This window comes from Pseudorasbora parva, chromosome 6 (genome assembly GCF_024679245.1).
Source record: "Pseudorasbora parva isolate DD20220531a chromosome 6, ASM2467924v1, whole genome shotgun sequence".
NCBI lineage: Eukaryota > Metazoa > Chordata > Actinopteri > Cypriniformes > Gobionidae > Pseudorasbora > Pseudorasbora parva.
The window spans coordinates 36,446,617-36,590,795 of record NC_090177.1 but is presented as its reverse complement, the minus strand read 5'-3'; the positions used below and the strand labels follow the sequence as shown (position 1 = coordinate 36,590,795).

General features: G+C 39.3%; 3 protein-coding genes and 1 pseudogene across 4 annotated transcripts; 2 read left to right on the top strand and 2 right to left on the bottom strand.

The window, feature by feature from the left end:
* The first annotated feature begins 37,269 nt into the window (after positions 1–37,269).
* On the top strand, positions 37,270–57,303 carry si:zfos-905g2.1 (uncharacterized). Its single transcript, XM_067446813.1, has 10 exons — positions 37,270–37,681; positions 39,386–39,519; positions 40,614–40,769; positions 40,925–40,987; positions 41,122–41,181; positions 43,264–43,308; positions 48,883–49,354; positions 56,340–56,543; positions 56,756–56,925; positions 57,021–57,303. The coding sequence occupies exons 1-10, from the start codon at positions 37,450–37,452 to the stop codon at positions 57,054–57,056; spliced, it is 1,572 nt and encodes a 523-aa protein (XP_067302914.1). The 5' UTR covers positions 37,270–37,449; the 3' UTR covers positions 57,057–57,303.
* On the bottom strand, positions 56,987–73,325 carry zgc:113423 (uncharacterized protein LOC569178 homolog). Of its 2 annotated transcripts, XM_067446811.1 has the most exons (11): positions 73,072–73,325; positions 71,837–71,964; positions 70,409–70,477; positions 70,203–70,280; positions 69,517–69,609; positions 67,430–67,778; positions 66,269–66,472; positions 62,156–62,277; positions 61,536–61,740; positions 57,814–58,017; positions 56,987–57,643 (listed from the first exon to the last, which is right to left on the bottom strand). In XM_067446811.1, the coding sequence occupies exons 1-11, from the start codon at positions 73,082–73,084 to the stop codon at positions 57,504–57,506; spliced, it is 1,605 nt and encodes a 534-aa protein (XP_067302912.1). In that variant the 5' UTR covers positions 73,085–73,325; the 3' UTR covers positions 56,987–57,503. The 2 variants fall into 2 exon arrangements, with proteins under 2 accessions (XP_067302912.1, XP_067302913.1); XM_067446812.1 differs by lacking the exon at positions 73,072–73,325 and having other exon boundaries at positions 71,772–71,881.
* Positions 73,326–82,175: 8,850 nt separating this feature from the next.
* LOC137079393 (protein phosphatase 1 regulatory subunit 14A pseudogene) lies at positions 82,176–82,757 on the bottom strand (annotated as a pseudogene).
* A 7,911-nt stretch (positions 82,758–90,668) lies between these two features.
* On the top strand, positions 90,669–123,423 carry LOC137079521 (cadherin-like protein 26). The gene is made up of 12 exons (XM_067447473.1): positions 90,669–90,720; positions 94,694–94,810; positions 94,943–95,098; positions 95,205–95,349; positions 100,811–100,983; positions 101,131–101,262; positions 101,380–101,562; positions 101,973–102,292; positions 102,401–102,543; positions 106,578–106,802; positions 107,355–107,576; positions 123,278–123,423. Exons 1-12 carry the CDS (start codon positions 90,685–90,687, stop codon positions 123,421–123,423), a joined length of 1,998 nt encoding a protein of 665 aa, XP_067303574.1. The 5' UTR covers positions 90,669–90,684.
* The last annotated feature ends 20,756 nt before the right edge of the window (positions 123,424–144,179 follow it).

The window sequence follows — 144,179 nt, the reverse complement described above, 5'->3', positions numbered from 1 at the left end:
TTCTTTCTCAAACTCGTTTATAACATCCATTTTAATCACTATTCCCTGATTTTTACTTAGGAACCTTCTTGTTAAACCCATTCTCACTCATCATACCCTCCACAGATTTACACATATACTCAAACCTTATTGTCAAACTTACTGTTTTGAGTCTGGATTTGAATGTGGCTACTGTTGGAGCACATCTGATCGGTTCAGGAAGCTGGTTCCAACTGCGGCTGGCATAATAGCTAAAGGCAGACTCTCTGCTTTGAGTGAACTCTTGGTATTTCTAACTGACTTGATCCTGCTGATCTGAGTGATCTGTTGGGTTTGTATTTAATCAGCATATCTGCAATTTATTGAGGTCCTAGCTCATTGAGAGATTTATAAACAAGTAATAGTACTTTAAAATCGATCCTAAATGTAACTGGAAGCCAGTGTAAAGACCTGAGGACTGGTGTGATATGGTCATATTTTCTGGTTCTGCTCACAATCCTGGCAGCAGCGTTCTGTATGAGCTGCAGCTGTCTAATGGTCTTTTTGGGAAGGCCAGTGAGAAGGCCGTTACAATAGTCCACCCTACTGGTGATGAAAGCATGAACCAGTTTCTCTAAGTCTTGCCTGGAGACAAAACATCTAATTCAATATTTTTCAGATGATAGTATGCTGATTTAGTTATTGCTTTGACATGACTACTGAAACTCAGGTCTGACTCCAAAATCACTCCAAGATTCCTGACTTGATTTTTTGTTATCAGACCTTTAGCCTCAAGATATGCGTTCCCCTTGAGAATTTCATCTTTGTTTCCAAATGTAGTGATTTCGGTTTTGTCTTTGTTTAACTGAAGATAGTTTTGCACTTCTGCATTTCGCCTCAGTAGCCACCAAAACTTCTGGTGCAATGCAGTGTATGGAAGTTGTGGGGGGAAAAAAGTACTTAGCAAAATGAAATATGGAGGGTGAATCACAACAGGACAAAGCACTATTGATGTGATCCACCTTTATGTTAAGATAGAGGTAATTTATTTTTAATATAATATATCAAATACTATGTTACTAATACTATAGTTAATGATATACTAAACAGTATGTTATATAGTATAATATAATACAATTAGTTGTGATTGACAGGTATTATAAATATGACAGAAAGCGATGAAAATACTATACCTGTTGAGATAATAGCGGAAATATTTCAAGTCTATTGAACTGCAAAACTTTCTATTGTGTTGTACTAGTTTATTTTAGATGCTTCTCTGATTGGGGCCTTTCACAAAAGAGTCTTAACTGACTGATGTGGGCCTATAGTAGCATGAATTACCTAAAGAGAATGCTGATATTAATCAACAAATTGCATTATGGTTCTTAAGCTTGCACGAAATGAGATGTCAATTTGTTTAATGCTAAGAAAAATATAACAACTTTGGTTTTGCATTGACTTTATCAAATGATCAATATACTTTCTCAAGAAACACTCCAGTAAGGAATCCAACAGAATCCATTATTCCTACGCATGCTCCTGACAGTTATTGAGGTGTGGTTACTATAGTCTTCACAGTTGACTTAAAAGGAAAACAGGTTTAAATGCCGTTCATATGACTTAGCAATGTTCATAATATATGAAGTCATGTATATCATTGTGGGTGTAGCCAACACCACCACCCTGTTCTCACTTCTCACAGACATGCCATTTATAACATTTTCTAAAGATTAAATTAATGATACTGTAGTTAACACTTGACTTAAACCAGACCATTAGGCCAGAGACACACTGCAAGCGAGGTGTGAGCGTGGCGTTTCTGTTGTGTGTCATCCGCGGGGCGTCTGCCTGGCGTTTTCTCTGTTTTGCACACCAGAAGCGTGTCTGACGTGGCACTGCTGCTGCTATTAATGTACAGGGAAGCCCTATACTTCAAGTTAAATATAAATATATTGCCTATTGATACAGCAAAGACAACGTCGGCAGTAGCCTATTGACCATACATATCTATGGTATTGACGGCAAAATAGGCTACAGAATATGTTGTTCTGTATTGACAGGTTTAATATTTCAAAATCAATAATTATGTTGTTTTTATTATTACAATTAGGCCTATATCTGCATTTATGTTAACCTACAGACTTTCAAACATGAAAATGTCATTTATTAATATGTATTCGTGTCAAAATGGCATATAAACATATTTTCCGATTATATATTGCCTGGAAACGCTTCCAACATGCTCCCGTGTCACGTGAAATTTAGGCGTCTCTTCTATTTGAAGCATGCACGCGTTTTCCGCGCGTGTGACGCAGGCAGTATGCAAGCTCTAACCGGTTAACATGGGAGCCGAAATAAAAACGGACACGCCACGCAGCCGAGACGCTCGAGAATTTCTCTGGATTCACCCAGAATGTTAAGGTGCAAATGTATGCTTTTGTGGCTATCTAAAAATATAAAAACATAACATAAGTAAACTTTGACCATTTAAATGTGCACTATCTAACTTTCCGTCCGCTAGAGGGCGCCTATTTAAAACAAAGGTGTAGTTTGATGACGCAAAGTTTGAGCAGAGCATCTTGGGACATGTGGTCTTCACCTCACAGTCGGTGGCAAGACTCGGGCAGAAATCATGTTCACGGACGCGGTTATTAACGTTACTGTAGTGTGAAGCAGAGCAGGACCGAGTGTTGTGGAGCTGAGCACGGCTGCTGGAGCGACTGTTACACAAATACCTGCCTCGCGGTATTTGTGTAACAAATACTTGTTTTAGCCTGACAAGCCAGACCCACATCAAGATGTTTGGTCTGGAAACTCACCATAGACAGGGCTCAATCTGAGGGGCGGGATAAACGGTTGTCTTTCAAACTCCCTCTGCACGCGATAGGATAGCGCTACACCAACCAGAGCAACGACGGTGAAGGGGAGCTCGCTGACTGATTAAACATTCGCCGTCTCCGGTCGGCTAAACTCCGAACACATCTTCCCTTTTTAAGAATGACTTCAGTGCCGTTCTTTGTTCTTTTCTCAGAGAAAAGCTTAACTCCAAGTCTTCCAGAATCGCAGTCAAAGCTGATTCGAAAGACCGCCGTTCGCCAGTTTCTGTGTTTATTAGAAGCACGCAAACGCAACTCGGCCGTCGTCATTATGGCCCCCGCCCGCCGACTCTATACACGATGTGATTGGCCCGTCCAGATTGTGAGGAATACAGCTATACAGAAGGGTATTGAGAGTTCCTAGACGACACTTGCGGGCAGATTGAATTTGCTGCGGCTAGGGTGCGTCTAGATTTCTAGGCTAGCTCTGTTTATCATATTAGATACATTTAAGTGTGTTTAAAATGATGTTATAACTTTACTCTGTGTGTTCGCTCGGCGCTGCTGTGACATGTTCACACTGCTGAGAGTAAAGCAATACTGCCAAATAAAACAGAGGGTAGCGCAGATATTGACACAATTGACAGGCGATTCCCTCAGACGCTATGCTGAAATGTCCCGGGACCTTTTGTAAAGTTATGTTTGTTCATTATCTTTTAAATGCATCATCAAGGTCATTTTGAACCAAAATTAATTTTAATAATTTTTTTTAAATCAAGTGTTCATCTAAGTGGTCCAAGACCTTGGGACTTTTGCCGCACTTGAACAACACACACACACACAAACACCCACCCACCGACCCACAAACACACACACACACACACACACACACACACACACACACACACACACACACACACACACACACACACACACAAAAGGAGTTCATGTGGTTGAAATTAAAGAAAGTAACAAATCCTCCCCTTGAACAAACACACACACACACACACCTAGGAATTGTCATTCCCACCCTATTGACAGAAATGAGAGAGTGAGGGGGAGATGTGAGGAAGGATTTTTCAGGCGTGATTTTTTTACAGCGCCGAGTTGAAGTACTCTCAAAAGTCAGGTTATGATTGCCCTTATTTAATTAAAAACTGGCTCAATGACCCAACCAAATGGCCGGAGGTGTAGTTTCCAGACATATTTTGTAATCTGGTTGAATCTCCTGGTAAGACATCATCAAATCATCAAGCCTGCAGTTTAAATGAGCAAAGATGCAATCAGAGATTCGCCCGTGAGATATTTTCTATGCTAAATATCTGGACCTGTTGATGATTCAAATCCTGCTATGTGAAACCAGTTCTGACAGAAAATAACATCTGTGATGAGCGACAGCCAATAAGAGAGAGCAAGATACAGGGCAGCGGGAGGTTCAGGGAGGAGAAGTTATAGACAGAATATAAGTATTGCTTGAGCAGCCGCAACTACAGCACATTGCAAAATTATTTATTTTCCTCAAACTCTCTTTGCAGAACAAAACCCTCTGCATCTCCCTTCTCCATTATCCATTTGACTTTTTATCCTTTTCGCTGCAAATCAGCACACAGACAATTTAGATCGCAAGCTTTCTGCAGTATATATTATCAATTCCAGTCTTGTGCGAGAACTCTGGTATCACGCACGTGTAATCTTACTTTGTTTACTCATCAGTTTTCATGTGTGTTTAGTTTTGAAACGTAGTTTACGGACGGGACAGAGTTGTCGGTGATTCTTCCTATTGTAAAGTCATTCAGTGTGAAACCCTCTTTCGCTAATCCATCGGTCAGTGTGAACACAGCAGCGACTGAACACTACCACAGATAGTCACGCAGTGTGAAAAGAACAGTGATCTGACCAGTTTGAAAATTGTGCAGTCTGAAATTTGCATAAGCATTAAAAAAAAAACAGGTCCGGATAGAAAACAGGTATCCCCAGAGGTCCTCCCATGTCCCAACAGCACAATGTAACCTAAATGCCAATTATGATGATTTATTTCTGACAATTATCATTTGCAGGTTTGTTGTTTGATTTGTGACTCTAGCAAAACTGTGGAGAGTAGGTTTTACATTATTGTGTTAATGTAGCAGAAAACAAATGGCAATTAGTCATGAAAGTATGATTCATTTAATTCCATCAGCACAGTCATCTAGATTCCTTCATGTCATGTCATTCTTTCATTTGTATTAATGATCCAGAAGCATACAAAGATTATGCTTTCAATATGTGTGATGTAGTTAAAAGACTGTTAAAAAAAGTTGAGTAGAAAAGAACAGAATAGAATATAAAAGAATAGAGTACAGTAGAGTAGAGTAGAATATATAAAATAGAATAGAGTAGAATGGGATAGCATAGAATAGAGTTGAGTAGAATAGAACAGAGCAGAATAGAGTAGCATAGAATAGAAAAGATTGGAATGTAATAGAATAGAATTGATACATATAATTGGCGTAGCATAGAATAGAGTTAAGTAGAATAGAACTGAACAGAGAAGAATAATGGAGCGTACAATGGCATAGAATAGAATAGAATAGAATAGAATAGAATAGAATAGAATAGAATAGAATAGAATAGAATAGAATAGAATAGAATAGAATAGAATAGAATAGAATAGAATAAGGGGTCACTGGTGAAAATGTGAGCCAGGTGAAACCATAGTTTGTGATAAAGTTATCAGAATAGAGATTTGTTTTCAAATAATTTATTCTTACCAAATTTTATGCCTTGTGTTTATTTTATGTACATTTTTCATGTATTGTTATATTTATTATATTTCATTTTTTTTGTTGGGAATTTACAACACTATATATGGTTAGTTGCAAAATATTTATTAAATGATAATATAATTAATAATTATGTTTCTCAGTAATTGTCATGTCAGTGCATACGATTAGAATGAGATTTTGTTTAGCTATTATTCTGGTATAGCTTTTCATGTGTCATGTCATGTGTTAAAGTGTCATGTCATGTGTTAAAGCTGTCATGTTTATGCATCATGAATTATTGCATGCATGTGGTGCCAGAGACATCGTTAAATGAACCTGTTCTGAACCAGTTATTTCATATTTCAGTTATGCACTGAAAAAGAATGAACCCTAAAAAGTCGAAAGACATCAAAACTTTAAAATAGCACAAATGGAAAAGATGCAGTAACCAAAAATGATCATCTTATGTTTGAGATTTTGAGTTCTGCACATTTATGAAAAAATTAAGTCAATAGTCCAAACTTGACTGTTTTTATCCCAAGGGTTAAAGTGGGCCAGGACAGTCAGGAACCGGCACCTCAGATAAATCAATAAATCAATAGATAGATCCAGCAGTCACGCACAGCGCTGATAAATTCAATTGCCACTTTCACAGCTCTATTGAAGTGAAACCGAGCGCCAGGCAGTCGCTTTATCCAGTTTGATTTGCGCAGCATCATGTGTACATTAAAGGCTCTGTGGTGAAACTAGCTGAACCAGTCTTCTATCTCCGACCATGTGAACGGAAGTGTTGATGTAATCTATAGGCTGCCTACACGACTCTCATCATGGCCGTAGCCAGCTTTGAGGTCGCCGTGGTCCAGACCACGGTATTTTTCAAAGATGTATACATGTTTTTTAAATAATCTAATCAGATAAGGCATAAGATAATGAATGTGTGAGTACATATTTCAAATTAATTTATTAAAGGTATTTAACTAGTGTTCGTAGCCTTCAGTGTGATGAATGGTGGTCACACAACTTGCTAATACTTTACTGGAGAGCTTTATATTTTTATCACAGGTAGTTGTAGACAATGTATATCTACTACCATATACATTCGGGGCTACAACTGATGTCATAACTATAGATACCCATGAGGTACAATTATGATTAAGGTATACCTAAGAACATATGATTAATGTTCTACATCCCCTTTTTTAGTAACCTCTCATCAGCTTGCAATAACAACAATGCAGAAAATTGCTTTTCTTACTTAGTATTTTTTGTCTTGTTTCTAGTCAAAATATCTAAACATTCTTACATTAGAAAACATTTACTAGACAAGTACAAATTATTGTCTTGTTTTGGGAAAAAATAACTCAAAATTAGGAGAGTTTTTGCTTAAAATAAGCAAAATAATCTGCCAATGGGGTAAGCAAAATACTCTTGTTTTCTGTTTGAATTAAGAGTATTTTGCTTACCCCATTGGCAGATTATTTTGCTTATTTTAAGCAAAAACTCTTAATTTTTAGCTATTTTTTCCCAAAAACAAGACAATTACTTTTGCTTGTTTTGTCTAGTAAGTACTATTTTTTAGATGTGTGGACTAGAACCAAGAGAAAAAATACTAAGTCAGTAAGGCATTTTTTGCAGTGAACTATTCACATCAATTCAAAATCAAAGCATGTGTAACTAAATATGCTATTTGCACTTAAAGTGTCACATTTTATGAACAGAATAAATTCAGAATATTTCACTTCAAAGGATTTAACAGTCTCTCACAAATCCTTAATCATCTTCAAGCAGCTCACTGGATATACTTTGGGTTTGGTCTTGAGATTTGAGTGTTCTGAGAGAAACCTTTTATCTTCTCCTGGTGTACAAAGTTTTAGGTGATCTGCAGGGTTGTATCCATCATTTTGTAGTGGCAAAGTTTCAGGGACAGGCAAGATGTGTCTACGGTTCCTTCTGATTCCACCACATACGATCTTGGTTCCCTGCAGATGTGTTTGATGATCCCACTTTACTGTATCCTTGAGGTGTTTGTAACCTGACTACACCTTTGAAAAGAGGATGGAGAGGCTTGCTGCTTTTGTCATAATACAACTTCTGTTGATGCCGCATGTGTGCTAGTCGTTTTCTGACCGAGACATGGCTTTTGGTAGCCTGACAAGCCAGACCACATCAAGATGTTTCTCCAGCCTCTGTGTTTACTAGAAGCACACAAGAGCAACTCAGCCGTCATTATGTTAAGCCCCGTCCACCGACTCTATACACGATGTGATTGGCCTGACCTGAGTTTGGTTTTTACAGCCAAGACATGTATTGAGAGTTGCTAGACGATACTCGCGGCAGATTCGATTTGCTGCCGCTAGGGTGCCCTAGGGTGTAGATTTCTAGGCTAGGCTTTTGGTAGAAAGGACTAGCAACTTTTTGTCAATTGGGAGGTTTGTCCATGTTTGTAATGACAGGAGTCTTTCTGCTGGTGATCCGAGAATTCCACCATGAGGCATGTTTCGCAAATTGAGTAGATCGAGAAAGATGTCTGTTCCATCTCGCTTTGATTTTTCCATCAACTCCTTTGTGCTGCGCACTGCTCGTTCCGCCAATCCATTTAGATTGAGGATATTCCGGACTGCTTGTTACATGAACGAAATCCCAGGAATTTGAGAAGTTCTTGATTATTGTTGACTGGGAAATTGTTACGTTATCTGTGATCACTTTTTGGGGACTGCCATGTACTGAAAATTTTCTCTTTATGGATTCCTGGATGGTTTCCAACAACGCAGTAGCCGAGTCTTTTGTTACCGCTGCACCTGAAAAAGCCGGCCTGTGTCCCAACAACGTGTCCAGGCGTTCATACCACTTGTTGGTACACCGACTGGAATCGCTCCGGTTGTTATGATCCTTTAATTTCTTGTAATCCTGTCTTAATTTTTTTAACTTTTCTCTGCACTATTTTCCAGTGTGAACAATGCCCAGATCGCATAACCGACTCAATATCTTCAGAAACACCTTTTCATTCCGTGTCGCCGTTTCCAGTTCCCGCTGGATGTCCTCCTCCACATACACGCTCAATAAAGCCTGAACCTCATTGTCGGTCCAGCGGATGTATTTTTTATTAAACTCCATTGTTGAAAACAAAAAATTCCCTGAACGCAGAAGACACCGTGTTCGCAAAAGACCTTTAAAAATGGCGGTTGACAAAATCCTGCGTGAGCAAAACCAATCAGCATGTTCAGCGCCCGAGTCCCACCCCCGAAAGTTCCCGAACTTTGAAAAAGTACCACCTCGCAAGCAGGGCCGTTTTGAGGGGTAAATATTTACCTGGAACTTCATTTAGACACTAGTTCCTGTGGTCGAAATACACCGACTACAACCCCAAAGTTCCTGGTTCCTGGGTAAAGTTCCTGTGGTCAAAACGCGGCAAAAGACTACATTACCCATAATCTTTTGCGCAGACTCATCAGCACTCATTGTTTACATCTGATAAACCATGTTCACTCTGTCATTCATCGCGAAGTCTTATTTTGTCTAATACTGCATTTCTGAGGATTCTCTCTGGTTTCTTGGTCTTGGATAACTTGCCTGTTTCGTGGATTACCTTTTGCGTGTTTCTCTTGCCTTGTTTGCTTGTTTGGACTGGTGGCCTGTGTATGACATTTTGCCTGTTTTTGACTACGATTGGGGATTACCCTCTGAATAAATACTCCGCTTGGATCCTCAACCTTTGAGTCTCAGAGCAAGATGTTACAATGTTGCACTTAGTAAAATCAGATTGTTCTCCCTCTTTATTACACGGCTCTGTGAATACTTGATTCTGATTGGTCAATCGCGCATTCCAGCGGTATGTTATTTCCAGATAACACCCGCTCATACGGGTACTACGAGTTATCTTGATGGGCACTACTTCTATGCTTAACGCTGGCGCCATCTTGTGGCTTAAACAGCCGTGGGTTACAATGGAAGACTTATAAAGTTTTTAATATAGATATTTTTCTTACACAAACGCATCGATTTGAATCAGAAGGCTCTATTAACCCATCGGAGTCGTGTGGAGCACGTTATTTGACGGACAGCTGCATTTTTTATGGGCACCAAAAACAGCTACAAATACTGCTTGGATTAACGTTAGCCTGGACTTTTTAAATATAACTCCGATTGTATTTGTCTGAAAGAAGAACGTCATATACACCTATAATGACTTGAGGGTGAGTAAATCATAGGCTTGGTTTCATTTTTGGGCGAACTAACCCTTTCAGCATTCATTTTCAACATTTAGCAGCAATAGATAAAGGCTTAAAGCAGTTTGGAACTGTTGTGTAAGAGCTAATAAAATATTTAATCTCAAGACGATATTTTGTGTCTAATAATTATTTATTTGAGACTAGTAGCCATGTAATAAGCGGGATAATGTACACCCAGCCGGTTGTTATCGCAGAATAAACCCCTTCAGAGTGACGCTCCGCTTTGCAGGGTATATTCTCCGATAACAACCGCCTGGGTGTACTTTATCCCTTACGTATACTTTAATAGTATTAGTCACACATGTGTGGTTTAAGCAAAGGCATTTTCAGCAAAAAATAGATAAATAAATACATACATTTACATACACAATACATATTTGCAGCGTGCCAGTGGTCCAAATAATAAGAGGAAAAAACTATATATACGTGTGTGTGTGTGTGTGTGTGTGTGTGTGTATACATATATATATATATATATATATATATATATATATATATATATATATATATATATATATATATATATATATATATATATTAGGGGTGTAACGATACGCGTATTCGTATTGAACCGTTCGGTACGAGGCTTTCGGTTCGGTACGCGGTACGCATTATGTACCGAACGGTTCTTGGACTAATTAATTAGATTTGGAAAATAAAAAAGTGTGTGAAATATAATAATATGCGTTCAACAAGGTAGCCCAATAACCAAAACGACATTACAGGCAATGCCCCTGACACCGCCGAAGTGAAAGGAAAAAAAAAAAAACACCAAATATGTTTTAGGCTGCTCAGTCAGGTGCTCGCTTACTCAGTAGGCTACGCGCTGAATGCTCGTGGCAAAATGGCTATTGCGTTTAACAAACCAGAAATAGAAGATCCTCCAATAACCAACAGGTCTGGTGTTTGGGTGAACTTTGGATTCTTGGTAAGCTATGATGGTGTTGGCAAGATTGATGGATTAAAAAACAACGGTATGTCGCATTTGCTGATGGTAGCCTACAGCAGCGGGAATAATTCATGTCATGTCAATCAAAGCCGACAACAAGACGATCTTGTTGTCTTTACGCCGACAACAAGACGATAAAAAGGAGAAACAGCCACAAACTATCCCACAAACTATCCCCGCAGCATTTAGACAGACATTTCCAACTTATTCAAATGGCAAAAGACATCACCGCGGCGAGTGGTCCATTTATAGCCGCGGATATGAGACCTTACGCCCGTTTCACACATACTCCGTCTGCAGTGCGTGTGCGTTGCGTATTTTTTTCCGTACCCATGTTAACGGATGACATCTTTCACACTGCACGCGGATGCGGTCCGTCAGTCTGTTCCAGAAGCGTTGCGTCTGCAGCAGTGCACGGATCGTTTTCGTACCGAGTCTATTTTTTGCTGCGCTGCGCTGCGTTGCTGCATTAAAGTGATAGAACATTGTTCGCATTAAAATAAACATGTACTAACGCGAAAGTCTAGTAATTTCAACACGGATGCATATCATTTAAAATATACTCTTGTTTCAAAGTCAACACATGGCTTTTTTTCTCAAGTAAAGCAACAAAACGACACCTTACCTGGCATTGAGGTAAAAAAAATGTGCCATAATGGAGAGCACTCGTACTTTCTTGGAGGTGAAATGCAAAGTTATTTTTGACCTGCAGGATTTCTTTTCAAAGGGTTTAAAAACGAAAGAAAAGACGAGAGTCGGCTGTTTTTGAATAGACTATTCTAAGTTTCTAATTTAAAATGTTTATGATTTTAGGCTATAACCTATGTTTAAATGTTTTGCCTTTTTTGTGAGCTAAATCTAAAGTATATTTATATATAAATAAAGAAAAAATGTTGTTTAAATGTAGGCTTGTAGCCTACGTTAACCTGTCTACTCAGAAAGATTAAACAAAGAGAATTGCAATTCTGATGAGCCAAGATCAGTAACAACTTCTGGATTTTAAATAAAAAATCATTAATAAATGCTGTGTTTGTGGTATGTAAAAGCGGATCAGTTGCGGACTGCAAACGCAGCATATGTGAAAGGACTACAGGGTGTGGGGCTCCTGCAACGCATACGCAATACTCCGTCTGCAGTGCGTGTGCGGTGCGTATTTTTTTCCGTACCCATGTTAACGGATTACAGCTTTCACACTGCACGCGGATGCTGTCCGTCAGTCAGTTCCAGGAGCGTTGCGTCTGCAGCAGTGCACGGATCGTTTGCGTACCGAGTCTATTTTTTGCTGCGTTGCGTTGCTGCATTAAAGTGGTAGAACATTGTTCGCATTAAAATAAACATGTACTGACGCGAAAATCTAGTAATTTCATCACAGATGCATATCATTTAAAATATACTCTTGTTTCAAAGTCAACACATGGCTTTTTTTCTCTCAAGTAAAGCAACAAAACGACACCTTACCTGGCATTTAGGTTCAAAAAAAAGTGCCATAATGGAGAGCACTCGTACTTTCTTGGAGGTGAAAAGCAAAGTTCTTTTTGACCTGCAGGATTTCTTTTAAAAGGGTGTAAAAACGAAAGAAAAGACGAGAGTCGGCTGTTTTTGAATAGACTATTGTAAGTTTCTAATTTAAAATGTTTGTGATTTAAGGCTATAAACTATGTTTAAATGTTTTGCCACTTGTGTGAGCTAAATCTAAAGTATATAAATATGAATAAATGAATTTAATAAAATGTTGTTTAAATGTAGTAGGCTAGGCTACGTAACCTGACTTCTATTAAAGAGTAAACAAAGAGAATTGGAATTCTGACGAGGTATGTTCAGTAAAAACTTTTGGATTTTAAATAAAAAATAATGAATAAATGCTGTGTTTGTGATATGCAACAGCGGATCAGTTGCGGACTGCAAACACAGCATATGTGAAAGCACTACAGGGTGTGGGGCTCCTGCAACGCACACGCAACGCAACACGCACCGCACAAGCTAATGTAAAGAGCTAATGTCTTATTCCTGTAACTACACAGAAGATGGGTAAAATCATACAAAAAAAATCATACTTTGTTAGTTTTAATAAAAAAATAATAAAAAAAGGTCATTTCTGCCATTTTTTTCTTTTTGCTGTATCTAAAACATACCGAACCGTACCGAACCGAACCGTGACACCAGTGTATCGTATCGAACCGAACCGTGAATTTTGTGAACCGTTACACCCCTAATATATATATATATATATATATATATCCTATCTCAAGGAACTCCTCACCACACAAACAGCCACTCGTAACCTCCGCTCTGTTTCGCTGTATCGCCTCAAAACTCCCACAGCCAATCTCCGTACTATGGGGGATCGGGCCTTCTGCTCTGCAGCCCCCAGTCTGTGGAACGCTCTCCCTGACCACCTGCGGACTCCACAGACTATAGATACTTTTAAGCGTGGTCTTAAAACCCACCTTTTTAGCAGAGCTTTTAATTGACTTGCTACTTGTTTAATTTATTTTATTTTATTTTTCAGTTTTATTTATTTATTGTTGTTGATTGTTTTGTTCTTTTAATTCTGTAGCACTTTGAGATTTTGTTTAATATAAAGTGCATTATAAATAAAATTTATTATTATTATTATTATATATAATATAAGGGATGCTTAAATACTCAATATAATATTAAACCGTTCGGTACGGCATTCACGGTTCAATATGCACTTTTTTTCCGGTTTTGCATTTAATTCATTATTTATATTTCTCTTCGTTTGAAATATAGATCTCAGTTTATTTTAGCTCTGATTGAGTGTGCCTGTGTTTCTACGCGCTAAGATGAGCAAATATACAATCATGTTATATAAAGTTAGGGGGTGTTTAGCAGAGTTTTAAAGCCTTGCCAGTTAAACATTTAATTTTCGCGTTTTAGAAATGTGTAAAATGTGCTTCAGGACTTCCGGCTGAGTGGACGCGATTCGAGCTCCGCTACAAATCCTGACTTCAATTTTATTCTAACCCAATAAATGCTGACAAACTGATTCAATTTTAAAATTCTGATACATCTTAACGTTGAAAGATGACACCAAAACCAATTAAAACGGCGTAGAAGCAAGTTAAATCGACTGTACCTGAAGAGGTCGAGGCAGATGCTAAATCCAACGAAGCTAACAGTGAAGAGGGCGCGTCAGGAGTTAGCCAAGAATCTGCAATTCTCGAGGCTATCCACTCACTGAAATCGGAGTTTGGGGTGCGATTTGATGGATTGCTCCAGGCGATTAAGTGCAGTGCAAACTTAAAGCTCTCACAACACGGGTAACAGAAGCTGAGGATCGAATAAGCACCCAAGAAGATAACGTCACAGAGTTGCAAAAGCAAAACACAAAATTGAAAACTGTCATAGAACCTCTCTCATCAAAAGTCGATGATCTGGAAAACCGCAGTCGTCGGCCCAATCTACGATTAGTGGGACTCCCAGAAAAAAAGAAGGAAATAATATGTGTGCGTTTCTAGAGAAATTACTCCCTGAGATCCTCGGTCCGGAAAACTTTCCTGGCCCTCTTGTAATAGAGAGAGCTCACCGAATCGGCAGATTCTCCGAAGATCGTTCTGACTCTCCGCCGAGAGCTGTGATAATGAAATTCCTAAACTACGCTGACAAAGTCCGCACCCTGAAAGCAGCTCGAGCAGCAGGCGCCATAATGTTGGACCAAATAAAGCTTAAGTTCTTTGACGCGTAAAGATTTGACGCGGTGAAGAAGGATCTTCGCGATCTTAACTTCCCCGAATTGCGTTATGGCATCCTGCATCCAGCTACTTTGTGCGTGACATACAAGGGAAAGCGCAACTTGTTCAAAAACCCTTCAGATGCCCAGAGGTTTCTGCGAGATCTGAAAGACAAAGTTTAGCGGGAATTAAAAGGAATACGTTTCTCCTGGGGATCAGTTGCATGAACGTAAGCAAACATATGGTTTATCACTGATGCTTATATATATTCTTCGTGACGTTGGGTTGATATCTCTGACTGTTGCGGGCTCATTTGACCAGCAGTTAAGCTGTTCCTCACCGTGAAAGGATCGCGGGTGGACCGGCGTACCTCCATAATCAGGCTCTTTCGAGAAGACCTTGGGAAGTGTTTTGGGGAGGGGAGAAGAGGTGATGGTATTTAATTTGGGGAAATACCTGATTGTTGGCCAGTTGTTCTGTATGGCTGTATTTTGCTGTTACGTTGTTGCTGCCTTTTTTTCTTTTTTTTTTTTTTTTTTTTTTTTCTCTCTCCTTCTTCTCTTACTTCAATAATGGTCTATATACTTACTTTAGTACTATTTGCAAGAATGGAAATATGCTGTATATACAATGATGGCTCCCTTATCTGATATTCATTTTGCATCCTGGAATGTAAGAGGTCTAAACAAAATTGTAAAGTTAAAAGTGATGAATAGAATTCGACAAATGAAAGCTAAAATAGTGTTCCTCCAGGAAACTCATTTAGTTCCAGGGGATGTGGCTATGGTGAAGAAGAGATGGCCAGGGCAAGTGTTTTCTGCCTCCTTTAATTCACAATCTAGGGGAGTTATTACACTTATACATAAATACAAAGTGAAAGAGCCATAAATTCCATTCAAATAAGGAAGAGTGAGGTAACATTTGATCAAACCGAGATAAATGAGGCCTTTAGAAACTACTACCAGACTCTTTATAGCTCTGAATTTTCTGAGAGTGCCGCAGAGAGACAAAAAGATTTCCTGGATGCTTTGGACAGATTTAGATTTCATGGTATCTCTTGAAGATGACCTAAAGTCTGAGGAGCTGTATGAGGCCATTATCAGTATGAAAGGAGGGAAGACCACAGGGCCGGATTGTATACCGATAGAGCTATATAAAATTTTCCATCATAAATTAATTCGCCCCCTTTTGGACATGTACTCTTTTGTGGAACTGATGGACATTGAGAGTATATAGACAAGTATATTATTGCTGCAATTTTTTTTTTTTTTTTGGTGGTTATCTTTATGTAAATCTTTTAAGTTATTTATTTAATTTTATTTATTTATTTATTTATTTATTTATTTATTTATTTATTTATTTATACACATTTTATTATATATATATATATATATATATATTATTATTATTATTATTATGATTTTTTATTTTATTTTTATCCAGTTATAATGAAAAATGGAATGGTTGTCCTAAAATGTATGACAATTTTTGAAAATAAAAATTGTTGTTCAAAAAAAAAATGTGCTTCAGAAGCAAGAATTGTCAACAATATTTTAAATTGTTCTCTGATATCTAAATAGAGGGCATGTGGTCAAAAAATTTCCAGATACAGTTTTACAGGTCCATTTACAACCCTATAAATTGTCCCTAAGATGGACAATGCTCTGTTTTTGCCTTTTGTCTTATTTGGAAGAGTTGTGAATATTAATGCAGAGTTTTGCTCTGATTGGCTGTTTCACTGTGCAGCTACTCAATGACTGCTAACACATCTATACCATCCGTCATGGCAATGATTTTACAATCAGAGTACTGATTTAAAAGTCGATTTATTTAGCCAAACAAAGTGATGTAGAAGCCACTCAAAATAGCCAGTGTCACGTTTACTACTCACACGCTGCAAAATAATCATACTTCAGTTCTCAAAAATGTACATTTATTTAACAAATTGACTAAGCCTCATTTCAACTTAGATGGTGGAGAAGGTGACGTTAGCTACAAGGATCGACTGAGCGATCTGTAAGCAACTAAACAGTAGTAGTAAACATAGTTAGCTTCTGAGTTACGTGTTAATGGTGAAATAGGCTAATTTAGATTTCAATCCGTCAAAAGGGATCGACATGCTTATCTACTGTTGTATTTTATGACAACACTGGCAGGAAATAATATTAACCTTTGTCATTTGACACACTGTTATGTGTGCTACTTGGAGTTTCCAATACTAGTATCTTGCGTTAGATCTAGACAACACAGGAGATATTATCGTAATGTTGTCTCTACTAAGAAACTTTCAATTTAATCAGAAATGGGTTCGACAGTCAAGAAGTGGATAAATCACTACTTACTGCTTGCAGGAATATGGTTAGAATCGGCCCTTTCTTCAGTTTTAGACGCTGAGCGAATCCTGCTTGATTTTGTCAAGGTTAGAAAAACTGTCTGTGGTGAAATGGGCTGAGCAAACAAACGATGGGGACTGCCCATCTCACATCTTAAGCGTAGGGGAAAATAAAACAAAAGAGAGAACTATAGTAGGCAAAAACATGCATTCATGAAACATGATGCACATCCGATACTGAGAGAGATCTGGGTGAGGCAGATTCATGATTTTTTTTTTTTTCTTAAATATGAAAAAGACATGTTTGCCATGCAGCATTTGACTTCACACAGCGCTCATATGAGATTATCATAAGAGCATATCACTTACAGACAATTTGTGAAATGCATTTGTCATATACTGAAGTATGAACTTGTGAAATAGCTCTCGGCAATGACAATGGGAAAGGTGTACGCTTTCACACTTACAATAGAATAAACAAAAAGTTTTTAAAAAAAATAACATGCTGTTAAAGTCTCTTATTAAAACAAAAATGTAAAAAGATTAAAGTGAAAACGTATTTTTGGAGACTTATTTTAATTGAAAATCTCATTCATATTCTGCTGCATGAAGCTGTCATAAACTGGTAGAAAATGAATGGGCTTAATTCTTTTATGGGCAGTCTAATCTAATAAAATGGCTGCATATATGAAAAAAAAACAAACAAACAAAAAATCTAACCTTAAAATTCTAACAAAAGGTTTCTCACATGTTTTTTAAATTTATTTTTTATTTTAGTATTAGGTGTCTTTAATAACATACTAAAAGCTTTTGAACACTAGAAAGGTGTAATTGTCAAGATGGTGTCCAAGATGGGCAGGAAGCACTTAAAATATCCTAACTCCTTCATTATTTGACCTATAAGTAATCTTGGTGTCTAACATCATGTTTTCTGGGTCTATGAATCCAATACTTGTCTAAATCGCACTGACATGATTACATATGGAATGCATGATTTTGTGAGATTACTGTACTTGCACTCAAAAGTAACTTAAATTGGAGTTGTATAACTTTGATCATAAACAACTCTGAATTATCCCAAACAGAGGCCTGTGTGTGAATCCTCTAAAATGGTCACTAATTTCAATTTGAATAAGGTGGTAGAAATGTAATGCATCTTCTACAGATGTTTTTGAGTATACAGGTGACATTATACTAAACCCAACAAAACTAAATTCACAATTTTCAGCAATTCAGAAGATGGTGGAATGAATACTGACATTTGATATTGCATGCCTCATTGAAATGTTGTTGACAGCACAGTGTATCATTTTGCTAAAAAAATAATCCTTGACTACTTATACTTGACTACTCTTCCGCTGGACACTACAACTACCTGAAATCGCATATTTTTACCTCCAAGAAATGTGCAAATTCGAGACCAGACACCCTGATGTACATGACAAGTTTTCCATGGGGTATTCAAGTGATCGGCCGCAGCAACCAGTACTGTGAGGGCCTTAGCTCTGACCTTGTCATCGAGCACACATTGATGTGATCCTTGAAAAGCAATGGAGGCTTGACTCATGGGTCCCATCTGAATACAACAACACCGTGAAGGAATTGCAATGACCTCACCTATATGACCAGCGAGCAGAATCATCAGAAGCTAGGATGAAAAAAGATTTATAAAAGATAAAGGAAAATCTTAGCATTTGCACACCATCTCTGAGTAACTGGTGTAACTGGTGTAAACATTGTAACTGGTGTTGTTGCCAACGAGCAGGTGAATGTGTATGAGTTTGAGACTGTTTGCAATGAGATCATTGAAAAGATGATAGGAAAACCCTATTTTTGAATATCCTTCAAACAGAAAGACCAAGCAAAAGCCCTTGCAGATTTTTCCACCAAAGTTGCCCAAGATTGAATCATTGATCCTGCTTTGCTGTTCCAACAGTTCCTGACCATGTCGAAAACTGAACAGTTTTCCATGAGCTATGCTCATTTCCTGCAGCCTAGTTCAATGGCAATGTCATTTTCCGTAAAGCCAACAAGCCCCAACTAGCCTAGGCTGTCACTGAGTTCTCAAGAAAGAAATCTAACAAAACTGTCCTGGATTCCATCCCACCAAATGTGTATTTTTTCCTTGACAGTTGCTCTCTTGTTCACTGCTTGGCGGGGAAATAGAAGCAAATATTTTTGTTCAGACAAGTCCAAAGCTACTAAAGTGTGCAACATCAGTGAGAAGAAACAAATCCTGGGAAGTGACTTGTGTTCCCGGTTGCTTCACAGGCATTTTTAGTTTTTGCAAAAAGACAGCATTCCAGAAACTTGTGAATCAACCATCACGTCCTGTGCAAATGTGTTTCTGCTCCCACGTCAAGCAAGAAATGTCATAGCGCAGTGGGTCCCAACCACGTTCCTTGAGACCCACCAACAGCGCACATTTTAGATGTCTCCTTTCTCTGACACACCCACATCAGTTTTTGGAGTCACTACTAATGACGTGTTTGATTGAGGAGACAAAATATGCACTGCTGGTGGGCTTCCACTGTCATAGTGGATCTTGGGACCAAGCCACAGCAGTGTTGTTTGGGGGAAAGAGAACAGATTCGCTTGCCTCTTTGTGCTACAACCTTTTTAGCAAGAAAATTGTTACCGCCAAATAATTTGCTTTCCCAGAACGTCTGTCTTCAACTGATTACTCAACCAAATACCACTGCCAAAGACTTTAATTCAAGATCATGGTGTGGACTGGAAAGGAAAGTGACATGAACACAGTGGATTGGGGATGGAAACCGGTGGACAACCGGTTCCTGCTAGTTATGACCATTAACACTGCTGCCCCAGAAAACCTCCTGCAGATAATCCACTGCACAACTGCCTGACGAATACAAGAGTGCAGTTGCAGGGCATATGGACTACCATGCATGCCTGCTTGCATGCCATGCAAAATGATATGAGAAAGGAGAAATATGGAATTACTTATTTTTCCACATAATTATACCTGTAAATACTTATCTATCATGCAAATATGCTAATTAGAATATTATGCCAAACATGTATCAGGCACCAGTATTCCTGGTCTAGGAGGAACACAAAGGAATAAGTCATTTAATATGGACCTGACAGCCACCATTTTGAAAATAAAGCATTTCTTATTTCAGTGTATTTTTATTTGGATTTATCATGGTTTCCACTAATATCTTAACTATTTTTAAAACTGAAAATAATAATGTTCTACACACGTATCTACATATGATACTCAAAACCCCTGTTTTATACCTGACTAAAGCATGACATCCATTAAAAATTAACATATTTTGTCATACAAGCTCTTCAAAAGAATGTGTTGTGAAACAGTAACTGTGAAGGAACCCTGTGAACTGTAGGAAGCATTTCACTGTAATTAAAGAGAGGGTTAGCATAGACAGACAGACAAATTTAACACATTTATGGCATAATAAACCCAGACCAACGTCCACAGACGCTGAAAGGGGAAACACATTTATACGACAAAACGTGTTTGTTTGTGTTTGTTCTGCGAGTTGGTCTTAACTGTAACAAATCTGAGAAACAGAGTGGTGCCATATCATTTAAAGATTTAAAACCAACAACAAAATCTTAAAATCAGTCCTATAATGGATTGGAACCAATGTAGAGAAAACAGTATCTGAGAAATGTGGTCCCACTTTAGAGAACCTGTCAATGATCTTGCTGCGGCATTCTGAACAAGTTGCAATCATGTCAGCGCTGACTGTCTGACAAACAGGGAACTACAGTAGTCCGAAACACAATGCATGCATCGCTCTCTCTAAATCATGAAATACCAAAAATGATTGAACTTTTGCCAACGTTTTTTTTTTTAATTCCCAAAAATTGTTGTCAAATTTGGTGTCATCAAAAAATTACCCCAATTTTTTTTTTTTTTTCTTTTTTTTTTTTTTTTTTTTTTTTACCATAAATAGATAAAGGGGCTAAATTAATACATGGGGACCCAGAAACATTAAGGGGTGCAAACACAATAATTTTGGTTTTGCTTTCATTTAGATTAAATCAAGTGATTCAGATATGCTAGAGCAGTGGTTTTCAAACCTGTTTTAGAGGACCCCCAGCCCTGCAGATTTTGTATGTCTCCTTCATCTATGGTCTCCTTCATCTAACACACCTGATTCAACTCATGAGCTCATTAGTAGAGACTGCAAGACCTGAAGTGGGTGTGCCAAATATGGGAGACATATAAAATGTGCAGGGCTGGGGGTCCTCCAGGACAGGTTTGAAAACCACTGTGCTAGTGGATTATCTGTGCTTACTGGCCCTAATGGATTATCTGTTTTTTTTTTTTGTTTTTTTGTTTTTGCGCAAATTGGAAGCATACAGAATGAAAACAAACAGGATGGGTCCCAAAACAGATCCTTGAGGAATCCCACAAGTATGGCCAAAGATGATGTAAATTCACCCATGGTAACTGAATACTGTCTGGTAGTTAGGTAGGACCATTTTAAAATCGCTCCTCATACCAACTTCTCAAGCCGTGCAATAAGAATTTAGTTATCTATGGTGTCAAATGCTAAGCTGGGAAAACCTAGACAACTTCCGGCAAATTTAGATTTGCTCTGCAAGTAGTCTGGCAAAAAAAACATTCAAACCCATTTCTAATCCGTCGAAATCGCGGCACCAATCAGAAACGTTGGGGATCATCAAACTTTATGTGATGGCGACAGCGCAGCGACGGTGAAGCAGATTTTGTTCATTACAAAGATGGATGCTGCTGTGGAACATCACTCCTTCGAATCAGCTATCGCGTCTGTTTAAGCGATTTAAACTTTTTTTTATTTTCGTTAAAACCCGAGCAAAGAACAACACTCGGCTGCCAGATGTGGATTACACCGGCTACTGTGATGAGGAGGATGGGGAGTGTGATCATGTGCTAACACACAGCAGCTCTAGATCTGCCCTTTCTGTGATTATTTCCTCACACTAGATCTGGTAATCATGTAAAAAATGTAACTAAATAACTAGCGTAAAATGATTGAATTTGAATAAAGTTTGTAAGACACAATTTTACAAAGTATAAATGCAATACAAATGCTTTACAAAGGGGGCAAATGAGCTTCATGTTTTCTGTTCACCGTCAATCCGAGATGTTTCAGTCGTTCTGAGATGCTGTTAGGGTTTCCAAATTTGGCAAAAATGTTGATGGAGTGGCGGTGGACACCAGCTATTATCATTTATTTTACAACAATGGCAAAAGTTATCAGAAGCCATTGCAACATCTTCCTCATAATCACAAACAGAGAATTGCTGTCAGAGTCTTAGATGCTTCTCCATTGCTCTGCAATCGTCATCTCCTTCATCGCTCTGATTGGTTTTAGGTCTATCCAATTGCGCCTAGAGGCATTTGAGCGACGTCCCTTGTCGACACCCTTTTGGAAATGATTTGTCTATGAAGCTCTGCCAGACCATAACTCTGTTACTACTTAGAATGGTCTGGTTTTAACCAGGCTAGTCAAATGCAGCACCAAGATGAAGTAACACCAAAACTGCTGCATTTCCAGAATACACAGTTAATAGAACATCATGAATCTTTAAAAGTGCAAATTCTGTACTGTGATGTTACAAAAAGACTGCATTGAAATGAGAACTGCTTTCTTCAGTATCTTTGAGAGAAAGGGCCATTTTAAAATAGGTCTGTTATTAGGTATTTATACTTAGTGATGTTTGTCCTACTTTCCCCCCTTTTTTCTTTATTAAAGTAATGTTACAAATGACTAACAGGATACAAAGTGATATTGAGGACATGGCAAAAATCTTAACATTATCCACAAGAAAGCAGATTAGAGAAAGATAGAAAAGTCAGAAATCACATCTATTTGAAGGAACAGCTATTTTTAGTGATGTCCGAAACTGTTGTGGACATTATCATTCAATCCCACAATGCACCGCAATAAAGTGTATGCATCCAATGTGTACTGAGTGTCACTCCTTAAAGTGGACTATCAGTGGACTAATGTAAGGAATAGTGAATAAGAGTATGGGAGGAAATTTCAAACACAGCCCTAGACTATGTCTGAATTGTCTGCACTGCTGGTTTGTTTAGTTTTCAATGCCATCTTGTGGAATAATGTTTGAAGTTATCCAATCTTTCTCTGTTTTTTTTTCTTCTTCTTCCAAGCTTTTCTATACAATGCAGTATACTGCCATCTGCTAGTCATAAAAATGAAGTACAAGACGCAGTGTGAGTGTCCCATTACAGTGGCTCATTTTAATTTACATGTGCTTTTCATGTTATTTAAAGTGCTCCTATTATGTTTTATATTTTATTATGTTTTTCTATTATATTTTAAAGGCTCCTAATTGTGGTGGGAATTCACAAATAAAATTAGTGTCAGGCCACTCAAAGGTAAAAACGGAATAAAATATATTTGTCAGAAATCGCTCCAGGATACTCTTACAACCGAAACATATCTCAAAGAGCTACAAAATGAGCTCCAGGCAAAACACTATTTATTCTTTTAAAAAGTATTTATTCAGTGAAATATTATTATACATCTTAATATTATTTTGTTTTTTGAACTAAAGACTTTTAAATGTATTGGATAAATAAATAAGCAGATTATTACAAGGCCTCCTACTTCATTTATCATATAAGTGTCATGATCCTGGGCTTCTCGCTCCCCATCTCTGTCTCCCTCTTGTGGCTGCACTCACACTACGCATCCTCATGGGCGCTCTCGCTCATTATCCCCGTCAGCTGTTTCCCCTTTTCCGCTCTCTTCTCCCCACCTATTCCCTCTTTGCCCTTAAAGGGATCCCCTGGAGCCTACATAGTATAAAGATATTTAATCTCAGGAGTATATTTTATGTGATTTTTTTAAATTCAAAATGCATCAGAGGTTAATTACAAAGTGTGTTATACCTGCTTTGAGTCACAATTTTAAATTTAAACACATTAATTTACACAAAATAAAATTTTAAAATGTATATCAATCTTTAAAAAAAAGTTGAGTACCTTAAAAATCTTAGTTTCTTGAATTATACTGTATATTGATTAACCTCCTTAACTTTAACTAATTAGTTCATTATCAGGTAAAATAAAGATGGAATCAGTATGCAGTCACTAAATTACAGTCAGATATTTTAAAGTTTGTAGAGAGGCAAGACAAGACTCAAGAATGATTGAAGAATATATATTTATGTCATTTTTGCAATAACAACAGCACCAAAAAGACCCCTTTTTTCATCAGTTGCCTCACAGACGGAATGGCTGTATATATATATATATGATTTAACACTTGTGCACTGTTGGAGTTGTAGAGAGAGAAAGCCAAACAGAATATTAATGTTACTCATGTCTAATTCCAAACTCCAAATTTGTAAGTATATAAGAGCAATACCCACCAATTGAGACCATGGTACTATACAGTTGAAGCTGCATACAGTGTGAGGCAACTATTGTAAACATTTCCCATACACCTTACTTAGCTAAATGGATGACGACTGACAGTCATTATACTAATCTGATGAACATGGTAGTTTTGATAAATAAGCCATGACACAAAATGAACTGTAGATGATAACATACATTCAATAAAATACTGCACAATTTATAAAAACCAGCAAGTGTTGAAAATACAAATATATATTGTTATAATACCCTTCTATTTGGAAGCGCTCCATCAAAAGAAGACACCACCACTTTCTAATGAAAGCCATGTCCATCTGAAAGATGTGTGACATTGACAGATACTATATAAGCATATACTTATATAAAATAAAAAAATAAAAATAAAAAACAACAACAAAAAAACACTGAGACTCTAAAATTAACATGACAATCCTGCAGTCATTTCCACAGTGATGGCGTGGCAATCCCTAAAAGCAAAAAAAAAAAAAGGTAACATAGGCTACATGTCAAAAGCCATTGCTATCTCAGTTACATTATGAAATCTACATGATATGCAGAATGGAATATAATAGTATTTGTTTGAAGTAGCTAAATATGCATTTATTAATCACTGCAATATTATGCCCAGTCTTTTCAGTCCAGCTCCAAGGATAATAAAATAAAAAATTGTGCAAGATTTATACAGAATTATTATTATTTTTTAATTAAAGGATTCATTTTAATCTTTTTAATCCTTCGCAGCAAAAGTACAGACTATAAGAACGTAGCCAAAGTATAAAAGGTTGAACTTGTCAAACATTATGCATCATTTAGACAGGCTGATATTGTAGTGCAACCAGGCAGTCAGAGCAGTTATGTAAGAATATATTATTCTTAACTATGGTAAAACAATGATTATTCAGGAAGTTTCCCCACTAAAACAGTAAGCTACAGGTAAATCACACACCCTTACACCAATATGCATTTGTCATATTTTTAAGTTTAATAATGTGCTGGCTAGATGTATTATAGTCATTAAAAATCAAAAAAGATTTAATAAATCATGGCCACGCCACGATCAAGAACATCATAGTAACTAATAAAACTAGCACACAAATTCTTAATTCGTGTGAATTTATTCTTTATTCATAGTTAGCAGCTCACTTTAGTACATTTTGTTTTTCGTTTAAACGTTATAAAATAAAACTTGATTGAATATCGGTACTTACAGTCTGATCAGTGTCCATCGTCCATCTTAAATTAGTGTTTTGGTGATTCAATTCGGTAGGTGGTGCTGTCACAAAAAACTAGGGTCCTAGAACTGCGGTCTTAGAACTGGGGTCCTGAAACTGCAGCCTCCGGTTCTCCTTGAACTGCTCAAATCAAACGAGCGCGCGCATGTGGGCTGATCCTGTAGCGAAAGCGGTGGTCGCCATGGTAGCGAGAGAGAGTGACAGTCGCCCAAGCGAATCGTTTGTTTCATCCCGAACAAAAATAATGAGCGGTGTTTATTGCAGATTAAAAAGTCACTTGATTTTTATACTCTCCTTTTCAGAGTACTTACATTTTAATTATGTATTGACACATAGGCGCCGATACTGTGGGTACTCCGGGGCTCGAGCACCCACGTGTGCCAGACTGCCAGTCAGGGACGGATTGGCAATCTGTGCGTTCTGGAAAAGTCCAGAACGGCCGTCCAACCGAGGGTCATCGGCCAAAAAAACCCAAAAAGTATAATAACTGTCGCGATACTCAATGATAATAAAATAATGAGCTCGATCATTTTTCCGGCCGCGATAATTTCCATTTGCATGCTTGTTTGTTTTCGATGTTTCTCTCGCTGACGGAGCGCGCGCCTCGTCCGTTTGGGGAGATGTTTAAACTCGACGCGCCGTGATGAGACGTCAGGCTCGGCCAGATTCGTCTGGATCTCGTGCTTCTTCGGTTGCGGAGCCGCAGGCAAAGTTAAAAGATTTGACGGGCACACCGCCAAGCGAAACGGGGTCTCGCGCACTCCAGGTTCCCTTTCGAGAGAGGTTCCTCGTATTACGTATGGGAAAAACTCCTTTTCTCGAGAATGTGAAGCAAAACTTTTAATAAAGGTATCTATGTAAAGCGCAGTGAGCTGCACGGCCATAACCCAGCGCGAGGAGCGCTCTGATTGGCCGGGCTGCGGCAACTGCAGGAACCTATGGTGAGGCGGCTGAGAGGAACGAACCAATGGGGGGCGTTCCAGAAGCCCGCCGAAAAAGGTGCTTATATTTGCCTCACGAGAATTGGAAGCGTGAGGTAAAACTCTGTCCGCGGCGCTTCTAGCACGGCGAGAGCTTCGGCTCGAGTTTGTTTATTCACTCTAGTATTCTCTGTCCGCGGCGATAGAGCGACAGGACGAGAGAATTGGAAGCGTGAGGTAAAACTCTGTCCGCGGCGCTTCTAGCACGGCGAGAGCTTCGGCTCGAGTTTGTTTATTCACTCTAGTATTCTCTGTCCGCGGCGATAGAGCGACAGGACGAGAGAATTGGAAGCGTGAGGTAAAACTCTGTCCGAGGAAAAACTCCGTCTGTCCGCGGCGCCTCCTCAGCGCGACGGTATAGTGACGAGAGCTTCGGCTCGAGTTCGCCTATTCACTCTAGTATTCTCTGTCCGCGGCTGTAGCGCGACGGAATGAGAGAAGAGTGGGAACAACTCTGTGGCAGCGGCGGAAGAAGAGCCGCGGCGGTGGCAGAGTGAAGAGAGCTTCGGCTTGAGTGTCCTCATGTCCTCTAACATTCTCTCTTTCCGCGGCGCTATTCAGCGCGACGGGACGAGAGCAGAGGGAGAGTGAGAAGAGCTCCGTCTTTCCGCGGCGCTTAACGACGCGGCGGAACGAGAGAGTCCTCGAGTAGAACAAGCCTGTAAGCTCTAGAAGTGGCGTTGCAGCGGCAACACAAACACATATAACACTCAACATAGACACAGTTTAAAGGATATATAACGCCGGATGGCGTAGCTGGAACGGCAGAGAAGGCGGAGAGGGAGTCCGTCGTCCTCAGCTGCAGGTTCCGCTGGTGCCTTTTCAACGGCGGTGCTTCTTCCGGAGACCAGCGAAGGTATCGCTGAAGGAGATAAAATCTGACACCTATGGCGAATTAGGGTCTTATATAGCCTCCTGTATGCAAATATAAGCACCTTTTTCGGCGGGCTTCTGGAACGCCCCCCATTGGTTCGTTCCTCTCAGCCGCCTCACCATAGGTTCCTGCAGTTGCCGCAGCCCGGCCAATCAGAGCGCTCCTCGCGCTGGGCTATGGCCGTGCAGCTCACTGCGCTTTACATAGATACCTTTATTAAAAGTTTTGCTTCACATTCTCGAGAAAAGGAGTTTTTCCCATACGTAATACTCGTTCCTCTCTCTCAGGGAACCGAGGTTACGAAAGTAACCGAGTACGTTTTTGCAGCGCGCACCCTCGCGCTCGTGCGGACGCGTATAACAGGACGCGAGTATAACAGGACGCGAGTATAACAAGGCAAACCTACACTGATGTTGGCAGTTTGATAAATGCAAGTTAATTCTTCAGTTCAATGTTTGTGTGCTAAAAAGGGCAATAAGTTCCTGTAGAGATACATATTCTCTTTTTTTGACAAATAAAGGCATCAATGTCTTCTCTCTAGCTGTATCAAAATCTCACCTAGCTTTCCTCAGAGATGGTCAAGTTTTGTGCATGATTACATGATGTATTTGTCTGTATTTGTGAGAATTGGCACTGTCCTGATTTGAAAGAGATGCTACTTTACGGCTTTATTATCAATTAAATAGGTGTGTGTGTTCGTGTTGGACGCTGTCCATTTCCTAAGGTTCTGAAATGCAAAAAATGTTTGACCAATTTTTTTAGGTCTTTCTTTAAAGGCCGTGTGCGCCAATGAGCACCCACGGAGGAAAACATAAATCGGCGCCTATGTATTGACATACAAATTTGGACTTCTTATGCCCCGTCCACACGGAGACATGTTTAGCTGTATACGTATACATTTTGTACCGTATATTTTCTGAAACTGGGTCCAAGAGTGGTGGATAAATCTGAAAATGTGTGTACATGCAATCCGTCTGTTTTCTGAAACGGTGATGTCATCACACTACGTCCAGCACGGTGAAAGAAAGGGATACAACTACGGGCACTGGGCATGCGCACCTCAATATTGCGTCATTTAATTACCGTAGCCTGTCTGCATTAAAGGGTATGTTTTGGGTTGGGGTAGGTGTTAATAAAACATCTGTTAAGTAGCAAATGTATTTATTTTACCGTGAGATTTTGCCACAGCTATTCTCTGTTTTTAGTGTATTTTTGTGGCAGAACTACAGTGCCACACACTGGCCTGGCATCTAAACTACATAATTTTGAGTCCGTTTCGGTGATCTCGTGTGGACGCAGATATTTCTTGAAACGAGGGGGGGGAGTTTGGATTGTGAAAGCTCTGGCTTCGTGTGAACGGGGCCTTATTCCAGGAGTCTCACGTCACATCCACGTCGTCAAGCTCAGTCTGAGCCTGTCCAGTTCACTCAGCCATCAGGAAGTGAGTGCCTCTAATTGACTTCACTTTTCGCCGTTGAAGTCTATGGGAACGCTCTGTCCATTTCTTTTACTGTCTATGGGGATTACCGGTATAATATATAATGTTTTGACAGATGGTTTTATCCTTTTAAGTGGTTATAATATATGATGTTTTACCATCAGTTTTTTGCCAGATGGTTTTATCCTTTGAAGTGGGTATGATATATGATGTTTTTAAGTCATTAATAATAATAATATTTCATGTTTATGACAGAAGTTTTGTCTTTTGAAGTTGGGGGTATCAGGACCCTCCTCCTCATTCCATATTATCAGGCTGTCCTGTGAAAAACTGTGAAGTGTATCTCACACAAACATTCTGTTCTTTTTTAAATAATATAAACGAAAATCTGCCTCACAAAAATTGAATGTTTTATAAAATAGTTTAATAAAATAGTTTAATAAAAACCCACTGAACCAACCATTCCAGTTTTAAATAAAACGGTTCACAAAAATCATCTTACATTCCACATCTTTTAAGAATAAATCAAGTCCCCATACCCTGCCTGCATGGTATTTCCTGAATGTCTCCCAAAGCAGTCTCTCACCCATGGGGTGTGTATGTGCGTGTAATCCCGACAATATCAAATGATGGCAACCCTCATTATCAGATCTGTTGTTTTAATACATCATGAGAGATGTACAGTACATGCGACTAATAGAAATGTTAGTGTAAAGGTTGCACACAATGAACATTTTAGATGTCACGGGGTACATGTTTAGGTACAGGTTTTTCTCAAGGATACCGTTGCAAAAAAAAAAAAAAAGTAAGTCAACAAGGCATATAAATGCCTATGAACATTCACAGTACAAAAAAAAAATCTCTTGTTTTTCAAAGAGCTTGCTTGAGCAGCTTGTTCTTCAACTTTAGGAGAGAGCTTAAGTGTATCAAGGTCCAGAAACAGTTTATTAAAAAATAAAAAGGTTCAATCATTTATGATTATTTTATGAACATGTCTGAGCTTGTTACAAACAGTATTAGACAGCTTGCAACTCTGATTCTTTAGGAGGTAAATAATTAACCTGGCTAGTAAATAATAATCATCTTAAATGATTTCAAACATAGACGTTGTTAATACAATTAAGAAAATATTTCAGAGATCTACTATGCTTATCAGTTGTTTCAGTCTTTCTTTTATACAGTATGCCAATACGTTCAAGATGCAGCTGTTGTTGCAGAAGTAAGCCCCTTTCACACTGCACGTCGGACCCGCAATATTCCCGGAACATTGCCGGGTCGCCTTCTGTGTGAAAGCAACCACTTCCCGGCATTGATTACCGAATTAAACCCGGGTCGGGGACCTATAGTAACATTGCAGGATTCGACCCTGGACGAGCGCTGTGTGAACAAAAGCCGAAACTAATGCCGCAACGTGTACGTAGTTATCGTGCGACTCCTAGAGCTTGTTTTTTCAATAATACAACCCTGCAGTGCCAGAAGAGCTAGTCGGTGTTTTAAACACAGAGAGTGTTTGTATACAAAAGAAACTAAAATTAAACAAGCAGAAATGTGTGCAAACTGGACACAAGTCCAGACCACGAAGCTCTTTACTATCCGCGCTGAAGCTGAGATCGCTTGCCATTATACGTCACATCAGGATGTCACGTGTCAACTCGACCCGGGACCGTTACGGGTTGTGTGTGAAAGCGCACATATTACGGTATTTTGCTGGCAGTGTGAATGGGCCAAATCTAGCGGCCCGGGAACAAATGCCGGGTCGCATTATCCGTGTATTTGCCGGAATCGCAGTGTGAAAGGGGCTTCTCTCTCTCTCTCTCTCTCTCTCTCTCTCTCTCTCTCTCTCTCTCTCTCTCTCTGGTAACATTCTATTCATGCTGGGTACGCTTAATGGTATACGTTTTTATAATCTCATGTCTATTTTGTAACTATGTTAAGTGTAACCATAACCAGAGTGTCATTAATTTCTTTCAAATGATTTGCTAGTTTTGATTTGGTATTGACTTTGAAGTGTTACCTATTGCAATACAGTATAGTCACATCAAAGCAACGCTCTCCCACATATTTTGCTAACTGTGCTTATTTCCGTCGTTGGGATAAGTAGCAGTGGGTGGTAACGACGAGTAATGTACAGATTTCTACAATCTTGCTGTTAACGTTTCTTTATTTGTTCGGCATCCCTGCAGTCTGAACCACTGCGGAAAAAAGTTAATGTGACTTCAGCATCATGGATTTAGCATCATGGAATGAATACATTTTAATTGACTCAATTAAGTAGTTTCAAAGTGAATTTTATATGACTCCATGTCATGATTCAGACATTTAATTTCATATATTCATTCATCCACACATTAGCATCTTAAATGCTAAGCATTAAAACTCCTACCGCAAAGCCATTATGTAATTAGTTGTATTAGTTGACAACCTACAAAACCTCCACTCTTCTCCACAATGGTAACCCACTGCAAATTAAATTGTTCTAATAATTCAGATTCCAACAATTGAATATTTTCATTAAAACACAATCAAGTCTCCCCCTTTGTCATTTTGCTCAAAAATACATAAAAAATAACTTTTACATATAAAATAACAACATTTACTCGCTCTTGATTTAGCCATATGCAAAGCATGCTGGGAACTAACAAGCCCCACCCAGTTTCAGTAAGTTAATGCAACACAAATCATTCATGTTACACAACACAAACAGATCAAGTTTGACTTCTATTTGACTTCTATTTAAATGGATTGAACACAATCAAATTAAGTTTGGACAAAATGTATAGCACCTGTGTTGCTTTAGCTCATTTTAATTAAGCAATTTGAACAAGCAGTAAAAAAAATCATTTTTTTTTTCAGTGTAGGCAACCCACTTACAGTTCACTTGAACTAAAAGTTATTTTTAAAAGTCTAATGAATTTTGAAATTGATAGCTTTCAGTTATACTGTACTGTTGAATGTCTCATTAATGTAAAAAAAAAAAATATCGGGGTTTATAGAGACATTAGAAAATGAAGAAATGAAACCATATTATATTCAACAAAAATAATTCATATCAAACTTTTGGTCAAGATTAAGCCTACAGTAGACTGCTTTTTTTAATATATTTTTTTAAAATTAAAAACAGTATTTTTATAAATACTGCCATGTCTGTGTAAATCAGCAGAGGCAGCAGAAACTACTCGGTTACTTTTTACATTATTTCAACATAGCCATTAGTCTGCTATTTTATTTGTTTATATATATATATATATATATATATATATATATATATATATATATATATATATATATATATATATATATATATATATACACATATATATATACACACAGGAATTATTAGGCAAATGAGTATTTTGACCACATCATCCTCGTTATGCATGTTGTCTTACTCCAAGCTGTATAGGCTGGAAAGCCTACTACCAGTTAAGCATATTAGGTGATGTGCATCTCTGTAATGAGAAGGGGTGTGGTCTAATGACACCAACACCCTATATCAGGTGTGCATAATTATTAGGCAACTTCCTTTCCTTTGGCAAAATGGGTCAAAAGAAGGACTTGACAGGCTCAGAAAAGTCAAAAATAGTGAGATATATTGCAGAGGGATGCAGCAGTCTTAAAATAGCCAAGCTTCTGAAGCGTGATCATCGAACAATCAAGCGTTTCATTCAAAATAGTCAACAGGTTTGCAAGAAGCGTGTGGAAAAACCAAGGCGCAAAATAACTGCCCGTGAACTGAGAAAAGTCAAGCGTGCAGCTGCCAAGATGCCACTTGCCTCCAGTTTGGCCATATTTCAGAGCTGCAACATCACTGGAGTGCCCAAAAGCACAAGGTGTGCAATACTCAGAGACATGGCCAAGGTAAGAAAGGCAGAAAGTCGACCACCACTGAACAAGACACACAAGCTGAAACGTCAAGACTGGGCAAAAAAAAATCTCAAGACTGATTTTTCTAAGGTTTTATGGACTGATGAAATGAGAGTGAGTCTTGATGGGCCAGATGGATGGGCCCGTGGCTGGATTGGTAAAGGGCAGAGAGCTCCAGTCCGACTCAGACGCCAGCAAGGTGGAGGTGGAGTACTGGTTTGGGCTGGTATCATCAAAGATGAGCTTGTGGGGCCTTTTCGGGTTGAGGATGGAGTCAAGCTCAACTCCCAGTCCTATGCCAGTTTCTGGAAGACACCTTCTTCAAGCAGTGGTACAGGAAGAAGTCTGCATCCTTCAAGAAAAACATGATTTTCATGCAGGACAATGCTCCATCACACGCGTCCAAGTACTTCACAGCGTGGCTGGCAAGAAAGGGTATAAAAGAAGAAAATCTAATGATATGGCCTCCTTGTTCACCTGATCTGAACCCCTTTGAGAACCTGTGGTCCATCATCAAATGTGCGATTTACAAGGATGGAAAACAGTACACCTCTCTGAACAGTGTCTGGGAGGCTGTGGTTGCTGCTGCACGCAATGTTGATGGTGAACAGATCAAAACACTGACAGAATTCATGGATGGCAGGCTTTTGAGTGTCCTTGCAAAGAAAGGTGGCTATATTGGTCACTGATTTGTTTTTGTTTGGTTTTTGAATGTCAGAAATGTATATTTGTGAATGTTGAGATGTTATATTGGTTTCACTGGTAAAAATAAATAATTGAAATGGGTATAAATTTCTTTTTTGTTAAGTTGCCTAATAATTATGCACAGTATAGTCACCTGCACACACAGATATCCCCCTAAAATAGCTCAAACTAAAACCTAAAACTTCCAAAAATATTCAGCTTTGATATTAATGAGTTTTTTGTGTTCATTGAGAACATGGTTGTTGTTCAATAATAAAATGAATCCTCAAAAATACAACTTGCCTAATAATTCTGCACTCCCTGTATATTATATATATATATATATATATATATATATATATATATATATATATATATATATAAACATTTTTATAATAATGTTCCCTAAGTTTGTATTGCAGTTAAACTTGTATGTCATTCATGGACATACAAGCAAAATCACACAAGGAAAATAAAAACTGCTCTTAACATAATTAACGCCTCCCACCCTCACCCCGCATCATTCATGCTTTAAATTTATTTTGGTGGGTCTTGAGATAGGTCTAGGTGGGTCCTGGGATGGAAAAGTTTGGGAACCCTTGGTCTAGCCATCACAGGTTGGTCCTTTACTTCCCAGATGCACTGTATTGTGTTCTAAGTTTTTCGGGGAGACAGTTTGAAACATTAACATCCCAACAGAGATATATAAAGCTTAGATTTTCTCACTTTTCTGAATTTCCAAAACAAGTTTTGTAGATAAAACGTTATTGATTTGTTCATCAATTGTACACTTTAATGCCAAAAGGTTGTTGGGACTTTAATGACATCCCATTCTTAACCTGTAGGGTTTAATATGGACTTGGCCCACCCTTTGCAGCTATAACAGCTTGAACTTTTGGGAAGACTTTCTACAAGGTTTAGGTGTTTAAGGGAATTTTTGACCATTCTTCTAGAAGCGCATTTGTGAGGTCAGACACTGATGTTGGATGAGAAGGCCTGGCTCACAGTCTCCTTTTTACTGGAAACATGTTATCGGACTCCCTGACCTTGAATACAGAATGAAGAATTATTCACTATATCTTATGGGATAAAAATAATAATTCATTATGCATAGAAGTCATCATTTAGGAGTAAAAATAGTCAAAATTCTCATAATATTCCATATTAAAAAGAACAATCACACACGATTAATTATTTAATAATTAGAATTGAAATGATTTGTTAATTATTGAGAATGAGATGTCGTCACGACATCGCGCCCCGCTACCTTCCGCCATTTTGGGAGGATGGTCCGCCAGGTTTTGGATTCGGACAGAGAAGCGATATTCTGATGATTACCATGTACATAATTTTCCAAACTCAATGGAACAGCTGCTGGTAAACATCCGGCATTATTTCACCACAGTGTGTCAGTCCTCGTCTTAGTGCCGCGATGCTGGAGTGTGTTGACATCTGATGAACACGATCCTTTATTTAATTGTATTAAACATTTTGAAAACTATTCTGTCATTTTTCATTGTCAATAATTTTATTCTATGTAATTTACATGTTAATGCCAAAATGATTAATATTCAAAGTAACTTAGGCCTAGCTAGTTGACTGTCATTTTTCTCTAACGCATGTACATACTGAGCATTTAGTCTACTTAAGACTGGACTAAAAGCACCAGCACACACAAGCGTTCCTTTTTATTAGTTAAATTCATTTAGAAATGTAAATTTGTCAACAGGTATAAAATTTGAGAAAAACACTGATAATGAGAGGACAAGCACTAGAATGTTGCAGGATAGTGGGGAGATATATTTATTTATTATTCAGAATGCACAAAAATATATAGAAACAGTTCAGGAACGTGCAAGTAAGTTAAAGTGTCTAACGTTAGGTCTCTGTTCCATTTTGCTGCAGGCAGCTCGTATGGATTGACGTTTTTGACATCATCCAGCTCCTCTCTGCCTGGCACTGGTAGCAATTTCTCCCTGTAGTTAACCTTCATTTCTTTTTATTTTCCATTTTAAAATTTCTCAGTTTAAACGACGTGATAATTCCTCGAGCCGTCTTTCCTGCTCCGATCTCTGTACCGCTCTTCCAGTGTTGCCCCTGGCAACCGATAGCGTCGGATCCCAAAATGGTGGACGGGGGCTTTTTTTTTCTTGGGCCCAAACACTGCCCAATTTGTCACTTGACAGCACGCTACCATGACTTATGTCTTGTTTTCACCATGGAATAAATAAATAGCCTAATTAAAGCTACACTGTGTGATATTTTCCCCCATCTAGTGGTGAAAAGGTATATGACCATCCAGTGAATAATAGTTTCTGCTCCTCTCAATTTCGATTTCGTTTCAACTCCTACGGTGGCCGATTTAGTCATGGCTTCCAGTTCGACCTCTTCGGTGAGTGTTGCTTCAACTCAAGTGATGAGGTAATTTTTGAAAACTATTATAATTTGCAGTTATTTAATTTACCAAATGATCTATGATCAAATGAATCTATGTAAAATGAATAATAGTTTTACGTTTTCGTTATTTTTAACCAGTTCATTGCTAACATCAGCTATCAGGTTCCCAGACGAACGCAAGCTCTTTGTAAAGTAACTTTTATCAGTGCTATCGTTATTCTGTATATTGTACAACACCACTAGCGTAAGGCAAACAAATTATAATGCAATTAAAATATTAATCTCATGTTATCCGTCATAGAACACGGATTTATGTTATAAGGTAAACAATACTTTTTCATCATTCATTTTTCTAAACTATCCTAGACGTCGTTCTAGTGTTAACTTTATGCACAGCACACCATGATATAATGAGCCAAGCAACAATAAAACTTCCAATATACAGAAATAGGCTGAACTAATATTACCTGTCGAGAAGAAAGCAGGCAACGTCGACGTTCTTTTTAAAATCGTTGCTCCTCATGAGCTCTTTCCATCTTGGAAAGGCCACTCCAATATTTACTTTTGTCTTGTTGATTTGCCTGTCGCGTTGCCGTCTTAATTCTCTTTTCCGCTTCCTTGGCGACTCTGATACGGATACTGATATCCCGCAATGTTACTAGGTCCCTGACCTGGGTCGAATTCGGTAATCAATTCCGGGACGTGGTTGCTTTCACACAGAAGGCGACCCGGCAATGTTCCGGGAATATTGCGGGTCCAACGTGCAGTGAAAGGGGCTTAAGAGTGATCCTCCATCATCATAAAGCAGCCTCAAGCAATCCTCCTCTTCACATTCGACACGGTGCCATCGAGTGTAAAAACGCGAAAAGCGAAGCTTGAATTTACGGGTATGTCCCTCTTTGGCAAATGTACTTTCAAGATGGAGGAGCAACATGGCGACCGCCATCCGAACCCTCAACACTTATGTATTTTCAATGGTATATTATAAAATTACGAGAATGCATTATTACTTGAAAGAAGTAAATATACATTAATGAGCACATATATTTTTGAAAGAACTAAGTGATTTTAGCTAAGAATAAACTAAAAAAGTTACACAGTGTAGCTTTAATAATAATAATAACAATAAAGGAATTTGTGGCTTCTATCTTTTCGTTTATAAAATGGCGACTTTATCTCACATTTCAGACTTTCTCAGAATTTCGAGACAAATTAGAGTGAAAAACTGTCAGAACTGTGAGAATATAGTCACCTTTAATTCTCCCCCTTTATTTCTTGCAGGCTTCCATAGAAAACTTTTTAAAGTAAAAGACAAATTAAATGAATTGTTTTAAATAATTTTTAACACTATAGCCTATTTATTTTAGTGACGATAAATGCTTTTATCTCTGGCAAACACTGACTGCTTGTGCTCTGTTTGAATGCTGAGCGGAAGAAAAATAGTCCCTATCCTGCACATAGACCGTAAAAAACAACTAGGCTACTCACCGACATAGTTATTTTTTTATTTCGCCACTTGTGATATGCACACATTTAATGCTAAACAATTATTACAATCACTACTTGAAAGAAACTTCTAGTATCGTTATCTATAAATTAGGATCCTCTCGAGTATTTCCGTCAGTATCAGTGAGTGTGCTATTTGAAGATCCCTCCGCCCATCCCCACACACACACCATATAGATAGACCGTAAAAAAATACACACACACACACACACACACACACACATTGACTCCAAACGCGCCGATGCACTTCTCATGAATGTGCATGTTTTAAACTTAAAAACAATACGCACTTTCTTCAGTGAGGATCAAACGAGACCCTTATCTGGAAAATCCTCGATAGTTGTTGGCGTGGTGACTCGAAATGAAGCTTCATTCTGACTCGCGCCCTCGAAGTTGCTCAAACTGTGAGGAGGACGGAACAAACAAGCTCTGCGACGATCATTATATCGTTGTTAAGCTCGAAGATGAAGATCCACAAACTGAGGTGGATCTGAGTATATTCGCTCCTGTCGAGTCCTCCTCAGAGTGTGAAGAAGATGAAGAGGAAGAACTCTCAGACTCATCCTGGAGCAGAAGAAACATCCGAAAGCGAGGTTTGGGTTGTGTTTGACCTAATGTTATATCATTCTCTGCCTGCATAACGCTACCTAACAAATTTAAAGACATTATGATACAAGTAACGTTAAATAATTGTTTTATACTAATATATTAACTTTTTGGAGTAATTTCACAATATTGTTCTGGTGTTTTTAGTAAGTTATTTTTTAAGAAGTCAGTTTTCCTCACATTCAGTGTAACGTTAGTTCATTACATTAAAAACCAAAGTGTCATATTACTATTAAACACTATATTGTTTTACCATTTAAAACCCAACACATTTCTTGTTAAATGTAAAATAAATGCACAAATGTTTTGCTCAAACTTTTTTTTTCTATAGCCTAAATGGCATGTTTAATTTCGTATCTAATGCAGTAACATGAAAGGGACAGGACAGTTTACCCAACAATTAAAATTAGCCCATGCTTTACTCACCCTCAGGTCATTGTAGGTGTGCATTCTTCTTTCAGTCGAATACAATTAGAGTTATAAAAAAATGTCCTGGCTCTTCCAAGCTTTATAATGGCAGTGAATAGGAGCCCCCAAAAAGTGCTTCCGACGGCTCCGGGGGATTGATGGCCTTTTGAAGCGAATCAATGGATATATGTAAGAAAAATACCATATTTATCACATTATAAAGTAAAATATCTAGCTACCGCCAGACCACCTTCCGTATTCAACTTAACTTACACGAAAAGCTTAACTGGATGACGTTGGGTGAGAGGCGTTACACTTAAGTTGAATAATGAAGGCGGTGTGCCAGAAGCTAAATATTTTTCTTTTATAAAGTTTTAAATATGGATTTTTTTTTTTTACACAAACGCATCGATTAGCTTCAGAAGGCCTTAATTAAAGGGTTAGTTCACCCAAAAATAAAAATTCTGTGATTATTTTCTTACCCTCATGTCATTCGACATCAGTAAGACCTTTGTTCATCTTTGTAACACCAAATTTAAGATATTTATGTTGAAATCCGATGGCTCAGAAAGGCCTCAATTGGCAGCGAAGCTCGCATGTGCGAGAATATGACAGAGCCGGCGGAAGCCAGGAACTTTATTTACAAGCAGAGGAAGACGCACCATATCTAAACCATTGAATTCTACATTGATTGCTTGGATTGCAACAAATGCTTGTTGTAGTGCTTCGTGAGTTCACGTCAGAGGGCCACACGGAAGTCAAGAACTTGTTGAATAAAGTCGCTATTTTGATTTTTTTTTGCACACACAAACTATTCTCGTCTTTTCATAAAATTATTGTAGAACCACTGTAGTGATTTTAGTAAGACCTTTTATGGGTCTTGAGAGGAAATGACATTGCTGCCTTTGAAATGAAGGCCTTTCTGAGCGATCGGATTTCAACAAAAATATCTTCATTTGTGTTCCGAAGATGAATGGAGGTCTTACAGGTGTCGAACGACATGAGGGTAAGTAATTAATGACAGAATTTTCATTTTTGGGTGAACTAACCCTTCAACCCCTGGAGCCGTGTGGAGCACTTTTATAATGCCATTATAAAGCTTGGAGGAGCCAGGACATATATTAATATAACTCATCTGAAAGAAGAATGTCATATACAGCTGGTATGACTTGAGGGTGAGTAAATCATGGGGTAATATTTATTTTAGGGTGAACTATCACTTTAAGTGCATCATGCATATGGACAAATTTGTGTCAGTATATATTCCTCAATTTCTTTATTAGAAAACCAGGAGGATTCTGCGCCCCCGGCGAAACGGGCTTCCAGGAGTGTTTCGGAAGGACACCATAAGAGCCGACAACCTTTTCTGGCTGAGCCAAGACGAAAGCAGAGTTCTGACTGTAGTGCCACAGACAGGGTATTGTGCCACAGCCCTCCTCCTCTCTGTAATAAAAGTTTAGCAGTTAAGAAATAAAAATAACCGAAGCCAGATGCTCATATCATTACATTCTTAGGAATAATGATGAAATTGTCATCATTCATGGGTAGTTTGGTTTCTACAGAGCACCTGAAGTGACGTGGTAAAAAGTATTGAGTTTCCCCAAGTAACGTTGCGTTCACTTGCTAAAGCACTGAAATATAGTTTTTTGTGTGAAAGGGATGGTTCACCCAAAAATGAAACTGTTTATCTGCTTACCCCAGGGGCAAGATGTGTGTTTGTTTCTTCAGTAGAACACAAATGAAGATTTTTTTTTTTTAACTCCAACTGTTGCTCGTATAATGCATGTCAATGGGGTGTATTTCTATGGGAGTAAAAAAAAACACTTGGACATACGCATCCATATTAAACCCTGTGGCTCGTAGCGACACATTGATGTCTTAAGACTCAGAACAATCGGTTTCTGTGAAAACCTTACTTAACGGAAGTAATGGAGATGGGAATACTGGATGAGATTCGTCTTATATGAGGTAAAAAATAACAGAAATACTTTTGGGTTTCCCGCAGAAACCCATCGTTTCGTGTCTTAAGATATCAATGAGTCGCCAACAGCCGCTGTGTTTAATATGGATTCGTATGTCTATGTGTTTTACTCTCATAGAAATACACCCCATTGACATGCATTATACGAGCAATGGTTGTAGTTAAAAATCTTCGTGTTCTACTGGAGAAACAAACACACCTCCATCTTGGATGCCCTGAGGGTCAGCAGATAAACATTTATTTACATTTTTGGGTGAAATATCTCTTTAAACCCATATCTGCTGTAGCTTAAATCAAATGGTGTCTCAGTACACCTCAGAAGTGATATCAAAATGATTGGTTTTTTTTTGTGTGCAAAATGATTCACTATGGATTAAAGGGGGTCCTATTATGCTTTTCCACTTTTTCAACTTTAGTTGGTGTGTAATGTTGCTGTTTGAGCATAAAAAAGTGGTTGCGTTAATGTCCCTAACTTGGAATATCAAATAAACAATGTTGCTCATGGCAGTAATGATCCTTCTCTTCCAAAGGACATGAATGTAGGACTCCCTCCTGAGGAGCACCCATTTCAAGCTGTGCCTCCATCTGATTCAGCCAGAGGTCCTGTAAAGATGTCCGGCCTGAACATGGCAATCAGCCCTTTAGCTGCCATGGAGCCTCCAGTATTTCCAAATGCACCCATACAGGTTTAATGAGTCTAATAATAAGTGTTGATTTTGACATTACTCAAATTCATTCTAGTACCCATTCTATGCATAAATGACCCAATTCACTAAAGGTTGTTACACAGATGAAGGTCAGATTCTGTTTTCAATAATGTCCTTAATGTTTTCTTAACCAGAGCAAATCTGTCGTGGGGGAGGATCAGCAGAATATACTGCTTGAGGTCCTGAACTATTGTAGGGTAAGGACTTTATAACACATGAAACTGGTTTCAACTCTATAACACATTAGATGTCTGATCAGAATCAAGGTCTTATTAATACACCGGGTAAATGCATCTCATCGTTTTTTTTTTCACTGTTTGTTGTCTTTCAGTTCCTGCATGCAGCAGTGCAGAGGCTCGAACAGAAGATCGACATGCAGATGTCAAATGAGGTGTTGTAGACCTTTTAACTTCCGTGATCCAGGGCTTGACAATAATGATGACCCAGGGCCAGCTGACAGAACTGTCACTTGGCCAACTTAAGTGTGTGCATGTTATACCAGAGGTGTTCAACCCTGCTCCTAGGGACCCTCTGTCCTGAAGAGTTCAGCTCCAACCCTAATCAAAGGGCCGTTTACACCTGTTCACTTTGTGCGGTTTAAACGGTTCCATTACACTAGGCCGCCTGCATAAATGGCTGCTTTTCCACTGTCTGGCCAGTGTGAGCTAGGGCTTTCAATGGGCCGGCCTGGACTAATGGCCTTGGACCTGTAGCGCTGAGTCCAAAGCCACGCTGCAATTCCAACATGGCAGAGCTTCACTAAAACCCTCCCATAACACGCCTCTCTGGAACCATGTCATACAAACCCATCTTTGCAGCAAATGGATGTTTTATCAGAAAACTATTTAGAAAGAAATTACTGGGAACTAGCGAGATCGCAAAATGGACTTTGGCGCCATTTTTGTTGTCTATTTAAAGATTTAAAACCCAAGCATCGATGTTTTATCATAATAAGTGATGCATTGATCATAATGAAAAATAAGTGTTTTTAGTTTGTGCCCCATTAGTCCCACAGAAGTGGTGTTTACAATTACTTAACAAAAGAAAGAGGACACGTTTAGCCTTCTTATTGAGTCACATCTGTTTCTGATTATTTCTATTCCTAGTATGTTTACATCACAATTAGATTCTACAAAATTTCCACCAAAATGATGACCTGAGGTAGCCTGACAAGCCAGACCCACATCAAGATGTTTGGTCTGGAAACTCACCATAGACAGCTCAATCCGAGGGGCGGGATAAACGGTTGTCTTTCAAACTCCCTCTGCACGGCGTGCACGCAATTGGATAGCGCTACAACCAACCAGAGCTAGTTGAAAGATTAAACTTTCAGCGAATCCGGTCGGCAAAACTCTGAACACGTCTTCGCTTTTTAAGAATGACTTCAGTGCCGTTCTTTGTTCTTTTCTCAGAGAAAAGCTTAACTCCAAGTCTTCCAGAGTCGCGGTCAAAGCTGATTCGAAAAACCGCTGTTCGCCAGTTTCTGTGTTTACTAGTAGCACGGAAGCGCAACTCAGCCATCATGTTAAGCCCTGCCCACCAACTCTATACACGATGTGATTGGCCTGACCAGAGCTTGGCGTTTACAGCTCAGAAGTGTATTGAGATTTGCTAGACGATACTCGTGGGCAGATTAGATTTGCTGCCGCTAGGGTGCGTCTAGATTTCTAGGCTAGACCTGAGGAGCTTTAGCACTCTCTCCAGGGACAGTCCTAATACAGTTATATTATCAGTCAGAGAAACGGATTTGCTTTTATTTTATTACTAAAGCAGAGCTAAATATGGATATCAGACAAGACAAAGACACACTGAGAGATGAAATAAATACACAATTGTGATAGCCGATATGTCTAATTTCTTCAAGCGTTCATATATTTACCATGTTTACATAGTAATGGTTAGCACAGGTAGTCTTTTGCAAGGCATATACATATTTCTGCCTCATACGATGATCCGAATTCACATCGGCTCACAAACACAAGTTATTTCAAACACTCTCTGCTGTCTAAAAGTGAGTTGAGCTAAAATTATTTTACGTCTTTAATGCTGATGTTAGCTGGTAAATTAAATCATCCGTGGCGCTGCCATCTCCAGACTCAGATAAACTTTGCTCATAATCACTCCTCAAGCCCCAGTTGGCCCGCGTTGGACCAAGGTATTTAGCGGGCCAAGAAACCCTGGCTGGTGACCCAGAGGAAGCCCAGACGAGGCCCAATCAAGCTGCAGAAGTGACAGTGGAAACGCAACTGGCCCTGGCACGCGCAAGCATGCCTGCTTTGGCATGATAATGGAAACATGGCTGTCTCTCCAAAACGAATATAAATCTGATCTTCTATTCCTGCGCTATATGTAAAAAATTCAGATTGTCAAGCCTGAGACTAACTGAACTTTATATCTGTATTCTACAGATGCCACTTGGATATATTGTGTATTTTTTTTGAAAACTAGATAATCTGTTCTCTTTTCTTTAAAGCCATCCTCTGAAAGGAGCTCAGCAAGGCTGAAGAATGCTTTAAAGGTTTGTCTGTAAACCATTTTATCACGATGCATTTTTGTTGATGTGTCAATGAACTGTTTGTTGAGTGATTTTTCATTTTGGTCTCACCAAAATCAACTCTGCAGACACAAATCTGTCCTGCACGTGTTTCTAGTGGTCCTGAAGACCTTGACTAGCTGTCTTGGGTGTTTAATTAGGTTTGGACAGTGGCCCTCCAGGAGCAGGATAATTAGACAGCAGAGTTGCTCACTAAAACTAGGAGACCATAGACTTCCTTCTAGTAGAAATGATCAAAGTACAGGTACACATCATAAAATATAATTTGTGATTAGTTACGTTATTGTTTCCTTTGCTTGTGATGCAATCGTTTTGTATAAGTAGTATATAATATGTCCAAAGGGTTTTTTTGTTAGTTTTTTTAGTCACGCCATTTACTTTCCTTCAATAGGAAAAACAAAACACAAGTATGCGTTGATTCAGAGTTTCCAGGGTACTTCTTGAAAGTTCTTGAATAGAGACATGAGCTGCATCCGAAATCGAATGCTTCCCTAATATATAGTAGGTGACAAGCAATAAAAGTAAAGGCTAAAAAGTAGTATGTCCAAAATTAGGTCTGCACGATTAATCAAAATCGAACCGTGATAGCAATTTGGCTTATGTGTGATTTATGAAAGTTCAAAGGCTGCGAAAAATATATGCCCAGTGTGTCAGTGAAGAGCAGCTCTGTGTTTAAAAGTAAACGCTGCTCCGTCTGAAAGACTGCAAGTTTGAGTTGCTTCTAATGTGAGTTTGAAAAAGCAACAGAGTCAAACATCTTCACAAACCAGTAATGCGACGCGTTCATAATCCTGTTGTCCAACAAAAGACTATGTCTAATAACTTGTTTTAAACATGTTTTAACTCCCTTCATATCGTCAGTCAAGTGTTTGTGAGCTGATGTGGCTTCCCATCACAGAATGAGACAGACGATGCATTATTTTATAGTATTCTATACAGTGATGAAGTCTATCTCAATCAGCACTGCATTATAATATACTTTATTATGATGAAAATACCCGAGGAAGCTTGAAGAACTCAAAATACACCATATCTCGATGCAGTCGTGTTTATTGCCTTCATGTTTAATCAAAGTGTTTCTATCTTCTTTTTATGCAGCCTATAGCGCTAGCTTCACATCAGGGATTTCCTGAAAACAATTACTTTTCTGAGGCAAATGTGGCGTTTTTGCTTAAGGTCGCCCTCTGGCTTCCAGTATGAATGAAACTTCTGAGGAAAAAATAAGAAAAATAATACCTCCCTCTAAATAAATTTATATGACAATCCATATGTTTTTCTTCAATGTACAGGCGTCCCCCCCCCCCCCCACAGTGGATGCATAAGAGGCTCATATTTCATATTAGACATAAGACTTTAAGAAATTGATGTCACAGATCAAAAAAAGTTTATTTTATTTTTTAGACTTTTTCTAGTGTTTTTTTGTGTGTCATAGACTGTATGCATTTTAACAGGTAACCCAGCAGGTTATTTTTTTGTGTGGTAAAATAGGTTTTCTGTAAAATATAATGATTCCTTAAGGCTTGTGTGACTTTTATTATGAAGGGACACATTCAACTGCCCCATTTCCGCTTTTCCGGTCATGAGTATGAGGTAACACAGCTCTGTTTATCACATCAGATACATTTAAGTGTGTTTAAAATGATATGACGTTACTCTGTGCGTTCACTCAGCGGCTGCTGTGACACTTCAAACCGGAAACCGAGAGTAAAGCATATATGACGCAATTGACAGCGACTCCCTAAGACGTCCCGGCTCCTTGGTTAAAATGGCACAATTGTCTATTTGGAAACATTTGGGATATTGTAAGAACACAACTGAACAAAATATATAACACTGGCCTAATGGTTTGGATATTTTACTCAAAAATCCTATGTAGTGCACCTTTAACAATTATCTCTTAACATTGTAACATCTACATCACTGATACAGAGTAACGCCGTTTTAAAGAATAGCACAACGGTGAGCGTGTTGAGTATAAACACTTGCCCAAATGGATGAGGCGCTCGCGCTGCATAGCCAGACGAAAGTATAAGCAAGGTTTAAGGTGGTAAAACAAGTTTGTGGCATTACCAGTCTTGGTGGGGACGACAGTCTTGCATAATTTGGAAACGACATTGGTCTGACTACGGTCAGACTTATAAAACCCCAAAAAAGCTGACTTGTTTTCCTAGCACTCATTTTCGGGTTGATCTCCAAACTGATACTTGTACATGATTGGCTATTAGCATGTCACTCCCTACGTTGCTAGGTTACCAGAGTGAGTGCCTTTGTTCATGCAACCTCTGCTTTCTTCAGACGAAGAAAAAAAAAACGTTTTATTGAACGCATTTTTGTATTGATATAAATTAGGTGTCTATCGCGATACATATCATTGTTTTATTGCCCAGGCCTAACTCAGATAGAATGTGATTTCGGATGCAGCTATGGATTCAAGGACTGGAAAGTATGTGAAGAAAAGCAAGTGAAGTGCTTGAATTAAGCATGAACTACATTTGTTAGAGTAGCGTGGTGCTATTACAAAAATTGGCTTTCATGTGCTGCCAAAGCCAGAATGTAGAGGTACTAATTGGGGAGGAAGTGGGAAAAACATGGAGAGAAAAAAACAACGCGTGAGCGGATTGATTATCATCGCAATATCTAGAATATTGTGTATAATCATAATTTAATAATATACATTTTTATATGTATGATCACTTATTATTTGGATTCATCCATTTTCTTAAAAATTCTCGAAATTAAGTTTTTTTTTTCATTTTTATAATATATTTTTATTAAACTTGTTTTTGTCGTCGTTTTTATTCATTTTATGGTTTAGGACGTATGGGGGTAATATTGTAGCTTTATTCCAAACAAATATATTGTTATCCACAAATAAATGTAAAGCGATTCACAAAAATTAAATAATTTCACAAATCAATAGAATGAGATCCACAAATATATGCGGGAGTGTCACAAAAGTAAATTAGATTCACAAATAAATACAATGATATTTGTGAGTAACAAAAAAGTCCACACATGTCAAAAACACACAACTCTGCCTTGCATAAGTTGGATTCATTTGTGAATCGCTTCCTGTGCATTTGTTGATGGCTTCCTCTGCATTTGTGGATCTCGTCTTGTGCATTTGTGGATCTCGTCTTGCGCATTTGTGGATCGCAGCACAGCACGTGGATTTTGAAACATTTCTAGCGTCTAGACTCAAAACAATCCACAAATACGTAGACTCCACCCACCGTCTACTTAAGCCAATCAGATCACGGCCATATCGTGCTGACCAATCGTAGCACTTTTTCGCTCCAACCAATCACGTTTTGGCCAGTGCTGCTGAAAATTGAGTTATGACCACTGATCTATATATCTATATAACTCTATATATCTATAACTCTCTCTATATATCCAACTCTATATATTTATTTAATCAGATAACGGCCATATCGTGCTGACCAGAGCCAAGCTGTCAATTGTTCCAAACAACTCCATCCTGTCAATATTTTTAAATAGGATATAGCAGGATAGACAGCCTTTTCACTATAGGCTATTTGCAGCAATGTCTGGCAAATATTAACACAATATGTGCATTGACGTCGCCAAGGCTTTACAGTAGCATTTTATTCTGAGGAGAGATAAAGAAGAGAATCTTCATTTGGGTCACGAGAGTACAACATATGATTTTACAGTGTTGAGTGTTGTAGCCAATCACGTGCATTTCTATTGAAAATAATAACCAATTAATTTACCGTGAATGAGAATCCTCTCAGTATCGACCAAAACAAGTTTCATACAGTCTCAAAACGCTGAATTAATTTTAGTGCAAGTTTTTACAGGATTCGTCCCACTATCTACAAATCCTCTCATCATAACAGACAGCACAGACATGATTTAAATAAAGATTTATCGTGAAATAGTCAGATATTTTGGTTTTTCATTTTTGTATTTCATTTTCTTTTTTAATGTTCCCTAATTAGCCTATGTATTTAACATTCCAGTACAAAAAAGTAACAAAAAATATTACTTTAGTGGTATAAATCGGACTAACTATAAAAATTCATTCATTCAAAAAAAAAGGCTAATGAGCCAATAAGTGTTCCTCTTCCGCCATCTACTGGCTGTTTTATTTTTAATTTTAATGTTAACGTCCTAAATTATGTTGTTTTAACACTTGAAGCCTACACCACAGGTGAATATAAAGGAAAGATGCTAGAATAGAGGATAGTGGTTAAAAAAAAAACAGGGAAACCAATTTATTGAACTCTTTACATTCAGGCACTATACGTTATTCCTTGAATGGATATAAACGCATTTGACAGAAAGATCTCAGAGAATCTAAAAACTGTTGAAATGACAGATAGCACCTGGATATAATAGCTTTAGCAGTGATCTCACGTTAGAAACTGCACTTAGAGTCTGACGATCTATTATATAACACATCAACATGCTTCATAAAAAACATCTTCTGTTAATATTCCCGAGAGGCCAATAATGCCATAAAATCTCAAAATATGCGTTAATTTTTATTTCATCAATTTTCCAGCGAGTGCACTTGAGATAGCCTTACACTGATATGATTGGTGTTTAATGCTGGAATTATTGGTCGCTCCGTGACACGCGCTCTTCATTCCTCAGTTCCTATGGAAGTGTCCTAATCACTGATCTATATAGAGTTATATAGAGTTGGATATATAGACAGAGTTATAGATATATAGTTATATAGATATAGATTTATATAGATCAGTGGTCGTAACTCTGTTTTTCAGCGGCACTGGCCAAAACGTGATTGGTTGGAGCGAAAACGTGCTACGATTGGTCAGCACGATATGGCCGTGATCTGATTGGCTTAAGTAGACGGTGGGTGGAGTCTACGTTTTTGTGGATTGTTTTGAGTCTAGACGCTAGAAATGTTTCAAAATCCACGTGCTGTGCTGTGATCCACAAATGCGCAAGACGAGATTCACAAATGCACAGGAAGCGATTCACAAATGAATGCAACTTATGCAAGGCAGAGTTGTGTTTTTTTTGACATGTGTGGATTTTTTTGTTACTCACAAATATCATTGTATTTATTTGTGAATCTAATTTACTTTTGTGAAACTCCCGCATTGTGGATCTCTTCTATTGATTTGTGAAATTATTTAATTTTTGTGAATCGCTTTACATTTATTTGTGGATAGCAATATATTTGTTTGGAATAAAGCTACAATATTACCCCCATAAGGACGTTTCTGTAAGACACTGGTCTCACCCTGTGCAGGTCTTGAAAAGGCATTTCGATTCATTTGCTCATCTCAACATTAGAGCACAAAAATATGGATCTCCTTTGACAAAACAAAAAAGCACAAAAAAGCAAATTCCTGTATTTTATAGCAGGACCACAGAGCATGAATCAGGTCTCTGTCCTCTAACGTTGGGAAAATTCAGACCAAGTCTTAATAACCTGCTGGGTTATTTAAAAGGGCTTTTCTAACCTGTTGTTGGTATACTTGCCAAGAGCGTTGTTGTCGTCTTCTTTTTTACGCTGATAATGTGTCCCACATCTCTCAGAGACAGGCGTCTCTACCTGTTGAAGAAACGCAGCTGCCCAGCTCTTTGGCCCAGCGTCTTGGTCCACCACTCCAGAGAAACCCACGCTGGACCCCTCCATGGAAGCGAGGACCCGACAGGGCAGATTTTCAGCAAGCTGACAACAACAGCCTTCAGTTGGGCAAACCTCCTGGTGCAGGACGAGGCAGAGGTAGAGGCAGGGGCAGGGGCAGAGGACGTGGACGTTCAGGGCGCAATAATGCATCCCAGCGTCAGCCTCAAACTCCTGATCCTGCTTTACTCGTGTTAAAGCCATTTGGAGATGAGACGACAGATGATCAACAGCCATCCCAGAGAATGAAGAAAGGCTCTTTGAGCAACATGGGCTCAAAGGATCAGCAGAAAGGCTTGGCTCAGGTGGATGGAGAGAACGTCGAATCGGAGAAGATGCCCAACAAAGAGGTCACACTTCAAGTTCGGGAGGACAACAAAGGTAGGATATAGACTTTACAGCATGACATAATTGGTTAGCGGCCATGCTAGGTTATTAAAGGAACTCTATGTAAGAAATGTATTTCAATTAATCATAAAATGGCCCTGATATGTCACTAGACATTAAGAAGTCATGTTCATTTCAAATATTATATTACTGACAACAGTAGTCCAACAGGATGTTGTCATTTAAAAGTTGTTGTTGCAGCCCTCAACTGATTTTGATGTTTTGGCCTGAAGAACCGATCTACCAATCACAAAGTCAGTAGTAATTTGGCATTTGGGGGGAGGGGAACACACTGCTCTACAGTCATTTGAAAGTGATTGCAGTACCAGTTTTGGCCACAATCTTACATACACTTCCTTTAAGGGTAAATGACATAAGACTGTTTGAGATGATGAAATGGAACAATTTAAAAAATGTTAATTTATGGCCAAGTTCTTGGAAAGTCATCTTAGAAGTTGTCATGTAAAGAGATTCAATTTTCAACAAAAGTATTGATTTACCTTTAATGATGGCTGTCCTTCACTGATAATTTGCAATTAGAACGGAAGTACTTGACAGCTTTTCTTTTGTATTGTGACATGCATCCGAGTGTAATGAATTATCAGGAAAAATAAGTAGGGTGGGGACTTGGTTCAATTCATCGGATGTTAATTGGAAGTTCAGATGTGGGCATGGCTCTCAAAAGTGGAGGCTCGAAGAACATGAACCTGCAGGAAGAAGTTTTAACTGGAAAATTGAGTTGTGATATTTTGAATCAACATCTGAATTCATAATGCGCTATTCTATCAATTGTCTGTGGTATCACATCTTTCACACTAGGCACACTGCTTTCGTCCGAATCCGAGTGAGATTTGTTCCCGGTTTCCCCCCTCAGCGTTAGTCTGGTTTCAGACTCACTTGATTCCGTCGAGCCCCGGTGCATTTGCATTCATCTTGCGTCATCATTGCGATATCGACAGAACGAGGGTCAATATTCTGTTAATTTGGTACTATTATGTGTCTATTGGGGCTACTGTATGTGTCACATGAAGGTGGCTTTTTGCTGTATACCAATTGACTCTTTTGAGAAAAGACAGCTGATTGTGAGCCATTCATTTGCTACTCTGAATTTGCTACACGATTTACACTGCATGCCCACTCCAAGGTAAATCATCACCACCGTCATCCCTTTACAATTGTTTTGTTGAACTAATGACTAGGGATGTAACGATATCAAAATCTCACGGTACGATACAATTTCGATATTGACCTCATGGTACGATATTTATTGCGATATTGTGGAAAAGCTCACGGTATTGTTAAATAGCTCACGATAGTGTTTGTGATGATAATAGCGAAGAAATACTGACATTTATTCTGCTTTTGTCAGTCAACAGGCAATTTATTGTTGTATTCATGGATCCATGACAACATAAAACGCTGATCACAGTGCTTTTAACCCTTAAATGCATACCTCGGGTCACGTCATTCACTACCCTGCTCCTCATTCATTTTTTAAAGTTAGACCTCAACATTCTTAGTATTCGTCATTCTATCCATTTTAAACAATATAACAAGAAAACAATAATAGAATTATAATTGAATGCCTGTTTTTTCACTAGTATTTGTCAAAATTGTATAGGCTCGCTAACGACCCGAGGTGTGTAGGATTTGTGTATCTATTTGTGTAGATGTGTGTGTGTGTGTGTGTATGTATGTATATATATATATATATATATATATATATATATATATATATATATATATATATATATATATATATATATATATATATATATATAATTTTTTTTTTTTTTTTTTTTTTTTTTTTTTTTTTTTTGCACTGATAAATTAATCTATAATAAGGAAATGGGGCGCAATTCACCTTTATTCCACAAGGTGGCAATGTCTCATACCCAATGATGAAGTGACGTTTCACTCAGTTACCTCTGACAGAAAACAAAACAATAATTATAATCTGCAGAACTTGAAATGGCTCAGTGATTTACAGCAGAGAGCAAGTACTAAACACAATCAAATATTAGTGTCACTGTCTCTTGATGATGGATGTGGTCAAGAAGCTGTCAGTGATCAAAATATTGATTTTGAAGATGTTGAAAATGAGTTTGGAGAATATGCTCGAGATCGTGAATATGAGGCAGATGCTGAATGTACTGGTAAACGAACTCTGACGAGGACAGATGATGATGGTATTAAACATATGCTCAAACTGAATCCTTCCAAGCTCCAAAAAGTAACAAAATAGGTTTTATTTTATTCTTCTGTAAGTGTAACTACCTGTCATGATAATATATAAAACTCCTGATGTTAGAGGTATCCATAGGGCTGGACGATATGGCCAAAATTCATATCATGATATTTTTCTTAATTTCGGTCGATACGATATAATTCCGATATCGATATGAACTATATAAAAGCTTTAGAAAAAACTACTAAGAACTGCCACAAAGGATGTCTTTACCTACAAACTTCTGAAAAATGTATTTGCCAAGTCTATGAATAGTCCTCCTATAAAACTATATAATATTTTAGAAATAAAACCAGTAAAAATAAATTTATGTTCACCTTTTATTTGTATTTAGCCTTTATATGAAAAAGAAATGTGAAATCAACATCAAATAACTCTCACTTTATTAATATTAATATCTTTAAGTTTAAACTATAACATAGGCTGATTATATTATTCTTAATATAGATTAAACAAAAGTGCTTCAGCCAGGATTCAGCCTGACTCAGAATATTCTAGCGGATGGATCTTCTTCAGATGGTGGAACCGATCACTGACGGTGATGTCACGTGCATAACCTCAATACAGAGCGGCAAAATGCACTTATGTGCATCCCAATGACGTGCTATAGAAGCAATGCAGTCACAGCGTACAGTACTCCTATGCCACAGATGCAGTTTGAGCATTTTCTTTTAAGTTTTAAATTTCATTGAAGAACAATTCATAGCGCTCTATTTTCTATTTATGCAAAACTATGGCATATATTTAATGCTGCATTTATTTAATTAAAAATGCAGTAAAAAACGTAATACAGTGAAATATTATTCTGATCTACACCATCTGTTCACTACGTGAATATATAGTAAAGTGTTATTTCTGTGATCAAAGCTGAATTTATCATCATTACTCCAGTCTTCAGTGTCACTCATCATTCTCATATTAGGATTTGATGCTCAACAAACATGATTATTATCAGTGTTGAAAACAGTTTTGTTGCTCATGATGCTCCTTCATTGCTTTCATATATTGTCGCAATCGTCTGATTGTCGTCGTCACCTTTCAGCTCATAACGATCGTTTTCCTTCAGCTGCAGCTCCAGCGTGACAGTAAGTTTCTACGAATCCGCTTTTGGACTTTCTGTGAGAGCGCCCTCCTCATATTTAGATACGAATAAAATGACAGGTCATGCATAGATTATTTTTTGTCTCTGAATTTAAATCTTGATGTATTCACGTAGGGTTCTATGTATACACTTGCCCGTGATCTCAAGAAGCGCGCAATCAACCGAGGTTAGAGAAAGCGGTCTTTAGCGTCTCTGTTAACTTGCCCGCCCTCGCTCCAGTTAACGCCGTTTGGAATTCCGCTCGGAGCGGGTTGACTAGGACCGGGGAGACCCAGTAAAAGTGCGGGGGATAAAAATACACTTTATTAAAAGTGCGGTGGACACGCCGAACCGCTTCCACCCCACTGAATTAACGTTAGTCTTCTCCTCTTATCAACTATTTCTTTCTCCTTACTTGTGGAAGTTCGTTCAGTCACATTTGTTTTGCGGTCAGGGAAACTCTTTTTGTAGCTAAAACTTGCCGCGTTGGCTCTATCAGCCTTCTACTGCTGAGCACTGACTGCGTTTCTGTGGTGTACGTCATCGCGCAAGTAGCCAATCATGTTCTGCTCTTTCTGACGGCTGCGCCCTTGAACGTCAGTCAGTGAGGAATGCTGTAATATATTTATCGAAATATCGGAAATGTGTTTAAAAATCATATCACCGTTATTGAAAAAAATTATATCGCGATATATATTGATATTGAATTATTGTCCAGCCCTAGGTATCCATGTTAAATATAGATCCGGGTCGCTAACGATCATGGTCTATGTAGTTAACAATGATTTGTTCTGCGGGACTGTGTTTATTCCTCTTGCTTTTTGATGGACACATGTCCTTTTAATATTGTAACCCAACCACGACGATATCGAGACCCGTTTACCAACGCGATAGCGATATCGTTACATCCCTACTAATGACGTTGTCAATGCTGAAATGCATGCACTGGTTACTTTTACTTCCTGAACATGCGCACCCTAGTCCGAGTTGCTTTCGCATTCACAAGTTGTGCTACAGACCCAATGCAACCAAACTCAGACCACCTCCTACTAAGGATGGGGCGATTACCGGTTTCACGATAAACCACGATAAAAAGTACTGACGGATGGTATTATCGTCTAAAATGTAATTATCAGTGACACTTTTTATTCATCACGATTGTGAAAACTCGTGGTAAATTCCGTCCAGACAGTGTTAGTCAGGCTCAGGGTTTTTTTTTTTTAAATGACGGAAGGCAGGGACATTGCTAGGGGGATTTTTTTTTTCCAGCTTTCTAAAAGGACCAAATCTGAGGTGTGGTTACATTTTGGCTTTCACAAAGGTCCTGAGGGAAACTCAATCGAGGATGGTCACCCTGTCTGCAGAACATGCAAAAAGAAAGTCGCTTTAAACCTGCAGAGTCGTCTTCGTGACCATCACACACTGTTGAAAAGCAAACGCAAGCAAGTTAACTTTGACCTCAATACAAAGACTAGTTATTTTGAGTTTAAATATTATCTCACTCACTTGAAATGAAGCTTCTGCAAAGAGAAATTTGCAGCAAGCGAGGCAAAGATGAACAAGGTTCAAACGAGACTATTAAGGGAGACATTTAAGAGATTATAATATAGGCCTATTCATTGAACACATACACAGATTATTATTTGTATTTTTGTTTTTTTTACCACACAAATAATAATGGGGACATGTTGAACAAAGATGAATGTTTTAAGTCTTACCTGCTTATAAATCCATTTTGTACAGTGCACAAAACACTCGTCTAAACAAGGTGATCACAACAATATTATAGTAGTACTAATAGTAGTGTAACAACAATGACTTATGAGTTTAATGTCTCGGGGAATAAATTAACTCAAAAGGGATTTAATATTCAATATTCATGAATTTATGAATATAATTTGCTAGTCGTTCATTACGTATTAAAATTTCCCGATAGGGAAAATTGTTTAATTAAATACAAGTAACCCTTTACGGAATTGCTTGAAATTATCCTACTAAGTTTGTCCTGCAAATTAGTTATAGACTTTTCAAATCAATTCTCAATAAGGGATTACTGCTTTACGAGCGTATAAGAAACATTAACTTTACTGATCAGGACAAAGTCAATATTTCAAATGGTCGTACAGTTTACTTTACTAACATAGTAGCATAAGCAGTTAGGTAACGTTAGATCGCAAGTTTCATTGACTTTGTGTATGTGGCAGAATAACAGATTCAACTCATTAAATGTCTTTTGGAGGTTTAATAAACACAGACTAAAAATAACACTACAATTCACACAGAAAGTACATACTAAATATGCATCAAGAGAGTAGAAGTATAGATATTAACGAAATAATACATAAAAGAGAATGAATAGACTGAAATTAGAGAGAGACAAAGAGAGAGAGAGAGAGACAAAGAGAGTGGGGGGGTAAGAAGCAGCTTTCCTTCAGTTCATCAAATACAACCTTCACAGAGTAAACTTGTCCCTACGGGAAAATAACACACCCTCTTTACAGCAGTTTGAATTTGGAAGATAATACTTGCTTTCTTTTTGGTTTCGTTTTGGCTTCTCGCGTGTGTGCGTGTCCCTGCGTGTTCTGTGGTCCTTTCCGAGGTCGGGAGGGAAGCAGCTTTTTCTCTAGCGGCGCTTCGTAGTTTCATTTTCAAGAAAATCAAAAACGGAGACGCATGATGCATTTGAATGAAACGAGAGGGTGCCCGTTATGATATGTGGATGTGGGCTGTTACAATGCATTTCTATTGATGGCAGTCAGGAAGGCAATCCCACTTGAAAACTTTAATCTCATTTGAACAAAACCGTGATAAACTATCACGATTATCAATATTTGGTCATTAAAACCATGATATAAAATGTTCATACCGTCCCATCACTACCTCCTACAGGTATGCTGTGTCCTCATCTGCATACTATCCGTCCTAAATAGTATTCATAGTAAATGTTGAAATGAGTACTCCAAAGATACCTGGATGCTATGCCTTTTCCGGTTAGCATCCAAAGTGCAGATCCGTGGCCATGCACACTCTTAATGGCTAAAATCTCCAAAAATAAATTGCCACAACCCATAGTACGTTGGACGAGGATTCAAATAAACTATAAACACAAATAAAAAGTTTTAAATCACAAACATGGCAGATGTGCTAGTTCGGCGGTTAAAGGGAGAGTTCGCCCGGAAATTAATATTAGCCCATGATTTACCCACCCTCATGTCATTCTAGGTGCAAATGACATTCTGCCTTCAGACAAATACAATCCGAGTTATTTCCTGGCTCCTCCAAGCTTTATGATGGCAGTGAATTAAAGAGCACATTTATCCCAGAATGCAGCATTGTTTTGGACGCTCTGTTTAGTCTAAAAATAGGCAATATGTCATAAAATCCGCCAAATCAGGTTGTGAACATATCCCTTTGCCTTTAGGTTTGGTTGTCTTTGGGTTCAGTGTTAAAATACCAATCTGAATGCTAAGCGGAAAGGACTAAATGTTTTTGGTCTGGACCAAAAAAACAAGTGAACACACCCTAAATTAAAATGCATGCCTGACTAATTCTTCCACTCACATTTGATATTTTAAAATGTTACTTCAATAATTTTAGTTTAAGTATCAGTGTTATAAGAAATTGACTAGTGAATGGCCTTTTTTCCTCAGTAATGATCGGGAGCCCTTTGCGGAAAGTGTGGATCCCATTGTCTGTGTACAAGGAGGCGTTTAAGGAGTCGGAGCCCCAGAAGGCTGTAGAGCCTGTGCTTCACGCTCTCTTCCCCATCAGCACACTGTCCTGCAGTGCGGTCACAGGCAACCCCGCAAAGGGCATCCAGCAACTCGACCCAAACAAAATAGAAGCCCTTCGAGGTAAATTAGCATGCCACTTACTTACGTTTTCATAATGAACGATGAATTTAAAAATATTATTTGGACTATGCACTGATGCATAAACATAAGGAAGAATTAGTGAATCGAGTTTCTCTCCAAGAGAGTTTATTCCCAAACTACGAAATTACAAATGTGTATCTATCCATCTAAATAAAATGTATTTTTTTTCTACATACTTTGTGTGTGTTTAGAGTTTCTGGCGGAGATGTACCCACAGTTTGACATCGGCGTGAGGGGTGTGTCTTGGGCACAGTGTCTTGGAGTGATCAACAACATCACCAAAAACCTCAAGAAAAAAGCAGAAAAAACATCACATCTGCCAAAGGAGGCGTTTTTCGCCATCATGCCAGCTACTTCTCAGGTAGGACCTGTTTTGCCTACATAATAAACTCTTTCATTCAGTAGATTAAGGGACAAATCACTTTGATTAAACAGTGCTTCTGTGCTTTATTTCAGGTTGCAGGTGACACAAATTATCCTTCATACTTGTGAGGGTCTGTTTTTTTTTTTTTAATCCTGACACACACTTCATTTCAATGAATCCTCTGAACTCTTAATACAATGTCCATAACTGAAGTACGACAGCTGTTTCTCTTTTCTATAGCTGCTGTGTTTCAATGACAAGAAAATACATAATATATTAACATTTCTTTTGTTCTTAATAAAGCAATATATTAACCACTTTTGTTCATACATCTGTATATTTTTATGTTGTCAAATAAAGTTTTTTCCCCCCAGATCTCTGTTGAAAATGATATTATTAAAGTAATAGCCAGTATAAATCACAAATTTAAATACTAGTCGCACATTCTAGAAAAACCACCAGTAACAGCTACTAGCTAGCATGTCTTGACACAAGTCGCTCTTTACAAACACCTCTGCAAATGACGATTTCACCTCAATATTACTGAGCCGTTTTTAATCAAGGGAATCTCAGGGCTAGCGTATTCCTCTCTTTATGCCCATTTTGCGCTCGTATCGAAACTTGCGGATGGTGCTGTTTATAGCGCCTACGCAAACCTTCCAGTCGCTTCCATCTTCCTCCAGCTTCATCCAGGGAAAACGCTCCAACAGGTGCTCTGAAGAAGAGAAGAGTGACAGAAGCTGTGATTGTGGTTGGGAACTGAGAACTAGTCCTTATTCAAAACTGTTTTTTTCCCACTGTTGGGTGCTTGTACCGGAGCTGGTGCCCAATCTGCTACTCTTTGAAAGAGTAGCTTACTACATTGCCGTCAATCAAACATCTCACCTCGCAGTGCAGAGATCTTGTTGTGGTCGAGAGCCTGAATGCCACGCCGCATGCCACCATAAACATTACTGCGTACCAGCACATCCTCTGGGAAGATGAATTTAATGAGATATCGTGCGATAAGCTCAGGACGTGTTCGCAGATGTGCAGCAGACAAGGCAAACCCAGGAACCTTCACATCCCGATGAGGGGGGCCGAGATACACTGCTTAGAAACACACACCAAAATAAGGAATAAGATGTTTGCATGGTCACTTTTTGTTTCAATCGGAATGAAATCGTTGCGATTTGATGAATTTGAACATGGTGTTTACATGAACACTAAATAAAGTAGTCGGGTTTATTTTGGTGTCCTGATTAGTTGACGACAAAAACGTGAAGCTTTGTGCTGTAAAAAGCCCTTTCCCGTGGCCAAAGCAAGGTGTCTGTAGATAAGAATCTGACTGAGGGACAACTTTGTCCTACTCCACTTCACAGATGATCAGTTGAACAAGACTTTTAGAATGACATGTCAGTTATTTATAACTCTATACCCAACAACAGCGAATGTAGGAACAGGGAACGTGGAAGGGCGAAGTCTGGCAAATTAATTGAGGCGGGGTTAGCAGCGTTCTGGTTCAAAATTAGCCCTATTCGGATGGTAATTGTTTCTCATGTGGACGTCAGAAAAAATAAATTTGCATGCCACCTCAGTGATAAAACTTGTGCATTCGAATGGTGATTTGATCCGCATCTGGGATTACTGCTCATGTGGTCAGTCGAATGATTGTCGTCTGTAAAAATATCATATGTTTGGAATAAGATTAATCAAATTTAATTTTATGTAGTAGTAAAAAAATAATTATTTAAATCTGTTAAAAAAAAAATATAATTTTAAAAATGTGGAAATGAGCGGAAATAAGTTAATATAATGCTGCAAATTTAACCTATATAACTTTAATTACTGCCCTAATAACTTTTTTTTTTTTTTTTTTTTTTTTCTCGTTTGAGAGATGAAATATATTCTTGTACATACTTTCCAGCATTTCAGTAATAAGTGTAGGCTAGATTTTTTTAAATGCATCCAAATTACAGGGAAACGCAACGATTTAATTATAAAAAAAACAGTTAATTATAGCCCTATTCGGACGGTAATTTTCTCATGGGGTCGTAAGGTATTTTTATCATTTACAGGGGCTAGTCTGTGACTTTATTGCCGTCCAAATCCAGAATGTCAGTGTTTTTCTCCCACCACCCGCGTAAAAATCGCCGGCCAAATTACCTACTGTTTTTGGACAAACACCAAGGTTGTTTTAATTGCCACATCTCTGAGTTTTAAAGAAGAGATCACTTCAAAATGAACTGTTTATCCTTTTTGACCCCTGTGGAGCAACGTATCGTTGCACTTCTCTGTAATTCGGATGCATTTTAAAGATCTATAGATCCTAGATCCTACACTTTTATTACTAAAAAGCAGAAAATATTTACAAGAATAATCTTTCATCACTGTCAAAAGAGAAGAAAAACACGTAAAAATTTGAAAAGAGCCATTATTACGGCAGTAATAATCGTAGGTTCAATTTGCAGCATTGTATTTTTTTTTAAACAATTTTTTTAACAGATTTAAATAATTAATAATTTACTATTATTAAATTAAATATGATTTTATTCTTATTATTCCAAGCATATGACATTTTTACAGCACATGATCATTCGACTGACCACATGAGCAGTAATCCCAGGTGCGCAGGATCACAACTCGCTCCTCCACTGTGAATAAATCACCATCCGTTTTATCACAGCAGTTTTTATCACTGTTTTATGCATGCAAATGTATTTTTATGGAGATCTCTCTTCTTGAAAACTCAGATGTGGATGCGACCTTGATGTTTATCTAAAAACAGTGGATAATTCGGCCGGGGATTTTGACGCAGGATTTCGCACAGCAATAAAATCACAGACTAGCCCCTGTAAATGATGAAAAAATACCTTATGACCCCACGAGAAACAATTACCGTCCAAATAGGGCTATAGTTAGGTTTTATTGGGGAAATTAAATAAATGTGTCACTCAATAGTTTTCAGCACAAATGTAGTGCAAGAAGTTTACTGTTAAAAATTAAGCAGTGTTGGTTGCGCAATTTTGACTTTTGTGATTGGCATTAATATCTGAGAACTAGGGCGGTAAAGAATAATTACAATGTATTTGCAATGATTATGTCAGTGATATAAAAGTATCACTATTTCTAAGTGTAGAAAAGATGCTATTGCAATATTTATATCTACCACTATACTGTGTCTGCCTTTAAATAGCTGTTAAAAATAAGAGATAATCATGTTTTCATATGTCAGTTGATTTTTATTACAATTCCTTAAGACATTAGCTATGTTTCCATCGAAAAAGTAGCAATTTGAACTTTTCAAAAAAAATCACATGCATATAAGGATTAAAAGCCTTTGCCATGACACTCAAAAATGAGCTCATGTGCTCCTGTTTCCTCTGATCATCCTTGAGATGTTTCTACGACTGGAGTCCACCTGTGGTGAATTCAGTTGATTTGACATGATTTGGAAAGGCAGACACCTGTCTATATAAGGTCCCACAGTTAACTGTGCATGTCAGAGCACACCAAGCCATGAAGTTGTCTGTAGACCTCTGAAACAGGATTGTATCGAGTCACAGATCTGGGAAAGGGTACAGAAACATTTCTGCAGCGTTGAAGGTCGCACAGTGGCCTTCATCCTCTGTAAATGGAAGAAATTTGGAATTACTAGGACTCTTCCTAGAGCTGGCCGTCCGACCAAACTGAGGGATTGGCGAGAAGGGCCTTAGTCAGGGGGAGGTGACCAAAAACCTGAAGATCACTCTGACAGCTCCAGCGGTTCTCTGTGGAGAGAGGAGAACCTTCCAGAAAAACAACCATTTCTGCAGCACTCCACCAATCAGGCCTGTATGGTAGAGTGGCTAGATAGAAGCCACTCCTCAGTAAAAGGGCAACTGTAGTTTGCCAAAAGGCACCTGAAGGACTCCCAGACCAAGCGAAACAAAATTCTCTGATCTGATTAAACTCTGGCCTGAATGGCAAACATCATGTCTGGGAGAAACCAGGCACCGCTCATCACCTTGGCCAATACTGTTCCTACAGTGAAGCATGGTGGTGGCAGCATCATGCTGTGGGGATGTTTTTCAGCGGAAGGAACTGGGAGACTAGTCAGGATCGAGGAAAAGATGAGTGCAGCAATGTACAGAGACATCCTTGATGAAAACCTGCTTTAGAGCGCTCTGAACCTCATACGGGGGTGACGGTTCCTCTTCCAACAGCACAACAACCCTAAGCACACAGCCACGATATAAAGAGTGGCTATGGGACAACTCTGTAAATGTCCTTCAGATGATGTTCAACGAAATTGAGCCACAGGCTAGTCCAATCACATTCACCATTGAGGTAATTTTTTTTGCTGCACATCAAGGGATTCATTTGGTAAATGTGTTTTCATTTATAGTTTATGTGCATGTCGCCTAATCGGGTAAAAAAAAAAAAATCTGCCTAGATCTTGGCTTTCCAGTCAGGTCTTGTAATGCGATATCCTAACATTAGGAATAGGGGAATGGAAACCTAGCTACTGTATTGACACGTAATTTTAATGTAAAAAAGATTAAAGATTCAAATTTGTGATGTCTTGACCCCAAAGCACAGCCCTAAAAGCAACTACATTTCATTAACAGATTTCAGTCTGCACTGACCGCTGTTAGATTCCCAGTCAGCAGGCATGTCGTATTCTTCTGTGATGTGGCTCATCGGCACCTCCTGCTGTTTCTGCTCGGTGTCGCTGTCAGACAGTTCAACGTCAATCTCTGCAGTCGCTACACACGCAACTGCTGTAGTAGGTGCTGACTCTGATCTCACTGATGCTTGCTTCTCAGGTTTTACACTTTCTTCAATCTTTAGCTGTGAAAGAAACATTAACTAAATACCACTCCAAGAAAAATCTTGTGATGTATGGTGGTTAACTTCTTTGTGTGTGTGCAGTTCATGTAAATAATCCTGTAGTGCGGCTAATTAATTAAAAAATGCTTACAATTAATGAGGTAATTTAAAACATTAACTAATTTTAATTTTACAAAAAAAAATGAAACCAGGTACTCCTTCACAAATATGATCAACATAAAATGACTAAAAACACTTAACTTCAAACAAATAGGTAAGTATAAGTGAAGACAATCAAAACGGTCCAGGGACATTAGGGAAAAGTGGTGGAAATAATTTAGTGGTTGAACCGAATTTTTTTTTTTTTTTAAACGATAGTGTTTAATGCCACAGTGTTCATTTTTGCTGATGTTAGAGAAGTTACCATTATTCTTACCTTCCGTGTCTTGTCCATGAACCGATAGTAGCGGGCCATTGAGTTAATTACAGACAGACAAATTTTCCAGTCTTTTCCTCTCTCTCGAAGATCAAATTTTGGGTATCTCTTTACTGCCCACTCTGTGGAAATACACACCACTGTTAAAATGAGGAACTTTCATGCTACTTTGTAAACTGAAACTGATATGAAGCAGAGCAAGTCATGTATTGCCTTAAAGGTGCCCTAGAATGAGTTGAAACAATATGCTAAATTGTAGGGGTGTCAACAATAATCGATTCGGCGATGCATCGCGATGCGGGGCATGAACGATTCAGCATCGATGCGGCAAAGTGCCATAAACGATTATGTCACTGTTTATTTTCTGCTGGACGATAAAGTTGTGAAGTTTCAAATACTTCCGGTTCCGGGAGAATAACAACAACAACAAGGAAGATGGCTGAGGCGGAGGGAGATGACCGCGATAGACGGGTTATTAAAAACGCGCTAACGACCCTAGGTGTGTAGGATTTTCCGTATATATTTTTTGCACAATAATAAATTAATCTATAATGACAAAATACGGCGCAATTCACCTTTATTCCACAAGGTGGCAATGTCTGATACCCAATGATGAAGTGATGTTTCACTCATAGTTTACCTCTGACAGAAAACGGAACAATAATTATAATCTGCAGAACTTGAAATGGCTCAGTGATTTACAGCAGAGAGCAAGTACTAAACACAATCAAATATTAGTGTCACTGTCTCTTGATGATGGATGTGGTCAAGAAGCTGTCAGTGATCAAAATATTGATTTTGAAGACATTGAAAATGAGTTTGGAGAATATGCTGGAGATCGCGAATATGAGGCAGATGCTGAATGTACTGGTAAACGAACTCTGACGAGGACAGATGATGATGGTATTAAACATCTGCTCAAACTGAATCCTTCCAAGCTCCAAAAGGTAACGAAATAGGTTTTATTTTATTCTTCTGTAGCTGTTACTCTAAAATCAGGAGTTTTATATATTATCAGGACAGGTAGAGGTCTATCCATGTTAAATATAGATCTGGGTCAATAACGACCTGAATATGTAAGATGTTTGGTGAAACAGTCATGCATTTAAGGGTTAATTGCATTTTATTTAATTACATTTTATTTTATTTAATAACTTTTATGTCAAAGATACAGGAGACACATGCAGCCAACACAATCTGTTGTATTGCCTCATGACTGATGAAAAATTTGCTTTGTGTGCAGTAGAATTTTGATGCATCACAATGCATCGTAGAATCGAATTGAATCGAATTGTTACCTGGTGAATCGTAATCGAATCGAATCGTGAAGGCAGTGCCAATGCACACCCCTACTAAATTGTTCTCTGATATCTACATTATGCTTATTTAAGGGCAAAAATTGTCCAGATACAGTTTTACAGGTCCATTTACAACCCTATAAATTGTCCCTAGGATGTAATGCTCTGTTTTTGCCTTATTTGAAAGAGTCATGAATATTAATGTTGAGCTCTGCTCTGATTGGCTTATTTCAGCAGCTCACACAAGTTCAGTTGTTCATCGAAGTGGCTCATGAGTCCTGACAGAACACAGACCGACAGAATGACACTAAGCAGAACTTCTCAAATGATGATTGATAAAATGCAGCTTACTTGTTTATTGGTGTTTTCAGATCATCCGCGTTTTCAAGAGAGAGAGCTCGCGTGCATATGGTTGCCAGATTGCACGTTTAGGTAAATCACCGGATAGTATACGTGTTCGTTTCACAGAAAAGCTCTGATTGGGAGATTTAATGACTGAAATCTGGCAACAACACAAACACTCGAACGTTCTGCTTTTTTCCCCGACAAAACCTAAACCATTGCTTTTTGTTCAGGTTTTTATTTTTTAAAATACATTTTAGACTCGTCTTTTTTCGTCAATGATATTGCATGTTTACAGGGCCGGCCCTGACCAATTTGCTGCCCTAGGCAAGAATTTACTTGGTGCCCCTTGTATCAAGGTTTTTATATGCTGGTTGTGTTTTTATAATTAAAAAAAATAAATAAACACACAATTTTAAAAACGCCATATATCCCCTTACAATTGCACTACTGAGTAAAAACATTAGGCTATTAAAAAAATGATATATGTTTATAAACAATTGACATGATTTTTTACAGATTCTGATCACCCAGAACAGTTGCTTACATAAAGTTTAAGATAAAAATAACGAATTAATTAGCAAACATTCATATTTAGATAATGCATTTAGATAAACTGTTCATTCATTTCATCACTTAGCCTCTGTCTTTATCCCCTTATTCCTTATCTTTCCTGTATCAGAGGGCTTCTGTCTTTTTGACACTTTGGCCATTCATCATAAATAATAAGGGAACTTTCCAACTTTCACTGGCGCGAGCAAACAAGCACATTAAAAGCAATTATGTCTGTAAGATGCGCGAGAGTCGACGCGACGCGACAACAATTTTCCAACGTTAAACTGATCGCGCGTTCAATATCGGACACACTAAAGCACCTGGGCAGGAAGAGATTGATGCGGTGATCTGGAAAGAGTCTGGGGATTTGTTTAAGGTTTTTTTTGGTAATATTTCAAATTAATATTAATAAAAAAGAAGCAGTAATAAAACCGGAAAAATCACTCATTTTGGCGCCCCTATAGACGAGTAGCGCCCCTGGCATTTGCCTATTCCGCCTATGCCATGGGCCGGCCCTGTATGTTTATATAATGTTAGTCACAATGTAGGCTATGCACTGACTGTGATGTACTCTGAAATACAAGCATGCAAAAACATCATACTTAAGTTCTCAAAAATATAAATATATATTTTTTACAAAATGAATAGAAGCCTTGTCAAATGACTATCGTTTTAACTTAGATGGTGAAAAGGTGACATTTGCTAGAAGGATCGAGTGAACGATCTGTAAGCCACATACGTATCTACGGTTGTATTTTGTAATACAAAATATTAACCTGTCATTAGACATACTATTTAGTTTTGTATGGTACTTGAAATTTCCTATTGTTAATGCAGGCTACTAGAATCTTCTTTTATAGACAATGCTGTCTCTCTCTCTAAGAAACTTTCAATTTAATCAGAAATTGTTACACTTAATAAGTGGATAAATCACTACTTACTGCTTGCAGGAATATGGTTGGAATTGCCCCTTTCTTAAGTTTTAGACGCTAAGCGAAGCATGTGTTATATTGTCCCAGGTTAGAAAAACTGTCCGTGGTGAAATGGGCCGAGCAAACGAACGATTTTAAATTAAATTGTTGCGGTATCCGATTATAATAAACATCAACCATGACCGTTTACATTTTTTTTTATCGGTGGGAAGGGTATGAAAAGTCCTCACGTCCCCTGCACAGCCTGGAACATGACATTTGTATCCATTAGCTGCCGTTTTTACTTTTATTTTGACGCCGCTGAGAATGCCGGAGCCTGAGCGCACACTCTCATTCTCCGCTTCATTAGTTTACGATCTGTTTATCAGTCCTGTCTAATACGTTATCAGATAGAACTGTTATACAAAGAAAGTGGACAGTATATGAAAAAGTATTAGCGTCTGTCGTGTGGTTGATGTCTAATGTCTCTAGCTGAGCAGAAATACATAATCATGTTTATCTTGGTCTCCTCAAAGTTACGTTGTATTTTCTCTTTAGAGTAAAGGTTGAGAGGTCCTGTTTTCCATGTTCGTAGAGATAGTTTCTGGAGTAGATATATATAGACTATAATCTGTGTGAAGACGGCTTTTTGAAAAATGGCAGGTGCTGGTGTTTCATGTGTGTTCAGCCAATCAAAGTACTGGTAGTTCCTATTGACTCTGAAGTAGGAGCTAGTTTATTTCCCCAAAAGGAGTTCCTAGAACTAAAATCGTTCTTAGTTCCGGTGGTGTGAACACAAAATCCAGGTACTTCCGCCATTGTTTCTAGGAACTATGAAAAGGGTCATCCGGTGCAAAAGCCTCTTATGTGAGCACAGATTAGGAGAGGAAACAGATGTAAATGGCCTGTCACCTAGTGACATTCTGAGATGTCTTTAGCTACTTCAAATTGAAAATAGTTGGCAACTGCACACAGAGAAGGCCATTTGTGAAATAGATCCCGCTCACCTCTGATGGCATTGATCTTGTTTGGGTCGAGTCTCTTTAGGCGTCTGGTTGGGTTTCCAGTGGTGCTGCTTTGAGAAAGTTCCTCCACTGTGAAAATGTTTCTTGTGAGGTACCGTACCGCTGCACCAGGGCGTGCCATTTTACCAGCCCTCTGTAGGATACAGTTTGACAGGAACACCTTTCTATCAGAGCTACCCAGACAACCTACAGGAGTGAAAACAGACACAAATGGCAGCATGAAATCATTCAATTTAGCGAGAGAGAAAAAAAGAGAAGCTAACTGGGCAAGAATATACAAAAATACACTTTATTTACACTTGAAGTGCCCCATTATGCTATTTTAAAGGTTCCTAATTTTGTTTGTAGTTCTTGTTGTTGTCTCCTACAACAGGTTTACATGCATCCAAGGTCAAAAACACTAATTTTCTCATAATATACACTGCAGCATCACCTCCATTCTCAGTGTATGTGTTTTCCCAGTGTTCAGGTGAAACCCAGTTAGATCACTTGCCCACCGCAACACCGCCCTCACTGTCATTTAGATTTTTCATTTTGTTCAGTTTTGTTTCATTTTGTTAGAGAACAGACACTACAAATAAAACCTGAAGGTGCCTGCTCAATACAGCATGAGCCGAATGAGTCGCAGCACAATTGTAGCAGGACAGAAGTCCGATTTGGTTGGAGGGCCCAGTCTGCTGGGATTGGTCAGATGGCCCAGTCTATTGTGATTGGTCTATTCTGCCGTGATTGACCCAGTCTGTTGCAATTGGTCTGCTCTGGTTGTTTTTGATGGCCTAGTCTGCTGTGATTGGTCTACTCTGCTCTGATTGGTTGGATGGCCCATTTTGATGTGATTGGTCAAATGGCCCAGACTGTACCACTTGCAGCGTCTCTTGGAAACCAAACAACCATTGCTATATCTGAATTGAATGAGGTTACCTCTGAATTACCTCTGACCTCTGAATGAGGTTAGAGGAGGAAGTAAGGCTGAAATTACTAATGACTGGTGTCAGGCAGAATCGCTTCTTTCTTTTAGGAGTCAATAACTCCATGTTCTTTGATCTTTAAAATTTTGCAGACCTTTATATTCACAAAAATAAGGACACTTTAAACACATTCTCTGAAAGCAAGATATTTTTCTGAAAAAAAAGACTCTCTTACTCATCCTAGAAAGGTCTGCAGTTGAAGCTGTGTCGCTGGTCTCTGAGCTGATTTCAGCTGTACTCTTCAGTCGCTCCAGATGTTGCATTAGACTCATTTTATTCATGCTGAGAGGTTCTTGTGCTGTGTGGGTTGGTGCTGTGGCCCTGCCCTGGTGCTGGATAACAAGTCGTGGAGGGCTGGGCACCTCTGGGCCGGGAGAGAGGGCAGGAGGTTTCCAACTCTCCACAGATGGAAGGGGAGACGTTGAAGAAATATGAACAAGACGGGGCATCGACGAATTAGAATTGATCAAGGCATCAGACTTCGCCTGGCAACTGTCTCTGTAGCTGGATGACAAATGTGTCCTCTAAAATGAGGGAGAAAGTTAATTTACAGTCAAAACTGCATATGGGTGTTTCTTCAACAGCAGGCACTTTTATGCCTCTAATGTTTAACAGATTTTTTGACAGACAAAAAATACAAAGTCATGGGTTAATAATATCTCTGTAGGTGTACCTGACACTACATTTTAAGCAATAACACGTATAATATTTTTAATTAATCTAAAACAAAACAATGTTTCTAATTTTTGCAGAATTTGTTTTAAAAGTTAGTTTTTAATAACCCAATGTTAATTGGGAGTAAAGTTCATGTCACTGCAGATTAGGAAATGGTGAAAAATTAAATGGCCATAATCCAGGATGACAATGTCAAGATTCATTAGCTCAAACTAAAGAATGAACAATCATTTTCACAGATGAACTGGCCTCTTGTTGGTTTGGTCAAGATCTTGTATAGAGTCCAGCACTCTGTAAAGTCACCTCCAGCACATCCCAAAGACTCTCACTGAATTTAAGGGCTGAACTAAGAGGAGCGATTCATGAGTGAAAATGATTCTTCATTCTTTCACAGTTTGAGCTGATTAATCTTAACATTGTCCTCCTGGAATATGGTCATGATGTGTCTTCATACATGATTGTTTGAGAAATGAAAAGCTACACACTCCATCAATTTTGATTAGAAGAACTGTTGCCAAATATATAACATGACAGAAACATAATAATCATCACTGCAATAATCATCCAATCATAGACTCTTAAAGAGATAGTTCACCCCAAAAAATGTATAAGACCATGATTTACTCACCCTCAAGTCATCCTAGGTGTATATGACATTCTTTCAGATGAATACAATCAGAGTTATATTAAAAAATGTCCTGGCTAATCCAAGCTTTATATAATGGCAGTGAATGGCTGTTTCTGTTTTGAAGTCCATAAAAGTGCATCCATCCATTACTAAAGTGCTCCACACAGCTCTAGGGGTTTAATAAAGGCCTTCTGAAGCAAAGCGATGCATTTGTGTGAAAAAAAATAAATCCATATTTAAAACTTAATACTATAATAACTAGCTTGCGACAGACAACCTACGCATCGATTTACAGTGAAAAAGTAACCCTGGACCCAACGCCTGACGTACTGATGAATGCAGTAGCGCAGAGGATAGAGCAAAACAAAACGGTGGTCATGAATTTAAGTCTAAAACGAGAATTTTATATAGAGAAATGATGGAGGATTTCAATATAAGAGAAGCTTGTGTTTGTTGCCCAACACTATCCGCGAGAGACGTCCAAGCTTACAACACTTTTGCATCCTATGTCATACATTACGTCAGGGGTTATTCTTTTGCTGTAAGTCAACTTCTGTTGGCCATCTGCCAGAAGCTAGTTATTATAATTTCTAAAGTTTTAAATATTGATATTATTCTAACACAAATCCACTTCTATGGACTTTAGCCATATGCTGCCATTATAATGCTTGGGTTAGCCAGGACATGTCTTAATATAACTATTGTATAATTGTATTCGTCTGAAAGAAGAATGTCATATACACCTAGGATGACTTGAGGGTGAGTAAATCATGGGCCCATTTACATTTTTGGGTGAACTATCCCTTTAAGCATTTGCCCATTTAAATCCAAACAGCATTTTTTTGTTTGTTTTTTGGCCAGGCAGTGTATAGCTATTATAAGCTCAATATTTATTCACATTTATAGCGCTTTTCACAATACATATCGTTTCGAAGCAGAGTAAAGTGTGTTATTTTTACCTGAGAGAGGATAGCTGGATTTTGGATGCTTGCTACTTTCGCCTGGAGCATCTCAAACTTCTCATCGAGTTTCAGAATGGCTCCATATGTAACCTGCACCAAGACACCTAAATGTCATACTGACTTATAAATGACAACTCAGTGTTCAATATTAACAATCTTTGTTAAATCTATAGTAAAAAAAAAAAAAAAGTAGCAGATTTGACCCTTCGCTGAGCTCTGCCCTGCTTGACTACTGTTACTTACTGACTTGCAACAGAAAATCCCATTAGAGCAAATAAGAGTTGATGCGCAATTTCAATAAAATGCGCTCATAAAAAGGACTAAAATTGTGATTGGATGTGATGTGGGCCTGTATGAATAGTGATATTGCAAAAGCATTTTATATGGAGAAAAATAAAAATCGAGATGGAATACAAAAAAAAAGAAAAACGAAAAGTAATAACATTAGTGTGAGTGAACAAAACTGTACTTAAAGTGTCTAAAGGTTCACACTGCACCGACAGAAAACAAGCTCAGACAGACTCCAACAAGGGTAATGCACTGATCCCAAAAAGAACCAGACGACGTGTCTGTTGCCGTCTGTCAGCCCGGTGTGAATTGACCTTACAACACACAACAGAGAGGATTGATCAGGAATGTTTTAAGGGCGGGGCTTAGCGATGGATCAACTGAATCATCAGTACCTGACAGTATGCAAGAATCTCTCCCAGAGTTCTTTGCAAATCAGCTCCATATATCTCAGTCGAAATGACACTCTCTGCCTTAATGCAAAACAACAACAAAAGAAAGGCTTTGAAAGAAAATTTAGGTAAAAACAAGACTTCATGGAAACTTATTGAAGTTTCCAGGTTCATTATAGGAATGAAGTATGTTTGTAAAGAGCCATTACCTCATGTGAATCACATGGTATTTCATGTGTGATTTCATTTATGAGAACATCATCATCCGCCTCGGACACCTAGCAGAAAATAAAAGACAGGATACGATCGTTTCATATCTGTATTTGCTCTCTCAATTTACCAAAAGAACTGAATAGAGTAAAAAATGTGGAGAAGAAAATACAACGATCAGGCATAACATTATGACATAACATTATCACATTAATATTGTGTTGGTCTCCCTTTTCCTGCCATAACAGCCCCTAGTGGTATCTGGCACCAATATGTTAGCAGCAGATCCTTTAAATCCTGTAAGTTGCAAGGAGGGGCCTCCATGGATTGGACTTGTTTGTTCAGCACATCCCACAGATGCTCGATTGGATTGAGATCTGGGGAATTTGGAGGCCAAGTCAACACCTCAAACTCATTGTGCTCTTTAAACCATCCCTGAACCATTTTTGCTTTGTGACAGGAGCATTATCCTGCTGAAAGAGCCACAGCCACCAGAAGGGTGTACATGATCTGCAACAATGCTTAGGTAGATGGTGCGTGTCAAAGTAACATCCACATGGATGGCAGAACCCAAGGTTTCCCCGCAGGAACATTGCCCAAAGCATCACACTGCTTCTGCCAGCTTGCCTTCTTCTTATAGTGCATCCTGGTGCCATGTGTTCCCCAGGTAAGCGACGCACACACACCCGGCAATCCACGTTATGTAAAAGAAAACGTGATTCATAAGACCAGGCCACCTTCTTCCATTGCTCCGTGGTCCAGTTCTGATGCTCACGTGCCACTGTTGTTGCTTTCGGCGGTGGACAGGGTCAGCATGGGCACCCTGAATGGTCTGTGTTTATGCAGCCCCATTCACAACAAACTGTGATGCACTGTGTACTCTGATGCCTTTCTATCAAAACCAGCATTAACTTCTTGAGCAATTTGAGCTACAGTAGCTCGTCTTTTTGATTGGACTACATGGGTCAGCCTTCGCTCCCTGAGTGCATCAATGAGCCTTGGCCACCCATGATCCTGTGGCCGGTTCACCATTGTTCCTTCCTTGGAGCACTTTTGATAGATACTGACCACTGAAAACCGGGAACACCCACAAGAGCTGCAGTTATGCTCTGACCCTGACATCTAGCCATCACACTTTGGCCCTTGTCAAACTCATTTAAATCCTAACGCTTGCCCGTTTTTTCAGCTTATAACACATCAACTTTTGAGGACAAAATGTTTACTTGCTGCCTAATATATCCCACCCACTAACATGTGCCGTGATGAAGAGATAATCACTGTTGTTCACATCACCTGTCAGTAGTCATAATGTTAAACCTGATCAGTACACGTGGAACTGACTGCCACAGAGGGTTTACTTACCATCCTGAGCAGCCCTGTTGTATTCCTCTCCAATAAGTATGAAAATGTACATTGTGATACTCTACCATACTGTCACTGATGGGACTGGGGCCTCTGGATCTCATCACTGCTGTGCTGTCATTGTCCATGCTCTCTAGATTCTCCTCTTCTGCCTCAGCCTTCAAACCACACAAAACACTTCTCCCTCTGTTAACTGGAGGAAGAAAACATGGGAATTTGTGGGTTAATTCACTGTGCCAAAGTTGTAGTTATTTATAAATGCTTACATAGGATTGTTAATTGTGCTAATTACAAACAAATGACATCTGAAGCAGATGTTGAGTTGCAGTCATAATAATAAATGTTTCTTGAGCCGAAAGTAAGCATTATTAAGGATCATGTGAGGACAATGAGGACTGAAAATGTAGTTTTGCATCACAGGAATAGATTACATTTTAAAATATAGCACAATTATAAAAGTTATTTTAAATGTAAATTATATTTCATATTAATATTTATTTATGATCAAACAAATGCACCCTTTGTGAGCAGAGCAGAGACATTAAAAAAAAAAAAACACTTCAAAAAGTGTTCCATGGGAAAAAGTTATTGAAAGTGACTCAACCATTTGTACAATCATATTTTATTAATTTATTTAAATGAATAAAGTGCCTGAATGGTGTTACAACACTAGCTCTACTCAGAATTTTGTTGTTGTTGTTGTTTGTTTTTTACCATTGTAACGTTAGCCTATTGTACCGACTGTCCCTTATAATATTTGTTTAGGGTATGGAACATAAATACAGTATTTGTTATTTTTGAAGTACTGGAGTACCATGGTAATATCATGCAAAACGAATTACCATGTATAATGTTATTAATATGGCAATCATTCAGTGTCATAGTATATAAAGTATCTTGGTATCACCATACTGTACTATGGTAAGGCGCAGCATCACATAATGCCATAGTTAATACAATATAATAGAAAACACTGGTTTAAACATAACACCATAGTTGACATGTCTTTTAGTACCATGTTAATGACATTTCTACAAGTTATTTAACAAAAACGGGCATTACAAAGCGTTCCGAACGTTAAACAGCGGATAGTGGTTATAACGTTACTTCCGTTCGCAGTAAACGAGGAACGGTTTGTTGAATAAACGCTCATTGAATATGAAGCTACTTCCGTTTTTAGAGCCATCAAAACAGGATAAACCGATAAACAAAACCCACACAGTTGTAACGTTATGTGTTGTTTGAGCTAGTCGCATTTAAAGCGTTCAGTGTGTATTGTTGTGAAGAGATGCACTTGTACCGTGTACAGACATGCTCGGTCCGCCGCTGTCACTCGCGTTGTGTTTATCGTATTGTAACCTATTACTTAAGTTTGTTGTTGCTATTGGAACGGTTTAGGTTCACGACTATTGTTGTTATTGTACGAGATTTTATATTACGTTCAAACCACGCCCGTTCTGCAATGTCATTCCTCTCTGCGCATGTCTGAACGCAGCGTGGCGTTCACTTCACAAAGCGTTCCCTACGCCCCTACACAAAAACAGCCAGAAGTGGCGGTGGGCGGCGCTTTGGTGCCCTGGCGTTTTCAGTGAATAATTCACGGTGCATTTCGGTTAAATGTCTGTTAAACTTTCTCAGTGTCATTATTCAGTTACAATTAATGGTCGTCTAATAAATCGGTGGGTCAAACGGCACATGTACGCGCTTAGAGCGCCGTAGTAATGTGGTATCTGTTACTTTTCTCAGCGCTAGTCAGGTTGGAGCAATCACAGTTGGCGATGATGGCGTTTTATAAATCATTTTATATCGAATTCATCGGGTGGATTATCAGTTTTATGTCAAGAAACAGCTCGTTTATGCCTAAATATGTCTAAATATATGCAGGGAAAAAACTGCGTCACAGAGCTCCTTCTGGCATTAGCCTTATTTAATTTAATATGCTGTGTTTGAAATACTATTCCCTATATAGTCCACTAATATAGTTTACTTGAAGGAGTGAATGAAAACGAATGAGTGAATTCAGACACTGAGCGCATCAGAAGGGTGTCATTTAAATTTAAATGTATTTTTATTTGATCAGGGACAATTTATGCACAGAAAAAAACATTAGTCTAAAAAAGAAGAGATATGCGCCAGGTTATAGCAAAAACATGCTAATTTCCAAACGCAGTCTCTGGACAGGTAGATAGGCCCTACATACAAAAGTTCATAAAACGTAAACAGAATAATACATAAAATCATTACTTCACTCAGTGAAGTAATGATTTTATGTTCTCACATCATAAAAACACACTCCACTTCAGGAATCTATCACTCACTCACCCACTCACTCACTCACTCAGAATATACATTGTTCATATCACAATCAATTCAGTGCGTACAGGTTTGCTTTTAATAATAACCACTGTTTGGTCAGGCGTGTAAATATACTATAGTTTGTGCATGAGATAATTTAGTTTGGAAGAATATTCCAAAGGTTCACTGCTTATTTAAAGGTTATTCAAGGTTCGTTGCTGTTTAATATTTTAAATGAGCAAACTGGCAGCTCGGTAGTAAGATGAAAAGATGTATAACTCATGAAGTACGCCAAATTCAACTAAAATATAATATTCAAAAGCAAGCATCCTTTCATATTTGAGAGAAGTGAAGAAAATCTGTAGGGTCAGTAAACAACAAATTGTCATTTCCCTCAGTCTATCAAGCTTGAAATAGCCTATACCTACTCCTAAAACCAAAGAAATGACTGTCAGAAATATTTAAATTAATAATATCCACAGACAAATCAATAGCTTTTTTTCTATAAAAAATGGACTAATGATATTGGCACAGAGAATTTTATCTAGCAAACAGTTTTTAACAATATTCTATGTCAGTAAAATTCTAACAGTAAAATCCAACTGATTCAGTGCTGCTATATTACAAGACATAAGATGGGGTTTACAGACAACAATAAATATTGTCCAGCAAATAACGGTAATCATCATTTTAATGCCTTTTGGGATTGTTGCTAAGTGCAACAATTTTGGCCTCAGGTGGTAGGCAGGCTAACGGAGATTCTTGAGCTTAGCATCTCATTGTGTCCTAAAGTAGGCCTATAGTTTGTTGAAGACCTAGCCACATTAAACATCAAGAGCAATTGGAAAGACAGAACAAAAATTTCAGTAAGCATTTGGCTCAATCTACTAATAACACACTGTAATATGGAACAACTGTGTATGTAAAGTCAAAACTTGATACCTTTAATGAGGTTTGGTTCCCGTTCTAATTCCAAGTCTAATTCAACTTGGCATTTTAACACTACACGTTTACAACCATTATATTCTAAAAAAAAAAAAAAAAAAAAAAAAAAGATTTGTCACCATAGCTTATGTTAGGATCCTACCTTTGTATAAGTATATTTATTGTAGGCCTACACGTAAATAGACTTATACAAGGTAGGATCCTACCTTTGAGCATGTATGTATGTATGTATGAATGTATCTATCTACGTATGTATTAAACCACTTAAAAAATAAATAAATAAAAAATAATACCTGTATGATATTACGCTGTAGCCATATTGGACCAGCAGTTTGGAAAATGTATGGATGAACGATTTGGATATCATCTTGTGGGAAAGTTATGAAATTTGGCACACAGATAGTCTCAACATTAACTGAGCAATTTTGCAGTCTCTAACTTAATCCCTCTAGCACCATCAACTGTCCATATTTGCACTTATTTTTATGATAAGTTTTGAACCATAAGGCCCATATACATAAAGATGCCTCGTTAGCGTCTGTTTCTATGGGCCACTATACGCAAGCAGTCCGCCATATTGGAGCAGTTAAAGCCAGTCCGTAAACACTCGAAAAGGAAATTGACTGCATCTGCAAGCATATAGGTTGTGCATGATTATCTGCAATAGACTTAAGCAAATGATTAAGCTAAACTAACACAATACAACAAAATAAAGGTGTTAGCTAATGAGATGTCCCATTAAATAATGCAGCGACTGCCACATGTGAACGCAATGTTATTTTATTAACAGAGTTCTCGTCAGCAGCCAAACATCACATGTAGCCTACACATGACTCCCATGCATATTTAGTACATGCACCAAGGGGAAGGTCGTTCTTAAAGTGCCCGACACTTCTAGAGTACAGCATATTATAATATACAAATTGCACTTTACTTGTGTACAGATCATTTATCACAATGATCTACACATATCAAAACACAATCGTTTTTTAATCGACAATCTGTAATGGAAACGGGGCTACAGTCACCCCACACCACATCAATTTGGTCACAGTGCCACCTATTGGTCATCTAAAGTCTAAAACTACTCATTGTTGCAGTTGGTCTGATACAAATTAGTTAATTATTTGTTAATTGTTTGTTAATTTATTAGTTAATTGATTCACATTACACAGTATTTATTTATGAAATCTCACGAAAACCCGTCCTACTTCAAATTGGCAGATGTGAAATGTTCCCATGTTGTAGTATACACAATTACACTGTAACACTGACACCTTAAAATAATGTGTTACCTTAATGATTTGATCAGATTATAACTTTTTTTTATTTGTTTTTTTATGTGCTGGGGGTCTTTTTTTCCTGTGTAAAGAAGGTTTGTGCTTATTTGCAGTATGGTCCTACACATGTCCTTCTGTGACAGGCCTTTGACCTGAAAGAAGAGAGATAATCATGAGTCTTGGGATACAAAATAATAAAATCTATAATAAATCTATTCCATATAGTATCTAAAATATAGAATCTAAAAGTGAGAGAAAGGGCTCACTTCCTGCAAAGACATCTTGCCTGCTGATATCGACATACCTGATGGATGAGAGAGATGAATTTGACTTTTTGGCTCCTCCACCCACACTCAGACCGGACGGCACTGTGGACCTGCTAGAAGCAGGAGAAGGTTCCGGAGCGCAGTCCCCTGTGGAAAGCGTGTCGCTGCGAGGTTTGGGAGGGTACATGTTCGGAAGCAGGACCGTGACACTGTCTATTAGGTGCTGTGTGAGAAACGTACACAGCTCCTGTTCCAATAGTTTGATGCAGCTGTTGGAAACACTGCAACCACACAAAATGGGGTAACACTTTACAACAAGGTTTCATCTGGAAACATTAGTTACCATGAACTAACAATAAAAATGCTTCTAAATCATATTCTTTTTATTTAAACGCATATAAATAAAAGCTTTATGATCTCATTATATTAGCTCCATGCATTCTCTCAGGTACCTGTGATCTGCATTGTCACATTTCATATTGCTGCTTTATTCACTCACTGTTCTGCCCATATGTAAGTTAAAGCTAGTTGTTGCATTCGCTAATGTTAAGGTCTATGAAATCAAAAGACATTTTTGGGGGTTTTATATGAATATGTTAGTTGTATTGTTATCTATAAGAGTGCCCGAAAACAATGACAAAATTTGCATTAAGAAGATATAAACATTCAAAACTTACAGTTTCTCACTTCAGACAATATGGCCTCACACTAACGCGGTAGCATAAAAAGGGTCCCTACATGCAAACCGAAGTATTGAGAACTTTGTAAGAGTACAAACAGTTTAATAAGAAGATACTTTATAAAGACAGTACATTAGGCTACACGTTTAAAGACAGCAGCCATCTTGGAAAACCGTCTCGACGAGTCGAGCCACGAACGCTGTTCTAAGTGAGCTGGTCGATAGTGAAATCTAATTACATGGACATTTTTATTTATTTATTTTCTCTGTCGCTTTCAGTGCTTTCTTCTGGAAACAACGGCCCATATGAGATTCCAACACACAGTTCATCACTTAGCACAGCGTTCGTGGCTCGACTTCGGTTTGCATAGGACCCTCATTACGCTACCGTGTTAGTGTGAGGCTATTTTGAGCCTTGTTAGTTATATTAACTAGTGATTTAATTTCACTTACCCTTTGCCCCATAGGCAAGCGTTATAATCTAATCTGTTTTTAAAGATAAAACTCTTTACATTCGATTTTCATGAAAACGCATCCCAGAGAACGATCTACTCTGTAACCATCTGTTAATTACCCCTAGGTTCATGTTTCACCGGAGTTGTCCTTTAAGGCTTTGAAATTACTAGAAAAAAGTGACACCTTGTGGTCAAATTATAACAACATTTGAAAAATGCTAATAACTTTTAAATCATTGTGGCTAATTTAATGAAACGCATATTAATGTTAATAGATTCATTGGATCATGCTGAGAACATAGATGGAAATTTTGCCATAGTCGGCCTAACTTCCTGTCCTCATTTTAATTTTCTTTTTGGCTTTTTCGCTCCTAGAACGTTTGTCTGATTTTCATCAAATCAAGTCAGATCATCTTCAGACCATGCCAGCAAAAAGGTATGGATTTTGTGTTGATATACCAAACCAGTTTATAGTTTACCAAAGCAGTTTATGCCATGATACTAAACCGACTGCAATGCCAGAAGATAACAGCATTCAAAACTTACAGTATCACACTTCCTCCAATATGGATCAGTGATTTTGATGGCATCACTGCACTCTCATCAAATTTTCTGTCCAATCAAATGCGCTCTAGAAACTACAGGGTCCCACCCCCTAAATAAACGCTGAAGCTGTGGCTGAAATCGGTCACTTGTCCACAAATTTACTATTTTCTACATGGTGAATGGCACATAATATTGACATATTTTAAAAAGTAGAGGAGCTATTCGATATGTCCTACCCTGTGTAACTGTTTTAGTGGAAATTATGTCAACAAATTGAATAATGCTATGACAAAACAGCATAATAAAACAAAGACTCACCGAAATATGCAGGGTCCAAAAACTTCTGACAAGTCCTCTGATGGCATGTGGTTGGCATGACATTGGGCAGCGACCCGGGACAGGAAGTGGATGAGCAGGGACAGGATGTTGAAGGTTTCAGGTGCGTAACTGAACAGGACTTTCTTTGCACGCTGGAGGTTCAAAACCTTCCCTTTGGTTTCTGCAGGATAGACAGAGGCTCAAAACAGATTTGGTCTGATTCGCAGAAACCTTGAAATGAGAATACTCTCGAATGTGGACGTACTCGTATAGACTCTCAAGAGCCGCTTGGTGTCCTTGACTGGGATGAGTCCATGGGGCAGTTTCCTCAGGAAGAGAATCAGCAAAGAGGCCACGGCATGGACATCATCGCTGCCAAAAGCCTGAACCTCGCCGCGGTTCAGACTTTTCCTCAACGCATCGCGTCGCGCCTCTGAACCGCTGGCACGGAACAATTCACGCTGATGGAGACCTCAAATACAAATTAGGCACATAATCTCAACGTACATTTGATTTATAAAGAGGAGCACTTCCAACAACACTCACACCTCCTACCATATTGGTCCAAAAACTCCACCATCTGCATGAGCACCACAGGAACGCCCTGCCGCATATGTCCCGCGACCTTCAGTTTTTGAAGGGAGACGCCAAACACAGACTTTGGCTTGAGTGCTGGATCTGAAACATCAATATTAGCCTGCAAAGAAAGGAGAGCAGCTGAAAGCAAAAACAGACGTCTAGTAGGCTATGTGATCCAAAAGCAGAAAGAAGAAACTTACAATAATAATAGTAACCAAAGACACATTTCACCCAAAATAAAGAAATGAAGGAATCAAATTTTGCGTGAAGAAAAGGAGGCCTGTGTTTATGACCATTTCAATTTTCTTTCACATTGCACTGTTTTGATAACATTTAAAATTTAAAGTATTTATACATAATTGTCGCATTTGTTATGAGGAATTATGTCTAAGCTTTAAATGTGTCTGTACAGGTTAATGCTCAAACATGTATTACAGTAATGAGAGTTAAATGTATCTAAAAATTAATTCATGTTCCTAAAATATGCAAATTATACATTTTCTTTAATAAAGTATGCAAAAAATGATCTGTATATTTCTTCAATCAGTTATAAAGATTTATTAATTAGCTATGAATACTTGGTGATTTTGGTCAGGTAGGCTACTTACCCAGCAGCACATTGGCATTACTTTGCGCATTATTTGTATTATTCCCATAATATGTTTGCTGCTATCAAGATACAAGTCAGATTGTCGATATACTAGCCAAAAAACAACTGGAATAAAAATTATTTGAACTCTGTACATGTGCAGACATTGTTCATTGTGACATCATGGAATGTTCAAGTGTTCCGTCATGACAATAACAGAATGCAATCCAGGAGTTGCCATGCACAGAAAACCACACGAACATGTGAGCGAGAACAACCAATGTTTTGGGATCTTTTATCGTGTTTGACTTTTTTTGGTAATGAGTTTTTTGAACCAATTAAAAAAGTCTGTGTGAATACAAGTGAACTTTCATGTATTTGACTGTAATATAATACATGAATGTTACATGTTACAGGTAATTCACATACACACACAAAATTCAACAACTAACGTTATTTAATGTAATTACATATATATGATGTATATATACATTTTCATATAATAACACATTTATTCAGTTTGTAATACCCTATACAGTCACCTATACTGTCTCTGTATGAAAATATTAAATACTCTGGCTTTTAAAGTTGAACATGAAAACATCAGATAACTTTATTAAATCAAACATAAATAAATAAAAATATACAAACAAATGGAAAAAAGTAATGAACTTATATCTTCCATAAGATCCAGCAGACAGATTACTGTGTATGAAAAGTGTTCTCTGCCAACTCCTCAGTATGTATTTATTATTTTTTTTTTTATTTCAGTTAGTTTTTATTACAACAGAAGTACCAGAGTTACATATCAGCTTAGACAGGAGGGCCTTTGAATATTGTCTTTGAAAAAAAGTAGGCCTTGGAGTCAAAAGGGCAGTACTAGAACATTCTAATATAAACTGGATACCTAAGAATCTTTAGACTTTTCACAGACATTTTAGCATATTAAAAAAACATAAATCTTTTACATTATTTTGTACTGAGCTGTAGAATTAAAAACACAGACATGAACAAAAGCCACCCCCATTAATACCTGCCTTAATGTCATTTAGATCTAGTTGTTTAGTCTGTATATAAATGCAGAGAAAAGTGGACATCTCTGCTTCTGTATTACTTCTCCCTCTGGTGGACAATACATTATAGCACACCTAATATCAATATGATGCTCCCGTTTACCTTCCATTAACACTACACACCAAATCAAATAATTTTTACTTTCTTAAATGTTTATTTTATGAAGTCTACAAGTTTCATAAACACATTTAAACTTGATGTCAAACGACTGCTCAAATTTGGTACTTTCCTGTTTGTTATCATGTGTTAGTATATTATTGTGAATTAGCATTTGTCATGCATACCACTGTAAAACATTTTTTAGAAAAAAAGTTACCTGGTTGCCTTAAAATTTTGAGTTCATTGAAATTAAAATTTTGAGTTAAAGGTGCACTATGCAGCTTTTGTCCACTGGAGGGCTCCTATGCAAAACAAATGCGTAGTTTGATGACGCAAAGTGTGAGCGCAGCATCTTGGGAGATGTGGTCTTCTCATCACAGCCGGTGAAAAATAGGACTCGGGCAGAAATCACATTCATGCATGCAGTTATTAACGTTACTGTAGTCTAAAGCAGAGCAGGACCGAGTGTTATAACCCTGAGCAAAGCTGCTGGAGCGATTGTTAAACAAATACCCGCCTTGCGAATACCGGGACTTTTATTATGACGGGACGGGACTCATTTGCCGGGCGCCTGCACAGATCCGCTCTTCCGGTTATGATTTTGAGGTAATGGAGCTCTGTTTATCATATTAGATACATTTAAGTGTGTTTAAAACGATGTTATGACGTTACTCCGTGCGTTCAGTTCTTCACACTGCTAAGAGTAAAGCGCTCCTGCCAAATAAAAGCCGAAACCGAGGATAACGCAGATATGACGCGATTGACAGGCGACTCTCTCAAATGCAATGCTGCAACGTCCCTGTCCTTAGTTAAAATAGCAATTTTCTCACAATTTACAAATAGTTGGAAACATCTGGGATATTGTAGGTACTCAACTGAACAAAATATATAACACTGGCCTAGTGGTTTTTGGATATTTTACTGCAAAAATACTACATAGTGCACCTTTAATACAATGAAATTTTTTTGAGATTTGACAACCTTTATTAAAAGATTTTGTAAGCATATTGGGTAATTGTGTGTGTTTTATTTGTGGTGACGCAGTGAAACATGCCAAATAGTGCTTTTTTCATGATTTATCAAATTTTTTATGTGGTTGAGATACAAAAATATTTTGAGTTTCTATTTATTAAACAAATTTCCTTCATTGTATCAACTCAAATTTTTAATTTCAATAAACTCAAAATTTTAAGGCAACCAGGTTACTTACTTTTTTAAGTTAAACAAACAAAAACCACCACAATTTTTTTACAGTGTAGTTCAAACATAACCGGTCAACAAGCAACAAAGAACCATGGCAATAAATTATTGCTGTGGCATATATTTATAGTTGGATACTGAAATTTGTGCGTGTGTCCTGAATGTGTTAGGGAGCGTAATAATCCGGACCAGATACAATCAAAGTGTCTGATGTGTTGGATGTTGATGGTTGCCTCTGTGATGATGGATGTTGCCGTGGTGATGTGGGTAAGTGTGGAGACAGGGATGTTCAATTCCTTCATTCTGCAACTCTTCCTGTTTGTGGAGACCATGCAGCTTTTGCAACTGCTCAGCAATGAAGGCCTCAGTGTTGCTAGTGCAGGTTTGCAGAATAACCTGTAGTTTGTGTGTTCACTCTTCATCACTTGGGAGAGCCAACAAATCATCAATGTTCACTTCCTCTGGCATGTCCTTGCCCTCGTACAGCCTTTCAAGCCCTTCGTCGATCCATTTCTCCACGTCCAGCCTTTTCTGAAGCTGTTTGCGATTGTATTTTACTGTAACGCGCGCTTGTCGCTTATGTACATTCACCCCGTGCTCTCGGGCCGTGTCTAAATCATTTAAATCTGGGGAATTGCCTGTATGAATCTCCTCGGCCATCTTTTCATATGCCTGTGCTTGTCTGTAAATCTATGTATGTATTTATTATTGACAAATCAATCTTTAACATTCACAAAGTTTCTTCGAACACAAAATAAAAGTTTTTGAATGTCTTTCATTTCTTTGCTCTTTCTTTCAATGTGCCTTTCACGACCTTGCATTCATGTTTTCTCATCGATCAACACAGTCAAATCTAGCACGCTCAGCTCTTTCTATGCCCTCGGACTCACTTTCTGGATTTGCACAATTTCTTTCATCTGCATTGTTTGGACATGCTGTCTGATGAGAAGGCACAAACCTCAGAAGGCAAAGTTCATATTACGAGTGGCATGGGATGATGTGGAGAGTTGAGACGTATATGATGGCAGACAAACAGCTTGCTTTTCCCCTTGTTTTAGGCATGGATTTTGTTTTTAAGTAAAACTGGAGCATGATTATATGTGAAAGAACAGTTATGAACTGTGTATCAATGGATGCATGACTGTGTTTCCATTTCTCTGCCAGCCACTTGGGGGACAATTATAGAGCCAGACGGAGGAACAGGTTATCAACGTGTATGGCTTTAACCCTAGAGTCTGGAGAGCCTGAATAATTAACTGCTGTGGAATCATCATTAAACTATGATATGATACAGAAGTATCCTCAGGTAATGCAACAGCTCTTGCATGCATGGCTTTCTGTCGGTTCCGACAAGCTGGGAAGGACAAATCTGACCACCCACCAGCCTCTCTTTTTAAATTATTACCTTTGTTAGCTATGAGATACATCGCTAAACAAGGTAATCATTTAAAAAGAGATTCAAAGGCTGCTCCACGATGGCATCGTTAAGCCCTTACAATCTCCTTGGGCAACCCCATTTGTATTCGTGCCTAAACCTGATCAAAGCCTATGGTTCTGTGTTGACTACAGGCGTTTAAATGTCAAACACCTCAAGATGCGTATCCTATGCCCCTCATCCATGATATTCTAGAATCGATGCATGGAGCACAATATTTCAGCGCACTGGATTTGAAATCAGGGTACTGGCAAGTGGAAATAAAAAGGGGTAGTTGGGAAAAGACGTCTATCATCCCCCCTTTGGCGTATACCATTTTTTGACTATGCCCCTTGGATTGAAAAACACAGGAGCTACTTTCCAGAGGCTTTTGAAGTTGAGAGAGTTGAGAGGCAGGATCTGTTTTGTGTACAATTATAATATTATTGTATATTCTCCATCTAAACAGCAGCATCTCCATGATCTTGAAATGGGCTTTTTTAGACTCCACAGCACCAACTTGAAGAATTGCCACTTTCTCAAGAAAGAGCTAAGATTCTTGAGCCACGTGGTCGCAGAAAATGGGGTGGAAGTGGATCCAGAAAAGACAGCTGTTATTATCAACTATCCCTTTTCACATGCTCTTCCTTCATTGCAGATGTTTTTAGGCCTGCTACTGAAATGGCACCAATACATGGAGGGGGTCCACTTTAGTTTATTTCTCTCCATTATGCCACCTGTGGAGTTTTGGGTCCTTGCCACTGTCGCCTTTGGCTTGGCTTGCTCAGTTGGAGACATTAAAGTTTTAAAAATATCCAAATAAATGTAATACTAAACTAAATAAACTATATTAACTAAATTACAGTTAATATTTTTTATTTGTAACACACTTTATACTATATGACAATTGAATGAGCTGATGACATCACCGTTTTCTCCAGAGTGGCTGTACAGCCGATTACAGCATTATTTTCCTGTTAACACTGTGAAGCTGAAACGATGGGCATTGTAAAAAGCGCTATATAAATAAAGTTGACTTGACTTGACTTAATTTGTAGTATATACTGACTATGCAGCACTGTCGTGGGCCTTTAACGCTCCAAAAACTACATCCAGACTCACCAGATGGACCTTGAGGCTACAACGATTCCAATTCTAGGTTCAGAATAAGAAAGGGAGAATGAACTTTTTACCTGATGCCCTATACAGGTCGAGCCAAGATCAAGCAATTGTGGCAGAATATCAACCATAAGGACCTCCCCATAGACATCCTTATGGTTGTAAAAAAAAAAAAAATATATATATATATATATATATATATATATATATATATATATATATATATATATATATATATATATATATATATATATATATATATATATATTTCTGCCAGAAAGACTCGGGAGAATAGATACTGTGACAATAATCCATTTATTAACAACCCAGCAAGCAATAAAGTACTTTGGCATAGGCCCCGTCCGTAGCTCGCAATCAGAGGGTATGGACTCTGCATATCCTGCCTGAAGATGAAGGCAGAGGCGCAGCCGACCCCCCAGTGAGGTATGGAAGGGACCATCCTGGTGGTGGTGGGGTGGAGTAGGGAAGGATTTGACTTGGAGGTGGTGGGGAGGATGGCGGTGAATTGGAGCGTCAGCATCTGCGAACTCAAACATGAGTAAGTACTGATCTTTTATACCCGAGTATTAGAATGTGATTGGATAGATAGAAGTTAAAGTGACGTAACAATTAAGTCTTCCTGGCAGAACTTATGCTAAAGCTTTCATTTCTGCCAGAAAGACTCGGGAGAATAGATACTGTGACAATAATCCATTTATTAACAACCCAGCAAGCAATAAAGTACTTTGGCATAGGCCCCGTCCGTAGCTCGCAATCAGAGGGTATGGACTCTGCATATCCTGCCTGAAGATGAAGGCAGAGGCGCAGCCGACCCCCAAAAATGAGGTGGAAGAATGCTTCCACCCGGACGGAGCCTATACCCCAAAACAGTAAATAAAGTAGACCCACCGGTCTTGTGTCCTGGAGATCCTATAGAGAAGAAGAACAAGAGTTAACATGTGAAGCAGGACAAATTACATTTTGTAGATGGGCACTACACATGAGCAATTGATATCTGCTGCTGCTGCGTAATTGTAAACGTTTTTGGCCCTTAAACTACAGAGACAAGGCCGCAGGGCCACACGGAGACATGGCTGCAGGGCCACACGGAGACATGGCCGCAGGGCCACACGGAGACAGGGCCGCAGGGCCACACGGAGACAGGGCCGCAGGGCCACACGGAGACAGGGCCGCAGGGCCACACGGAGACAGGGCCGCAGGGCCACACGGAGACATGGCCGCAGGGCCACACGGTCAGTTAGACCACATAGACGAGGCCGCAGGGCCACACGGTCAGTTAGACCACATAGACGAGGCCGCACGGCCACACGGTCATTTCGACCACATAGACGGGGCCGCAGGGACACACGGTCAGTTAGACCACATAGACGAGGCCGCAGGGCCACACGGTCTGTTAGACCACATAGACGAGGCCGCAGGGCCACATGATCAGTTAGATCACATAGACAAGGCCGCAGGGCCACACGGTCAGTTAGACCACATAGACAAGGCCGTAAGGCTACACGGTCAGTTAGACCACATAGACAAGGCCGTAAGGCCACACGGTCAGTTAGACCACAGAGACAAGGCCGCAGGGCCGCACCACCACCAGTATTTGTAAAGAGAATTACCTGAACCATTACTGGAGCGCTTGCTGAGCTTCGAGGATGATTTTAGAATCTGGTCTTATGTAAGACTCGAATGCAGAAGAAGACCATCTGCCCAGGATCTTGATGGCTGCGGTGAAAATGCCCCGTTCGGCTGCTGAAGTGGCTGCCCCAATCCTGAAGGAATGACCGGTGTACTGGGAGGGAGGTAGGCTACAACTTTTGAGGACAGAAACTAGGTGATTCCTAAACCAGCCTTTAGAAAGGGGTGCTCCGTTAAGTAGGATAAATAGAGGGGAATTATCTGAGGACCTTTGACGAACTTTAAGAAATTTAAGCATGGATGAGAAGGGGCAGAAATTGTTGCCAATTTTAGAAATTGTTAGTGTGACTCCAGAACCTTCAGAATCTGTTTTAGAGTGCTTGAGAAACAGCGTAAAGAATTTAGGTGAAAAGCGTAAATCAGAGAAGGAAAGACCGTAGGCAGGATTGAAATGATTGGCTGCTGAAGTAAATTCCCCCGGACGCATGAACCTGTAGAAAGCAGTTAGAAACACCGCTTCTAGTAAAATATTGTTATATGTGCAAAATAGCCCGTTGCGGATGGAAGTAATTAATCTTTGCAATAAGGGTAAAGTGAAAGGCAACCGTTTGTCTGGAGAAATACTAGTGGATTTAGTAATGCCTTTAAGCAAAAGCCGGATGGAAGTAGCAGAGAAAAGACTTGGAAAATCGGGATTAAAATATTTGGCATAAAACTGAATTCCTGCAAGTAATCTCCGAATTGAAGCAGGTTTAAGATTCCGTTGTTCGAAATTAAAGGTAAGAAAGGAGCAGACAGTTGAAATCAGAATGGGAAATATAGGGATCTGAAAGGAAAAGCAGAACATTAAAAAAGAAGACCAAGAAGAAGTGTAAGCTTTATAGGTAGAAGGAGCTACTCCTTTAGACATATAATGTCTGGCTGATCTGACCAAGTCGTCTAATTTAACATTGCTGCTGATTGGGGCGGGCAAGGTGTGGGATCCATGCTGGCTGAAGGGCAAAGCCGTCTGAAAACGAAAACGGGATAGAGCATCAGCAATGACGTTAGAGTGTCCGGGTATGTGAACCGCTTTAATGATAAAATTATGGACGACTGATAGCCAGATTAGGCGTCTAACGAAAGGCATGATCGTTGAGCAAGATGATCTGCCTTTATTGATGATGGCGACGACGGCTTCGTTATCACAGAACATCATGATACGTTTCCTTGACCATTTTGGACCCCAAATTACGCTGGCTATGACTATAGGATAAAGCTTGTGGAGCGCGGAAGAAACGGAGCCAGGGCTATACGCGGGAAATGCGATTGGCCATTTCTCTGCGAACCATTGTCCTTGAAAGAATCCCCCAAATCCAATGGATGGTGCAGCGTCGGTAAAAAGGTGTAGGTCTGTAGATGATTCAAACGCATCGTTATAAAAAAAAGAAATACCGTTCCAATCGTTTAATAACTGAGTCCAAAATTTTATATCGGACATGCATCCTTCGTCTAAATGAAGCGAATCGCTTAGGTTAGGCGTAGAATGAGCCAATGTTAGCAAACGAGAAATGAAAGCCCTTCCTTGCGGAATTATACTCATGGCAAAATTGAGGTGACCGAGTATGGAAAGTATGTCACGTTTCGAAACGACACGTAATGAGGAAAAACTTTCCAAAAAGGATCTGATCCTTGCGAGCTTTTCTTGAGGAAGGGAAGCTTGCATTTTTACCGTATCGAGAGAAATGCCTAGAAATTCAAGCAAAGTTGAGGGACCCGTTGTTTTTTCCGCGGAGAGAGGCACGCCGACGTCATGAAATACCTGTTTAAGTATGTCTAGGATGGAAGATTGAGAATTAGGAAAATCAATCAGCAAAAAATCATCAAGTAAATGCAGAACAAAAGGAAGCTTACAGACATTCAGCAGGATCCAGCACAGAGCCTCCGAAAGACTGTTGAATATGTGGGGGCTACTTCTACACCCGAATGTGAGCCTTACAGCAAAATAAAACTTAGAATTCCATTTGACTCCAAAAAGATGCCAGTCAGAAGGGTGGATTGGCATGGTTTTGAAAGCGTCTGTGATGTCGGCCTTAGCTAACCAGGCTCCTTGGCCAGCTAACTTGATTAACTGGATGGCGTTGTCAACCGAGGCATAGTGTAGAGAGAAAGGAGTTAAAGGAATGCATTCATTAACGCTTGCTATGTTGGGTGAATGAGGAGAAGACATATCGAAAATGAGACGTTTTTTGCCAGAATATTTGCGCGTTGCAATGCCGATAGAATTAACCCGAAAGGGAGAGAAAGGAGGAGAAGAAAAAAGGCAGATGACATATCCTTTATTGACTTCTTTTTCTAGTAGTGCTGCAACCACGTCGGGTTCATTTCTGGCTGACTGAAAATTTTTTGCAACGAAAGAGCCAGAAAGGTGTGAAAGAACTCCTACCCGAAACCCTTGAGACAAGCCAGTGATTAAATAATCCACAAAAACCGGATCGGGGTGAGAAAAAAGGTAATTTGAAAGGTTAGGGATGTTGATAGGAGTAGATAGGTGACTATTCAGAATTTTCTCTGATTGTGGGCTTTCCCTAAGGCTGCAGGTTTGTACCGGCGTGGGCAGACGGATTTCGGGTGTGGATCCTTGCAAGAACTACAGATGTGAAGAAATTTACAGTTAGGGTATACACAAACAGATTCATTGAAACGAGAACAAATAGGAAAACCATTGAAATTTGTGGTATGGCGACCTCTGCTGTCCGAAGAGGGCCTTACTTTTTCAGCACTATGGACAGCAGCCGGGTCTTTGTTTCCAAATGCTTTGGGGCAAAGTGCGGCCGAATGCCCGTGAGCGCTGCAAATAGCGCATGCCAAGATTTTTTGGCCGCCGAAATGACGGATGAGCAGTTCCGTGTCTGTAACTGACCAGTCAATCCTTGAATTGAAGAGTGCGATAAATGACGCGGATTTAGCGGAAAGTGACTTGTGGTACTCGTAAAACAACGTGCCTCCGTATCGTTGGCTGAAATCCGCAATCATAGATAAGTAGAGATCTAGCTCTTCCCTTCTCTCTGGAAAACTTTGGCACAAAATGTCTCTGTAAATGCCGAACGCAATAACGAATTCACCAAATGAAAGATTGCGTTGCAGACGAGGATCGGAGGTTTTAAGAAACACTGCCACGTCCCCACAATCCACCATCTTTCTGTCGGCAGCAGGTGAAGGGAGTAGTAAAGAAGCCAGATTAACATCCTTACCTTGGATGATGTTATTTCTTAGGTGAGGAGACACAGTTACGGCAGCTGCCGAAACGAAACGCCTACCGAAATTTTGAGCGGGAGCCGCTGTAGAGAGGTTGAAGATTGGAGAAGATAGTGGTGCCTGAACGTCTTGGAAAGGCGTCTGAATCGAGTGTAGAGGAGTAGGCATGGTAGAAGATGTGGAAGGCTCGTTCGAGGGGTTACTTGATCCGAAGGAGAAGGAATGCAGCTGCGGAATCGCCGATGAAGTCGTGGCCGGGTCTGAGCTGAGATTGTGGTGTGAGAAACGATGTTCGAACGCCGACATCTTGGACTCCAATCCTTTAACTGTTTGAGCGAGGCTTTGGACAGCAGAAAGGAGCTGATCATTCGTGTTTGATGGTTCGGCTCTTTGTGGAGAAGATGGTAGCCGAGCAGGTATTGCTGATCTTTTTTCTGGGTGAGGTGAAGATGATTTAGCGGACCTTTTCTTTCCGGTTGGTTTGGGTTGGGCTGCCGAAGTTGAGGCTTTTGAAGCGATGGACACTAATGGAATACCAAAAGTGTTCTGGGCCAGGAGGTATAGATCTTCTCTGGAGAGGCCTTGACTAACCGGTATGCCGGCTTCCTCGAGAGCTTTAATTATATCCTCAGATGACCTGTGGGCCCATGGAGAGGTACGGCTCTGAATCAGAGAGCTGCGACGTGCAGCAGGAGGAGAAGGTGAGACGAAGTCATCGTCAGAGTCAGAGTAGTCGCAGACGAATTGCGTGTCTTTAGACATTGTCGGCAAGTGACGCGTGCAACTGAATTGGAGCGTCAGCATCTGCGAACTCAAACATGAGTAAGTACCGATCTTTTATACCCGAGTATTAGAATGTGATTGGATAGATAGAAGTTAAAGTGACGTAACAATTAAGTCTTCCTGGCAGAACTTATGCTAAAGCTTTCATATATATATATATATATATATATATATATATATATATATATATATATATATATATATATATATATATATATATTTGAAATATACTAAAATAACACTGACCCAGTTCTTGCACACCCAGATTTGAATATCCCCTCCCCTCTAGCCTCGGCTATATTTGGAGCCTGAAATACTATTTCTCAATGAGAAAGAGGGAAGCTCAGACTCAGTCACACTGGACTGCTTTACGATCTGCTTCAACATGAAGACCCTTCCTGTCAGTTTGCTCCTGGTGCTGGTAAGTTAAAGACCTGCGTCATGTGATACAGCTAGAGCCGTACAGGTGGTCAGTCAGGATTATGTTTCTCTTCTCATATGAACGTCTTTGAGATCATGACAAATTAACATAACCATGCATTTTAAGAATTGTTTGCATTACTCATGCTTTAAGATTTAATCCCAAATATGCTTATTAAAAACCATTGAAAAATGATGTGACTTTAGTCAAATGTGCATTAGTGATATATAATTACTATATATTCTATATCTGTAGAGTTGTGAGGTTAAGTTTTCATGTCACTTCACATGTTTGGCATTAAGGGATTTTTTTATTTGCAAGTTGTGCAAATATGTCCTCAAGCATTGTTAGAAGTGGAAACACAACAGTAAATGTTTGTTTTGATACTGTTAATGCTAGCCAAAAATACAAATAAAAGCGCGGGTGGGGGGGGGGGGGGGAGAGAAAACATGAGTGTGTGTGTGTTTTCTTTTTTATATAAAAATAATATAATATATAGTAAGAAAATATCTTTATGGAACATAGTCTTTACTTAATATCCTAATGATTTTTGGCATAAAAGAATATTAATAATTTTGACCCATGTATTGTTGTCTACTGCCACACATACACCCGTGCCACTTATGACTAGTTTTGTGGTTCAGGGACACAAATATGTCTGCCAGACTAAATGAATGCTTTAGAAAGTTCATAGTGATTATAAATTAATCTATATGAATTTTGCCTTTTATTACTAATTTTCTGAAGAGGCATTTTTCAGGGGAAAGAACATTGTAGTTCAATGTTTGTTTCTTAAGGCTTTTAAACAGTTTCAAACCAATACATTTTTGGGCAATAACCACATTTATAGCTGAGCAAGTCTATATCACCACTCTATTAATAATCACACTGACCTACACTTACTACTAAAAATAAAATCACCTGCATTAAAAAAAAAAAAAACATACTTTCCAGTGCTCTAAGGACTTCTCAACTTTCACATTTACATAATGTGATACAGGAGTTATACAAAACCCTAAAACGTTTCCCTTTTGAAGTACAGTTTTGCGCTCACCCCTCACCATTTTCACTAAAAAAATAACATTTTTAAAAATTTAAAAAAAGATTGTATGATGCTGTTCACTTTATTTAAGCAATTCATCTCTATTTAACACCATTATATCAGGTTTTTGGTTCAAATGTAATTGCTTCAGGTTATATTGACTTAAAACCGTTACTCTTTGACATAACTTGTTTTTATTTTCAAATTTTGTTTCAGTCAGGTGACCCAAACAAACAGGATTTTCACTTCATGCTTTGCTAAGAGGCTGAATTCGGAGAGTAAATGTTTAGATAAAGTGCTATTTTATGCATTTTTATCAAGATGGGGAGACTTTTTAATGTTTAATGTTCAGTTATGTTGGTATTTAAAAGTTTGTGTTATGTTAGTGTTTTTGGAGGTTACCATTGTGGTGAAGTGTAGCGCATGTGCTTGGGGTGAGGACCTGCTAATATCAATTAACTAATAAAAACAACTACTTTGGGCATTCCATGTGTGTAATAAAACCATCTTCTGGCTAGCCAATACGATTTTGTAAAAGATTTTCTTGTAAAATAACATTTGTAAATTAGTAATAAAACTGGATTACTTGATTACTAGATTAAGTGAACATAATAGTTTTGGACAAAATTAATAATGTTAACCTGATTTAACTAAATGGCATCGAATTAACCTTACGTAAAAAAACTTGTAAAAAACAATGTTCATTAAATTCGACATAAACCAGGTGTAACCTTTTGACATAAAGACATTAAGTAAATCCAACACAATTTTTTGAGTGTTGTTTTCCTTTAGCGAAAACACAAATATTTTATAGTGCATGTGGCATTAAATTAACATCATGCACAGAAATTATCAAAGACACAATCACACTGTAAAATGATTTGTTGGCTTACCTTAAAGTGTTGCTTTAAAAGTTAATTTAAACCAAAAACTAAAACTTTTAGTGTATACAAAGAAACAAATTAGTTTATTCAACAGAAACTTGTCAAAAGGTATGATAAATTATGAAAAAGTATATACTTTTTCATAATTTATCGTAACTTTTCACAAGTTTCTGTTGATATGAGGTTTGTATTAACATTAATGAATATGATCTAGTTAAAACTGTTTTGAAATTAAATTAATATTCAGGGATTGACTTGATAGGTAGTGCAGAATCTATTCAGGGCCAACTTTTGAGTTTGGGGTGAGAATTATTGAGGTTTGGGGGTTGTAAAAAACATTGTGTATTGTGATTGTCAAAACATATAACTGAGTTTCATTAAGTTTAGTGACAACATGTTCAAAAGTCAAAGTCAGTTTTATTGTCAGTTCTGCCACATGTACAGTACATACATACAGAGAGAATTGAAATTACGTTACTCTCAGGCTCTACATACAGTTTAATTATATGTAAATAGAAACTAGAAATATGTTAATAAAAAAATAATAATAATGTAGGGCAGATGAGCTTATACAGTATGTTAAAATGATAAAGTGCACAGAAGAGTCTTTTGACAAAGAGGAATCCCACAAAGAGATAGATTCCAGACAATGCTGGAGAGGTAGTGATCAGTCCAATGCTGCACAAAGTGACTGCTATTGGAAACATGTTAGGCAGCCTATAGTTTTTATTAGTGCTTCACAAGCTTGTGATTTGATTCAGATCTGGATTCAGTGTTGATTCATTAGGGTAAATATCAGTAGCTAAAAATACATTTTTTTTTCAAGAAAAAAAAAAAAAGTAAACTATGCTGTAAACATATGGGAGCCGTGTTAGCTGGTATTATTAACAACTCAATTTAATAGGCTAATAACTTTTTAATAATTTTTAATGATTTGAGTAAAATATAATAGGCATATATTTAGCTAGAGAGAAAGTTGAAACTTTGTTTCATATTATAGTAACCTGCCCAGTTGTCTTACTGCGTGAGAAAATGTATGTGTGGCGTGTCTGAATGCGTGAGAGTTGGCAGCCCTGGTTTTATTGGTGTCTTTCCGCGGTTGAATAAACTGATTGAGCGATTAAATTAGACAAGATTCATTTCAGTAAGTTGCATTTAGGTGTTTTTGCAACTATTGGCACTTCTGACCAAAAAAAAAAAAAACCACACCCTTTGAACCATCACAGTCATACATCACAGGCATACATAAGCCACGTTTCAACCGCAGGAACTTTACCCAGGAACCAGGGACTTTGGGTGGTACTCGGTGTGTTTAGACCGCAGGAACCAGGGTCTAAATGAAGTTCCGGGTAAATATTTCCCCCTCCAAACGGCCCTGCTCGCGAGGTAGTACTTTTTCAAAGTTCAGGAACTTTCGAGGGCGGGATTTGGGCGCTGAATTTTTGATACAATCCCTTATTAATTTTTGAACTGACACAATACTAAATACAATTAAAAATCATTTTTTATTGTATCTGAGGCACTGAGTTTTACATTCAATTACATTAATGATGTTATTAAATAAATCAGACAATGCACTAGCAATTATTAATAATATCCCAGCAGTTCGTGGTATTGAAACAAAATACAGAATCCTCTAAGTCTGAGACAGAGACAAGACCGAGTACACATGGTTGAGATTGTGACAAGACCAAGACCTTTAAAACATGGTCTTAAGACCGGTCTCATGTACTACAACACTACCTTTTACTGCCGAGGCCGTTCTTCTTCTCCTCCATTCTTACTTCCCTCAGTCACTACCCACTACCCTTGGGTTTTGTTTATGTTTTATTATGTGTGTGTGCAGCAGTCGTCTCTGAGGGGTGATCAACTTTTACTTTCGTTTTGTTGTTTGTTGATTTTATTGATTGATTAAAGACTTTAAACATGCGCCGGGTCCCGCCTCCTCCTTACCATAACAGCTGAAATTGCTACATTCCGGAATTGGCATAACCCTTTATAACATACCTTTCATAACTTTACTAATGGTGACTTTGTTTTAACTCAGTTTGCCTGGACCGTGTGTGTGTGGGCTGACAGTGGAAGACAGAAGCGCTCATGGATCATTGAATCTTTTAATATTGAGGAAGAAAACCCTGGTCCATTTCCATATATACTGGGCAAGGTGAGCAGCATTAGAAACAGTTACTTATGTCATTCTATTGGAATAACTGGAATAATTGTGTACATATGTGTAAAAGTACTGGATTATCATAATCATGTGACCACTTCAGTGTGCATGTTGTTTGTTTTTCAGATTGAAATTGAAAGGTCTTATTTAGTAAAATTACAGCTAAAGGGTCAGGGTGTGGATAAAGAGCCTATGGGTCTTCTCAAGATGGATCATAAAGGTTATATTTCAGTACATAGAAAGGTGGATTATGAAAATACACTAGGTATTAAAGTTCTCAATGTAAGTACTCCCTGAAAAACAAACTACCCTTTGCATAATAACATTTAAATTCAGTTAAATGCACTGCAAAGACTTGTATATTGACATTCACTGGACTCAATTACAGTTGACATTTGAAGCAGTAAAGAATTCAAATAATGCAGTGGATACACGGCTCGGGGTTCAGATCCATATATTGGACATAAATGATAATGCCCCAAGTTTTCAGAAGTCAGTCTATGAAGTGACTGTGGATGAGGCACATGCTCAAGGTAACCAATAATGTTTGCACTCCACTCATTTATTTACGAAATTGTAAAAGTAAATTATTAGTTCACCAATAACACATTTTTTTTACTGACCCTAATGTCATTGCAGTATTTTCCCCCTCATAACACAGAAGCAAACATTTAGAATTATTAGAATTGTTACATAACTCTTTTTTTTTCTATTAAACCAATGTTCAAATTCATTAGAGGTGTTGTAACATGGTTATTACAATATATAAGAAGACTATTTTCAATTGATAGACAACTTATTTTGGTCAGTTTCTCACACACAGCTATTGAATTACTTTAGAAAAAATTTAATAAAGACACAAGATGTATAAACTACTGTCAAGATGTATAAACTACTGATTTTTTGCAGGATTAATGAAACTTTTTGAATAATTGAAAATAATAAATAATAAAAATAAAATTGGTCACACTTTATATTAGGTATATTTAACTTTTATATATAATGTTAGTTCATAGTAGTTAAAGGCACTTAAATGACGAGTATGTAAGATTGTTGCCAAAACTGGTACTGCAATCACTTTCAAATGACTCTAGAGCGGTGTAGAGCCCTGACTCGAGGTTGCCAGATAGGCTTTAGGATCAGCAGGAACGTTTGTAGATCTCCAGCTGTGGTGCAGATCTGGCAACCCGGATGCCCAAACACTACCGACTTCGTGATTGGTCAAAAGGTGGAGGGTTGAGCTTCAGGCCAAAACACAACATGTCAACATCAACATCAGCTGAGGGCTGCAACAACAACTTTTAAATGAGAATATCCTGTTGGACTACTGCTGTCAGTGATATAAGTATTTGAAATGAACATGATTTCTTAATGTCTAGTGACATATCAGGGCCATTTTATGATTCATTGAAATACATTTTTTACATACAGTTCCTTTAAAGGTGCCCTAGAATGAAAAATTGAATTAACCTTGCCATGGCGAAATAATAAGAGTTCAGTACATGGACATCACATACTGTGAGTCTCAAACACAATTGCCTCCTACTTCTTATGTAAATCTTGTGAATCCAAAACTCCACGGAAAAAAAAGTGCTTCTCAACAAAAACCCAACCGGAACACAAGCTGGGGATCATTAATATGCACGCCCCCAACATTTGCATCTGTCCAAACATGTGCATTTTCAGGCGGAAATAGAGCGAATCATCAAAACAAGCTGCTCGCATGGACACACTTCATGTTCAGGCTGTTCAGGAGACTTTTCTACCCTTCCCACAGATAAAAAATGTCAAAAGTCATGGTTGATGTTTATAATCCGATACCACAACAATTTAATTATCTATTTCGAACTTAATTTAGTATCAATTCATATGTAGTACTATATAGCTTACTGTACATAATAGGGGAAAAATAGTTTGTCTTAGCACTATTTTAAATGTTTCATGGGTCAAATTAAATGTGCTCGCATTCATTAATATTCACTTGTGTGTGCTTATATAAGTATCATTATTCATTAAAAATATTAGGATACTAAGTCCTAATATGATGCATAAGTTATAAACGTTTTAAAATTTCACATTTAAAGAAATCTAGTGTTTAATCATATCTAAATATTTATTCAAATGGAAGACTGTTTTTGAGCAACTAGATTAGATATATGTAGATTTATTAAAGAGCCATAAGGCAACTATAATGGCATTACAAATTAACATTATTATTATTTTATAAGCAACAAAATAACTAATTTGCCTCTTTAAATTGGAATTCTATATTTCAACCTTAATTACTACACAAATTGAAATATAAATAATAAAAATATAAGAAGAAATATATTTTAAGAGGTCATTAATTGACTATAATTATTGCAAAAATAGTATTTTAGTAGCCTACCAAAAGATCTCTTCAAAATATTCAATAAACATTATTGAACTAAAATATAGAACACTTATTTAATTGAAAAATAGTTATGGTGTATGGTCACAATTGACCATCGATATGAGTATGAGTGTGACCAATTAGTAAGGAATACCTGAGGGCTAAATACAAGAATAAAATTAATGTATGCTACATCTATATCACTCTCCATAATAAAACGATCCTGTAATTATGGCTGACTTAATAATCAATGGACACCACTAAGCTGTACTGTTTAACAAAACTGGCTGCAAACATCTGTATAGTGTAAACTGTTGTGTATCCGCTTAAGCCATTCAAATGCATTGACAAAGCGCTAGAAGTATTGAGCGCTCCATGTACCACGTGACTGCACGCGCGCCGGGAGATGAGAGCATGTTGCAACTCCGCTTTTCAGCGCCTCTGGCTTTAACATTAGCCAAAACGCTATTTATTGTTTGAATTTAGAATTAAAACGTAATAATGATAACAAAAAAAGTTATAGGCCTAGCTTTGTTTAATATAAAAAGCAGGTTTGCCAATTTGGCGTGAGATTAAGCTGGGCAGCGTGAGAGCGTGACACCGAGCCTGAAAGCGTGTGTGTCACGCCAAATGCGTGAGAGTTGGCAACCCTGCCAAACATGTGCATTGTCAGGAGGAACTGATTAGCTGAATCATCAAAACAAGCTGCTCGCATGGACACACGTTCAAGCTGTTCAGGAGACTTTTCTACCCTTCCCACAGATCAAAAATGTCAAAAGTCATGGTAATGTTTATAATCCGATACCACAACAATTTAATTCAAGATAGTTTGTTTGTTCGGCCCATTTCAGCGTCTTAAACTGAAGAAAGGGGACACTGTATTCCTGCAAGCAGTAAGTAGCGATTTTATCCACTTATTGACTAGCTGTTTAAACAATTTATGATTAAATTGAAAGTTTCTTAGAGAGACCGCATTGTCTAGATAACGCAAGATGCTAGTACAGTAACAATAGGAAACTCCAAGTACCATACAAAACTAAATAGTGTGTCTAATGACAAAGGTTGATATTATTTTGTATTACAAAATACAACTGTAGATATTTTGCTTAGATCGTTCACTCGATCCTCCTAGCAAACACCTTTTCCACCATATAGGCCTAAGTTAAAACGATAGTCATTTGACAAGGCTATTCATTTTGTAAAAAAATAAGTTATTTATTTATGTTTTTGAGAACTGTAGTATGGTGTTTCCTATGATGTTTTTGCCTATTTGTATTTCAGATTAGGCTACATCACAGTCACTGCGTAACCTTAGCCTACATTGTGACTAACATTATATAAACATGCAATATCGTTGACGAAAAAAGACAAGTCTAAAATGTAGACTGAACGACACTTTAAGCAGAACATCTCAAATGGAGATTGCTGAAATGCAGCTTACTTGTTTATTGGTGTTTTCGGTTCACCGGCGCGCGAGAGAGAGCTCGCGTGCATATGGTTGCCAGATTGGACATGTTTAGGTAAAAACCGGAGAGTATACGGGTTTCTTTTCACAGAAAAGCTCTGTTTGGGGGATTTAATCTGGCAACCGCACGAACGCAAGCTCTTTCTCGCGCACGGATGATCTAAAAACACCAAATAAACAAGTAAGCCGCATTTTATCAATCTCCATTTGAGATGTTCTGCTTAAAGTTTCATTTAGTCGGTCTGTGTTGTGTCAGGACGGTCAGGCAGGACTCACGAGCTGCTTCACTGAACTACTGTGAGCTGCTGAAATAAGCCAATCAGAGCAGAGCTCAACATTAATATCCATAATCCTTCCAAATAAGGCAAAAACAGAGCATTACATCCTAGGGACAAGTTATGGGTTGTAAATGTAAAAAAACTGTATCGGGACAATTTTTTCCCTTAAATAGGCCACATACCCTCTATGTAGATATCCGAGAACAATTTAACATATTGTTTCAAATCATTCTAGGGCACCTTTAATATAAAGTGGGGCCGAAAACATATTTCGTGTGAAATAACCATAGACTTAAAAAAAAAAAAAAAAAAAAAATGGACATAGTGTCCGTGATGTCACCCATAGGATTCTGAAGAGCTGTTCTGAAGTGTAAAGTAGAGATGAGCCGTCGCCATCTTGGCAGCGCGTCACGCCCGGATAACAGAAAATGAGCAAAATGAAGGATGTGGGCAGAGCTGGGGTTATGCGATGACTAAGCGCATGGGCGTCGGAAGCAAATAAAAAGTGGGTGGGTCAGTAGGGCAAAATATGATAGGTGGGGAAATTGTTTTGCGGGGGGTCTTGGGGTTCTCCCCCAGAAAAAAAAAAAGATTTTATAGATGTGATTTCCTGCATTATGGTGCGTTTTAGGCCATATCCCCCTATACCAAAAAAGACCTCAAACCAGTCAATACCAATAGTCTAATAAAAAGGCTATATTCATTTAACTGCCATAGACATCAACAGTTTCACAGATAAATGATAATAAAAAAGTTGCATGTTTTTTATGCTCCGTGTCCAGACAGAAAAAGTGCCGTTTACTAAACGATTGATTGAGACAGACAAAATTACAGAAATCACTGAATCATTTACTGAGGCTATAGAGTAGGGGTAAGACGCATGGCATTAAGTTTTGACGCAAATCGCGAGCATATGTTCGAATCCGCCTTTTGCCACACTCGCTTTCCCCATCACATATCAGATCGGAAAGGTATTTATTTTCAATAAAAAAAATAGAAAATATTAGAAAAGGGGAAATAAAGCGTTTAACATGTGTTTAATAATAAGTTTCTTAATAAGTTTCTCGGTTAAGGGGTAGTCAAGGTAAGCAGACATGTGCTGAATTAGAGACGATAAAAGTGAGTGGGTCCAATATCATTGGTCTTAAAAAGTGGGTGGGTCTTGTCCCACCCACACACAATGGTTCCTAACCGACATCAGACAAACGGCAATCAACCCCTCACTCAAAGTGGCCACGCCCTTAATTATTTAGAACTGTAAAGCTTTATATAATGTAAACAAATGAGTTATAAAAAATTCCCCCCTCCCCACAGTTTTTTTTATACGGCAAAATTAACCATATAGACCAAAACCACCATTTGCACCAGGGTGTAAACATTTTTTTTGTTTGTTTGTTTTTTTCTGCTGCAAAGTTTTAAACATGGGGCTCAATGAGTTTGTGCTCCCCTTCCGGAACCTGTACCTAGTGGCCAGTCGAGGAATTGCAGTTTAAGTCACATCTGTATTGGCTTCAACAGAAACTGGGGGAGGTTGCCACTTGGTCGTCCATAACTGTTTATTGTGCCGCTTTCTTCTTCGCACGATAATGAAATTGATCGCTACGACACACCTATCATAAGCCTAGAAATAACAAATGGTTAGTAAACAGATTCTGTAATACAACCCCTAAGGGTCACCAAGGGCTTGCTATAATTAATGCTAATGTATATACTTTTGTATTCCGTTATAATAATAACAGCATTAATGTTAATAAAACAACATAAGGGTGAATAAAAAAGAAGGACTGGTTGAGGTATTCTTAAATATTGAATAAATGCTTTGAGAGTGAAGAAATTACTTTACATTCATGTAACACTTTTCTTAATATTTGTTCTAGGTAAAGAAGTACTGACAATACTGGCACATGATGAAGATGATTCAAGTACCGACAATGGAAAATTTGTCTTCACAATCAAGTCTGTAATACCAAACACAGATAATGTTGAATTTTATATTCAGCAGCACCAAGAATCTGGAACAGTTTATTTTAGGGGGTGTTTGGACTACGAGGTATGAAATATTTTCATTCATTGGTAATAATGAACTATTTTTGTACCTTTACCTGTTATTCCATTCAGACAGCATGCATTGCTTTTAGTGCTTTATAAACATTTCTCTATTCTCACATAATATATCTTCTAAATTAATCTTTTTCAGAAAGCTCAGAAATATACAATCCTGGTTGAAGCAAAGGACAAAGGAGAAAAGATACAGCTCTCAAGTACAAGTACACTGATAATCAATATTTCAGATGGTAACAACAATCTTCCAGAGATCTCTGGCAGAAAAGTAGGTTTCATATTGGACTGGAAGTTTTAATGCTTGTGATATATTATCTTTTACTTTAATAGCAAGTTAAACATATTCCCCAATAAAACCCAACCAAATATTTGACTTGTGTTTCAGGGACCTGGGAAGGTCAAGGAGAGAGAAACTGGAATTGAAGTTCTGCGACTGCAAGTAACAGACAAAGACACCCGTGGTTCAGAAGCATGGAGAGACAAATACACTATCCACGGAGATAAAAAGGAGCAGTTCAAAATTGAAACAGACCCTGTTACAAACGAGGGGATTTTAACAGTTGTTAAGGTAGGCTGATGGTTGATGCTTTATTGTGTAAGCCAACCTGCCCAAAGTTTGAGCCAGTATTACTGGTTTGGGCTGGTTATGCAAAGTTGCTAGGTTTTGACAACAAAACCCACCCAATTGCAACTCAAAACTCGTCCAAAACAAGCTCAATCCCATTTTTGTTTGCTGGGGGTGGAGGATTCCCTGGTAAAAAATGCATTCTGATGTAAAACATATGTTTTTTTCCAATGTTTTTTTTTTCTAAAATTAGATTTTCCGTGGCTAAATAATTTGCAGTGAAATGCAAAATAATTACGTTGTTCTGGGATAGGAGCTATTTTGACATAGAAAAGATACAAAAATATGTATGCATACATTCATGTTGACACTCCTAAACTCTTTTGATTTTTTGTCTCATTCCAAACACCCAGCAAATGGATTACGAGGAGCAAACATACCAAAATCTAACCATCAGTGTCCAGAACGAAATTCCTTACTTTTCATGTCAGGTCAAAAAGCAAGTACAGAATGACATGTGGGAGCTCAAAAAAATACCCCAAAGCGCTGGCATGAGTGTTGCACACCTCTATAATACCACTTCAGTGACCATTTTTGTTGAAGATGCCAAGGACCCTCCGGTATTTATACCCCCTGTTAAAGACGTTACTGTAATGGAGAACATAGCGAAAGGAACAAGTCTTACAACCTTCACCGCTGAAGACATGGATGGAAGCCATATAAACACATTTAAGTAAGAGAGAATAATATTATGTGTAAGACTAATGCCACTGTAGTTTATTGGAGGAACAGGATCATATAAACAAAGGTGAATTCATCTGGTGCTTCTTTTGATTCTCAGATTTGTTAAAGGTGAAGATATTGATGGATGGATAACTGTAGATGCAAAGACTGGACAAGTCTCCACAAATAAAATTCTGGACAGAGAGTCGCCATTTGTGATTAACAACACCTATAGAGCAACCCTATATGGCGTGGATGATGGTAAGATGGTGGTTTTTAAAGAAATTGGTACTTTTATTCAGCAAGGATGCATTCAATTGATCAAAAGTTACAGTAAAGACATTTATGTTACAAAAGATTTTTATCGCAAACAAATTTACTTCTTTGGAATATTTCATGAAAGAATCCTGAAAAGATGTATTTATTAAGCAGCACAGCTGTTTGCAACATTGATAATAATAAGAAATGTTTCTTGAGCATCATATCATATTAAAATGATTACTTAAGGATCATGTGACTGAAGACTGGAGTAATGATGCTGAAATTCAGCTTTGCAATATTATTTCACTACTGCATTTACTGTATTTCTGATAGAATAAATGTGGTGAGCATAACAGACCTAAGTAATAATCTTATTGACTACAAACTTTTGAATAGTAGTGTACTTACTATATAACTATATACCTCTCTCTCTCTCTCTCTCTCTCTCTCTCTCTCTCTCTCTCTCTCTCTCTCTCTCTCTCTCTCTCTCTCTCTCTCTCTCTCTCTCTCTCTCTCTAAAATTAGAGAACAATTTAGAAACATTAGATTTCTACCAAGGTACCAAAATACCAAGGTACTTCAACAAAAACCTTTATTTTGTCAAAAACACTGTGATCAAAATTAGAGAACAATAACCAATGCAGAACAAAAACAAACAAACATTACAACTAAAATGTGATGCTTACAGCAGTCATACATTAGTAGGAGGTATAGAGGCCCTTGCTTTAAATGAGCTCGGCACATCTGCGGCCACAGGACATCACTAGATAATCACACTGCTTCGGTGTGATCTTGACCACACTTCTTCCAGTCTCTTCCACAGTTCGGTTAACTGTAGTGGGTTTCTTAGCCATAACTTTGTCGCCAATGATTTTACATAGATGTTCAATGGGGTTTAGATCAGACTCTGGGCTGGCCTATTTCATTATTTCAATGTTCTCATTTTCAAGGAACTGCTTTACCTGTTTTGCAGTGTGATCGGTGGCATTGTCTTGCATAAAAATTGCGGGGTGATTGGGAGATGCTCGCAGTGAAGGAACCACATGTTGCAGAAGGAGGTTCTGATAAACAGGTTCTGAGGTTCTGCCATGTAGCTGTATAATAGGAGGCTTGGGGGACCTCGCGGACAGCGAACAAGAGAGTTTCTAGCCATTTGTCCCAATTTTTGGCGTCTTAGTGAACAAATTTACGAATCATTGTTTTCAACGTGCGATTAAATCTTTCTAAGTCTGTTTCTGGGTGATAGACGCTGGTCCGAATAGATTTAATTCCCAATAATTTGTAAAGTTTGTGGATTGTCCGTGACATGAACGCCGTGCCTTGATCGGTGAGAATCTCTTTCGGGATTCCCATCCGGGAGATTAGGGAGAACAGTGCACTCGCAACACTTTTCGCCGAAATGTTACGCAGTGGCACTGCCTCGGGATATCGTGTTGCATAATCCACTAGGACTAATGCAAAGCGATGTCCGCGGGCTGACCGCTCTAATGGCCCGATGAGGTCCATACCAATTCTTTCAAAGGGGACCTGCATCAATGGGAGGGGGCACAATGGTGCTTTTGGTTGGGCCGGTGGGTTTACCAACTGACATTCATGACAAGACGCACACCACCGGCGTACATTTTCGTGAATGCCCGGCCAAAAGAATTGGGCCATGAGGCGGTTTAGTGTCGCTGTTTGCCCTAAATGCCCGGCTATAGGATTGTGATGAGCCGCCTGGAAAAGCATTTCCCGACGGCTTTTAGGAATTAACAACTGGGTTGTAGTCTGTTTTGTCTGGGCATCTTGGGTCACCCGATACAACCTGTCCTTTAGCAGAGTAAAATTAGGAAAGGTGAGCGGTTGATCAGGACGGAGGGGATGGCCGTCGATGGCACAGACCTGATTGAACGCATTTTTTAGTGTTTCATCCTGGGACTGTTCCTTGGGAAAGTCATCGCGTTCCGAAAACACTGGCGTTTCCGGAGCCCTCGGTTCCCCCGGATCAGTGCCCAGTGGTCTCGGTTCCACCTCCCCCGCCTGCGCTACCGCCACCTTCCCTTTCTCTTTTTTCCCCCAAGAGGCATCCACACACAAACATCCCAATAATTTTTTAAAACCTGGCTGCTGGTTAACGGCCACCTCAACTCTATGTTTTTGACCCCTGAATAGAAAATCCATCGGGACTAAAGGGTATTCTCTTTCCGATCTCCACCGTGGAGCCGGCCGGGGCGTCAGCGTACTGCGTGACCTGGGTAGAGGGACAGGTTTAGAGAGAGAGGAGGGGGAAGAAGAAGAAGAAGAAGAAGAGAGAGAGAGAGAGAGAGAGAGAGAGAGAGAGAGAGAGAGAGAGAGAGAGAGAGAGAGAAGCTGATGATAGGGTTTCGCCGACCCCTCGGCACGCCACCATTTCGTCCTCCGCCAGCTGGATGGCCTGGTCTAGCGACGCTGGGCGGTGGCACTGGACCCATTGAGCAGTCCTCCTCGGCAGCCTTGCCACAAACTGCTCCAGTGCCACACGATCGATGATGTCCTTGACGTCACTCCCAGCAGCCATCAACCACTTGCGGCAGGAGTCCCGGAGCTGGTGCGCGAAGACGCCGACCGAACTCGCCCAAGGTTAGCGTCCGGAACCGTTGCCGGTGTTGTTCCAGAGTCCGGCCGACCCTCTGGAGGTTCGCGCGCTTTAGGTCGTCGTAGACCAGGAGATTCTGGACTGGCAGTTGGTGGGCGGTTACTTGTGCCTCTCCGGACAGTAGAGACAGTAACCGCATTGGCCAGTCCATTTTGGGCCATTCCCGATTCCCGGCCGCCCGCTCAAACAGCTCCAGGAATGCCTCAGAGTCATCCTCCAGACCCATCTTGGCTAAAGTCATTGGGGCGGCCGAGTCGATGGTCTGTCTCTGGGGAACGGCCCGAACCTCCCGGTCCATCCAGCTCGAGAACAGCTCGCGGTCTTCATGCTGGGCCGTGAGGAGAGCTTCGAACCTTTTCTGTTGTTCCTGCCAGCAGGACCTGGTGGTGCTCTTGGTGAAGACCCGCGAGCGATTGGACAATGTCCTCAAGTGGCATCCTCGGCGGAGTTTGCATGGTGGCGGCTCTCTTCTTCCTTCCCGGGCACCAGTGTAGTAAAGTTCGTTATGTAAGGAAGGAAGAAGACAGGGGTCGGCTTTGACTGGGAGTTTTTTTATTCAGTCTTTTCAAAAATAAAACAAACACACGTGTGTGTGATAACTCAGTTTCTCCATTATATGGATTGCTCCTTCACAGTTCAGACACTCCGTGTCAGACTCTCAATCTCTCTGTTGTGTATACGAAGTCCCAGTCCAACTCTCTCTCGGCTCTCTCCCGGCCGCGGCTTAAATGCGCTCTCACCCTGCCAATTACTGCAATCAGAAACAGGTGTTAGTCATCTGTGCTTGACCTACTTACCTGCCGCTCCACTCTGAGCTCTCTCTCCTGCTGCAGACCTCGCAGAACCACAACCCCTTCGCCACAATGGTCTTAAACTTTTGACTGATGAACGGCCTGTTTGAGTTTAAGTGCAGTTTTCAATAAACTGCTACTCTCTATTTTTTGTCTCATGCTCCTGTTTCTTCTTTTGGCATTTTAAAGCAGTACTTACAACACGGTTATGATCCACAAGTGCGAAATGTGTAAAATTTGCAATGCATCCCCTGGTCTTAAGATTTTGTTCAGGAGTGTATATATATTCTTAAGTATACCTGGACAAAGAAGTTATTTTATTTTATTTAACAAATTATGAGAAATGCACACATTTTTCTAGTGAAAATTGCATGTAAAAATGAGCTGTGTAGTTAGTCTTGTGTAACCAGAGATAGGATAATGGCATAAAGTTGCAGGACATTCTGTAGAAGTCAATATCAGAAATGTTAGGGTGATACAACTGTCCTCTTATCATAAGGAATAAAGAAATAAGCCTAATTAAAAAAAAAACTTAAAAAAAACGTAACCGTCATGAATGATAATGAATGACATTATCATGTTTTATACTCCAACTGAATTTCTGTTTACTCCACGTCTCTGATTGGCAGGATTCCCACCGCTGACAGGCACTGGAACTCTATTTATTCACCTGATTGATCAAAATGATAACTTACCAACACTGAAAGTGAATGCAGTAAACATGTGCTGGGATACAGAGCCCACAAAGGCCAACATCAGAGCTGAAGACCTGGACCTTCCTCCATACAGTTCTCCTTTCTACTATGAGCTTTTGGGAAATGTTGAGGACAAATGGAAAGTTGAACCAGCCTATGGTAATGCCTCCTTATACTTCACTCATCCCCGTCCACACTACACTATTCATCACTAAATATCCTGTTACATCTTAAAAACAGTTATGAACACTGTTTTATGTTGACCTCTTAGATCACTAAGAAATACAGCACTCTTACACCACCTCTTTGGAGTTGTTTTTCCTTATCTTTATTTAGCAGTAATACAAACACATCTTTTGGATGAGATGTTAAACCGAAGTCCTGACTCTCTGTGGTCGTTAAAAATCCCAGGATGTCCTTCGATAAAGAGTAGGGGTGTAACCCCGGCACTCCTGGCCAAATTTGCCCATTGGCCGCTGTCCATCATGGCCTCCTAATAATCCCCCTCTCCTGATTGGCTTCATCACTCTGTCTCCTCTCCACCAATCAGCTGGAGTGTGGTGAGCATTCTGGCCCAATATGGCTGCAGTCGCATCATCCTGCACATTGGTGGTGGTTGAGGAGATTCCCCCTTCTACATGTAAAGTGCTTTGAGTACCCAGAAATGCGTTATATAAATGTAACTAATTAATTATTATTTATCTCTCAAAGGCACAACGGTTAATCTTGTTAAAGATCAGAGTGTGCATTCAGGTCATCACCTCCTCCAGATCAAAATAACAGACCAGCAGGGACTTTACGCAATCTATAACCTGACGGTCACAGTGTGGGACTCCTCTAGCATTTCCAACTGCCAAGTCAAGATGGCTCAGATGGTTCAGATGGGACTTGTTGCTGCCTGGATGGTTGCTCTTGCAGTTCTGATCTTTATAGGTAATGCAGCGATTTACAATGTTTTGATGGCATTAACAGTCCTAATAGGCGATGAAGGATTTTGAAAACTCATAATACTGAAAACCCATTCTTCTGTACAAGTCAATGCAACCATCAAAAGGTGTGGTAAAACCACAACAGCATCAACTAAATGCTGTAGAAACCTGTTTTTGAATTACATATGCTTTTCACGTTTGCTTTGTAAACCTAAGGATGCATATTTTTGTAGCATTTTTATGTTTTGCAATCGCATGCCAGAGACAACGTATGCTTTGTTCGTATTGGCTATAACACATGTCAGTAAAGTTTAAGTAAATGAAGCATGGTTCAAGAAAAATTTTGAAATTTTTTGTTATATCAACAGCAAAGTTCTTAATGTCATCTTATGACCACTTCATATGTTGAGCACAAAGCGAATGTGATATGTGAAGTTTTATTAACTAATTTCGGGAGGAGCACGTTCAGATAATTAAACAATGGAGCATGTCAGATAACGTAACCTAATTAAGCCATGCGGAGCAAGTCCAGATAATTAAACCTAATCAAACACGAGTGGAGCATTCTTAACTAATCAATTTATCAATAACAGGAGGAGCGTATATATACAGCTGTCTTACCTTCCTTCAGTTGACAGTGGTGAAATACTCTAGGTTCGGGCAAAAATCCGGGCCCGGAGCCCTCCCCTGGACAGCACGCCAAATACGCATAATCTTTACTCTATTTAATTTGATGTAAGTGTGAACTTGCGAATTGCATGTTATAAATTCCACAAAAAATGCAGGGAGACCACCATCACAGACCTGCATCTACTTGTCAAGGACTGACGAGAAGATAAGCGATAGATGGCGATAGACCTCATGAATTGGCAGAAGCAAAGATAAAAAACATTTTAAGCAGCATGAGTACTTCATGTGAACATGCAGTGCTCACAATCTTCCTGCCATACATCCAAACGGTGGAGTTCCAAAGTAATGTTGCACTAATTACACAAACAGCAAGAATATGCAACCTAGAAATGCTACCCCAGTGCACCCCAAAGGATGCAACTACTGTGGAAATAAACCTCATGCTGATTGATCTTACTGTCCTGCAAACAGAGGTGGACAGTAACTAAGTACATTTACTTGAGTACTGTACTTAAGTACACTTTTTGAGTATCTGAACTTTACTGGAGTATTATTTTTTCTGGAAAATTATGACTTTTACTTGTCTACATTTGAAAGATAAATATCATACTTTTTACTCCACTACATTTCTATCTAGGTCGAAAGTCGTTTCTGTTGCAGCTCTGAAAGTCGGTGGATGATTTTTTTCCTTCTTTAAAAGGTTTTTTGTTGTTGTTGTTTCAGACAGTCTGTCGAGAATCACTCTTATAGTCATATACATTTCCCCAACTTTTTCTGAACACTGATCAGTTCATAGCAAAATGGAGGAAGATTGTTCTTAGACACAAGTGTGTGTACCCATAGCCATACTTTGAAAGTATGTTTCAGTAAAAAAAACAAAAAACATAAAGATTAGTTTAGTTGGCATACACTTGGTGCATGTCTTATAAAATATAAAAAATATAAACGTCTGGGAGAAAGAGAAGAGAAAAGTTAGGAGAATATCAGATGTGTATCAGTGTATTGGATCCGTGCATTCGGCCTTAAAGTGACAGCAGCTTTGTAAAGAGCTTTGTAACTTATATACAAGTATTTAAATGAGTTTTTAGTTAGTCGTATGCTAGTACGTCAGATAGAGTATCACTGCATGGCTTAAACCATGATGACTGTGTGCATTTATACAACAATAATAAAATAATGCATTGGCATAAAAAAAAGGAAATTTACTTTCATACTTAAGTACTTTTGAAAACAAATACTTCTATACTTTTACTTAAGTAAAAATCAGTTTTTACAACTTTCACTTGTAACGGAGTAATATTTGACCAGTTGTACTTTTACTTTTATTACTTAAGTAATAGAGTTGTGTACTTTGTCCACCTCTGCCTGCAAAAGAAAAGATGTGCTAAATATGTGGTAAATCTAACCTTTTTGCAAAGTCTGCTGCTCCAGCTGTGAGAAAACTGTCCACGCAATATACGAGTTAATGAGTGTGATAAGCTGTTTATTGACTGGGTGACAGAGGGTAGACAGAGCTCCGACACCAAACATGCTTTTGTGAACATTCAAATGGAACCAAAACAACTTGAAATCAAGTTTAAGCTGGACACTGGATCCTCTGCCAACATCATTCCCCTGTACGACTATGCCAAACTGAACACTCATTGCTTTCTGTAGCCGATATATCTCGCCCCTTGTTTGGCTACAGCGATGAACGTGCCTGGTAGTAAAAGGCAAATATGACCTGAAATGCAAGTACAGAGACATTGAGATGGTTATGACTTTTTATGTAGTCAACACAAATGCACCCCTTCATAAGTCTAAAATGATCAAGCCTCATTAAGCTTGTACTATCAGTAAAGCCCAATTTATAATTCTGTGTTTGAGAGTATGCCATAGCGGCGCCGTAGGCTGTGTTGCGCGCGTACCCTACGACGTACCCTGACGCGCACCTCTCCAAAAATGTAACAATGCGTCAATTCTACACGGACCACAAGCGCCATGATTGGTCTGCCAGAACCCCTCTTTCAGGTCTATAAATAAAATAAATCTGTGATAGGAGTGCGTGTCCAGAAATGATAGTTTCATCCTATATCTGCTATATAATACAATATTTTGTAGTGCAAAGATTCTTTATGTTAATGAATAAATATACATAGATCCTCTGTGTATAGTTATATACATAGTTATATATTTTCTCATTAAAACCAAATATGTTAAACAGTGATTGTATATCAAGAACAGGGACACATCACAATGGGTGCATTTCATGTGATTTCAACAGAATAAATAGTCTCCGAACAGCAATCGATTGAAGGGCTAGCCAGTCCACAAGCCACCTGAAAGCCAAGCTTCATGCTGCGTCCCAATTCGCCTACTTAAACTACGTCCTAAAAGTATGTACTCTTTTTGTGAAGAAAAAGTATATACTTTTGAGGGTGTAGCAGAAAAGTATGCAAGCTTCGGGACATACTACTTCACCATCTTTAACGGACTCTGTCGCTTCGTAACGTGCATCCCGTCACCGTTTATCTGCCCTGTCAATCATCGTCAGAATCGTCACAGTTCAAATCCTCCACATTCAGTTTAATCTCCTACCGTATCGGAGAGAAATGTAGCCGCTCGTTGATCTGCCATTTGTGGGTCTTTAATGCAGAGACTCTCCTCATGTGTTTGCAGTTTAAATATAATGATGCATTTAAAAGTTAATGGCCAAACGTGTCATTACAAAAGTTCACAATGCTGCTGCAGGTGAAATATAATGTGGACAACACTGAATAAATATATTTTTGTCAGGTTAAATATTGATAGGGTCACTCAAACCCCTTTATCTAAACTTCTCTACTTAACCATCGAACTCGCACATCCGTCATGTTTGTAGTTTTTTAACGCTTTTTATCCGTGTTTGTAGTTCTAATCGAATCCTCGTCCAACTTGCAATGGGTTGTGGGCAATATCAGCCGTTAGAGTGCCCATCGATCCATACTGTGAATTCGGACCGGAAATAGTAAACCATCCAGGAATCTTTGGAATACTCTTTTCAACATACTCTGATTGAGAGTGGGGCTACCTTCAACATGCCTGTGGACACTGCCCACTAGCGGTCTGCATGTGTAATTGCATATTGACATGGACAACAATGCAGAAGTACAAATGAAAACCAACACGTAACTTGCAGCGTAGAGGATATGTTGTAGGTCCAATGCAGAAGTATAAATCAGCCATTAGAGAAACATATTCTTGAAGGAGTTTGTAGATAGACACTTATGCTGCCTTTACATGTTATTGGAAATGTCATACTTCCCAATTCTTAAGTCGTGATTATTCATTGCACTCAAATTTGACTTGAGATGGCGTTCATGTCCTATTTTTTTAACTGTGAAACTACTATTTACTTATAGCATTTATAATTCCGATAGCATGTGAAGGACCCGCACACAATCTCAGTAGTCCACCCAACCCAGACATATTCCTCTCGCACTATGAAGCCATCTTAAAGAGGAGCTTGAAGGCTTGGAAAGGCAGGGTGTCACTGTTAAAGTCACAGAGCCTAGCAAATAGATTAACACCATGGTTGTGTCTTAAGAAACATGCACATTTCAGCTAACGGTATGTCTGGACCCACTGGAGCTTAACCCTCTGGGTTCTGAGGGTATTTTGGGGTCCTGGCCCTGACTTTTGTGTCAGCCTTTTTCAGTTGCTAAAAAACATATTCATGGGTAATGTCCAGTACTCGAAGTGGGCCGGCATGCACATGTATGCAGTACATACTGATGGCCCAATCCCATCCCACCCCGATTGGGATGGCCCAATCCCAATTTTATTTTATTCCCCTTCACATATAAGGGCCGAACTGTTCTCCTTGTTTGTTAACCGTTCCATTCCGAGCCGGCCGGTACAGATATGATTGCGTTTTCTACTTTGGTGCAGGAGGAGTGCATGGAGCTCTTTGCAATGTAATACAAACAAGTCAGTTGTTGCCTTGGAGACACGAGTTTACAGACAATACTGAAAGTGGGATTCTGGAATCCACTGCCGCTTCAATATACCTTTTATAACGCAGTTTATCGGTCAGCTTACATATATTGTAACATTGTGGGTGAAAATGGCTTCGAAATCTAAACACAAGAAAGACTAAGTTAAGAAAGACAAAGCACAAGCTAGCGGGAGCCCAACAGATATTGCCACACATGACGACACTGCTGGAAGAACTCAGAGATGCATTATATATATATTTAAATCAGCTTTTTCTACTTTGGAGGGGAAGCTGGAGACGTTACTTACAACGGTGAATGACCATGAACAGAGACTTCTATCGCTTAAGGCAAATGCGGACAAGAGTGACCTGAGTGTCGGAACCCTTGAGTCGAAGCTCGCAACTTTGGCTGACGAACATGCTAAACAACTCCAAGCCAAGGTTACAGATTTAGAAGGGAGAAGCCGCAGAAGTAACATACACATTTTCGGTTTACCTGAGAAAATTGATTGTCCTCATCTGTCAACTTTCTTTTCGGAGCTCTTGGTGGAAGTTTTTGGCGCGAGCATGTTTTCCTCTCCTGAGTTGGATCACGCTCACCGCGCCCTCACAGCTAAACCGAAGCCGGGGGAGATACCCAGGTCTGTGATTATTCGCTTTCATAAGTTCCAAACCATGGATTTGGTGATACGCGAACCCCGCAAGCTGAGAGGAAAGCTTCAGTATCGAAGTAACCCGATTTTCATCAATGAAGACTATAGTCCTGAAGTTCTGGAAATGCGTGCCGAATATCAAGTGGTGATGAAGGAGCTGTACCAGCTTGGTTTGCGACCATGTCTTCTGTTCATGTCACCTGCTGCTCGGGAGAACTTTTACGTGGACTGTTATCTGTTATATAACGATGTTTCCATTACTGATCGTTTGTACTTGATCAGTTTTTGTTTCTCATTCTTGGGACAAACTATTATTATTTTATTTTTCTTGCATGTGTTGAGCTGGAGTCCTTAGTGTAATCATTGCTGTAGCAGGTTGCCTGTGTGGTTCTGGGTTGACATGTTAGGACTGAGATTTAGGATCTTGTACTGGGTATTTGTATTATTTTTATTTTTTCGTTTGTTGTGGTTTTCTACCTTCCTCTATTCTGTTTGCGTTATTTTCCTTGAAGTTATCATTTTTTCTTTTATTCTTTGCTTCTTGCTCGATATAAAATAGCCTTGTGGCAGATGGATAATGGCTAAGAATAAAGAGAGTTCCAGTACTCGTTTTATATCATGGAATGTTAAACGGGTGAATAACAAGGTTAAAATTAGATGCATTTTGTCTTTAAAAAAATCCAACATCTTAGGGGTGATGTTTTTTTCCTCCAAGAAACCCATCTCAAGACAAGTGATATTCAACAACTTAAAAGGGCATGGGTGAGCCATTTGTATCATTCAAAGTTTAATGCACGAGCAAGAGGTGCTACTATTTATATTTTGTCCGACCATAATGGCCGTTATGTCATAATTACTGGCAGACTCAGAGATGTACCTGTTGTTATGGCAAGCAATTATGCCCCTAACTGCGATGATAAAAAAGTAATTTATATCCAATTTCTTTTCATCAATTCCTGATATTGATAGAAGACATGTTATCAAAAGGGGAGAATTTAACTTAGTTCAAGACACTGTTTTAGATAGATCAAACCTTGTATGCTAACTAACTCAGCAAAAGCTTTAAATACCTTTGCTGGACGATTGGGGTCATCTGATTGATGAAAATTTCCCCAATATAGGGCCTACTTATTTTACTCCCAGGTTCATCTCTCATATTCACGTATAGATTTTTCCTATTAGATAATAGGTTACTTTAAAATCTATCGAATGTGAATATCACATCATTGTTATTTCGGATCATGCTCCCACCTCTATTGACAGTCATATTTCCCAATCTACACCTTTTCATAAACAGTGGCACTTTCCCTCTTTCTTTTTGGCTAGAGACGACTTTAAACAATTTTTGACTGAGCAAATAGCCCTATTTTTAAAATTAATGATATGCCAAGTGTTGTTAGAGGGACTCTCTGGGAAATCTTTAAGGCATACTTGATAGGTATGATAATTTCTTATTTTTCTGGTGCAAACAAGGCTGAGAAGCATAAATTTGATAAAATTCTTAAGGATCTACAAAGTCTATGCCATCAGTATGCTGCTGATCCTAATAAAGAACTTTATAAAGAGCGTCATCATCTGCAAACAGAATTTTATCTCTTGACCACAGACAAGGCTGAAGCGCAGTTACTTAAATCTTGACAACTTATTTTTTTAATGGGTGATAAGGCAGGTAAACTATTAGCTCATCAGGCTAGAGCATCGGCAGCATCAAGGCTAAATAAAGGAATAAGGTCACCACAGGGAGATTTTTTTCATGATCCAAATAAAATAAATAGCATTTTCTTAGAGTTTTATTCAGGCCTTTATACTTCTGAACTTTCCATCTTTGACTATGAGGAATGGCCCTTAGATAAGGTCACTTTTCCCAAAATTGATTGTGCTATTGCTGGAACCTTTGGTGATCCCATATATGTTTTTGAGGTGGTAGAAGCTATCAAATTTTTACAGAGTGGCAAGTCACCTGGGGTCTCATTTATAAAGCGTGTGTACGCACAAAACAGGGCTGGAAACGCCAGTTTCCACGCAAAGGTTGTGATCTATAAAAAACAAACTTGACAGAAGAACGTGCGCACCTTTAAGCAAACTTTTGACGCACATTCTGGAGACAAAGGGAACTGGTGACACAGATGGTGAGGTCGTGAACTGAAGTTAGATCGTGAACTGAAGTAAAATTGTAGAAAATAAATGTGAGAAGAATGATTATAAGAATTAATGACATTTAATTTTCACTCCATTTCATACGTTATATCCACATTATCATGAAGATTAAATCCAACAGTGTTATTTGTGCTGATTATTTTTGGTTATATGCGTCTAGTAAAATCCAAACGTAATTCAAAATGTATTTAAAAAATGTAAAAAATAATAATCAGCGCTGCCTTACAGTCACATCGTCCACAACAGGAGCGCAGGAGGAGATGGCGTGATGTGATTCAGAATAGCATGAAATGCCCTTTTATTAGAGAACTGCAGAACACAGTGTTAAAACGAAATAATTACCTTAATGTACATATATAACAAAATGTCAATGTCTGCAAATACAGTCATGAAGCACAATCGCTACTCATCATCGGTCCTAGCCTACTAATACATTACAAAACCGTCATGAAGAAGCATGTGTTCACTATACCATTTTTGTCTTAAATTTTAGTCCACAAATTAATTCTGTGATTATTTCAAGGTGTTAACGATCAGTCTATTTCTTAGAAACATATAAATCCTCCGGTAACCTGGGTATGTAATGCTTCATGGAGGATTACACCAGTAGCAGAATAAGGAGAGAATGAGTTTTCATCCAGGGACATTATCAGCAAAACTGCATGATTTTGATTTGATTTGAAGTCTTTAAAATTACCGAAATATATATATATTTTTTAATAAAAAATAGGCTACCTGAGAAATATTTTATACAATTTTGTTTTTAATAATATTTTGATATATTTATTCTACAACATAAAAAGGATATTGAATGATATTCAGCAATGTAATGTGTAAGGCACAAATAGCATTTATAGTCCGTATCTAATATTTTTTTTCAATGTCTTTTACCTATGACAGTGTTAAAGATGGTGTCATGTGGATGGGAATATGCATGCAAATGATATGCAGATGAGGTGATGCTTAGTAAAACTAGGCATTGTAAGCTCCATATACAGGTCCTTCTCAAAAAATTAGCATATTGTGATAAAGTTCATTATTTTCCATAATGTAATGATAAAAATTTAACTTTCATATATTTTAGATTCATTGCACACCAACTTAAATATTTCAGGTCTTTTATTGTTTTAATACTGATGATTTTGGCATACAGCTCATAAAAACCCAAAATTCCTCTAAAAAATAGCATATTTAATCCGACCAATAAAAGAAAAGTGTTTTTAATACAAAAAAAGTCAACCTTCAAATAATTATGTTCAGTTATGCACTCAATACTTGGTCAGGAATCCTTTTGCAGAAATGACTGCTTCAATGCGGCGTGGCATGGAGGCGATCAGCCTGTGGCACTGCTGAGGTGTTCTGGAGGCCCAGGATGCTTCGATAGCGGCCTTAAGCTCATCCAGAGTGTTGGGTCTTGCGTCTCTCAACTTTCTCTTCACAATATCCCACAGATTCTCTATGGGGTTCAGGTCAGGAGAGTTGGCAGGCCAATTGAGCACAGTAATACCATGGTCAGTAAACCATTTACCAGTGGTTTTGGCACTGTGAGCAGGTGCAGGTCGTGCTGAAAAAACAAATCTTAATCTCCATAAAGCTTTTCAGCACTCCAAAATCTCCTGATAGCTAGCTGCATTGACCCTGCCCTCGATAAAACACAGTGGACCAACACTAGCAGCTGACATGGCACCCCAGACCATCACTGACTGTGGCTACTTGACACTGGACTTCAGGCATTTTGGCATTTCCTTCTCCCCAGTCTTCCTCCAGATTCTGGCACCTTGATTTCCGAATGACATGCAAAATTTGCTTTCATCCGAAAAAAGTACTTTGGACCACTGAGCAACAGTCCAGTGCTGCTTCTCTGTAGCCCAAAAGTGTCTTGACCTGGGGAATGCGGCACCTGTAGCCCATTTCCTGCACACGCCTGTGCATGGTGGCTCTGGATGTTTCTACTCCAGACTCAGTCCACTGCTTCCGCAGATCCCCCAAGGTCTGGAATCGGTCCTTCTCCACAATCTTCCTCGGGGTCCGGTCACCTCTTCTCGTTGTGCAGTGTTTTTTGCCACACTTTTTCCTTTCCACAGACTTCCCACTGAGGTGCCTTGATACAGCACTCTGGTCAGGTCGGCAGTCTTACCCATGATTGCGGTTTTGAGTAATGAACCAGGCTGGGAGTTTTTAAAAGCCTCAGGAATCTTTTGCAGGTGTTTAGAGTTAATTAGTTTATTCAGATGATTAGGTTAATAGCTCGTTTAGAGAACCTTTTCATGATATGCTAATTTTTTGAGATTTGGGGTTTTCATGAGCTGTATGCCAAAATCATCAGTATTAAAGCAATAAAATACCTGAAATATTTCCGTTGGTGTACAATGAATCTAAAATATATGAAAGTTAAATTTTTATCATTACATTATGGAAAATAATGAACTTTATCACAATGTGCTAATTTTTTGAGAAGGAACTGTATGGTGATTTCGGGGAGGAGACAGGGTGGAGATGCACGTACGCACAATCTGCTGCTGCTGTGATAAAGGGATTTTTGCGCAGGATCTGGCATACGCATGGTTTTATAAATCTGAATTTTTTTGTGCGTACGCAAAATCTAGCTTTTGTGTGTACGTACACTTTTAGGATGAAATCTACGCAAAGTTTTATAAATGAGACCCCTGGTCATATGATTAGAATATCATCAAAAAATTATATATATATTCGCACAATATATATATACACACAATTCAGCTGGTGTGTAGTGGGCGCTCTGGTGCAATATGGCTCCCACCGCATCATCCAGGTGGATGCTCCACATTGGTGATGGTTGAGGAGATTCCCTAGTCGTTGTCACCATTGACAGGGCTCAATCCGAGGGGCGGAATAAACTGTTGTCTTTCAAACTCCCTCTGCATGCAATAGGATAGCGTTACAACCAACCAGAGCAATGACGGTGAAGCGGAGCTCGTTGACAGATTAAACATTCACTGCATCCGGTTGGGAAAACACCGAACACATCTTCCTTTTTTTTAATTACTTCAGTGCCGTTCTTTGTTCTTTTCTCAGAGAAAAGCTTAACTCCAAGTCTTCCAGAGTCGCGGTCAAAGCTGATTCGAAAGACCGCTGTTCGCCAGCCTCTGTGTTTACTAGTAACACGCAAGCGCAACTCTGGGTTCATTATGTTAAGCCCCGTCTACCGACTCAATACACAATGTGATTGGCCTGAGCAGAGTTTGTTTTTTACAGCTCTGGGGTCTCATTTATAAAACTTTGCGTAGATTTCATCCTAAAAGTGTGCGTACGCAAAATATTTCTGATGTATAAAGCCATGCGTACACTAGAACCTGCACAAAAATCCCTGCACAAAAATCCCAGCCAGCAGCAGATTGTGCGTATGTCCTTCTCCACCCTGTCTCCTCCCCGAAATCACCATATATGGAGCTTACAATGCCTAGGGCCCTTTATCGAGGGAACTCACACTGCGTCGTCAGCGTCATGCCTCTGAAGTATGAATGAAATCTATCCAATTCTGATTGGTGCTGCGTCATGATGTAGTAGATGACGGCATAACCGGAAGATACAAAGCGACGCTGATACACACAAACACTAGCTTTTTGCTCTTCAGCTGAAGTCTATTTGGTGTTGTTTGTCCCATATATTAGCTTCACTAAGCACATATTTAGAAAATAAAGAAGTGAGAAAAGAAAATAAAGATGGCTAGCGAGCAGTTTAAGCGGTGTGTGCCTACATGCCCGCGATTGCTTACGGGCGCGGACACACACAAGCTATGTGTACAATGTCTGGGCATGCAGCACGCGAGGGCGGCTCTCGAGGAAGCCACCTGTAGCGAGTGTGAAATGCTGCCGCTCCGGGTGTTGCACTCCCGGCTGGCCATTTTTGATGAGGCTGGCCGAGCTCACGAGCCCCGGGGTTCTGGACCTGCTGTTGCCGAGGCAGAGTGGCGTCGCAGATCTTGGGGCTCGCAACTGGATCTCTCAGCGGGTCGTGGGACTGCGGCTGCATCTTCCCCGTCCTCATCTGAGGATTCAGATGTTCTCCCGCCCCGTTTGAAGCCTGCGAAGCTGATGCTGCAGCTGTCTGGTTCTGAGAAATCAGACGCTGCGAGCAGAGAAGCGGGTGCTGTGGAGCCTGAGCTATCTCTTCACTCACCCGCTCAAGAAGAGCTGGTGGAGGTTTAGACCCGCGCTGTGGCCAAATTAAGAATTGACTGGCCACAAGAGGAGCTTGAAGTCCAGCTGCCCAGTAAGCTGGATGAAAGGTTTTTCAGGCGTAGGGCTCAACCTCCACGCCGGGGCCTTCCGTTCTTTCTAGACTTGCACAATGAGTTGTGCAAGTCTTGGGGAAAACCATACTCTGCCAGAATATCTAATCCCCCAGTGCTTGATTTTGGTAATGTGCTGGGGGCGGCTGAGTATGGTTATGGGGCGATGCCGCGGGTGGAGGAGGCTCTCGCGAGCTATCTTTCGCCCAAGACCGCTTCATCAATTAAGGCCCCGGTGATGCCCACCAAGCCGTGCTGAGAAACATCTTCGCTGGTGGGCATGGCTTATAAGGCGGCTGGGCGGGCTGGTAGCTGTCTGCACACTATGGCGGTTTTGCAGGCCTACGAGGCCGACCTCCTCAAGGAGTTGGACAAGGGGTAGGGTCCCTCTCCCGAGGATATTGTGGAGCTTAGGAAAGCCACCGACTTGTCTCTCCGCATCACTAAGGAGACGGCCCGTGCCATTGGCCGCTCCATGGCGGGTATGGTGTGTGCGGAGAGACACTTATGGTTAAATCTCTCGGGAGGAAAGAGAAAGAGAAACACTTTCTCATGGATTCCATTGGTTTGGGAGATTATCTAGTAGATTATCTTGGTGCATAGTCATGCCTTCCGAAATATATCTACGTGGGCCCTGCGCACTGTAGAGCTGGGTTACAGGCTTCAGTTCAGTTCCCCTCCCCCGAATTTCAATGGGGTGGTCTGGACAATGGTCGGGCCAGAGCAGGTTCGGGTTATGGAGCAGGAAGTACAATCCCTGTTGGCCAAGGAGGCCATAGAATGTGTTCCCCTGGCAGACAGGGAATCTGGGTTCTACAGCCGGTCCTTCATAGTTCCCATGGTTTGCATCCAATATTAGATCTCAGGCTCTTGAACCGTTCTCTGAGGAGATTCAGGTTCAAGATGCTCACAATTTCAGCCATCGTGAGTCAGATCCAGTTCGAGGACTGGTTCGTCACGATAGATCTGAAGGACGCATACTGGTACGCTCGGACAACACAGCTATGGTCTTGATCTAAATCATCAGGGGGGTCTGAGGTCGCGCCCTCTATGCAGACTGGTGCATCAGATCCTTCTGTGGTCCCAGGGGAAACTGTCGTCTCTTAGAGTGATGTATGTCCCCGGGGACCAGAACCAGGGAGCAGACGTCCTGTCGAGGCAGGGGCTGAGGCCCGGGGAGTGGCGTCTTCACCCAGAGGTGGTGGAGGCCATATGCAAGAGATTCGCCCCAGTGGAAGTGGATCTGTTCGCGTCTCGAGAGACGTCCCACTGTCCACTGTGGTTCTCTCTCACACATCCAGCCCCACTTGGGCTGGATGCCATGATGCAGACGTGGCCGAGGCTGCGTCTGTATGCATTTCCCCCGATCGCCCTGCTCCCGGGGGTCCTGGAGCGGGTCCGTCAGGAGGGACCCGTCCTGGCAGTAGTGCTTGAAGGGCTGGCTGAGGCCCCCTTCGAGCCACTGGAGTCGGCTGAGGCAAAGAACCTGACCCTGAAGGTGGCCTTTCTCCTTGCTATCACTTCTCTTCCTTCTTGCCTGGAGTTTGCCCCTGGCGGAGTAAAGGCCATCTTACATCCTAGACCACCCAATCACGCTGAGGGCGTTCCCAGAGTGTCGACACTCGACGACGCAGTGTCTTGTTCCCTCTCAGGGAACAAGGGTTATAGACATAACCCGAGACGTTTTACTAAGCATGACCTCATCTGCATATCATTTGCATGCATATTCCCATCCACTTGATGCCATGTTTAACACTGTCAAAGGTAAAAGACATTGAAAAATATTAGATATGGACTATAAATGCCATTTGTGCCTTACACATTACATTGCTGAAAATCATTCAATATCCTTTTTATGTTGTAGAATAAATATATCAAAAAAACAAAATTGTATAATATGTTTTTTAAATAGTTTTATTTTATTTTAAAATATTTTGTTATTTTAAAGACTTCAAATCAAACCAAAATCATGCAGTTTTGCTGATAATGTCCCTGGATGAAAACTCATTCTCTCCTTATTCTGCTACTGGTGTAATCCTCCATGAAGCATTACATACCCAGGTTACCGGAGGATTTATATGTTTCTAACAAATAGACTGATCGTTAACACCTTGACAAAATCACAGAATTAATTTGTGGACTAAAATTTAAGACAAAAATGTTATAGTGAACCCATGCTTCTTCATGACGGTTTTGTAATGTAATACGCTAGTAGGCTAGGACCGATGTTTTTACACTGTGTTCTGCAGTTCTCTAATAAAAGGGCATTTCATTCTATTCTGAATCACATCACGCCATTTCCTCCTGCGCTCCCGTTGTGGACGATTATTATTTTTTACATTTTTTAAATACATTTTGAATTACGTTTGGATTTTACTAGACGCATATAACCAAAAATAATCAGCACAAATAACACTGTTGGATTTAATCTTCATGATAATGTGGATATAACGTATGAAATGGAGTGAAAATTAAATGTCATTAATTCTTATAATCATTCTTCTCACATTTATTTTCTACAATTTTACTTCAGTTCACGATCTAACTTCAGTTCACGACCTCACCATCTGTGTCACCAGTTCCCTTTGTCTCCAGAATGTGCGTAAAAAGTTTGCTTAAAGGTGCGCACGTTCTTCTGTCAAGTTTGTTTTTTATAGATCACAACCTTTGCGTGGAAACTGGTAACGTACTTTTCCACCCCCGCTTTGTGCGTACGCACCCTTTTTAAATGAGACCCCAGAAGTGTATTGAGAGTTGCTAGACGATACTCACGGCAGATTAGATTTGCTGCCGCCAGGGTGCGTCTACATTTTTTAGGCTAGAGATTCCCCACTTCTATGTAATGTTCACTGAGTACCCAGAAAAAAAACTTTATAAATGTAAAAAAAATTACTCTGCAGGAGAGTGGCCTTTGAGGACTAGGGTTGAGAACTCCTTTACTAGAGAATGAGGGAAAATATTATGCATCTGAATTATTTCTTTTTTTAATAAAAAAAAGTGCAGAGCCTCCATATACATGTCATTATCGTAACATAAACATAGCAATTTACTGCAGTATGTCGCAGTTGAATCTGTAGAATGTCTTGTTCCTCATCAGTCTGTGTTTTTTCTGTGTATGCACCTGGATTTCAGATCAATGAGGGCTACTCAACCAGTGAACATAAGGCACTAGCAAGGTTACAAGTTCCTGGAAATCCTACATCAAATTTGAATTTCTATGACTGAACTGTTTACTTACTGCTGCCTCATCTACTGCTTTTACACATGCAGCCATTTCAATGCTGGTTAATAGCCTATATGGTAAGCAGTTCACAGCCGAGGATTCTCTAGGGTGGTATGAAGATGGGGCCGCTTCCCACATGCAGAGAAGTGATAACCACAGATGCTTCCCTGAGAGGATGAAGAGGGGAACTGTTGCAGAATTTTGGCATAAAGGGAAAGTGGAGTTCATGGCTGAGGATATGTTGCAGTTATGGGAGGTCAATTATTGGTGTCTCCACAAAGCGGCGGTCCGATCAATTTGGCAGAACTATGGGATGGCGTCAGTTGACCTCTTTGCCAGCAGGACAATAACATATGGTTCCCTATGGTTTAGCAAAAACAAGTACTAGCTCACAAGTGGCCAGATCTCCTTCTATATGCTTTCCCTCCTCTTCCTCTGATCTGGGCAATCTTGAGACAGCTGCAGGAGAAATAGCACGGACTAATACTAATAGCTTCCTACTAGACAGTGATGTAGTTAAGTCTCCTGTTAACCCTTACAACTGCTCCTCCTCATCCATTGCCAGTACAGAAACCTATTGTGTTAAGTGGATGGGACGATATGGCACCTATTTCCGTAGAGATTGAAGGTGTGTGTCTGAACTCTGAAGCACTAGTACGTCGTTGGTCAGGGTCAAATGGGACTAAATCAATGTGAGATTCTGTGTATCGTACAATAAGCCGAATAACCTTTCCGCTATGACTAACCATCTCTTCCAGTATTTTTTATACCAGGTATCAAGTAATTTTGTCCTTTTTTTTTTTTTTTTTTTTTTTAGAAATGTGCTTAATGGTCCTCCTGATCTACTTCACGACAGAGAAAAAAAATATTGAAATGGACAAATGCCTTGGTTGTCTCATCAAAACAAATCCGGAAAACCCGGAAACAGACTGCATGGTAATTTCATCAGACAACCCACAGTAGTGGTCTTTCAGTAATATTTGAATTTGTGTTTTGTTACATTTTAGGCAACACTTTATAACAAGGTTCATAATGTCAACATTCATTTATGTAATAACATAACAATAATAAACAATACTTTTACAGCATTTGTTAATTAAATGGTAATTCTTCTTTTCTATGTTCATATATTTTAAAATTTAGTTTTTTTCCTGTGATGTAGCTGCATTTTCCATATCATTACTCCAATCTTCAGTATCACATGATCCTTCAGATTTCATTCTAATATGATTTTTCTAATGCGCGACACATTATTATCAATGTTGAAAACAGCTGGGGGGTTTGTGATACATTTTTATATATGATTCATATATTATATGATGATATTATATTTATTTGAAATATCTTTTGTCACTTTTGATCAATTTATTGTCCCCTTGCTGAACAAAGGTATTCATTTTTGTAAAATAAATCCCAAAATTGTATTGTGTACAAGACTTGATGTGACATTTTTTGACAAGCTTTAAATTATGTATAGTTCTTTTTATTTGAAGAATACAATTATTGTAACGTGACATGTATAAGAATCATTGTCAAATAAAATGGCCATATTAACTTTTAACTTCCCATTTCCCAATGGCTTTAGCTGGTCTCTCCATGCCAATTACTGCAACAAGACATAAGTGTATGTCATTTTACACTTGACCTACTTATTCACCGCTAGTCTCCTGAATCTCTCTTGCTGCAGACCTTGCTGAACCACGCCCTCCTGGCCACATACCCTCACTGTCCGACCCCCACCGGGGATCTTCTGACCTGCAGCAACACATATATGACAAAATCTTTTAGCTTAGAATATAATTTCTAGTAGTAAACATGCCTATGTTCACATTTCATTCTTCTGCAAGCCCACAGCTCACAGTTAGATGGATAATAGTGTTGACACATATTTGTATATTATTGGGAGTTCTCGCAGCTTGTTCTTGACACATTACCTGAGCACAACTTTTTTTCACAGGTGTCCAAGAACTATTGTGTTATTGGTCATACATTTAAAGTGGTTGGTGTTAATGCAGAGAAACCCAGATGATTGGGACCTGCTTTTCTCTTGAAGTATGGAATATACTGGCTTTGTTCTTTGAACTTTGTTCTTCTTCATGCCACCTCGAGAAAACGGGAAAACTTGCAGAGTATGTTCCAAGCTTAACACTCATACACAATGACTCTCATACCTGGAGGAGGCCTAGCAAAACTGAGGTCAATAGCCAATGAGGCTCCAAGAGAGCCTATCTGGCTTCAGACACTGGATTCACAACCAGCTTCCTTCTGAAAGCAGTGGTCAAGAAAAATGGCAAAGAGCTCAAATCCAGCACTACTGTCTGTTGAGCTCTAGGGACTGGAGGCCTTAATATGGTGACTCTGTTGACGTCCTACGCTCAGAACAGCTTACGCTCGACATCCTACGCTCAGAAAAGCTTACCAAGGAGGCTTTGCAAAGCCTAACTCAGACGTTCTATTCAGGCGGCGGTATAGGGAGCGGAGGCCTGAAAAGAGTGACTCTCTATAACGAATAATTATTAGCTCATTAGAGTGTGGCACCAGGTGTCTTCAATATTGAACTTTTTCGCATATTCTAATTTTCTGAGATACTGCATTTGGGATTTTCTTTAGTTGTCAGTTATGAAAGAAATTAAAATAATCAAAGATAGTTGATATTTGAAATTGAACGAAGACATTTATTTTACATTTATTTGTTTTCCACCCCTCTCTCTTATCAGAAAGGCCATTTGGAATTCCTAAAGACAAAGAGATGCTGAAGGCCTGTAGTACATGTGAGTGCCACACCTGTAGCACAATGGGGGAAGGGTAACACTTTACTTGAAGGGGTGTGCATAAGACTGACATGATACCTTTATAATCATGACATGACACGTGTCATGAATATGAAGGAGTTTTATGCATGTTTATGACAACTGTCATTAAGTGTCATTCGCTTAATTGTCATTTTTAATGCAATGATGACATTTCGGAGTTGTCTTTCTTATGACAACTTGACATAAACCAATACATCGTAACCAGTCAGTGTCATTGTCATGACATTACCAAGACAACATAACCTGTCATAAACAGACATGAAATGACATAGCAGATTAATTATCAAATATAAGAAACTACTTAGCTTTATGGGTTAACATTACATTACATTAGTTGTTAGGCAACATGGGGGACAGGACGCTGGCGTGGTCTGTTCGCGGCTTCTCCACCCACAAATCATGTTAACTGTACTATTAAATTTAGATTTTATTTTATGTTTGTGACTAGTCTAACAGTCAGAGCTACAATTGGCTGTTGCTGATTACTGGCAGCCACTGAGAGGACGTTGTTCGCCGTTTTTTCACCGCTTCTCTTCTGTTTTTGTTTGAATTTGTGGTTGGTTCTGGTTTGAAGGACATTTGATGTTGCTCGCTGCGGCTGCTCTCTCTTCTGGGTGTCGGCTGCTCACTGGTGGTCTCCCTCGGGCTTGAGCTGCATGGTGGCTGAAGTTTGCACCGGGCTAGCGTCATCAGCGTTCGGCGTGATGTTCGGATGTTCCGCTTATCGGCTGCTGAGTCTCGGCTGCGTCGCTGTTCCATCTGCATTGCGGCCGGGGAGTGGCTGGGACTTCTGTGCAGACCCCGGTGTGTCCACAGAAGTGCCCTGGAAACTTTGTTTGCCTCCTGCATAGTGTCTGCAGCAATCCCCTCCATCTGGTCTTCAGCATAGCTGTCAACCCTCCCGTTTTTCCCGGGTTTCTCACGTATTATAGCTCTTCCTGCTGTCTTCCCGTTTTAGTATTTTCCTGTAAAATATCCCGTTTTTTACGCTCTGATTGTGTTAACTCAGAACACACAACTACATCTGTGTCTGAAGCTTTTAACGGTCTATGCTGTGTGAAGTGGCTTTTGCACTTGGGTTGCTAGACCTCCAGTCAAGCAGGTGGCAGTATACTGACAGTAGCTTACTATCGAAGAAGAAGACAGTTGCAGCGGCGGGCGGGAGAAAGAGGGAAAAGGTAAGTAGTGAGAAAAAAAAAATCAGTATTTTTTTTACAATCTAAGGCGGGAAAACTTCGTAGTAGAGTAAATAAATGAGTGTGATGATGATGGATCAGGAGGACGCAGACGGCCAAGATCACAGGTTTAACCAACCAAAACCAAAACCGAGGACATTGTGTCGCTATTTAACTAAATGGGAGACCACCTTCCACTACCTGAAAAGCAGCCATATAGGCCCAAACTATGCATTCTGCAAAATTTGTCGTTGCAATTTCAGTGTTAGTCATGGGGGGAAAAATGACGTTTCACAGCACGACAAATCAATAAAACACAAGCGTGCGAGTGAGTCAGTTAGACACACAACGTCGTTATCATCATTCATGGTGAACCGTGCGTCGTCTGAAGCTGACCAAATATTGAAAGCTGAGGTGAAAATGTCGATGCTAATTGCCAAAAATAACGTCGCGTTCAGTTTTTTAGACGACTTCAACCGTAGTGTTGCTGACATGTTCCCGGATTCTGCGATTGCGAAGAAATACGCTCTGGGGAAAACGAAGGCTACACAAATCATTAAAGGTAAGACTAACGTTACATACTTTTCATGGAGTCAATGGATAAGCTCTTCTAACGTTAACTTTACTACGGGCACACCATATGAGGGGTTTTCACAAATCAATCACAACTTCCTTATGGCTTATGCTACCCATACATCAGAAGTCTGACAAGATTTCGGAAAGTTTCTTGAAAGATTGCAGTCTTTTAACTAATGTCCCACATTCACGCTTTACTCAAAAGACTACAATATTTCAAGAATCTTTCCCAAATCTTATCAAAGTCTTCTGGTGTAAGGGTGGCTTTAGTTGACATTAAGTCAATGTAAGTTTATGTTAACTTCACATTTTTGCTGCACAGGTGCCATAGCTCTGGACATGGATGAAGATGTGACGTCAATCTGTAAATCCCAGCCTTTCTCTCTTTTATGTGATGAGTCCAACAACAGAAACACTGATAAGCAATTTGTCATACTTGCAAGGGTATACAATGAGGAAAACCTGGAAGTAGCTACAAAGTTTCTAGACATGCCCACATGCAATATTGGTAATGCAGAAAACTTGTTCAACAAGCTGGACATAACACTAAGGTCAGTCTCTCTCTCTCTCTCTCTCTCTCTCTCTCTCTCTCTCTCTCTCTCTCTCTCTCTCTCTCTCTCTCTCTCTCTCTCTCTCTCTCTCTCTCTTCACTCACTCACTCACTCACTCACTCACACACACTCACTCACTCACTCACTCACTCACTCACTCACTCACTCACTCACTCACTCACTCACTCACTCACTCACTCTCTCACTCTGTTTCTCCCTCACACCCTCAAAGTTTACATAAAGTATCAAAGACATTGTGGCTCCATTTTAATTTTCTTTCCTGGTTTTAGGAATCGTGGCATTCCCTGGAAAAATCTGATTGCGTTCAATTCCGAAAAAAGCCTTTCAGGTTGGTATAGTCATCATATCCTAGTTGTCACAATAATAAATTGATAACCACAGATCATAATCCTCATCATTTCACTATTATTTACTATCTTACAGTCAGAGCAGGTACAGATACACAAGCTGGACAAAGAGATGACCAGGCTTATCAAGCGGATGCTGGGGTGCCTTGTTCCAGCAAAGGGGATTATGGATGTCCCTCTCAAAGAAGTGAACTTTGGAGAGGGACATCAATTGGCAGACGAGGACCTCTTTATTGGAGGGGACACAAAGGCGTTCATTAGAACTGCAGAGTTCCCTGTTCCAACTAAGAACAAATTATTTCGGTAAGTGATTTATTTTGTACAATATAATTATAATGTTCATCTTCTGTTCTAACCCACATTGAAATGTCTAACACAAATCCATGTTTTTTTTATCCATTTCATGTAGAACTGTGAGAGCTTTCTACGAAGCAGTTTTACACAAGATGTTTGCCTGCTTTCCAATTGATTCCCAGCTACTGAAGGACTTGAGGATACTAGACCCTGGATCTTGAATGGAGATAAGTCCAGACACTGGTAGGGATAACATCAGTGTTTCCCACACATAGACTAATTTGCGGCGGTCCGCCACAGAATCAACACCGGTCGCCACATATTGCTTCGTCATTCATTTTTGTACGCTATTTAAAATACTTTGTTCAACGCATGCGAGTGCTGCCATATGTTCGAATATGACCCGTCATTTTCGCCGTCATCACCTGGGTATATTCGCCAGAGGACGCGAATGAGAAGTCTTGCGCGCTGTGAGAAGATCTGTCTCTGTGCACTCATCCCAAAGCGCGCAGACATCACACTCTTTATTTGTACTGCTGCTTGCATTTACGTTATTTGTTCTTATTTTCTTTATTTTTATTTGACAGTAGTCCTTTTTCCCCTGAACATAGCAAATACCAAACCGTACTGAAACCGTGAACCTAAAACAGCGAGACAAAGCGAACCGTGAGCAATCTGTACTGTTACACCCCTAGCGTAACTTATGCGAGGGGGTGCCACAAAATTGATTGATTATCACATCAACTGCATTTAAATAGAGAATTCCAATGCAAAGAGGCAAATTAGAATCATTTTGTGGCCAGAAAATTTATAATTTTCATTTGTAATGCCATTACCCACAAAGTACCTGATATGGCTCTTTAATAAATACTATTTATTAAAGAGCCCCAAACCCCCACCCCCCAAATGACAAATATTTATTAAAGAGCCCCAAACCCCCATATGGCTCTTTAATAAATAATATTTATTAAAGAGCCCCCCCGGCCCGCCCGCACACCCACCACCGCACATTGCTTTCGAATCTGTATTTTGTATGGTAAATTTGTGATGAGTGAAGGAAGGACAATTTCTGAATGTTTTTAACTAAGAAATCAGAGAAAGTAAGCTGGCAGGATCTACCTTGAGGGTTATGATAAATTAATTTGTTTTCTTTCTCAGTGTCGAGGCTAGGTGCCCTGTTCCCACAGTTTCTCATGAATGAGGATAGGCTCAGAGAGGAGCTAATTGATTTCCAAGTCACTGATAGCAAAGATCTCCCACAAGAATCAAGAATAGACAGGTTCTGGGGCCTTGTAGGAAAGAATGACAGCTTCACTGAATTGGCGAGACTTGCAAAGACACTGTTATGTATACCACACAGTAACGCAAGCTCAGAAAGGGCGTTTAGCATGGTGAGCAAGATTGTTACAGCCAACCGAATGGCACTGGATTCCAGCACTGTGTGTGCATTGCTATCTTGTAAAATAAATCACACTGGTCAGGTTCACCTATACACTCCCTCACAGAAAGTTTTGAGAAATGCAAAATCAGTCACATATGTTTACAATAGGGCTCATGCTTCACACCAGGAAGGGTGACAAGGTTGTCTTTCCTGTCTCTAATCACATTCATTCATTCTTTCTGTCTCTTTCTTACAGTGGCCCAGTAGTGAAGCCGTACTAAATTAAACCACAACACAACGGAAATGCTCCCGACCACTAGGGGGCTCTCAGAGTGCGGTAAAGTTAGTTGTCCCTGACATTGTTCTATAGATTGGCCAGTCTTACAAAGATATAAACACTATGATCAGTTTCAAGTGTGTAACCATTGTATATCAACATGAAATATCAATTTAAAATCACATACATGAATTATAGCTGCATATGTATACTCGAAAACGCTTTTACTCGCTATCACGGCGCTTGATGCCCAAGAAAACGTCCGCCAATTCCAAGTGGTTGAAACGTATAATTTTATGAATTGAAATTACTTTTGTTTAAATGTTCAAATTCCAATGTTGTGCATTTTTGAGTCAGTTTTTTTTACAATACAACCAAGCTGTGGAATTTTAACATGTCTGTTTTTAAATGTTAAAGTAATTTTAATTCATACAAATATGTTTCAACTGCATGGTGGAATTGGCAGACGTTCCCTTGGGCATCAAGCGCCTGACAGCGTGTAAAAGCGTTCACGAGTATAAATATGCAGCTATAATGCCTGTAGGTGATTTTGAATTGATATTTCATGTCGATATACACACTTGAAACTGATCGTAGTGTTTATATCTTTGTAAGACTGGCCAATCTATAGAACAATGGCAGGGAAAACTAACTTTACCGCACTCTGAGAGCCCCCTAGTGGTCGGGAGCATTTCCGTTGTGCTGTGGTTTAATTTGGTATGGCTGCACTACTGGGCCACCATACTTTCTCATTCTGTCCCCCAACATTAAGCTAAAACATGTAGCAAATGAAAATGTGTAAGTAATGTTAATTTGTTCCTAAATAAAGCACTTCAAACATATACATTGGTCTGTAATTCTTTAATAGATATTGTGTAGTTATAAACTCTAGACTGTTAATGATTAGTGCTTTTTTTGTTTTGTTTGTGGGATCATGTATAAGAATCATGTATAAAAAAATCTATACTCTTTACTGGTAAATATTACAGTAAACAAACATCACAGACAATAGACCAAGGCAGCTCTGGCATAATGTCAATAGCATTATGCTTAATATATATTGTGTAGTTAAACTCTTTAGACTGTTATGATTAGTGCTTCTTCTTTTTTTTTCTTCTTTTTTTTTTTTTAGTTTGTGGACAAGAATCGTGTAAAAAAAAATCCCTTATTTTGGGGATGGATTCTGGGAAATCTCCCTTATTTTCAATGTTCAATGTTGACAGCAATGGTCTTCAGCTGTCATGCCTCGACGACGTCATCAGGACATTGCTGGGAGAAATGTAAAACATGGAGTGGCCCACAGGGTACTGTCGAGCTTACAGAGACTTCCACCATCAGCTCGGTTTTCTGTTCAGAAAAGCTTTTAACTGTTATGTGTTGTTTGATTGTTTGTATTATTCTATATTTTTACTTGTTATTCTTGTTTTGTTATTTTTTCCCTTTGTTGCACTTTGAGATTCTTCGGAATGAAAAGTGCGTTATAAATAAAATCTATTATTATTATTAAACTGTCATGTGGTTGGTTTTGACGTTGGCTGTCATGAGGCCATTATTATGTAATTATTTTTTTTATAAATTTAATTTGTCATTAACATGTCATTAAGTGTCAATACCCTCTTAAATCATTTTATAACAGTGTCATGAAAATATTTCTTGACCTAAACTAGTGGTACAAGTTGAATTTGTCATTAACATGTCATTAAGTGTCAGAACTGTGTCAAATTATTTCATAACATTGTCATGAATATTTTTCTTGACCTGAACTACAGTGGTACAAGCTGAATTTGTCATTACCATGTCATTAAGTGTCAATACTCTGTCAAATTATTTAACAGTGTCATGAATATTTTGCTTAACCTGAAATATGGCATCATAGAGGAAATCGTACAGAGTCATTAAAAACTATTAATATAACTCAAAATGATAGAGTGGCATAGACATATACACCTATATGATGATGTCTATGGTGGTACCACTGGTTGTGTACACTGTAACCGATGTTGGCAGAGCCTCAGTCAGGTTAGTTTGTTTAGGTGATTAATGTCAATTTAGTTTGCAGTAAGTACAAAAATTCACAACAACATTATTTTGGGTTTAATATACTTTATTTAAACTTTCGCTCACTCTTTAACAAATAGTTTGAGTTTATTCTTACAATTTCTTTGTTTGTCTGTTTGCTATGCATAGACAGAAAAAGAAATGGACAGAGCGATCCCATTAACGTCAACGGCAAAAAAATGAAGTCAACCTAGGGGCACTCACTTCCTGATGGCTAAGCGAACTGCACAGGCTCAGACTGAGCTTGACGACGTAGATGTGACGTGAGCCTCCTGTCTGACAGCTGTAGGTCTTATAGTAGTTGTGGAAAGTGAAAGCTGAATTACGTTGTTTAAATATTTTCTCCCGTTGCTTTTGGCTCACTATGGGCTTCTCCCCATTCTTCTCCTTGACTTTATCAGACTTTATGTCTCCACGTCCCCCCGACTGTCTCATAGACAGTAAAAGATTGCCTGCGAGCGTCTCCTCAGGTCTATACGGTAATTTCTCAACTGTGCGACAGAGTCGCGTTGGTTATGACGCAATCATAAGCCTATTTTTACAAAAACAGCTTCTATGGGGCGATAGTGTAAGATGCAAGGTAACGGAGCCTTTTATGCATTGTCGTGTTTCTTAAGAAATAAACAATGGACAAATGGAGTCTTTAAACGTCTCAGATGTAAAGTTATTCACTGTCAAAGTGACTCAAAAATGAATGGGAGTCAATGGGATGCTAACAGCAGGTGATGGCTTGGTTAGCAATGGCCGCCCCTAGGGGTGGAACGCTTTCCGAGCGCTAGATTACCCCCTGGTTGCTATGGCCGAGTCCCTTGAGCTGGTGCACCGTCTAAAGGGGTTCGGGCGGAAACATTGGACTTATGTACTGTTCCGGTCTAGGATCTAGTCGCAACCATTCCTTGTGGTTCCATCGCTCCAAAGACGATTTTTATACATCGGAAGATAATTTATAAAGTGAAGTCATTGGACAAAGTCTAATTTTCGGTTTTTGTTAATGTGTGTATATGATGTTGATATATATGTTTATTTTGTGTAATGGACATTATTTGTGTACATGTTTTCCCCTTTCTACGTTAATTGGTGCTGGTCACCTGTGTATAAATTCATGCCTTGTGTGTGTTTAAGAGTCAGTGGTGTTCTGTGAGAGAGCAGGTCTTAAAAATTAAATGATTGATTTTATTTCTCGAACTCCTGTTCATATTTCTAAGACATTTGAAAATTGTCTATTATCTAACTTTCTGTTGAAGCTGGTGGAGGAAACTAAAAAAATTAAATAGATAAAAAACATTATGAACTGAAAAATATTAAGGATGCTGTTATTAAAAAATAATTTGACAGTGTATTAACACCTAATTACATTTTAATGACAAATTAAACTTGTGCCACTGAATTTTTTTTATCACATTATAATGGCCTCAGTTTACCAACCACATGACAGTTTAAGGTTAACCCTATAAGCTAAATAGTTTCTTAAATTTGATCATCTGCTATGTCATGTCATGTCTGTTTATGACAGGTTATGTTGTCTTGGTAATATCAAGTTGTCATGACACTGACTGGTTACGATGTATTGGTTTATGTCAAGTTGTCATAACAAAGACAACTCACAAAATGTCATCTTTGCATTAAAAATGACATAATTGAGTGAATGACACTTAATGACAGTTGTCATAAACATGAATAAAACCTTCTTCCTATTCATGACATGTGTCATGTCATAATTATGAAGGTGTCATGTCATGAAGGTGTCTTATCTGGCTCTCTCTGATCTTGGGGGCCTTCTCTTTGTCTCTTCTCTTTGCTCTCTTCTTCTCTTTGTCTTTGTACGGGATGATTTTAGACTCAAAATGATTAATACATGCATGCACAATTATCCATGAAATTTTGACTAAAACAAATGCCTTTCAACTTGTATGTGCGAAACACAGACTTGCATGGATGTGGTAGCCTAGAAATCTAGACACACCCTAGCGGCAGCAAATCTAATCTGCCCGCGAGTGTCGTCTAGCAACTCTCAAGACACTTCTGAGTTGTAAACGCCTAACTCTTGCGGGGCCAATCACATCGTGTATAGAGTCGGTGGGCGGGGCCATAATGACGACGGCCGAGTTGCGTTTGCGTGCTTCTAGTAAACACAGAAACTGGCGAACGGCGGCGGTCTTTCGAATCAGCTTTGACCGCGACTCTGGAAGACTTGGAGTTAAGCTTTTCTCTGAGAAAAGAACAAAGAACGGCACTGAAGTCATTTTTTAAAAAGGGAAGATGTTTTCGGAGTTTAGCCGACCGGATACGGCGAATGTTTAATCTGTCAACTAGCTCCCCTTCACCTTCGTTGCTCTGGTTGGTTGTAGCGCTATCCAATCGCGTGCAGAAGGAGTTTTTAAGACAACCGTTTATCCTGCCCCTCGGATTGAGGCCTGTCTATGGTGAGTTTCCAGACCAAACATCTTGATGTGGGTCTGGCTTGTCAGGCTATATATATATGCTCCAGTTTGTATAAATAGACATTTTTGTGAATGCAAATGTTTTATTTTGCATTAGTCTATCATAATTTGCCCATGCAACAACAAAGATGTGCATTTGTGGATCATTCGACATGCATGCATTAATTGGCGTCTTTTCTGCGTTGATCTCATTTCATTCATTTGGATTTTGAGACTTTCATTTCGCATTTTCAAACATTTTACAACCCACACACAAACAACAACCAGTGAATACGCATTGTGCTGATTATCGATGTATGTACAAATACCAAATGTGCATTTCTACATTTAAACTAACGTGTGCAAAATCCAGATAACCATGAATGTGCAGCATTTTTTACAAATAGAGATATAACTAAATACAAAAATTCGATTTTGTATTAATGTTAGTCAGAATTTGTGCGTGCAAGGAGTAAGATGTGCATTTGTGGATCCGGTGACGCGCGTGCATTCATTGACTTGTTTGCGAGTCGTTTTTATATGATTAATTTGGATTTTGAGGCTTTCATTTCGCCGGTTTGGCCTTGCACGATCCTCACACACAGCTGTCTAAGAAAACCTGCTACCACTAGATCATTCATTCTTAAAGTGTGGTCCGCGGACCATTAGTGGTCCGCCATCGACCCCCAGTGGTCCGCGAAAACATGAAAACGCTAGGCGCTCTGCTGAAAACCCCTTGCTGTGAGCACTTGAGAGCGTTTTGGCAGGCATCGTTTTTTTTTCTTCAGTTGAGACTCTTTGCTTGTTAGTTACAACCAGGGCTTGACATTAACACCCGCCAACCCACCAAATGCGGGTAGATTTCAGCTGTGGCGGTACAGCCACTCCCACTACTAGCCACTTTGGCGGGTTGAATATAATTTCAGCCTACAGCCAAATGAAATGCCAAGACTCGTATCACAAAATTACAATTTTATTACAATTCTTTATCGATCAACTTGCACTGAATGACACACAACAGAAGCGTGCTCTCTCTGTCACACGCGCAATCAGTTTTTCAGTGTTGGGCATACTAGCTTAACTACATTTTTCGTTTGCACTTTCCCAAGCATTTCTGAAGATCAAGCTCAAATTGGGAACACAACTGCCAAGTCGCCGATATACTCCGCATTCTATGTTCCTTTCTGCCTCACGCAGACGCGCACAGATGCGCGTGAGCCTTCCAAAGGAAATTAAGCACGGAAAGACGTGTTCGGCGCGTGCACTGGATACGCGCACTATCTAGTTGACGTTTGTTTGTTTCCGAGCGCTCAGTTCGCTGTTGCACGCGCGTCATCCGCACGGTGACAAAAGAGAAATAGTCTTCAGTGCAAAGTTTTAAAAGAATCTATTGTGTCTGTTGAATAAACACCTCTTATTAAAAGCATAGGGGTCCAGTATGGCCACCTCTTGATATGAATGAATTAAACTTTTTTCCATGGGGATAGAACACACACACACACGCACATCTGGTTCACTATCTTTGTGGACACTCTCCATAGACGTAATGGTTTTTATACTGTAGAAACGTATTTTCTACCCCCCAACACTGCCCTAAACCTACCCATCACAGGAAACATTCTGCATTTTTACTCTCTCAAAAACCCTGAGTGAAAATGCTGAGTGGCTATTAACTTTGGAAAACCACTAGCCACGATGACTGGTGAGCAAAAAAAATAATGTCAAGCCCTGGTTACAACCATAGACTTCCTATACCCACCACCTCAGTTTTAAACGAATGGCTCTTTGGAATGGCATTAAGTGGGACCTAGGCTGTTACAGTATGTTTAATTGCAGTTATTTTTTTCCATATGTGCAGTTTGTTGTTCATATTAAGCTGAAACTCATTTCACATTTACTTTTTCAAATTAAATAAAATGTATATAATAATTTCTGATCATAACATTGCATTTGTGTTTGAATGATTAGTTTTTGACTTGAAACAGTTGCATATTAAACTTAAATTTAGCTTATCCTTCCTTTTTTGTTGGTTTTTGTTGGTTTCGTGTTAGAGTGGTGGTCCTACCAGAGTAGGTGGTCCTCAGAAAAAAATTGGAAGATAAAGTGGTCCTTGGGCTGAAAAAGTTTGAGAAACACTGCACTAGATAGTGGTGTCCTGCCGAAACAGAAACCGGCACTGTAAGCGTTCTTCTGCCTTTATAACGCTTAATGTTTCCAATCCTCGTTATGAAGACGAGGAAACGATTAACAGTAGGCTAACTTTAAAAAGGTATTAATAACGCATACTTCATATAGACAGGCAGATTAAGGTCCTCCAGCAGTGAGGACCAGGGGCCTGTACTATAATGGTAGTTTAACAAAGTCAGGGTTACAGAATTAGTTTGACAAAACCAAACCAATCTGTTCAAGCTTTGTTGGTCCCATAAAACTGATCATCCACTTTCTCTGTCAACTCAGACTTTGATGCTGAGTTTAGGAGTTTAGCTGTGACATCAGTAGTGAACAGCCAATCACATGCTCTAGATCAGTGGAACTGAGATTCACTTCTTGCGAGAGAAGCAGTGATGTTAATCTGAGTCTTTCCCAAAAAAATGGAAAAGGAGGTGTATCGTGTGGGTGGAGCTAAAGAATCACGAGCGCACACAGCTATTGCGTTGAGAGCGTCTGAAATCTGTCTTCTTCTTCTTCTTTCAGCTTTTCTCTTCAGGGGTCGCCACAGCAAATCATCTGCCTCCATCCAGTCCTATCCTCTGTATCCTCTTCTCCCAGACCGACTACCTTCACGTCCTCCTTCACTACCTCCATAAACCTCCTCTCTGGTCTTCCTGGCAGCTCTAACCTCAGCATCCTTTTACCAATATATTCACTCTCCCTCCTCTGAACATGTCCAAACCATCTCAGCCTGGCCTCTCTAACTTTGTCTCCAAAACATCTCACATGTGCTGTCCCTCTGATGTACTAATTCCTGATCCTATCCATCCTCGTCACCAAAGAGAACCTCAACATCTTCAGCTCTGCTACCTCTAGCTCTTCCTCCTGTCTTTTCCTCTGTGCAACTGTCTTTAAACCATACAACCTTGCTGGTCTCACTACTGTCCTGTACACCTTTCCTTTCATTCTTGCTGGTTCTTTTTTATCACACAACAGACCTGACACTTTTCTCCACCCATTCCAACCTGCCTGCACACGCTTCTTCACCTCTTTTCCACACTCCCCATTGCTCTGGACTGTTGACCCTAAGTACTTAAAATCCTGCACCTTCTGTACCTCTTCTCCCTGTAACCTCACTGTTCCACTTGGTTCTCTCTCATTCACACACATTCTGTCTTGCTGTGATTACCCTTCATTCCTCTTCTCTCTAGAGCAAACCTCCACCTCTCTAGACTTTCCTCTGCCTGCTCAGAGCCGATCCTTGATGCAGTCCCACCTTCACCGCGAAGTCCACTGTCTCACCTACGGCACACCTTACCACTGTTCTACTGCTCTCATACATATCCTGTACCACTCTAACATACTTCTCTGCCACTCCAGACCTCCACATACAAAACCACAGCTCCTCTCTTGGCACTCTGTCATATGCTTTCTCTAAATCTACAAAGACACAATGCAGCTCTTTCTGACCCTCTCTGTACTTCTCCATTAACATTCTCAAAGCAAATAATGCATCTGTATTGCTCTTTCTTGGCATGAAACCATACTGCTGCTCACAAATGTCCACTTCTCCCCTTAGCCTTGCTTCCACTACTCTTTCCCACAACTTAATTGTATGGCTCATCAGCTTAATACCTCTGTAGTTTCCACACCTCCCTTGTTCTTAAAAATCGGCACCAAAACACTTCTCTTCTCACTCATCAGTTCCTCAAATTACTCTTTCTATCTTTGCCTCACTTTAATCACTCTAACCTGTTGCACATCCTTTCCATCTCTATCTCTCTGCCTCTCACCTTCCTTACTATCTAACATTGCATACATGTCCTCATACGCTTTCTGTTTGGCCTTTGCCACCTCTATCTTAACCTCACGCTGCATCACCCTGTATTCCTGTCTACTTTCCTCCATCCTCTCACTGTCCCACTTCTTCCTATCTAACCTCTTCCTCTGGATACTCTCCTGGACTTCCTCATTCCACCACCAAGTCTCCTTGTCTTCTTTCCTCCTTCCAGATGATACACCTAGCACCTTTCTACCTGACTCCCTGATCACTTTGGCTGTAGTAATCCAGTCATCTGGAAGCCCTTCTTGACCACCTAAAGCTTGTCTCAACTCCTCCCTGAAAACTACACAGCACTTTTTATTTTCCAACTTTCACCACTTTGTCTTCTGCTCTGCCTTTACTCTCTTCATCTTCCTCACCACCAGAGTCATCTTACACACCACCATCCTATGCTGTCTAGCTACACTCTCACCTACCACTACTTTACAATCGCTAATTTCCATCAGATTACAGCATCTACATAACATATAGTCCACTTGTGTGCTCCTGCCACCACTTTTATATGTCACCCTCTGTTCCTGCCTCTTCTGAAAGTACGTGTTCACCACAGCCATCTCCATACTTTTTGCAAAGTCTACCAACCTCTGTCCTTCTGGGTTCCTTTCTTGAAGACTAAACCTGTCCATCTTTTCCTTGCCCCCACTATTACCTTCCCCAACATGTCCAATCAAATCTGCCCCTATCACTACCCTCTCACCTCTGGGAACAGTCTGCATCACTTCCTCCAAATCGCTCTAGAATCGGTCTTTCTCATCTTGCTTACAACCAACTCATGGAGCATAGGCACTAACAACATTCAACATCACACCTTCAATATCCAGCTTCAGACTCATCAACCAATCTGACACTCTCTTTACCTCCAGAACATTCTTCACAAACTCCTCCTTCAGGTTCACTCCAACTCCATTTTTCCTCCTGTTCACAGCAACGGTGAGTACAGCAAGACGTCTGAATGGTGCTTAGTGGCTTGTCATGCTTGTGAGTTTTACAACATTTGTGTATGTTTACTCGTGGTTTATGAGGACATTATTTGGTTTATGGACTATTATATGAGACTTCATGTTAGCAGTAGCAAGCGAAATGGTTTTACACGGCAGATTAGAGCATGTTTACATAGAAAAACAATGGAATAGTAGTGCATTTGAATAAACGTGTCGATTTGCTAACAACACAAAGACATTTGAAGCAGTTTTACTCATCGCCTGCTTTCAACACACGGCCTTGGACCTTAATTGCTGGAACCAAATCTTTCAGCATTAGACAAGCTACAAATCAGTGGCCTGTTGCATGAAGCTGCCTGAACAAACTCTGAGTTTCAGAGTAGGTTTAGAGTTGACAAATCCAGATAAATCTAACCTGGTTTAGATCAAGTTCAACCGTTCAAAGCTTGGTATAAACTTTCTCTGTCAACTCAGGTTTAATCCAGAGTTTGCGATTAACTCTGAAAACTTTGCAAAGCGCTTGCTCTTGAAAGATGGGTCAGTATTCGGTTTATTTGGACCAGCTGCTCCTCAGAATTACAACCTGTAAGTCTGAATAATTATCAATGCATATATTATCTACTGGGTTTTCAAAATATGTAGTTTTGTGTTTTATATTGTTTAATTGTGACATCTGTCAGCTGTGGTACCCTTAAGTACCAGCAGATGGCAGCCTCATTCCTCAATGTTTTCTTAGACTGTTACTCTTGGACTCCACTTCCCAGAACCCTCTGCTTTACTGGTTTCAGCTGTTTCAATTGTTAATCATACAATTTACCCTGTCTATTTAAATGCTGTTTGCCTTACATTCATTATAAAGGCTTTTTGCTTTGTATTGGTTTGCATGTTATGGTCAGCATTCCTGAGCAGTCTCTTTGTCAGGTAAAAATTTTTATTACATTTTAAAAAGCTCATATGTACACTGTATCACTAGAAAACTTGAAATACACTATTAAACATTAAAGGTGCACTATGCAACTTTCCGTCCACTAGAGGGCGCCTATTCAACACAAATGCGTAGTTTGATGAGGCAAAGTTTGAGCGCAGCATCTTGGGACATGTGGAAAATAGGACTTGTGCAAAAATCATGTTCATGGATGCGGTTATTAACATTACTGTAGTGTAAAGCAGAGCAGGACCGAGTGTTGTGGAGCTGAGCACGGCTGCTGGAGCGATTGTTAAAAAAATACCTGCCTCGCAAACACAGGGACTTTTATTATGACATGACGGGACACAGTTGCCGGTTATGATTATGAGGTAATGCAGCTCCATTTATTATATTAGAAACATTTAAGTGTTTAAAATGATGTTATGACGTTACTCCGTGCGTTCACTTGTTCTCACTGCTAAGAGTAAAGCGCTTCTGCCAAATAAAAGCCGAAACCGAGGGTAGCGCATGTAGCTGGTTCAAAAAATATATAAAATGTAATGAACTTCATCAAAACTTAATTTCTTGTGCTTTTATATTTGTTTAAATATGTTCTGGGTCATAATAGTTAAGTGTACATAATTAACTCTAGTGGGAACCATTCAAGCAGAAATCGTTTTGTATAGGGCACATATCGGTGACGCACGTTTCCTTTTGCGATGTGCGAACAGCGCCATCTTTAGACGCACATTTGTTGCAGTTTGGGTCAAATGTGCTCTCTCTCGCTCTTCTAACGAGCGTGCTGCTTTTCCGTGCACAGAGTGAAGGGGAGAGACGTATATTCCAAAAATTGATTGTGCTCTATGTATTTCTGCAGAATAAAGCATCCTGAGACCTCTTCCACACGCATTGTCTTCACTGAGCATAACTACAGTAAACACAACCAGAGTAAAACCGCTACATAAAATGGTGCCGTGACCTACTGGATCAACTGGATTGGCCGCAGCCAATCGCTGGAGTTGTGCAGTGTGTTCGTGACATCTGGATGCTGCGTGAGAGCATTTCAACATTGTTCTGGTAACTGAAAAGAGAAAAGAGACTTTTTCTGCGGACTGACTTATTGAACTGTTGTTGTTTTTTTTCTCATCATACTTATTGGACATTTTCTGAGGTCAGTTTTCTCTTGTGTTCATCCTGTCATTGTTGTAAATACCATGGCTGGGCTAAGGAAAGACTCAGATATGATGACACCATACCTTGGGAGGGGCAGAGGGTTGTTGGGGGTTGAAGCACCTGTCGTTGGTAGACCTAGAGTGCTAGTTTATAGTCCCCATTCACCTGATACCATAGCAGATCAACCTATTGGGTCGACTGCCTCTACACCTAGTAATGAGAATGAGAATGTTGCACAGCAGTTACGTGATCTTATCGGTGAATTAGGCACCCAAATAGGGGATTCTATAGCCACACGGCTATTAGCTAGTCAAAGCCCAGTCACCCCCTCCAGTTCAGTCCCATTCAGTGCTGGTGCGCCAAAATCCTCAAACACAGGCCGGAATCTCAATAATGTCAGCCTGATAGTCAAGCCAGATGTTAAAGAACCCCCAATGTTTAGAGGAGATGGAACAGACAAGTACACTGTTCAAGAATGGATCGAATTGATGGAATTGTATCTCCACAAAGCAGATTGCTGTGACACACATCAGATAGATGAGATACTGAGCCACCTGCTAGGCCGGGCCAAGAGTATTGTCAAGGTCAGGCTCAAAAGCAGCCCTAATGAAGCTATCTCACCTGAGACCATCTATGACGTGTTGAGGCGTTACTTCAGTGAAAGTCCTGGATCGTGTCAACCGCTAGCTGACTTTTATGCGACACGACCAAAATCAAATGAGTGCCCTGTTGATTACTGGGTATGATTAAATGCAGCTGCTGAGTTAGCAGACAGTCATCTGCAGAAACAAGGTGAAAAGATGAAGAACATGAGTTCTGAAATTGCAATGATGTTCATCAGAAACTGTTCTAGTATGCCAAACCAAACCTCTCTAGTATGTTTAGGTGTAAACCCATCAGTAAATGGTCAGTCATGGAAATCCAGGAGGCCATTGATGAACACCAGAGGGAAGTCCAATCTAAGAAAATGTCTGCTGTCCCACACAATGTTAACACTGTCCAAGTCGCTGCTGCTAATGTAACAACCTATCCTCACGCTGTCACCAAGGGAGTGAGCCTGAATGCAGATGCGCCCGTTTATGTTCCTGAAAGTGCATTGAAGGCGGCTGAACATTCAACCTCAGAAGCTGGCACTTTGGAGCGTGTCTTAAGTATGCTGGAAAGGGTATTGGAGCGTACAAGTCAGAATGCTCCGATCTCTCAGCCAAGAGCAACTCAGTGGCGTAACTTTTCCCCATGCAGAGTCTGCCGTGATAGGAATCATTCTACACGTTCACATTGTATGAGAGAAAGGCGATGTTTGTCATGCTTGGAGATTGGGCATCAGCAGAAGCAATGTCACAAAGTCTTCAGCCCTGCTAGCCCATCTGATTCCGACCCACATGCTCAGGGAAACTAAGTCACTCACGTATGGGAGGGGATTATGTGAGTGCAAAGTGTCAAACCCTCTGTGTAGATGATGATTGATATGTTTATGATGAATGTTGCAAGTCTGTCTCCAGTAACAGTATCGTCTTGTTCCAAAATGTCACAAAGTTGGAAAAAGCAGATAGCCTGTTCTATACCTCAGTGCTGCTGGATGACAAAGTCACAGTCCAAGCTCTTTTAGATAGTGGATCCATGGCATGCACAATCAATGAAGAAACGGAGTGTGAACTGCTGAATGCAGGGATGTCTACCCAGACTGACGAGTCGCACATAGACATTCTTCTTGTTGGCTGTGGTGGTGTTAAAGTCAGACCAAAGAGAGTCTTCCAGCTGAAGATGTATGATACGTTAGTGAGTGTGCCCACATTTGTTGTCCCGGGACAGAGGGACCAGTTAATTCTTGGAACTAATGTCATCAAGTTCATCCTTACCCAACTCAAGCAAACCTCTGGCTATTGGAACGTCATGAATCGGCCTGAGTCATCTGGGGAACCTGAAATTGAGCAGTTTCTGAACATGTTGTCGGGCATTAACAGGTGGAAGGGTGGCAAAATCCCTGATATTGTGGGCACTGCCAAACTGGCCCAAGCCGTCACTCTTTTGCCCAGGCAGGAACACCTTGTGTGGGGTAAGCTTCCATCAGACACCCCTATTTCCATGGGAAGTACCATCGTGATTGAACCACCCAAGACACAGACCCACAAGAAAGGCATTATGGTCGGAAGAGTCATAGCCTCTATGTCTGGTGATGGATGGGTACCAGTCAGGATCATGAATCCCCTTGATAAGGCTATTACACTGAGAAGAAACTCCAAAATAGCCGCTGTCTTCCCTGTTGTGGCTATTGAAGACCTCAGCGAGCATTCCGATCACAACAGCAATAAGATGGTGGGTGTAGGGTGCCAGAACATGGTGGGAGGTATTGACAAGGGAGGTTTCCCTGGTTTCGAGCTCAACGAAAGCCTTCGGAAGCTTGGTCTTGGCGATTTGGACATTGAGTCATGTGAAGTATCACACTATTGGAAGAACCAGATGTTACAGCTCATTAAGAGGCATGAGGACATATTTTCCAAACATAAACTGGATTGCGGCAAGGCAAAGGAGTTTGTCCACCACATTCGTTTGTCAGATGATCATCCCTTCAGGCTTCCATACCGCCGTGTTCCACCAGCACAGTACCAGAAGCTGAGGAGTGTTCTCTCAGAGATGGAGGAACAGGAAATCATACGCAAGTCCAATAGTGAGTGGGCTTCGCCACTCGTGCTGGTATGGAAGAAAAATGGAGACCTTCGAGTGTGTGTGGACTACCGGTGGCTGAACGCTCGGACTGTAAAGGATGCCCACCCCTTGCCTCATCAGGCAG

Coding starts and splice junctions, on each gene's coding strand:
- si:zfos-905g2.1 (XM_067446813.1), top strand. CDS start 37,450: ATGAAGCTTCATTCTGACTCGCGCCCTCGAAGTTGCTCAAACTGTGAG. Junction 37,682..39,385: donor AAGAAACATCCGAAAGCGAG/GTTTGGGTTGTG, acceptor TTTCTTTATTAG/AAAACCAGGAGGATTCTGCG. Junction 40,988..41,121: donor AGGTCCTGAACTATTGTAGG/GTAAGGACTTTA, acceptor GTTGTCTTTCAG/TTCCTGCATGCAGCAGTGCA.
- zgc:113423 (XM_067446811.1), bottom strand. Junction 70,478..71,836: donor GTCCCATCAGTGACAGTATG/GTAGAGTATCAC, acceptor ATTTTCTGCTAG/GTGTCCGAGGCGGATGATGA. Junction 66,473..67,429: donor TGCAGACCTTTCTAGGATGA/GTAAGAGAGTCT, acceptor TCACTCCTGTAG/GTTGTCTGGGTAGCTCTGAT.
- LOC137079521 (XM_067447473.1), top strand. CDS start 90,685: ATGAAGACCCTTCCTGTCAGTTTGCTCCTGGTGCTG. Junction 95,099..95,204: donor TAGGTATTAAAGTTCTCAAT/GTAAGTACTCCC, acceptor ACTCAATTACAG/TTGACATTTGAAGCAGTAAA. Junction 100,984..101,130: donor GGGGGTGTTTGGACTACGAG/GTATGAAATATT, acceptor AATCTTTTTCAG/AAAGCTCAGAAATATACAAT.